The sequence below is a fragment of the Amborella trichopoda genome, chromosome 10 (genome assembly GCF_054954075.1).
Source record: "Amborella trichopoda isolate Santa Cruz 75 chromosome 10, AtrichopodaSantaCruz75HAP2 v2.0, whole genome shotgun sequence".
Classification (NCBI taxonomy): domain Eukaryota; kingdom Viridiplantae; phylum Streptophyta; class Magnoliopsida; order Amborellales; family Amborellaceae; genus Amborella; species Amborella trichopoda.
In genome coordinates, this window is record NC_142345.1 from 22,651,258 (window position 1) to 22,795,436 (window position 144,179).

Here is a 144,179-nt window from a genome sequence, read left to right on the forward strand (position 1 = left end):
TTTGATATCAAATTTATTCTCTTTCTTCCAAGCGATTGGCTTGTGTTTGCTATTTAAAAGCTTTCTATGAAGCTAAAAATCCCCGATTCCCTCCACTACAGTATTGACCCAAGTCCCCTTAATCAAATCAATAACATATTTCTCCAACAACCACCCCACATCCAGCCTAAAATGTCTCGGCCCACCAGTCAACACACCTAAACTCAGTAAAATAGGGCAATGGTCCGAAGAGACCCTGGGCAAAGCTTTAACAGATGCGAGGGGGAACTCGTCCATACATTCCAATGAAATAAAAAATCTATCTAATTTAGACATGGATAAATTAGAGATACTATTATTAGATCGAGTAAACTTGGCACCAATAATAGGGGGATCTAACAAAGAGTTATCCTCAATAAACCTATTGAACATTCTCATGGAAGTGTTAATATGAATGCCTGCAAGACTTTCATCAGGCCAACGAATCAAATTATAGTTCCCACCAATCACCACAGGATAAGAACACGATTGAATAACAGAACTTAACTCATCAAGAAAAGTTCCTTTCAAGGCAGGCACTGTGGGCCCATAAACATTTAAAAATCCCCAGGAAAAACCATCTTTCGGACCATTGAAACCAGCAAGTAAGAAGCAGTCCTTAATGAGAATTTCAAAGTTCACCAGAACCAAAGGGTCCCATAAGACCCATAAACCACTAGAAGCGCCATTGACATCAATACCGTAAAAACCAACAGCACTAGGACCCATACCTCCCTAGCCCTAGACACATTAGTACTCGGGAGCTTAGTTTCTTGCAAAATTAACACTACAGGATTAAACTTAACAGCCAAAAACTTAACATCCCTTTTCCTACCTGCGAGGAGGATGTCTGCGTTCTGATGTTGCACAAGAATTTTTCTCATCACTTGAAATTGTAATGGAGAAAGATTAATCACTTAATCGCTTGTTTTCTAGCGTCTTTCTCTTCTTTGTGTGGATGCGGGGAAAGATACTCCAATCAAAATTAGTAGTAGTGTAGCAGTACAAGTTTGACTCAAAATTTTATTTTCAAGACATTGTAACTCACTATATTAGTTTCAAAATTAAAACCACTATGGTGTTTAACTTCGATTTTTGTCTCCACCCATCATGGGATACTTGAACACTAGGGAGAAGGGTTAGCTCAAAGAAATTGAAGAAATGATTCCAAAATAAACTCAGAGCGCAAAGAGGGCTCCACCAAAAGCATGCTAGGAAATTGATATTGCAGCAAACCACCTTGGCAGCAACTTTACATTCTTTCAAAATCTTAATAGTTTTTTAAAGTTCTAAGAGTGATGGTAAATAAAGTACATGGTAAAGAAACTAGAAATCCAAAAAAATTAGGAATTTTGTGATATATCTCTTAGTTTTGAAATATATGTAAATTCTATAAGAAGTTTATTATTTGACATGGTTCCCAACCTTACATATATGAGATGAAAATGCAGAGAATTTGTGTGCCCTATTTGGGACACCATATGGGAAAGGTAGCTTCCTCTAAAGAGAGAGGACGGGCCTCCCCTATTCTAGAGGCAAGGCCTCCCTATAGTGAGAATAGAGTTTCCTACTGAGAGAAACACCATGGATGTGCTTCCTGTAGATTGAGAAGTTGGTTTCTTATAGAGAAACGGTTCATTGGCACGAAAATTTTGTGTGGTTTCCCCTTTTAGAGAGAGAAAGACTTGGTTGCTCTCAAGGTTCCCCTCCTGGACAGTGGTTTAACTATGGAATGAAGTTGTTCTCTTCCTGGCTGTGGAATAGAGATGAGAGATCAGCGGGTCGTGCCTATTGGGAGGGTGGGTCTAAAAGGGTTTGCTCAACTGGGTTTTGTCAAGGGTTAGAGTGGTAACTATATATCTCAAAATATGTGATGTAACTTTCGTTGATGTAGTGGATTTTAGTTTGCTATGCCGGTGGTAGCCCTCTTGAGGTGAACTATGTAAATCTTTGTGTTATTGTGGTATGTGTGTTTCGTACTTTATTTCTCGTATTATGGCTCGTGCTCTCTCCTATTTTGTTTCTAACTGGATAAGTACATGATCTTGGTGGTATCTAATTTTTGGGATTCTTGTTTCTGCATCTAAAAGGATTCTTAAATCCTAACACCTTAGACAAAGCTGACATATCAAATTGGGATATTTCTCTGTGGAGAATGTGGAATCAAAGAAGGGTATATCTTCAAAGTTGTAATAAAATCGATGTAAAATTGTTTGTTTTAAAACTAATTAAAGATGACAATTGGCATATCAATGGTGTAAAAGGCTAGATTTGTGATACCTCCGGTTAAATCTAGAGATTGAATGTGAATTCAAATTTTAATGGGTAAAACTGGGGCCTAGAGAGTATTAGGATCCCATAGGGGGGGTGGTTTGTATAGAGCCTAGGTTCTAAACAACCAAATTAGAGCCTACCTTAAAAGAGTGTTGAGAAATGTGGTTTCAATAATGGAAATCTTTGTGATAGCTTTAAAATATATTTTTATCTTTATTTATAAAGTTTAAAGCTTCAAAAATAGTGTAGATCGACAGATCTATGAAAACTTGAAAATCTTGAAAATTGGCGGTCCAAAAGTGTGTTACACAATACAATATTTCCATTTGAAATCCATTTTCTTCTCATGTTCATGCTTCTTGATGTCGAGATGATCAATTTGACAATATTTGGGCATCAAAGAAACCTCTTTTAGTGAAATTGATGATCAAATTGATTGTTTAGAACCTCGGCTCTATATAAACTTTCCCTATAGTTTATGTGAATTTAGGCTAAAAGTAGCAAGATTTTGGTGAGGGAACTTCTCTCTAAAGGTCTCTCTATGTCCCTCAAGGAATTAATGTCTTCTCTTTAGACTAAATTGAGAAAGGGTATTTATAAACAAAATCTTGGGATTTGGAGTCTAAACATAGATCCTTAGGATCAAAATGATATTAGTTTGGATAGCTTAAAATATATCTAATACACATCCAAAATTGTATATGATAAAACAAGAGCAATTTGGGCAGCGTATAGATAATCTTTTGATGAGGTACCTGAGTGAAATTAAAATTTACAGTAAACTCTCCTCAAATGTGAATCGATGATTTTGCAAAGAGCATTGACCCCTAAAATGATATTTTCCCTTTTAGCTTAGAATGAGGAGTTGAAATAAGAGAGAAATATGTGGAAAAGAGGTAAACTTATCTTGTTTTGTGTTTTCTTTTCATTCTTTGGTGCTTTGTTGCTCCATTCAAACTAGCTACGTGCATGTGATCCTAAAGTGATTTGAAATATTCCCAAGAGAAATCAGATGTTCGAATAAGAATCAAGAGACTATGGAGATTATGTGCATATTCAATTTAGTATATTAATAAAGAAAAATATTGGCATTTGCTCACTAGCCTACAACTACATATGAGTCCAACATCTAGGCCGATCTGACGAACATGACCTCATTTTGTATTTTAATTTTAATGTTTTCTACCGATATTTTAGGAATCTATTCTTCTCATCAATACGTACCTAATAAAAAATATTAAAAAATAATTCGTAAAATATAAATTGACCAAAATATCGTTGAAAATTTTTGGGGGTATTTTGGTCAATTTATTTTTCACGAAATATGTTTTTGATATTTTTATTGGATTATTATATTTTTATAGAACACACACTCAAAATTTCAAGTGATTTGGATTTATAGAAAAAAAGTAAAATTAAAATTCAAAATACAATTATGATTATTGCATCGGCCCAAATTCACTCTGGGCTGTTGGGCTCAATATAGTTGTAAGTTAGTAGGCCTACGCCAGCATTTTCCATTAAGAAATAGGCAAGTGGTGATAACAAATGGATTATGTAAAGATAGTTTGATACACAGTAGTAAAAAGGAGAGATTAAGCAAAATAATTTAGGGTAAATTATGGATACCCCTCAAAAAGAACTGTAGATATTCTACATCCCAATACTTTTAATATCACACCCATGACCCAGTTACTATTTTTTCTTGTTTTTACCTCTCAGTCAAAAAGTCATTGTTTTAAATACTAAACCAACTTCCCCACCTTTAATCTACCAATTAAATCTCTCTCTCTACCCTTTCTCTGCCCGTCCTCTGTGTTGCTCTCTCTACCTGCCCCCTCTCTCTTTCTTTCTCTACCCACTCTCTCTTTCTCTCTCTACCCACCCCTCACTCTCTTTCTCTCTCTACCCACCCTCTCTCTCTACCCGAGTAGAGAGAGGGCGGATAGAGAGAGAAAGAGAGAGGCTGGATAGAGTGAAAAAGAGAGGGTGGGTAGAGAGAAAGAGAGGGCACCTAGAGAGGGTAGAGAGAGACAGAGAGAGAATAATAATCATTCCAATGCTGCCCCGGATGAAATCAGTGGTTTAAAAAACAGGTCAGTGCTCTGGATCGGGCAGCCCAAAAACCTATCTGGATCGATGAATCGGCGTTTCAGATCGAGAATCGGTCGGATTTAGCCTTGAAAATATCCAAAAAAGTTATTAAAATTCTATAAATATTGTTTTTTTGGAGTCCAATAAGAACTGCGGGTACTCCGTTCAGAACTTTCATTTTTTTTTGCATCAATATGTGAATATGAAGATGTTCTTTTCCTGTATGAACCACTGTTAACTACTAAATTAGCACACAAAAGATGAAGCATAGAATTATCATGGATGAAGTATAAATCTCTAAAAATAACGTTATTTTAGTTTCTAAACGTAATTAAGAGTGATGCATTATGTAATTTCATTACTTTGTAAAAATACGTGAATACTGATACAATTTTTTGTTTGGATGTCTGTATAATTATTAATTATAATATAGTATTATAATTAATAAATAATAATAATTTCCCATATAAAGTGATATTAGAATCATATCAAAGTATTAAATATTTATTAATTCATTTTACTCATCCAAAATTATCACAGCCTAATTAACTATAATATTATATAATGTAATTGAAATTGTTGGTTTATATTTTATAATTATTTTACTATACAACTAAGAACAAATCTAATTTAAAAATTTATTTACAACTATAAGAAAAATAATACATTATATAATTTATAATGTAAATAGAGTAATAAATAAAATACAATATTTGATTATCAATGTATAATTATTAATTATAATATTATAGTAAATATGATTAAAAAGTTATTAGAAAAATGCTTCCATATCATATGATTAAAAATTAAAATAAAATCCCCAATAAATTCTAATGTTATGATATTAAAAAATTCAAAAAAAAATTTATGCAAAAAAAATAATAAAGATATCAAAATTCAAAAAAAAAAAAAAAAAAAGCCTATCGACAACATGCACAATAGTTACAAGCACTTCCATATTACAAGATTAAAAAATTTAATTTCCTAAATAAATTAGTATCACATCAAAGTATCAAACATTTATTAATTCGTTTTACTCATCCAAAATTATTACAACCTAACTAACTATAATAACATATTTTTTAAATTGAAGTTGTTGGTTTATAACTTTATATTTTATAATTATTTTACTATACAAATAAAAATATAAAATGTCTTATAATAACATCGAACTTAAAAAATATTATTTACAATTATAAGAAAAAATAATACGTTACAAAATTTATAATATAAATAAATTAATAAATAATATACAAGATTTGGTTATTAATAAATTAAAAAAATTCATATTTTCAATCTGGGATAATTGATAAAGCAACTTGAAATAAATTCTTAAGTGGTATGAGTTAGTGCTATTTTTCTCTCTTAAAATATCATCTAAAATAAATTTTTTTTAATATTCAATAGACTAACATTAATATTTTTATTTTACTCTTTTTAATAGCCTATGAGCTAGTACTAATATGTTAATCCTAATTAACTAATTAATTAATTATTAATTATATAATAAAATAATCCCATGAGATAATAGCCTAATATATTTTTTATGTTTGTTTGGTAAGTAAATTTAAATTATTTTGGTGAAAGATAGAGGTGATGGGCACCCAATTATTGTTTTTAATATTTTTTTTCCTTTTTTATCGCCTAATTTAATTGCCACCATCGGGTGTACGCCCTTCTTATTCATGACGGGTGTACACCATTGCGCGTACACCATTGCACGTACACCACCTCACTCCAATTTGTCCCAAGCTGGGCTGGCTTTTTACCAATATTTGCCCATCATGCGTACACCATCGGGCTGGTTTGTTAACTCATAGAATTGTCCCACATCGAAGGGATATGGGAAGGAAAGGTACTATAAAAGAATCCAACCAGCCTAAGCAACTTGATGTTGTGGTTGCATGGCCGCATGTATGTGGGTTGTGAACGCTGGCGGTTGTTGCCTGGCCACGCGCATGTGGGTTGTTGCATGCTAATGGTTGTTTCATGGCCGCGCGTACTTTGGGGGTTGATGCACATTGATGTAAGCAGTTTTTGGGGCTTTAATTATAGTGACTCGGGTGGTTCATTGTAGAGAATCATTGGTTTTTCTCTATAACCGGGCGACTCGGGCGGTTTACTTTAGAGAATTGCCGGTTCTTCTCTAGAACCAGGCGACTCAGGCGTTTTACTATAGAGAATCGCCGGTTCTTATCTAAAACCAAGCGACTCAACGTTTTTCATTGGAATTGACACGGGGTGACCGATTCCCGTGTCAACTCGGGCGAGTCCGTTGCAACTCGCCATTTTTAAAACGAGAGTATAGGACATGAGTATTCATATAAGTAAGGAAACTTGCATTAGAGTTACATTTATCTGTCTTGAACTATTGGTCGCTTCGAAATGTGGATGTTTTAAGAAATGGAATGTTTAGACAAACATTAGACTTCAAATAGAAAACCAGAGGACATCACATGCGGGGCTAAATTCACCCATGCACTTTATATCAGAAACATATGCTTTATATTTGCACTGGGCACTGAGCAATTCCAAACGTTTAATCCTCTTTTGCAATTTACATCGACTTAAAAAAAGAAAATACGCCAAAAACCTTTGATTATGGCTTTGATACCTATACATTTGTTTCTAAAGAAGAAGATACGTACATGTTAAAATGAAAAGATAACATTGAGGGCCGGCCCATACACCAATAGATATCTGGAGGGATGTGTTATCTTTCGAGTCTGGTTTTCCTAAGAGAACGTGTCTGAAATGAGTACAGGAAACGATTATCCCTCTCTTTGTATTTTGAATATCACTCTCTTTTCTACTCTTGGTTCTTACCGAGGCAAAACCTCTGAAGAACACTTTATCTCTATTAGACTATGCCTAAGGGAAAAGTGTGACCCCTCTTCAATCGAGAAGACCCCTTTTTATACTGCTAATTATGGATTTTCAAGGGATAAGCATGCATTTCCCATCTTGGAATCTTCACCTCCATCCTCATCATGAGTTTATCAACTCATTTGAATTACAGATCTTGCAAGGTGCAATCCTTATCTTCGTAATGCTGTTTTACCTCTTGTGTTTATCTTTTCACGTTGTCGATCTCACTGCTAGGTTGCTCTCACAGATACAATCACTGATGCTTGTCTTTGAATTTCAAATCTTCGAAACTCATGATCTTGCAAGAGCAAAATTAGGTACTTATTAGCATCGTCAGTGAACTGCAACCACTTATGTTGTTCAACTCAATTCATGTAACACCTTTTAAGGGTGATAAAGTAAAGAGCCAAGAGTTCAACGGTGTTGATCTTACTAGAGAATTCATTGTTCCTGAAGAAATAATTCCCCTTTGGCGGTAACTGATATGCCGTATGATCCATAAAAATTCTAAGGCTTTAACTGCCTGACAATGATGTTGACGATGGGTTAAGCCATCATTGGGTAGTTCGAGACTTTTGTTGAATGAGATGGGTTAAGTCATCTCTAGACAGCTTGAGACTGTCGTTGAGACTAAGATGGGTTAAGTCATCTCTGAGCAGCTTGAGACTGTCGTTGAAACCAAGATGGGTTCGCCATCTCTGGGTATCTTGAGACTGTCGTTGAAGCTGAGATGGGTTACAAGGCTCATTTTTATACATATCAAACTCAAGATACTACATCCGGAGAGTTCACTAATTTTAAGGATTCGATGAGTAATGTTCTTAAATTACTGCTTGAAAACAAACTCCACGATTTACCTCAAACTTAGATTCCTCCTTTGTGAAAGTAAGACTATGTGACCCGAGCAAGTAAATACCAATTAAATTGTTTCTCTCTTTTTTTTATTGTACCACCCAGATCACTTACAAGTGTTCAAATACAATATATAAACCAATAAAACCATAAAGAATGCTAATGACTCTCACTTGCTTGCCATCAAAACAAATTCTTATTCAAAACATACATCTGAAAATTACTTAACACTTTGAATAAATTCAAGAAAGCAAGAAATAAGACCATACTACATACCTTGCCTTAGATTACCTCCAAAGACTTTGTATACACCACATCGGGTCTCCTCCACCAATGATGCATGTGAGTTAGGTTTATTCGTAACTTAGAAATCCTACGAAAAACTCTTAAGATCATAACATGGGATAGGGCTTTTAACCTAGGCACAACACGATTATATCTCAATGCATATAGGCTATGTTGTGCCACTATTGTGGCTTGGGTGTACCCCTTAGGGTTTCTAGGCTCTACCAAATTAAACTCTAATGAAGTTGAGAGAGAAATAGAGAGAGGAGTGCTGCCTGGCTGTCTCTAGCTTGAGAGAGAGATAAAGAGAGAATTTAAGGTGGGTAGAGAATAGGCCCCCATAGAGAGTATATATAGAATATAGATTAGGTTTTGGAGTTGATTTCGCCATCATTATGAGATTCAATCTTGATATTTGATCATGGAGATCTATAGGGTGAAGAGATCTCATCTATTCATTCTTTACATCAGCCATCATGATTAAAATGAATGAGGTGGAACTATTATCCCTCAATTTTCATAACTGCATTGCCATTAAATATTGTGTCGAGAAAATATTTTATTTTTACAAATCAATTTTTAATAAATCCCAACATGATTATTTGAAATCAACCAAATCCTCCTTATAACACTTTTTTCAATCAAGAAGGTAGCTTAATAGACAGGTCACACAAATTAGGAAAGACAAGGGAGTGGGGCACCAATACCTGGATAGCCATGTGGGGCCCCACGCCCCCACTAATGGGCTTAGATGTGGTAGGCTCAAAGTCATAATAGGCCCCAAACCTTAAATAATATGTCAAAATAGTAAATTTTTTTTTATAAATACATTAAATATTTTATTTTCCTCCATGAATTAAGTAAATCTAGAATTTTTTTTATTTTAAAATCATATTCAATAAAATAAAATATTTAGAGAGGCCTAAAAATTTATTTTTACTATCTAAAATATAATTAAGATGTAATTAAATATTTTTAAGTATATTTGATGTAAATTGAATCCAAAGAGTAAGGAATATAACAAATGTAACGTGGACTCCATCCTTTCTAGAAAATTGCATCTTACTGCACATTCTCAAACTGACCTAATAGTTCCCATGACCCACAAGATTTGGGGAAGTCTGGTGATGGGAGCCCTATTAGGGGGGCGTGATGCCCAATCATCAAGATTGAATTGGGTATGCCGGTGGGAGCCATATTAGGGAGGTGTGGTACCCCATCCAACAGACATTTGTTTTGGTTCGACAGTTGAGGGCCCTTATTGGGCATGTGGACTGCTTCACCAAGTTTCAATTCGAATGAACAGTTGGGAGATTCTTGGGAGTGTGTAACCCAAATTGCTGGAGCTCTTGTTGACAGTCAGAGCATACATGGCAGTTAGAGACTTATTAAGGCGTAGGACCCATATGGTCGCTCCGAAAATGTGACACATTAATTCAAAATATTCAAGAAAACATTACGACTCCAAATGAATAACCAAAGAGCAAACACATTTGGGACCAAATTTGCACATGCATTCCATATCATAGAAACAAAGGTTTTTTATATATATTATTGGGAACGAAAGAGTTCTAGAGGTTTAATCCCCTGGTACAATTTACATTAGCCTAAAACTAGGCCAAATACCCTTAATTCAGGCTAACGCCACCGGGCTAAACACCCGAAAAGGACCAAGGGGCGATAGAAAAAATAACTTCCTAGCTTATAGAATATCTTATCAAATTCTCTTATCAAGTCCTAACGGTGTCATAAGTAAAGTAAATTGAACGCATAAGTCTAATTAAACCTGAAGAGCCTCGACTATCTGAACTTCAAAGGAGTAGAAGAGGAGGAACAAAATTAGAAGTCCAAAGAAATTTTGAGCACTCGGGGGAATATCTCATATTATCCCAGACACTAGTTTGCTTGAAACTTCAAAAAACTCTCTTTTGAGTTGTGACAAAAGAGCCAAGATTGGAAGATGAAGAATACTCGATGATTCTTCGTCCTGAAGGTCCCAAAGGTTCGACAAGATCATATTTGGGGGGGAAAACAAAAAACTCCATTGTAGCACGAACCTAAACTGCTTATCAACCCATTTTTTCGAAATTCACCCCCTTTTCAATAAGTTTTCCCCTATGTGTTTGTCAGATTTCAAAAAATCTTTGTCTTTTTGTTAAAATCGTATGCCCAAGCACTTAGTTCTAGTTTAAAAAATTCTCTCTCTATTTTCAAAATTGCTAGAAAGAACTTCTAAAACAAAGGAGTTGGACAGCTCGTACATGATTCTACTGCATTTTGCTTGCTCTGAAAATATTGAAGCATCAACTAAAAAAAAAACCTTAGGGAAACCCATCTTAGGAAGAACTAATCTATAGGTTCTCAAAACTTAAGCCAGAACCTATGAACCTAAGAATTTGGAATGAAAGGCAAACATAAGTTCATAGCCAGAAATTTATCATCATCATTTTTTCAAAATCTTATCAAACTTTATAGAATGTCGAGAGATAATTTAAAAAATGTCATTAATACTTTTTAATTCAAAATGAGTGAGAGAAATGGAGTGACAAGTAATATGATAATACCGCATAGATAAAGGGCATTATATGGTGTGCATGAAAAAAATTTAATACCCAATTAAAGATATGATTGTAAGCAGCGTTCTATAGTTACCCGCACAAGTGTGATATTTAGCATATTTCTAAAGGCCAAAAGATATTATACTCCCATAGGAGTATAATGTCCATTTATTCCCTCGAATAAAATGCCACCTAGAATAAGTTCTAGGATCCCTTATACCAAAAAAAAAAAAAAAAGGAATATAACCTCTTCAGTATCAATAAAAAAGATTTCTTAATTGTACTCTCTATGCACTTGAAAAAATTAATGCCTCGAGATTGAATAAAAGACCATCTAATTTTTACATGGTGAGTTATAAGTGCTAAAAATGTAAATTTCAAATTTCCTTTTTTGAGAATAATCATCCAATAATTCGTAATTGATTCCCAAATTTTCAGATTGCAAAAACCCCCCAAATAAGTCTTTGATCAAGAGAGTAAAAGTATACTATGCTCCCTAGAGAGCATAGTATAAAACTCTATCTAAAATATCTAATACTCTAGTGTAAAAAGAGCATATGACAAAACAAATCTGTACAAGTATTAGTATTAAATAAAATGATTGTATACTATAAGATCATCTATCTTTAGAATAAGAGTTGTAACTAATCCTAGCCATTAAATATCAAATCAGACAACTTAAAGTATATCACGGAGTTCAGAATTTTTTTTATAAACTTTAAGATTAATCAATCACATACTCTCAACCTTTCGATTTCAAATCTAACGGCTAAAAATGTCTGGTCCTCCTTATACAAAAGATATAAATAGTTTCTCATTGTAATACACATGCCACAAGGAGGCCAAGTGGTGCATTACATTGATTAGTAAAAAGAAAATTATTTCATGCGGGATCGACAGCATGACTACATGCACGGTCCATAAAGTGTAAAGCATCCATCTTAAAGATGGATGCAAGTAGATGTTTCATCTAAAACCAGCAGAAACGACGGTCCAAATGTTTTTTTAATTATTATTTCTAATTTTTAAAATTTACTTACTTTTTTCATATTCATGATTTCCATGTTAGAGATTACACATCCAAAAATCCAACTCTAAAATAGATTTATTAATAAGCCCGCATTTCTACATATGCGGGCTTGGCCGCATAGAATCCGGGTCTTTAATAAAATTGAAATTCAGGTGAAGCTCCAAGCCAAGGAAATCTTATCTTCTTGCTGTTACTTGGGCGCCAAGAAGTTATTTCCTCATTTGATTATGAAGGAGGTCAGCATTTAGTGCCTGACATGTTCCTTTTCCCTGATTTAGTATTTGTATATTACAGCGTTGTTCTTAGTCTGAGAGAGAGAGAGAACAGTTCTTGTAAGTCTAGAGAGAAAAAAAAACTGCTGCAGTCGAACGGTAGGCTTGTGGAGCACGAATGCATCTGCTTGTGTATTTCCCCTTTAAATCCTCCTCTCTCTCTGTGTCTGAGACACCAACTTCATTGATTTGTAAAGAGAGAGAGAAAACCAGTTTCCATTATTGCATATAACAGTCGATATGAGTTTTCTAGCTGGGAGGTTAGCGAGCACAGAGGCTGCATGTTTCTTGCAGGAATCCAAGCAAGCAGTGGGGCGTTTGGCTGAGAAACTTCCTCAATCTCGCAACTGTGGTCCTAACTCCATTGAAGAATTTGAAGCGAAAGCCGATGTTTTGCCCGAAATCCTTCGTCACTCTATCCCCCTTACTGCTGTTCGTCCCCCTTCTGAATCTTCTCTCTCCTTTGCGTCTAAATGGGTTCTGCCCCATTCCTCTGATTCTCTCTCTAACGGTACCAACTATGCTGAATTGATCAACCCACACAGGGCCTATGTTTCTCTGCCTCAGGTCACCTTTGGCCCTCGAAGGTCAGTTTCTAGGACACCATTATTCTCACCTTTTTGGGTTTTGTGTTTCATTGCTGCGTGAGCATTTGTTGGTAGTTGAGAAACCTTCGTTTCTGCATTTTACGGATGATGTTTGCGGTGGTAATGAGAATTGAGATTGAATTGCATAAGAAAGGTCTTCATTTTTGGGATGGGTAATTAGAATTAAAATTATATTGCATTCCCGCGGAGTAGGAAAACGCGAAGTGGGGAATTTAGTTGCTCTGTGTAGTTACCATCGCCCAAAAAGGGGATTATGCTGTTGGATTAATTTTCCAATTGCTTTGTATGGGGAGTTTGGTGCTTATTTTCTAGCAAATGGTTCAACATTATATGAACTGCCACGTTAAGATAAAGCGAGGAAGCATTGTAGTTCTAGATGGTACTTTTTGAGTTATTTCATTCACATCTGAAGATTTTCTTTCTGATGTATGGTTTTTATTTTTGAATGTGAGGTAGTATCTTAAGAGTGTCTCCTTTATAAAGCTAAAGCTTGATGCTTAGTCTGTAATGAATTAGCACCCTCCTGTCTTTGATTAAGGCATCTATTTCTATATGAATTATTGCTTTTTCAAGGTCTGATTAAATTATGCTTCGAAGGATTATCTTGTTGATTTGCTTGACTGTGATCCATCTTTTTGGTAAGATTTGTGTTTTCATCGCCCTGAATGTTTTTGAGATGTGGGATGCAGATGGAACTTGCCCAATGATGAACACTCATTCTCAGCTTCTACAGCCAATGAAGTTCGGCGTGACAAGATTCCACGTATAGATAATTAGAAGATAAAAGATGCTGCTGAAGGATTTTCACAAAGTATGTAATTTTATCATTGTTGTTGTCCTAAGAAAGTACATTTACTTGATAATGAAAATTAAAAAAAAAAAGAAAAATATTTTATTTGTCCTCCTAAGAAAATAAATTTACCTGATAATGAAAAAAAAAAAAAAAAAAACATCTTTGGTGTTTTACTTTTTCCATATTACACACATTGGGAGTTAAAAAATTCTTGTCGGCAGTTTTCCATTATTTGTTTGGACTATATTTGCATACTAGAATTACAAGGGAAGAGATGACCTCTCCTGGATGTTCTTTTCCCTCCTCTTTTGGATTCCTTGTGTTTACAAGCAGAAATTTACTTTCAAGTACATATTTTGGCTCATAGTTGTTGGGATCTCCTAATGTAGGTGGCGATCCTACTCTGGAAACTATCTCTGACCCTGTGGCAAAGAGATATTCAAGGGATCTTGATTTTTAAATTTTTGGATCTCGATCGCCACTATTAGGAATCTTGATCTCCACCTTAATGACCAAGATAACAACAAACTTGATGATTTTATTTATTTACAACCCACTAGCAATGCAACTATACATTTAATATAGTTGTATTGCTTGTTGGCCATAACTAAAGAGATCCGTATTTTAAAGTGTATATATCTCGTCCTTGGCTATATATACTCTTTACATTCGGGAGCAAGATCCCTAAAAGGTTGGGATCGAGATCCCAATTGTTCGCTATCCTGATCTCTAAAGTTTGGGGATCTCGATACCTAACATATGCTTTGTACGGACAATGCTCTTAGCCACAAGTATGTTCTGGCCTTTCATCATCCCCTGCTCTCGGTCCAGGTCCTGATACCAACAACTATGTTTTGACTTGTTCTAATCCATTTCTCGTGTATTATGTTGACAATGAACAGATTTTTATATTGCATAGAGTGTTTTTCATTTTGTATCTTTTCATGTAGTGCATTGTAAGACTTTCTTGATGTGCATTGTACTGGTGTAGAATATGTGAAATATCTGTCAAAGGATTTAGTTGATCATTTCTCTTCTTGTTTGAATGCAATTTGTGTCTAGACAGTTCAATGTTTTCAATGAATTAAAACCTTATGAATCAATATGTTTTCAAGGGTAAAAGTCAGATTTCCTTGAGCTTGATTGGCTATTCTTTATATGACTGTTTAGAAAATTCTTCAGGATAAATAAATGTCGTGAATGTGTCCTACATTGTCCATTTGTCTCCTTTCTCTTTTAATTGTTTTTGTTTTTCATTACTGATTAGGGAGATTTGGATTTTCCATCATGCTTATAATTACAAACGAAATGTATCTACTTATGCATTGGAAGTGTGTAAATATTGGTTAAATTAGCCTTGGTCACATAGCTGTGTCTCTTTCACATTTTGTTCTTTGACAGAACCAATGTGGAACTCCATAAGCAATTGGCACTGGTCTATATGGGGTGGAGGGGAGAACTAATATTCAGGATAGCATGTCTTCAAAGTTGGGATGATTTTAAGTTCATTAACTCACAATATTTTCATTTAAGATATGCCTACCGTGTTACTGTCGTAATCCCCTCATCACTTTATAACACTGGAGATCCTCGATCGCATGGAAAATTTCAACATGTCCTTTTGTTCCTTATGTACTAACTGAGCCACTACTTATACCTGTTGTTAAGGTTAACTAGGTAAGAACAACTATTCATTCTCTTAAACTATACAATACCAGCTGGCATGGTCATGTTTTGTACAGCTTTTAAGTAATATTGCACTCTCTTTTCTGATTGTTCGTTTAATAAATTTGTTCGAAATATGTGATCTGCATCCCTGTTTTTTATGACTTTGTTCACATTGGATAACTTCTTAACATTTTCTTCATTGCCATCTGGCACCCAAAACCAATTCCTGAACCATATGATTTATTCATTTTCTGTGGTTTAAAACTACTTGACAAGTACTTTGTACTTTGTTGTGCTAGTACTGCATTTTCAATCATTCACTTGTATGTCTTTATTTTAACTAATTGACTTTACACTTCAAAGTTACCGAACTTAAATTGGTGAAATTATATGGCTTGTTGAGGTCACTTAGTCTTGAGTGAGAACCATTGTAAGGTGAGGCACATTTAGAGACAGGAATGTCACTTATGGATGCATGATCATACTTCATCAAATCTCAATGATCATTGAATGTCCCTTATGGAAGCATTATCAGAATTTGTCAAATCTCAATGATCAGTTTTCCAAAGTATACGGTTCCTTAACTCTTGAATTACATTTCCCTGTGTTTCGTTTGTGTTTCTCAGAGTTCTCCTATGATTTCCTCCTTGGGTCTTGGATGCCTTTTAACTGTCTTAAAAGCCTTCTGATAAGTTTTAGTATTTCCTGGTCATTTTCCTTTGATGTTAGTCCAGTAACCCCTGTTTAAGAACTACAAATGAAAAAAATGGTAAAGGGGGGTAATCACATTTTAATAAGCAATATTACCAAGCTTTTCTTTTAGTTTTCATTTCAGTTTTCTTTTAGTTTTCATTTCCCTTACATTTTCCACTCATCTCCAATCATTTCTCGGCATCTGCTATCTTCATTCCTAGTTGCTGTTTCCTTTGGGCAATTTTTTGAGAATGGTTAACTTTGTGTTTTATATTTCATTATATCACAAAAAACCAAAATATTCCTTTTGGACAATTTTCAAGAATTGAACTGTAAACTATGTTTCCTGTTTTTTTTTAGTACTGTAAACTATGTTTCCTGTTAATACTATGAATCAGCACGTGTTGATATAGTATCTTATGAATTTTGGATCATGTGTATTGACTTGAAGATCTTATGCTTCGGATCCTGATATTGATTCGTGACCTTAAAATGAGACTGTTCTTATACTAAGTGTTATCCCTTCTTTGCAACATTTATACTTTGTTATCCCTTCTAATGGAAAATCTTTATTTGTAGTTGGAAAAGCTTTTGCTGTTGCCACAGTTCTCGTCTTTGGGAGCGCCACTTTAACATTGGCAGTTGCGGCTTCCAAACTACAATTGCACTCTGTAAGTAAACTGGATCGCCATTATTCTTGGCAAAACTGTTAGTCTAGTAACAGGAGTTTTAAGTGCAGCAAAAGTTTTTGACAGTTTGATGGCATTATGAATCTGGCTCTATAATCAAATATTAATCAGCTGCTGGATATAAATTCATCTTATTAAGGCATGGTTTTCCGATGGTCGCTGGTCATTTGGTATTGAGGTGGATATCTATCGATGCTGTCTTATTTCTTTTCAATTTTGAAGTGTGAAGGAGTGCATGTTACCTGCGACAAGTCTTATATTTCTATTCACTAGTGCTTATCATTGAGTATACTGAGAGATAAATCCATAAGTTGGTGTGCTTATAGTACACATGAATATATATATTGTGTAGAGATGATTAAGCTCTTCTTTGTAATTCCATTGTCATCCATATGCAAACAAACTATGTGAGGGTAGTGTATATCATAATCAGGTTACCTCTTTGAATTCATTTTCCATCTAACCCTTACCCGGTTGGCGCTTCAACTTTGAACAATTTTGAACAATCCTATCCTTGGCCCAGGTAATGGATCCTGGAAGTTAGATATTTGGAGAAATTGCAAGTTTTTAGGGTTTCTAGACATATAAAATAAGGGGTTTATGAATGACTTTTTTTAGAACATAGATGTTTCTTGGTTTCTGGAGATTTATGCTCCAAACCCTAATTCAAGTTACTAAGCTTTTTAATGTTTGTTGCTCAATCTTTTGTGCTTGGATTTTGTTATTATCTGCTATGGATTTTGATCTTGCTACTCAATTCCATTCCCAAGTAAGTGAACTGGGAATTATCTTGCTCTAAAGACTTTTCTTTCGTCTTGTGCCTACCATGCATCACATAAAATTTGGTATCAAAGCAAATGTTCCTAATACATGTCTTTTATCGGTTTTACCCTGATTTTTGTGCCTGATTTATAATTTGATTGCCGTGGCTGCACTTGCGACCAAGGTAGAGGAGGATAGCAAGAAGCAATGCAGAGGATCAAAGCACAACTGGATCAACTAATGCATATAGTTGTGTTGAGAAGCTTAACAAAACCCTAATCAAGGGCAAGATAATGCAAACTTTCATGAGCCATAGAATGAATGCATACGTCCTCATGTGGAAGCCAACATTTGGCATGAGAGGCAGATGACAGTGATGCCTACTCAGATCCGCAAGAGCAGGGAATTGAGGATCGATTAATTCTGGCATTGAGGATGTGTGTGGAAGTTATGGATTCAATGGGGAAGCTAATTCCAGATGAGTTGAATTGAGAGTATTAAACAGTTCATTGCATGGAAAGATTTGCTGGAAAATTGGAAGTTGAAGCTTGTTGCGCTAACATTAAAGAGTCATGCACTTTTATTGTGGAAACAAGTGCAAGTGGAGAGGGAGAGGAGCTTGGGAAAGATAAGATCAGAACTTGGGAAAGGGTTGTTTGATGAGGACGTTTCTTCCAAATGATTAATGCCTAAATACTATTTCGGTTATAACACCAATTATGACAGGTCTTAGTTCCATACATGAGTACACGGAGGAATTTCGGGAACTGGTTAATTAATGATCATAAGGAAACAGTGGAACAATCTGCTACCCTATACACAAAGGGGGTTGTATCCTGCAATGCAAGATAAAAGTTATCACATCCCCTATGATGTGTTGATGACGCATACTAGTTGGCACTGATGGATCAGCGGAAGAGAATTTCAACAAGGCGTACCTCAGGGGAGAAGAGCTTCTAATTCATCTTGGAAGCCCTCTGGTGCAGGGCGTGCTAGCTCCAACATCCTGCAACCTGCTAACTAATCCAACCCTATTCAAGGGGTAGATGTTAAGGGCGTGGAATGGCAGAACAAGAGCAAGGTGCAGATGGTTGCCAGTACTTTAATTGTGGAGAACTGGATTATTGATATTTTGCTTGCCCGATGCAGATGTTCGACCAGCAGGCCATTTAGCTAAACAAAGTGGAAGATAATAGCTTTGACGTGGATCATAGAGCTAATGAAGCACATGATGAAAACATTAAAAGCACCGAGGAACAGGCAGTTAATCAAGTTAAGGTGACACAAGAGGCAAATTTTACAGCTGATGTGTGTGATATTTTGAGCCCCCACTGAGTCCTAACAGCACTGAAAGCAAAGAGAGTGTGATATGGTTATGGAATAATATTCTCTGTAAACATTACAGCATCTGATGTAGAATTTTATGCTGTAGTTCAAGCTCTTAAATATTGGCCGCACTATTTTACTCTTAGGGAGATTGTTTTGTATTCAGATCACATAGCCCTTAGGTACTTGAGTTCACATAGGAACCTTGGCCATTAACATGTTTAGTGATGGCCCTCTTACGAGAAATACATCTTTGTCCTCGAGCATTAAGCTGTGCAGAACAGAGTTAACTCATGCGTTAAGTAGGTCAATCCTTACTTCTAGGTACTTGGTGCTCCAGTTTATCAGGTTTGAATTGATTGAGGAGGAGGATCCCTATTTTAAGCCCTATGGGAAGCATGTGTTCATGGTACCGATAATCCCACATCCAAGTCTGTTGCAAGATGGATTTATGTTTTATCCTATTCGTCTATGTATTCCCAAGGGATCATTTAGGGATAGCTTCATGATGGAATTGCATAGTGGGGACTCAGGTGGACGTTTGGATATTTCCAAAACCATTTTTTTCGTGGAGAAAAAGTACTTCTAGCCGAAACTGAAACAAAATGTGAGGCTGTGTGGAGCATTGTCGTATATGTCAACTCTCCAAGGGCCAATCATAAAATAGCAGCCTTTACATCCCACTTCCTATCAAGGGTGCATCATGGGCCAACGTTAGTGCTCACGTCATCCTTGGCTTTCAGAGTACCTTGTGAGTTATGGATTCAGTTTTTGTAGTGATGAATTGGTGTTCCAAATTTTTTAATTTTTTTGGAGAACATTTGATGCATCTGAGATGGCTGTACCTACATCGGATACGGATGATCATTTCTCAGCTTTCAAGGACTTTATGTTACAAGATTGGTACCTATGGTAGTGCCTACAGGCCCAAAGTGATGGGAAAATTGAAGTGAATATACTTAGGGGCTTAGCTAGAGATAGGCCATCTCAATGGAACTTGATCCTTTTTTTTTTTTTGGGTAATTCAAAGGGGATGACAGGCCCCTACCCGTTTTTTGAGTAGATTAGGAGTTAGCTTTTTGAAGGTCTTAGTGGGGTGGTGTTAGTGGTGGGAATGGAAACCACAACATGGTGACGAGGTGTGAGGGTGCTACCACCATGACCCCAGCCCCTTTCCCATGGATTGTTATATTGCTACTCAATTCCATTCCCAAGGGAACTGAACCCTCTTGCTCTAAATATCTTTTTGTGTTTTGATAATTTTAGCTCTCTCTGTGTTGGGATTTTGTTTTTCTCTGCTGTGGATTGGTATATTGCTACTGAATTCCATTCCCAAGTGAACTAAACTCTCTTGCTCTAAATACCTTTTTGTCTTTTTCCTACATTGTATCACACCACTTGAGTTATCATGTCCATTGCTAGGCCAGATGAAATGATATGATCAACATACATGAAGCGTCATGTTATGTTTTTCTGTTCCAATATGGATTGTTGTAGAATAAAATGCAGCTTGTGATGACATAAAATTATATTGCAGATGGTAAACCTCAGTTAATTTATCTGAAATGTTTAACAATGGCTCATATAGGTTCCATTAATTTGGATGAAAACAATCAAGTGTTGAAAATTTGTCTTTCATGCGATGGTCATATTTGTGTACATATTTTACTGAAACTTCATGGTTTTAGTTGAACTGTCTAACAATTTTTAGTACTCGTACGACATTCTCAAAAAAAAAAAAACAATTTAGTACTCTTATGGGTTGTTTGGCAGTCATTACCCTGTATAAGAAAAACTTCTTGAGATTACAAAAGAAAAAGAGAAAGGAAAATTACAACTCTTTGAATGACCTTTCTTGTTCTAATTCTTGAGAGATTTAAGAAGCAATTGATTTTTGTACAGGTTGAGGATATCAGAGAAAGAGGGAGGGATCTTCTTCAGCCTACATTCAAAGGTCTTGGGGAGCAGTTAATTCCTTTTAGAACCTGGGTACACTAGGCTTTGTGTGAGAAAGAAGTTGCAGTTTTTTTTTAAAGGAAAAACTTTATTTATATAAGGTTGCACCTTAATATATAGAATTAAGGTGCACCTCTAAAAACCTTCAAAAAAGGTTATTTTGATGTTGGAAAAACATCTAATTGATCCGACATAGAGATGTATAATTATGGAGAAAAAAAGAGATTTAAGGTCTGAAGTTGCATCTTGTAACACATTATCTGAACCGTCTATTTTCAAAATTTTCTTGTGTTTATAGATTTGCTTATTTGAACTGTTTCTAGAGTTTAAAATTTTATAATTAGAGAGAAAAATATATTATTGCACCATCCTAAAAAATTACGGCACCAAAATTGCATCTTATGACAATGTTTAGAGTTACACCTTTACTTTGATAGTTAAGGTCGCAACCTTATGCAAACCACACACTTTTTTAAAGTCTGACTGACTCGGGTGTACTTGGGCAGGCTGAAGAGGTGGCAAAGAAGTGGCGCACCGAGGCCATTGATGAATCACAAAAGAAATGTATCATCATAGAGCTATCCAAAAGACTAGGCGTGAAGGGACACAGTGAATGATCATGCATGGAGAATTGTTTTTTGAGTTGCTTGCTCAATTTAATGTTTATTAACAGATAAATGAAGGATAAATATTTCTTAATGGTGATATTCGCTATGGCACGACGTGCATCGTTTTAGAATAATGTAAAATGATATTACTTTGTATTGTATGAAGTAAAAAAAAAAAAAAAAAAATGTACATATTGCTAACTCTTTTGCAGTTGATTCTGGCTGTCTACTCATGTTAGATAAATTGTATATGGTGGTCATGCCCTTCAGGTTTAGCGTAGTTGTACTTTTCATGTTAGTAAGAAGAAAGAAAACAATTCAATGTTAAAATTTTTTTGGAAAGAAAGGATACTCTGCTTTAGTGATGCACATTCCATAGAAAGTGAAAATAACTAGTGATAAGAAGAATTGTATTAGAAAAAAAAGGAAAAAAGACATGTACCCTTTTTCTGTAATTATAATTCCAAATAAACCTTTATATCAATAGAAAGCCATGGGCTCCATCCAAGGAAATGGCATATAACCTTATATAAATTATAACTCTATTATTTTTGTATTTTTCTAGTGATCCCGTGATTTTAAGAAATGCTCATTTTCTGTTTCTAACTTTTTTTCACCCTTGAATCCCTCTCTCTCTCAACCTCCTTCGAGTCCCATCTCTCACTCTCATCTTGTAAACCTTGACCTCCATTAATTTTTTTTCTCTATCTTTTTTTCATTTTCTTTTGAAAAAATGCGGGATTTCAATAAAATAATGAAGGTGCAACCAAAAAAGCTAAACATGGGAAGATAAAAGAAAGAGCAGGGGAACAAAGAAGAGAAACAAGAAGAAGAAGAAGGGATAGGACCACCATCAATCACGACGTGGCCCTCTTAGCCAGCAAATTAACATTAGAGTTAAAATCTCAGACCACATGATGCAAGATCACTTCATAATCCCTAAAAAGTACCAGGATTTCATCCATAACACCACAGATCTTCCAAGGAGTGGAGTCTAGGTTAGTGCACCATCTAATCATATTAGCCGAGTCTCCTTCGATGATTACTCTAGAAAAGGAGTGGTCCAACTAGATAATCCCATTTTCAGGGCCCAAAGCTTAGCTTTATTGATTTCACAACAGTGCAACCTCCCAAAATAAGACAATACTGTCGTCCCATGGTGGTTTCAGAGAAGACCCCAAAACCAGAGATGCCGTCAAAATTCAGCTTAACCCAACCTTTAGGAGGTTTTGTCCAGACCCTGAGATAGGAAATACGTCTTGGTCTATATTCTAACAAATCCCTATGTTGCCGTCAAAATTCAGCCTAACCCAACCTTCAAGAGGTTTAGTCGTGAAAAAAGAAGGCAGGTCTGTGTTACGCTCTTCAAAAGTTCTCAAATTCAACCCTCCATAAATTCCACAGCTCTTCAAAAGTTCTCAAATTCCGTTCCCTCCATAAATTCCACAACGCAGCGGCGACGGTAATCCTCCAGAGTTTAATCCCCAGAGGCGAGAAAGGTAGAGACCATATAGCAAGGACTTCCATTGGCCTCAGCCCAATCCTATTAGAACTAGACACCAACCATTCCCACACAGCTGCTGCGACTCTCTCTCATCTTGTGAACTTAGGTAAAAAATAGAAAGTATTGTTATCTAGAAAAATCCCTGAGGTCCGAGGGCTCTCTTTGTGGGCTATGATATGAGATACGCATGAAAGACCTTACATCACTTATGGCCCATCTGGCCCTCTCGTCTTTTGGTTCAAGAAGTCTAACATTTAAAGAGGGAAAGAAGAATATGCCTTTTCTCCAAACCACTTAAAACTAAATTTTCGTTTTGCTTTGCTTACGTAATATTCGGACATAGATGGGATTCGGATCCATTTAGAGGACATGGATCACAGGACCCTTTTTTTTTTTTTGGGCCTATTTCCCTCTTTTTGTGGGTCCCTGCCAAGGTGATCTTCTATCCCATTCTTTTTCACTCTGGTGGCTGAGGTCTTTAGTAGATCTATTCACAAGTACAGAAAAATGGACCAATAGCCAAAGCCCAACTAATCTCGCACCTTCAATATGCCAATAATACCTTGATTTTATGTGGTGCGACATAATAGCAATTGGACGTGTTGTGGTTGTACCTCAAATGCTCGAAACCTTGCAAAATCTAAACTTATTGGGACTGCCTTATTCCTACAGTCCAGGAATAGTGGTGAATAAATTGCAGCGTAGGGGCTTACCCGTTTCCAATAGGTGCCTTATCTGCAAGTCGGCTGAAGGATCCAAACCCCATCTATTTCTACACTGTGAGGTGACCTCACAACTCTGGTCCGAGTTGCTCAGTAGTTTTGGGTGGTGCCATAGTCAATCTTCAAAGCCTTTTTATTCGGGTCCTTTCTTGGCAACAGGCATCTTCTTTTGGCGTGAGTCAATGGAGACACCTATTTGGGTCCTTTGGACTGAAAGAAACTTGAGGACATTTGAAGGTAGGGAGGCCAACCCATACTCCGTAAGTGATCTTATAACATCTATTGTATTTCAATGGGTTCAAAATCGCAAAAACTTAAGAGGCTTCTTGTTGACACGTATGGCTATGAGACCTGAGTGTCTTAACTTATAATTGTGAGAATCCAATGTTCATTATAATTATCCAAAAAATTATATCCAACATTAATATGGTCCAATGTCCATCTGAACGTTGGATGAATATCTTTGAGATCAAGGAAACTCTTTTTTTTTTTCTTAAAGACCCGTTGGAGAAATATAACGGTTAGCCCTTCCTTCTCCCTATAAAATAGGAAGCCAGAGAGAGAGAGAGGAAGTGGAAAAAAAAAAAAAAAAAAAAAGGTAAAGGGATACATCGCTTCCTCTGTAAACACATCTTTTTTTTTTTTTTTCTCTCTTGAAAAGGTAAGCAACAAGGGTTCCTAACCCAAAAAAGCCAGACTCTACGATCACCAGCCTCACGGTACCCCTTCTCCGATCTCGGATTTAGTCTCATACGCGCTCCATCAATTTTTACTAACATTGGTATTAGAGCATTCATGTTTCATCTTCCATATTGTTTTGGTGTTTTATATATATATATATATATATATATATAGCAAACTTGGTTCTGATAAAATGCAAAAAATTGTGCCTTGCATCTTGCTGTAAATTTCGTTAAAAGAAAAAGACCCTAGTCTTTATGAGCAAACTAGCCCCGTTTCTTTCTCCACCATAAAAGTTGGCTATAGTTTTATTTCTCTGTTAATCAAGAACTTTCTCTCTCTCTAAGTTTTTTTTGGCATAGAAGACCTACTTCCTATTCAAAAGCACGTATTTGCCCTTTGAATCCCTCTATCGTATCATTGCTCACACTTATCTGGTATTAGATCCATATATATTCAAGCTTATCTTCAGGGAAGCCCATATATTATGTTGTCACTAAGTAATAACATATATATCGTAATTTAAGAGATTGCTTGATGGGCAGCAGCCATATCTTTTAATGTAAGAAAGTATTTAACTTTTGGTAGGGCCCCAACCTCACATAATAGTTGCATGTAATTCATTGCAATCCCACCATTAAATCACACTTATATCGCATCGTTGTTAAATATTTTTATGGTGGATTATCTGTTACAGAGATATAGTCATTATGAACATATATCACATCTCTGAATGCATATTTTACTATTTTATTGTGTTATATATTGCTAATATCTCTATTAAAAAAAAAAAAAAAGGGGTTAGAAAAAAAATAAAAAATAAATATAGAATACTTATTTTGCTCATTTTTAGTATTGTTGATATTTAAATGCACTTACTGCCTTGCGTGGTAATGTTTATAGCGCAAAATCGAGCGATCTAATGATGTAGATCTCTTAGATTAAAAATAAATGAAAAAGCAATGGTAGGAAAAGTGGAAATGATCGAATTCAAATCTGAGATCAGATCTACCAAAAAACAAGCAGATCTGCTCTCAGATATGTGGCGGAGCCAGCGTGATCCAAGGCATCAAAAATACGATTTTTTAAAAGAAAACTAATCAAAATAAGATCAAAACAAAATTAAAATAGTAAAACAAAATTAAAATAGTAAAACAAAGGAAGAAAACGATACCAAACTGGGCCGGATGGCCAGGTTCTCCCGAGCCTTCGAGGGCTCGCCCGTATCAGAACCGGTTCCTTTTGCCCTTGTGGTCCAGATGTCGATCAGCAAGTTTCTGGTAGTAGTAGGGTGGTTGTGCCCTAGAAATGGTTTAGATCTAGGGTTGTTGTACCCTAGGTCTAGGTTTACTCAGGCTTAAGATGAGGGTTAGGGTTTTCTTAAGGAAGGTCTCTCTACTCTCCCAGGGTTTATCTTCCAGCCTAAAGTTTTTCAAAAGTCTTGTCCCTCCCCCTTTTTTTTTTCTACCTGTGATGCCTTTTCATCATTTTATGGTCACCCAAAGTGAGTTCATCTGAACGAAGGATTTGTTGGGGCAGAGTTATCCCGTAACGAACAAATCGCTTGGTCAAACCAATCTTTTATTTTTTAAAATTCGGATTTGACCAACGCGGATAGCATCACTTGGCCAAACCATCTAAAAGATGACCATAAAAACATGAAAAATGATAAAAAAATGTTTGGAAAAACGTGTCTGGGAGGCATGCCCTGTGTCGTCCAAACCAAAACTTATCCAAATTGAATTTTTTTTTTCCAAGTGTGTTCCTCAGCCTCTTGTGAAGCTCTCAGAGAAAATTTGGGTCAAAACAGATTGTTTTACTATTTTCAATGATTTTTTTTGTAAAAAAACGTGTTTACATGATTCCGGGTCAAAACAGGCATCTGCTGGGTTTTGGGCTGGCAGAATGGTTCCGGCTCACAGGGTAAATTGTGTGACCTATGGATTTTGGGTTTACTCGGCCAATTTGATCCTAAGGGTCTAAGAAAACCACAGAACTTGCCATATTTAAAGTGGGTGTCTACAGTTGCCCCTCTTTGGCACTCCCTGCCCTTCGAGGGACAAGAGAGTGGCAAAGAAGTAGACACGCTATCGTTCCCTGTGCTTCAAGGGGCAAGTGAACATGCACTCCCTGTCCTTCGAGGGATAGGAGAATATCAAAGATGAATGTCATCCCAACGTCACATGGGCTGATGGCACACTAACTATCCCTCCAAGCCATTGCACTCTCATGCTCACCCACCTAGGGCATTTTCATCCTAGGGTTTTCGACGTGAGGTGTCGGCGAATTATGCAAGCTTGAAACTTGAGGTGGATTTTACAGCCATGCCACTTGACCTCAGGGTTTTCTCAATTTGAAAATTTTAATCCTAGCAGTTTATTTGATTTCCTTAGGGGTTTCGTAAGACTGTCTATAGGAAAGTTTTCTATAGGACAAGACTTGTCTGATCAATTCCGAATAGAGAGGCGAGGCAAGAACGCGGTAATCGCTGCAATGCCGTGTTCATCATATAGGTGTAAAGCTCCTTCATTTTTACAAGTCCTTTTAGAAATTTTTGAATGTAGGAAGGGATTTGAAACAGAACCCAAAGCAGGGACAGGCTACGATTTTATCAAAGAAATTAAAGTTTTTGAAATCACGAGACATATGGTGAAAATTTTGAAAAGGGAAAGATATTTCGAAAAGCAATGTTGGTTAGTAGTTTTAACTCCTGCAACCATAGAGCCCTTTAAGTAGTTTAGCGTCATGCAGTGATGGACGATACACCCGACCTTTTATGTCATATGGGGATAGACAGTACTTGTCTCGATTCTTTTACATATTTGACATTGAACTGGAGATACTTGACCTTTAGCGTCATATGGAGTTAGAGGTTTCATGTCTCGGCTCTTTTACGTCACACGAGTTTGACATTGAACTGGATGGCCCAACCTTTTACGTCATACATGGCTAGACGTATTAGCTTGACTTTTTAACGTCGCACAAGTTTGACGCGTTAGCTCGATTTTTTAACATCGCACTAGTTTGACGTGTTAGCTCATTTTTTTAACGTCGCACGAATTTGACGTGTTAGCTCGGCTTTTTAACGTCGCACGAGTTTGACGATCTAAATCATGGTTGGCAGTTTAGGCTCATGCGACCGTGGAGCAAAATATTTTGAAGCCGGTTGGCAGTTTAGGCTCATGCCACCAAGGAACATATGGAATTATTATTATTATTATTATTATTATTTTTTGGGAAAGATTGGTCGCAGTTTAGGCTCTTGCCACCGTGGAGCGTAAATTTTTTTTTCTTTTCGTTATTTTTTTGAAAATTTTAGAAAATTGGTCGGCAGTTTAGGTTCATGCCACCGAGGAGCAAATTATTCTTTTTATTATTATTATTTTTTTTATCATTAAAATTTTATTTTTTTGGGGAATTGCTTGAGAAAAGGGGCTTTTAAACTTTGCCCCTATTATGAGGAGTTTGAAAACTTTTTTTTTTTTTTTTTTCTTTAGAGCCTTTGTTGGGGAGTTCTTGTTCAACTTGTACGTATGCAATTGATTAGTCACAGTAGAGTAGCACACTTTCCTTTCACACAATTTTCAAACTGATTTTTTACAAATTTAGCTCCCTTACAGTTTTTGTCTCGAATTTCTGGCTATTGGGTCATTGTACACAGACATAGGGATGAGCTTGCCTCATTTTGCCTCAGGGGATCTAATCAAGAGAAAAACGCTCTCAGGTTCACTTGTCTCCTATATGTGATAGTTGGTAGTTATACTCATACAACCATAGAGTGCCTGGCTAGTTTCAAGCCTTCATAATAGGCATAGGAAGTTGGCTTCGAGAGCGAGGCTAGATGACTAACAGTTTAACCTCTTGTAGTGATGGAGGAAGTCCCTTATGAAAGGAGAAAGCTTTTGAAAATGGATGATTTTAACAATCAAATTGAAACAACATTTTCGAAAGGGATGGGCCTTACAGTTTTTCCACCTGTGGCTCTTTTGGTGGTCATTTTCTTTATCAAGTTTGTACCTAAAGATGATGAAAGGATTTCCTTGTGGGATCGTGAGAACTCAAAAATCACGAAGTTGTCTTTTTACCTTTGGAGCTTTCATCCTCTGCTTCGTGGATCCATGAAGAGTCATCTGGATTCTTGCCGGGCTTTCCTCTTGGAGGGTCTCGACGTTTTCCAGGGTCCGTCGAAATCACTTCGATTTTCCATTCATGTCACCCTCCACCTTTTTGAGTTGGTTTTGTTGGGAACCTGCAGGGTTTTAGGAGGAGTCTTCATCCTTAGGGTCTGCTTGTGCAGTATTATTGGAACTTGCAAGTACTTGTTTGTACTTGAGTGCTATGCATCGAAAGCTCCTTCTTAGAGATATTTTTATTCCTTTTAGCCATGGTGCCTTTTCAGGTTTTCACCACGTCCATTTTTTTGTTTTTATTTTTATTTTTTTTTGTGATGCCTTTTCAGGTTTTCACCACTTTTTTTAGCCCATTACGGGTAGTATTTTCTGAGATATATTGTATTAATGGGGTCGTTGAGTTCGTAACCCTCCTAATTGTTTATCTTATAAGAATTGCCTGCATACACCTGGGTAACCATGAATGGCCCCTCCCAACTAGGTTTGAACTTGCCTAAAGGGTGTGGATTTGCAGGAGTGTGGAAGATTTTCTTGAGTACCGTGTCCCCTTATTTGAACTGTCGAGGAACAACTTTCCTTTGGTACGCCCTCTCGATTCTATGCTGGTAAGCACTGATATTTTGTGTTGCTCGTATTCGTTTTTCATCTAAGTTAATGAGGGCAGCGATTCGTGCTTCGATCTTTTGTTCCTCATCTGCATTTTTGTGAATAAGCACTGAGAGAGATGGAATCTCAACCTCGATAGGTAGCACTGCTTCCATACCGTACACCAATGAGTATGGGGTCATGCCAGTAGGAGTCTTTTCAGTTGTCTGGTCGGCTTATAGGGTGTCATTTAGCTTTTTATGCCAATCTTTCCCGCCTTCTATTATTTTGTCTATGATTCTGAGAAATATTTTATTTGTGGCTTCTGCTTGTCCGTTTCCTTGAGGGTAGTAAGGTGTGGAGAATTTCTGTGTTATCTCAAACTTTTTGCACACCTTAGTGACCTTTCATTTTTGAAATTGGATCCATTGTCAGTGATGATTGACTCAGGAACACCGAATCTGAATACGATATTGTTCTTTATGAAATAGGCAACATGTTGGCCTTCAATTTTAATAAATGATGTGGCCTCTACCCATTTGGTGAAGTATTATGTAGCTGTTAATATAAAAAGGTGGTCGTTTGAGGCTTTTGGTTATATCATTCCGATGATATCAAGACCCCACATGATGAAGGGACATACGGGCGGTGTTGAGTTGAGTGATATGGACGGTGCACGGATGAGGTCTCCATAGAGTTGACATTTGGGACACCTCTTAACGAACTTCTAGTAGTCTTCAGCCATGGTGGTCCAGTAATAGCCTTGGCGCCTAATTTTCTGAGCTAAGGCGGCTGCCCCATAATGACCTCCTTCATTGTGCAGCTCTATCAGTACTTGGTCAATTTCTGGCTGATCGAAGCACCGTAGAATGATGTCATCGAAGGACTTTTTGAATAAGAGATCGCCTCTTACTAAGAATCCCATAAAAAACTTTCGAAAGGCTTCTTTATCCTTTTTGACGGCTCCTTCAGGGTATAAACCATCTTTCAACAGGGATAGAACATCGTGGAACCATGGCTTTGCCTTCACTAGCGCATCTGAAGCCACGAGAGATACTTCCCCATTGTTCTCCTCTTCTTGCACTATTTCTTTTTCGAACCTTGGTGGGGAAGGGTCATGTTTGTTCCTGATGTAAAATGACAATGTGGTGATTTCTGGAAGAAACCATCAAAGCAAGGGTTGCAAGGGTGTCGGCGAACCGATTATTTTCCCTAGTTACATGCTGAAAGGTGATTTTCTTAAAATATGGAATCATCTTTTCCACCTGTTCTTGATAGGGTTTGAGCTTTTCTTCTGTCACCCTCTAAATCCCTTGAACTTGGTTTATGACGAGTAAGGAGTCACCAATCACTCGTATTTGTTGGATTTTCTTTCCCATGGCATTCTCAAGCCCGACTATTAACGCTTTGTATTCAGCAACATTATTGGTACATGGGAAATTCAATCTGATGGCTGTTAGCATTAAAATATTCTCGGGTGAGCATAATATGACTCCTATACCTGACCCGTATTCGTTCTTTGCACAGTTGAAGTATAAATCCCAAATCAAGTCCTCAATTGTGAATATGTTCTCATCAGGAAGATCCATGTTAACGAGAATATTGTTTGGCAGTGCGTGTTCAGCTAAGTGGTTATATTGAAGCCCACATATTTCTCTGATGATTCGGGGAGGAGGCATTTCAGTGATGGCTCGTATTTTGGATGGGTCCACCTCAATACCTCTATAAAGCCTAGTAATTTTTCGGATTCAACTCCTAAGGCACATTTTTGTGGATTGAGTTTGAGTTGATGTTTTCGGAGTCTTTCAAAAATGGTTCTCAGGTTGGTGAGATGATCAGACCTCGTCTTCGACTTGACCAGGATATCATCGATATAGTCTTCCACAACGGTATGCATTAGGTCTTGGAAGATGCTAGTCATTGCCTGTTAATAAGTTGCTCCTGCATTTTTTATTCCAAAGGGCATGACTCTGTAATAGTATGTTCCCCATTGTGTTATGAATGACATCTTGGTTTAGTCTTCTTCTGCCATGAGGATCTGGTTGTAACTAGAGAAGCCATTCATGAATGATAGCATCTCGTGCCTCGCAGTATTGTTGACCAAGGCATCTATGTTTGGTAATGGAAAATTTTCTTTTAAAAACACCTTGTTGAGGTCTCTGTAATCGAAACACACTCGGATTCTCCCATCTTTCTTGGGTACAACCACTATGTTAGCCAAGCATTTCGAGTAATCGACGGGGTGATGAACCTCGGCTTGAGCAGTTGTCGATTTCTTCTTTGATTTTGTGCTCAAGGTGGGTCTTTTGACGTCGGAGTTTCTGCCTTACAAGCTTTGCCCCTTCATTGAATATTAGGTGATGTTGAATCAATGCGGGATCTAGCCCTGACATATCATCGTATGACCAGGTGAAGACATAGCGATATTCCTTGAGAAGGGAAATTATATTTTCATGCTCCTCAGAAGATAAGGAGGTTCCAATCTTGGTTAACCTTGGGTCCTTCTCAGTTCCTAGGTTTACTTCAATCATCTCTTCGATGATAGCCGTTGGGTCACTATGAAACCTCTTATTGAATTACTCAACATGGGAAGTAAGTTCCTTAGGTTGAGAGATTTCTTCAGACTCTTGACTCTCTTGATCTTCGTCATGGTCATCCAATTCGTCATCTTGGGTGCACCATTATTGGGCTCTCTTGAGCATTTGCCGTTTTTGAAAATTATTTTTCATTATCGTCTGCTTTATCATGTTTTGAATTTTCTACAGTTTTTAAAATGTCGCAAGAGGTGTCCCTTATGGGACTCGTGAGAGAAATGTTGGGGACCGGACGTGCAGGGTGGTTAGATGGCCACCCCGCGCCTATCCATTTTTTGGAACTGAGACTTGGAGGTGCCGCTGATATGCTTCCAGTGATTATCGAGATAGAGGAGTGATTGACTAATTTTGTTCCTGAGTTTTAGTAGGCGGATGAGATTGCTTGGCTGTGTTAGAGCCAACTGTGCACACCTCCGCCAGATCTAAGTCAGTGAAAATGTCTTCAATTCCCAGTTCTTGTGTGTACTGAGATGTGGAGGAAGAGTTATTCCCTGTTGGGGAATCAATGATCACTTTCGGCCTTTTTTGAAGGATAGGTATTGAGAGGATCGAAGTTTTGAATGCCTCCAGTTACAAAGCATGGAGAGCTTGAAGGCTTTATTCGGCTTTGAAATAGGGTGAGAGTACACCCGAGCCCTCTTCGGTCCCCTTTGTCAGTTTTGGCTTCAGGTGATGCAGAAATCGCTTCCTTTACGCCTTGCTCTTGACTTTCTAAACCATAGCCAGGATGGAAGCCTTGGAAGAAGAGCATGTGTCAAGCTTTGAGGGACCCAAAGCCGTATCAATGTTGGCAATGGATGATCTCTTCCATCGATGCAGAAGTTTGCAAAATTTGAGGAACGGGGTTGTCGGCCTCTAAGCGTAAAATAGCACAATCAGCTTTCTCGAAGGAGGCGAGTGGGATTTCTCCAAGCTCGACTCCTATGGCTAGTTTTTCGCTATGTATGCTGGAATTGGAATGGGAAGGGGGTTCAACGCATACCTTTGCAACGCCATTTTTTGTTGGAAATTTGAGGCATTGATGAAGCGTAGAGGCGACCATAAGGTTTTTGTGCAGCTACGACCTAGAAGCATGTTGAATGAAGGTTTTATGTCTAAGACATAAAACTTTATCACTTGGACGACAGGGCCGATCTTAAGTGTGAGATGAAGTATGCCTTCAGCTTGTCTCTTGATCCCGTCGTAAGCGACGATAGTTAGTTGGCACTGCTTGAAGTCATCTGGGCTTTTGCCTATCTGCCTCACCGTTTTCATGCGGCATATATTCAGGGATGCCCCATTATCAACCAGCACTCTCATTATCTCATATCCTTTCATGAAAGTAGTGATATGAAGAGGCTGGACGTGAAAGCGATTGACATTAACCGGGATGTCTTCATCCATGAACATGATTGGCATTGGTGCCATTAGTTGGTTGATCATCCCGCGCAACTCGTCTGGTTGTGTGTTGCTCGGGATGTGGTTCTTAGCAAGAACGTTTTCAATTTGTGCTCTATACATGATTTTCTATAGATGATCTGAGATTGCACTGGTGCCCGTTTGACAAAAAGATGATTGTTTTCTTGTAGGGCTCTCCATGGCGATTGATTTGATATCAACTTCGAGCCATGGATCGTGCTTTTAAGCCACAACCATGCGACTTGAACTTTGGATAGATCTTGAAAACTTTGGATCGATAGTGTGCTCATATCTTGATGTTTCTTCGTGATTTCTTTGTTGTATTGTACTGAGCATGCCGTCACGATCGCATGACAACAAATACACCTAGACGAAAAATTTGCAGTCTTGAGTTTTTGGCCGAAATATGAATTTTGGCAGTCAGAATTTATCGTAACTTTGTCGGTTTCGAGCATAAAATCCGACCGTTCATCACGCATGGAGTTCGGATCAATGGTAGCCCCAGACCTTACGCACACGATGGAATTGGTCTAATCATGAGCGTCGTGATATAGTCGCTCGAGCGGGACATGTCACTACTGAATTTCCTGCAACTTCCTTTGTGAATCATCGACTTCTCTCTAGCTTTTCTCCCTACTCGGGTGTCCTCACGAGGTGTGACACAAATCAAAACGCTCTTGACGAGACGAACATGCTCACAAAATATGAGCGTGATCCGACTTAAGACGAGTGAGATATGGCCCCCGAAAGTCACTGCCCGAGGCTGTAAAAACAGTCACCTTTAATGGTGATTTGGTGCAGGGAGGGCGTACGGGAATAGTGTGCAGCTTACCCCTTTTCAGTCTTTTACCCATAACTTTGTCCTGGAGCACCCTATTAAGCCGAAACTTGACCCATAGGGGTTTTTAATTATGTCCGATCCAATGGAGGTGATCCCACAGCAATTTGATGCATCAAAAATAGAGTTCTAGTTACGAGGTCCATTTCAGGGTGCTAGATACTTATTTTTCCGAAATTGTTTATTTGTATGCACTGCATTAAACAAGTCGGATTGCACTGAAACTTGGCAGGTGTCCTTTTGAAGTCCTTATGAACATTTTCACTTGTTCTGGAGAAATTCTGAGACTGTCAAGATTTCCACTGTAATTCAGGCTTTATTGACCGGCTTCTCTTTTCTTCTTCCGCATCGGGGACCCAAGGTGCTGAAAAATGTCTTCAAACATTCTTCTCTTGTTTTTAGTCTTAATCTTTGTGCAACTAAGTCTTCTATGAGGGCCGAGATATCCTTCTTGAAGGTTCTGGTCTTCATGGATTCAGGTCGTCTTTCTCCTTCTCACAGGGTAGGCTTGTCTTCACGTTTTCTCTTAGAGGGAGCAGTGTCGTCTGAGGCTTCACTTGTGGAACTTTCAGAGCTTTCCTGTTGCAGGGAAGGGATCGTGAGGTCATCGGAGAGTGGCCAGAGATTCTCCATGACTGTGGACTGGTTCAATGAGGCCGTACGACAGAATTGTGCTTCAGCCCTACTTCGTGATGGGCTGGGCTTGGTGCTACTAAGTTGACCTGATTGAGCCTAGACCCGCTTCTCTTTGGAAGATGATGAAGGTGTTCGTTTGTCATGTCTATCCAATTCATACGTTCATGATGACGATGTAAGACCTTTTATTTGATTTTATTACGCGGGCACTTTTTCCTTCGGTCGTCTTTATCTTAGGCTTGTTTTCGGCTACTTGTCCTCACGCGACTATGTCTTGCGTGCCACTGTGATTAGGTTGTAGTCAGCTCTTCTCCTTATTTTCTTAAAGGATTGAGGTATGTCAAAAATGACGTATAACACATACATCTCTCCCAGCATGGGTAAACCCCACTAAATACTAGTCCAAGAGCGTGGATCCTGCCTCACCTCCATCCAAATGTTCGTTATTGGTCCTATGACACCATATCTCCAATGGAGCTTTGATGGTGTTGGAGCAGTGGTTGTATTAACCAAACGAGCGCTGGCAAGTCACGACCAGCCTACATTCTCTTAGAGTACGAGCATGAGAATTGAGGACATCGAATGTCCAAGAGCTATACCCTGGTATATATTGGTGTTCTCCCTCAAAACGAAGAGCACCAAAGGCCCAGTGATGGTTCGTCTTGGCTAGCATCTTCTTCCCTAGCGTAGGCAAATCTTCGTTGGAATCGAAATTCCTGTGAAGAGCATGATAAAGGGGCACACCATCCCTTTGAACGAAAGGTCCCTTGCTAGCATATTCGTACCTAGAGACCCGGGCTTCTCCCCCTACGTCGGTAATACTCAAAGGTAACTTTATCTTTGGGAAGGTGTCAGCGCCCCAAGAGAAGTCCCTTTAGCAAAAGAGGCACCAGTATAAGAATCGGTTCCTAACTCCCCTTGATGAAGGAAACTAGTTTATGTCAAGGATTTTCACTGCAAAGAAATAAGAAAAAAAAAGTTAGCACCAAATGGGTTTTTGCAACTTGTGCCTTAACTAGGGCATGCAAGCACAAGAACTCAAGCAGCACTCAAGATGCGTGCAGGCGCAACTAGTGAACCCGCCACACATATGCACGCAACTCTAAAAACAGAAGTTCAAGTGTTGTTGCACTAAGGCATTCGGGAGAACAGACGTGCGAACGCGCAAAAGACAGGCACGTGCAAAGTCAACCACAAGTAAGGATAAATCGTGCAACAGAACGTGCGCGTGTAAATTTGAGTACGGGCAAAAGAATGTGCACCCACAGAGCATAGTACACTCAAAAGACTGAGCTTGACTCAAACTATACATGCCAAGGCTTGCCAAGACTCAACAACACATGAGATGCCTCATGTAGACTTTCTCAGCCAAGAGCAAGATTTGATCACGGCTAATCTCGCCAAACCAAGCCACAACTTGGCTGAAAAGCCCACGACACACGAATACAAGCATAAACACACATGAGCACTATCAATGCAAACCAAGCAACCATAAACAGAAGGGAACAAAAGAGGTTTTAGAACAAGAAAATATTCATGCCCGCAAGGCTCAACAAACAACAATAATTGCTCCAAAAGATGTCATGGTCGACCGAACATCCAAGACTCAGTAGAGGAAAAAGCACAAGAAAAAGAAAATAAAATAGACCAAATCAAAGAAATAGTGGGACCCTACCTTGAGGAGCGGCCGAACTAGAGCCAGCCATTGATGTTAATAAAACACTCAAGGATGAGAGATTCTACTCGAGAATGGTGGTGAAAAAGGCGCAGGCAGGAAAAATTAGAGTTTTTACTTCGGATAAAAATCTCAGGTAAAACAAAGAAAATTACTTTGCGTGCCTTGTTTACGAAGAATGATGCATATCGTTCATGCCAATGATGTGACATGTGGCCCAGACAGTGGAAGCACAAATAGCATGTGAGCGAAACTTCGCGCTATTCAGGTACACAAAAGCACAAGCAACACGCAAGAAAAAAAGCAGCACGGTCCCGACACAGTTGACCACAAACACTGCGTGGACTCATCACTCGACACAAAAAAGACTACGTGAGCACAAGCCCACCATCCAACGCAAGTCCATCATCAGCACTTTCGCAGGGTCAAACATCTTCACCCAAGAGGGTAACGTTTGAACGCATTCTAAGACCTGCGCCTCAAATTCCGGCCTTAGCAAAAGGCATCACATCCCAGACGAACGCGTCAGAAGATAGAGATCTATGATCCCCCTCTACAAAGAAAAAAAACAAGAGATGAAGAAGCTTCTCAAAGAGGAGTTGGCCTCTCGCTCTCTCTGCCTAGCTCTTTTTATAAACCTCAGGCTCATCATAAAATCACTTCGCTTCATGGTACAAATAAGGAGAGATTCAGTGACGACTTGGTCCTGTCAATACCCAAGACACCACCAGATCAAGGGAACATTGCAAAATACGTCTAAGACTAGGCAACCCTGGAAAAAGTACTATCAAGCCAAAAAAAGACCTTACTACTACAGCCCTATGCTAGGGGCTTCAAAAAATACTCGACCATTAACATTGCATCCAGAACGTCGAAAAATCCCCAAGGACCAAATTTGGGCTCGGACCTCTCAAAATCATTTTGGGCCCAAATTACCACAAAACAAGTAGGTTGTACACTATTGCGGTGTGGCCTCACTAAATCAGTCCCCAATCATGGAAGTTGCGTTCTTCACATCTCAGGATGACCTACAAATTCCAACACAACGCTCGTTTGGAGTCAGAACAAACGCAAATTTGAACACAAGCTAGGTCTCGACGACCCGTTCATTTTGACATACGGCACACATCGTGACATGATCCAGAATCAAAGCTTTTCTAGAGAAAAGATGAGCCCGAAACCATGGAAATCAGAGTTTTTGAAGAAAATACATCTTGAACTTCGTGAAGCAATAACTCGAGATATGTACATCAGATCATTGCACAATTAGGTCCGATGTGACGCATCACGAAGGGCCACAACTGGCATAGCTGTTACACTCAATCAAAAGTCGGATAAATCACAAATTCCAAGGTTGAAGAAAAGGAAGATCACCCGGTTGTCGGAATCCCTTTTTCCAACAATCTCCCGAATTCAAAAAGAACTTCAAGTAAGAACCAAAACAGACAAAATTTGGTGTAAAACGACTGTGGAAGTCTCCTCTTTAATTTTCAATCAAAATAAAGACTTGGAACACCATGGATCGCATTGCATTGATGGCCAAAGTTCATGATCTAGTCGTATTTCTATCTCATGGAAAACGTTCGTCTCAAGATGATCAAAAGAGATCACATTCTTTAGAATCAAGCAAGCATCAAGACTACGATGATGGAACATCTGAACCACCGCCATAAGCATCTGAAAAAGTTTCCAAGATCCGACAATGGTGAAAGTCCTTTCAGAGATGGATGGTTTCCTCATTAGCACAAAAGGTTTAAGGGGCATTTTGGTCATTATTTCTAAATTCAGGATATTATTGTAATTTTTTTTAATTATTATTAAGATTAGTTTTGAGCATCCACCCCTATTTGGTGGGTCCTCTATATAAACCATCTCAGGTCAATTATAAAAAAGCCAGATCATTCATTAACGAAGTAGAGACACTAAGCTCGTTTCCACTTGTCTTTTGCTCCTAACCATTGGATCCAGCGCCAAAGAGAGAGAAAAATTTTAAGAGAGAGAAACTACGGTTAGCCCACCCTAATTACGTGGCTATGTTCTCTCTCTCTGCTTTCTTTCTTCTCTCTCTTCACTCGTTGCTTGCCTTGCATAGTAACCTGTGCCAGCGACAAACGCGCGGTCCCGTCTCTTTCCCCTTGCATCTCTAACGTAAACGCATCAAACCTGCGGCTACACACAGCATTCCGCTATCCGACATATGCTCGACTCAGTACCTTTCAACGTCAGCCTAAGAGTTCCAAACCTCTGACCATCACTCTAACTTCCTCTCCGTACAGTCGAGTTGAGTTGTGAGAGACGTATACTATCTCTCCCTCAGTCACTCGAGAGGAGTGTTCTTGAACCGATAGTCAAGAGAGTTCTAACCCTTCGGTTGCCCTAGTCGCCCTAGCGCATAGTATTTACGCGTATAGGGGGAATCTTGTCACCATTTCTCCCCTCATTGCAGCTATAGAGGAGTACCGAAGAATCCGCATTGCAGGAGAATGGAGCGACGTGTTAAAGCCTGAGGACAGTTCGTGTCCAAACCGCGCTGGTGGACGGTCGGAGGGCTTCATAATTATTCTAAGAGGGCAAACTGCCCGGGTGTGTCCCAAACCCCAAACGACGAGGTAAGCGCCTAAAACGCCCCACCGTGTAAAATCTCTTTCTTTATTCGTTCATATTCACACATGGGAGAGCATGTGTGCGCACACTCATGTGCAGTGCACGTGGACCCTCCGCGGTTGTTTGTGAGAGGATTTTTCTCGCTATACACACGAGGAAAAATCAGGTCCGACCTCTATGACTTATCATGAACTTTGTTATTAAGAATGGAGGACACCATATCTGTAGACTGTTCATATGACATGATTTATATGGCATGCTTTCCATTGAAAATTGCTTTGAGATACAAATTATGTGACATAATTTCCATTGAGTTTGCAAAACTAGAGGGGTGAAAGAACCCAATAAACTTTTCTTTCTAGTGAATTGTTAAATCCCAACTAAAAAGGGGATATGCAAGATAATAATTTTTTGCTGCTAGAAAGAGACATGGCTACATTAAGTGATAACATTAAGTAATCTTATTGAAATAAAGACCCTTAACCAAAGGAAACGTTGTAAGTGAAGGCAATAAAGCCCTAGGTATGAACCAGGTATTTATGAAATATATTCTTTAACATGCTCATGGAAGGTGAAACCTTCCAAAACATATGGCAGGCTTTATCTCTTAATAAACCAAATTCAAGTTGCGTTTGTATTTGACCCATATTCATTACATCTGAGTGAAGATAGAACATTACCATCTCTTCATCATTTGCATTAATTAGATGGCCATATTCATGCATCGAGTTGAGTGCATGGAATGCCATGCATAAAAAATTGTAAACTATTGGATTTGAGCTTTTTGTTTCATTGGCTCTTGCCATTTTTAAGTATCCATGGAATGCACTGTATAAAAAAATTGTAAACTAGAGCGTTATCATTTCGTTTATCACATAGTTTTCCTTGTGGAGTCGAATTACGTTACATCATATGAGCTTCAATTGTACGAACACATTCTCCCTACGGGAGGTTAAGTTTATCTTTCCTTCTTTCAGACATAACTTTTCGTCTACGTTATTGCACATAGAAAAGTATGTATTTCAAATGTTGTGTATGCATACTATACACTAACAGGATAATTGTGTACATTTTCAGTTAGTGATTGTAAACTATAAGCCCGTGGGAGCTATGATTTATCACGAACAGTGCTGCTAAGAATGGAGGAGGTCATATCTGTAGACTATCACATACTCACGAGTCATTTAGCAGGAGTTAAATGTCATGCTTTCTTTTGAAAATTGCTTCGAGATACAAATTGTATGACATAATTTCCATTGAGTTTGTCAATCAAGATGGGTGAAAGAACCCAAGAAGTTTTTCTTTCTAGTTAACTGCAAAATCCCAACTAAAATGGGAATATGCAAGATAATAATTTTTTACTACCAAAAAGAGACATGGCTACATTAAGTGATCTTATTGAAATAAAACCCTTCTCCTAAAGAATCATTGTTAATCAAGTTAATAAACCTCGAGGTGTGAACCAAGTATTCATGAAATAATATATTCTTTAACATGCTCATGGACGGTAAAACTTTCCAAAACATGTGGCGGGCTTTATCTCTTAATAAACCAAATTCAAGTTGCGCTTGCATTTAACAATCTAGTTACCATATTCATTACATCTGAGTGAAGATAGAACATTACAATCTCTTCATCATTTGCATTAATTAGATGGCCATATTCATTCACCGAGTAGAGTGCATGGAATGCCCTGCATAAAAAATTGTAAACTAGTGGATATTGAGCTTTTTGTTTCATTGGCTTTTACCTTTTTTAAGTATTCGTTGAATGCCCTGCATAAAAAATTGAAAACTAAAGAGTTATCATTCTCTATCACATAGTTATCCTTGTGGGCATCGAATTGTGTTACATCAATATCAGCTTCATTTGCATGAACGCCTTCTCCTTATGGAAGGTTAAGTTCATCTTTCCTTCTTTCAGACATAGCTTTTTTTCTATATTATTGCGTATAAAAAAGTATGTGATTCACATGTTTTGTATGCATACCATACACATACAAGGATAACGGTGTGCATTTTCAGTGACTGGTGATGGCGAACTATGGGCCTTGTAAACCTCGATCGTGGGGGCTACGATTTATCATGAACTTCGTTGTTAAGATTGGAGGAGGTCGTATCTGTTGATTGTCACATATTCAGGATTCATATGGTAAAAGTTATATGGCATACTTTCCCTTGAAAAATGCTTCGAGATACAAATTATGTGACATAATTCCATTGAGTTTGCCAAACTAGAAGGGTGAAAGAACCCAATAACCTTTTCTTTCTAACGAACGGCAAAATCCCAACTGAAAAGGACATATACAAGATAAGAATTTTTGGCTTCTTGAAAGAGACATGACTGCATTAAGTGATCTTATTGAAATAAAAACCCTTCACCAAAGTAATCATTGTAAATAAAGGCAATAAACCTCTTGGTGTGAACCATGTATTCATGAAATAATATATTCTTTAACATATGGCGAAACCTTAAAAAACATACGGCGGGCTTTTTAAATATTTTTTTTTTTACGGTGAAACCTTAAAAAACCTTAAAATAATATATATTTTTTTAAGGTGAAACCTTAAAAAACGTAAGGCGGGCTTTATCTTTTAATAAACCTAATTCAAGTTTTACTTGCGTTTGATAATCTATTCACCACATTCATTACATCTGAGTGAAGATAGAACGTTACCATCTCTTCATCATTTGCATTAATTAGATGGCCATATTCATGCACCGAGTTGAGTGCATGGAATGCCCTGCGTAAAAAATGAACTAGTGGATACTTTTTGTTTTATTGGCTTTTGCCAGTTTTAAGTATCCATGGAATGCCCTGCATAAAAAATTGTAAACTAAAGAGTTATCATTCTGTTTATCGCATAATTGTCCTTGTGGGTGTCGAATTACGTTACATTAATGTTAGTTTCATTTGCACGAATGCCTTTTCCCTACGGGAGGTTAAGTTCTTATTTCTTTCATTAGACGTAGCTTTTCTTCTATGTTATTGCACATGAAAAAGTATGTGATTTAAATGCTGTATATGCAGTTTCATTTGCACGAATGCCTTTTCCCTACGGGAGGTTAAGTTCTTATTTCTTTCATTAGACGTAGCTTTTCTTCTATGTTATTGCACATGAAAAAGTATGTGATTTAAATGCCGTATATGCATACCATATACAAACAGTGATAACTATGTGCATTTTCAATGACTGGTGATGGTGAACTATAGGCCCTTGTAAACCTCAATCGTGGGAACTACGATTTATCACGAATTTTACTGTTAAGAATGGAGGAGGTCGTATCTTTAGACTAACACATACTCAGAAGTCATATGGCAGGAGTTATATGGCATACTTTCTCTTGAAAATTACTTCAAGATACAAATTATATGACATAATTTCCATTGAGTTTGCCAAACTAGATAGGTCAAAGAACCCAAGAACCTTTTCTTTCTAGTGAACTGCGAAATCCCAATTGAAAAGGAGAAATGCAAGATAAAAATTTTTTGCTACCAGAAATATACATGCTTATATTTAGTGATATTATTGAAATAAAAACCCTTCACAAAGGAATCATTGTAAATAAAGGCAATAAACCTTTGGTTGTGAACTAGGTATTCATGAAATAATATATTTTTAACATTCTCATGAAAGGTGAAAACTTCAAAAAACATAGGGTAGGTTTTGCCTTTTAATAAACCAAATTCAAGTTGTACTTGCATTTGACAATCTATTCACCATACTCATTACATCGAGTTCTTCATCATTTGCATTAATTAGATGGCCATATTCATGCGCCGAATTGAAAGCTTCATTGTCGAGGGTGATGTTTCATTGTAAAAGGTTGTCACATATTTGCCTTCCATGAAATACGTATGATGACCCTAGGGACTTTGAACTAATGACCTCTTTTTCATCAATGGAAAACATGAATCACTATGGTTCCTCTACTGAATTTTCCCAACTTTACTCTTTATATTGTGCCATATACTTCCAACAAATGTGATCATAATATATTGGATTGGTAATATTTTTGTTTGGAAAAATACTAGAGAGTATTTCAAAACAATATACACTTTCAAAATAAGTTTTTCTAAATTTTTAATATAGAGAGAGTATTTATATCGAATTACTCTACTCTCTCTCTTTCTTAATAAATCAACTTTCTTAAAAATCTTTCCACATTTTTTCTCTTTTTTCTAATAAATCTTTCTACCTCTCTTTCTTATTTAAAAGTTTTTTTTACAACTTTTCTAAATTGTCTCTTCCTCTCCCCTTCCCTACGTTTTTCTCTCTTCTATTTTCTCATCCATATTCTCAAGTACCTCTCTCTCCCCTAATAAATCTTACCTCTCTCTCTCCCTCATATTTAAAAGTGTTCTTATACCATTCCAAAAATCTCTCTACCTCTCTCCCGCAGGCTTTCATAACTTATCTCTTTCATAAATTTTCACTTATCTCTTTCATAACTTCTCTTAATTCCCCCTGTTTTTCTCTCCTACCCCATTTTCCCACTAACTCTAAATTTTTTAAACATTTAAATTTCTCTAATATCTCTACCGTTCTGTAAAATTCTCTCCCTCAAATAGTTTTATTTAAACTTCTCTCCTCTCTATCTCTCTCTCTACGGTTTTCTAGCACTCTCTCCATCTCTACAATTTCTCTATCTCTCTCTACCATTTGTCTTTCTCATCCTCTCAATCGAGTGCATCTATATTTCTCCCCTCATGCTCTTTTCGTCATATATGGTATATTGCTTTGAATTTACATTAGTTATTGTTGTATTTTGATATTTTATTTTACTTCTCTTTTTTTGGTTTTCTTTTTGTGTTGAAATATGAATAATATGTCTAGAAATAAATTTTGATTAGACTACTTAATATTTTGGTTTACTCTATAAGTTTTTTTTTGGTTTACTCTCTCTCTCTAATGCCCAACCCTAACAATTTATGCTTCTAACTTATTTTAAAAATGTTTTGTTTTAGTTTTAGGTTAATTAAGTAGTAATGAATTAATTTACTTTGATGTTTTTCTCTACACAGGCAATAATTTATATGGGCAACTAGAGGTGAGCTTATTAGTATTTTTTTTTTCAATTTCCTATTTCCTTGCAATAATTTTTCTACAAATTTTTAATGAATAAATTTTTCCCCAATCTTGCACTTAAGTTTGAATAGTTGAAAAATGACAAACTGTTAAATTGTGGATAAATTAGAAAATTCTTTATGAGCATATATGCATACTATGAGTGCATCTCTAAATTTTATTTTCCTGAAACCAGTGGTTTAGAAAACGGATCGGTGCCCCGGATCGGGTACCTCAAAATCCCATCCGGATCGGTGAATCGACTATCCGGATCGGGAATCGGTTGAGTCGGTTGGATTAAGCCTTAAAAAAAATCTAAAAAACTTATCAAAATTCATTATAAATGTTGTTTTTTAGGAATCCAATAAAAATGGGGGTACTACATTATTAACTTTCATTTTTTTCATCAATATGCAAATATTGAGATGTTCTTTCCCTATATGAACTTAGGTTAACTATTAAATTTACATCACACAAAAGAAAAATAATAGAATTATCATGGATGAAGTATATAATTATACTGGACTATAATAAAAAATGGATTAAATTGATGAAAAAATGACCACCAAAATCTCGAATTGGCAGAAAACCCTACTCCACTAAAAAAACCCAAATTATTACAACCTAACTATAGTATTATATACTGAAATTGAAATTGTGGGTTTATATTTTATAGTTTATTTTATTATACAAATAATAATAAATCCAAAATATCTTATAATATCATTTAATTTAAAATGTATTATTGACGACTGGAAGAAAATATAATGTAAATAAATTAAAAATAAAAGATTTGGTTATCAATGTAGAAATAAATTCTAAAGTGGTATGAGTTAGTGTTATTTTTCTCTCTTAAAATATCCTCTAAACTAATATTTCTTAATATTCAATAAACTAGAATTAGTATTATTTTTGTTTTTTAATATCCTATGAGTTAGTACTAATTTTTAATCTCACTTAACTATTTAATTAATTAATAATTATATAATCTCGTGATATAATAACCTAATAGAATTTTTATGTTTTATTTGGATAGGTAAATTTAGATTTTTTTGGTTGAAGATAGGGGTGATGAGCACCAATTATTATTATTAATAATGTTTTCATTTTTTATCATATAATGTAATTACCACCACCGAGTTGACTCATTGTTTTTTAAATCCCTAATTATAACTATTAATTATAATATAGTGTTATAATATTGAATCAAAATAATTTAAAACTATTAGGAAAAAACTTCCATATAATTTAAAAATAATTTAGTGTATATAAAAATAATTATATTGACAAAAAATTAACATAATTATATTTAAGTTATTCACATAAAAAAACAACAATTCATATAATTATGTTAATGTTTTTAAATTATTATATAACATTTACTTTTTGTAATTATATGTAATTAAATATTATATGTACTTTATATTTGTATATCATAATAAATATATATATATATATAATTAATATTAAAAAGATTAAATCTATAAAAATAAATAAAAAGAATTATAGACTATTTCATTTGTCATAACTTTTATTATTTTATCGATGTAACTTTTTTGTCAAAATAGTTTTATTTTTTTGGTTAAAGTAACTTTTATTTTTTGACAAAAATTAAATTTTTATTAAAATAATTTTTATTTTTTCGTCAATATAAATTTTTATTTTTTGTCATAATTTTTATTTTTTGTCAAGATAATTTTTTTTATTTTTATAAATTCTTTTTTTTTTGTCAAGATAATTTTTTTTCATTTTATAACTTCTTTTTTTTATATTTTATAACTTTTTTTGACAAAAAATCCAATGCAGTTTATTTTTATAACTTTTTTTTATAAATACTTTTTTTTGACGAAAAAATGTAGAGAGGGAGTTCGAACCTACAACACCCACCAATAAATATCTTTTTTTTAAGAAAAAATGTAGAGATTAGCAAAAAAATTGAAAGAGCTACCCATCACACCACTACTGCATATTTGTTTACTTTCATATATATATATATATATATATATATATATATATATATATATATATATATATATATATATATATATATATATATATATATATATATATATATATATATATTGTATTAGCTTCTCAAGACTCCTAGCTAATTATCCCACATCGAAGCCTATGGAAACGCCATGTAATTATAAATTGTTCACGGGTAGTGTGTCACATTGCGCACGTGTGGAAGGCGGCCACTTCATGGACGCTGTTGCGAGCGTGCTCACTCATGTACATGAGTGCGCACGTGTTTATGCCCCAACTCGTCTACACACCCAAGTGTCCAACCCGTGGCCCGGGACGTAATTATCACGAAACGGGCTCGGTGGTTTTTCCATCACTGCCGACTCGTCTACACGACTCGTGTAATGTCTCTATAGCACACGAAACACGCCCAAGTGTTTATGCTCGACTCGTGTAACGTCTCTAAATCACGAAACACGCCCAAGTATCTCTACCCGACTCGTCTAACGTCTAATTTGCCCGTGACGTCATTATCACGAAACGCTCAGCGATTTTTCAATCACTGCCTGAAACTATACCTCTATATGTGTATGCTAAGTATCTTGACATTTTAAGATTCCCATCAAATTGCAAAGGAAATAAGAGCTACAAATAATATTTATTCAAAGGCACAATTGGGCATGATTTTCTATCTCCACATAAATACAAAACCTTGATTTATTTTATTTTATAAATATATTCACTGATTTTCTATCTCCACATAAATACAAAACCTTGATTTATTTTATTTTATAAATATATTCACTAATTTAGCATTAAAATTATAATATATTAGTAAACTTATTCTTCTTTTTGGTAAATCATAACATACCATCTAAAAGAATAATATTAATATGAATAAATCATATTTTTAAGTATTTTTGTAAATTAATATAATCTAAATTATTAGTAAATAGATTATTTCTTGCCGAAAAATATTTGTTGCTTTGAATTTACTTTGGTTATTGTTGTGTTTGGATATTTTATTTTTCTTCCCTTTTTTCTAATGTCATGTGATGTTAAGCCAATTTATGCTTCAAATTTTTTGGTTTTTTTATGGGTTGAAATATGAATAATGTAATTAAAAATAAATTATAATTAGACTGCTTAATATTTTGGTTTACTCTATAGGATTGTCTTTGTATAAGCCAATGTGGTCTCTCTCTCTCTCTCTCTCTCTCTCTCTCTCTCTCTCTAATACCCAACCCTAACAATTTATACTTCTAACTTATTCTAAAAATATATTATTTTCAGTTTTATGTTAATTAAGTAGTAATGAATTAGTTTTTAATTTTAGGTTTACTACAGTTAATTTGATGTTTTTCTCTACACAGACAAATCACATAATTTACATAAGCAGGTAGAGGTGAGCTTATTAGTATTTTTTTTCAATTTCCTATTTCTTTGCAATAATTTTTCTACATAATTTTTAATGAATAAAATTTTCCCCATTCCTTCACTTGAATTGGAATGGTTGAAAAATGGCAAGCTATTAAATTGTTGATAAATTAGGAAATTTTTTATGAGCATAGATGCATACTTTGAGTATATATCTAAACTTTACTTACCTGAAATGTACTTCTGTGTGTGCGCTAAGCATATTGACATTTCAATTTTCCTTGATTCCCATCAAATTGCAAAGAAAATAGGAGTTACAAATAATATTTCTTCAAAAGCATACGACATCACAATTGAGCATGATTTGCTATCTCCAGATAAGATCAAAACCTTGATTTAGTTTCTCTTATAAATATATTTGCTAATTTAACATTGAAATTATAATATATTAGTAAACTTATCCTTCTTTCTTGGTAAATCATAACATACTATCTAAAAGAATAATAATAAATCATCTTTTAAGTATTTTTGTAATTAATATAATCTAAATTATGATATATTAGCAAATAGATTGTTTCTTGCCGAAAAATATTTGTTACCTAAAAGTACAAATAATTATAGATTATTATATAAAAATCTAAAAGTAGTATAAGACAACATAATTCAAATTATAACATATAGGTAAATACATTCTTTTATGTAAAAAAGTATATTTTAAAAAGAATATAAGAATCTTTTTTTTCATTTTTTTTTGTATTTTCTATGTTTTTCGTTTTGGAACTTCTAACCTCCACAACGAAATTGGAAAAAAATACTCTTTTACCTTCATTTATGCAATTTAAATTATTTAATCGTTTATGTTCTAATTTGTGCCAAATGGATACGTGTTAATTAAATATTTTTAAAATAATACATCAACCTCTAATTGAAATAGCATTTACAATTTTTTGGTATCCCGCTAATCTATTTTATCAAGAATTGTATAACTGAATTATTTATTTCTTTCGAATTATAATTATTTAATAAAAATATTTAATTGTGAGGATAAATTGAATAATCACTAAGACTATAATTTATTAAAAATATTTTTCAATGATAAACATTTTCCAGTAATAAATATTAAATAACACGTACAACGTACGTGCATATTACTAGTTTAAAAGAGCAAATGCACGAGAAGTATGTGTCACACGCGTGGAGGCACTTAAGGTTGCATTTTGCACTTTTACAATATGCAACCCTCATTGAATGGCGATGTGCGTGCATCCAAAGGGCGATAATTCTAGCCGTTGCAATGGCTAGCGCTTCCGCTGCATTCATGGACCCAAAGGCTAGCGCAGCGGTTGCAACGGTTTGCAACCGTTGGATGACTAGCACTGTGACTGTTGGGTTCCTAATAATTACATGGCAGAATGAACATTGCTACTGTTCATTTGAATAGTCGCTTCAAAAAGCCACCTTACACACCCTACAAAGAATGGTTCGAACTCCCCATTTCTACACATTCTAGTCTTCGAAATTTTCTACCCTTTTTCGGTCTCTAAAGCTGGCCTTTGATCAACGAGATCATCTTATCAGCTTTGTTTTCAGATATTCCCTAGACTATTTTGCCTAGTCCACCTTTTTCTACCTTGATCTTTATCGGTAAGGAGGCAAAATACAGTTGCTTTTAGTGAGGTTGAAGACAGGAAGGTCCTCCCATTCTTTTTTAATACTACAACCCCCGTTTCATCCACATTGTTTCATCGGTACATGCTAGATTCCAGCTTCTTCACGAAAATAAATGCACACACGTGTGCACACACATATACATACACCCACATACACACCCTTACCCATACGCAATTCAGCATCATTCACCTCGTGGACCAGGTGCATGCAACCTGTGAAATGCCATTGAAAGAGATAGTATGGGTTCAAAATATTCTTTCACAAAAAGGGAAAACGAAAAAAAAGCTGGCACATCACTACCGGCTCTGAATTCAGTAACATTGCTCCAAAGGCTCATTACCTTGGCATCACGTGTTATAAGTAATATATACTTTACAAACATCCATATAGAATACTTGTTCAGCCCTAGTATTTTACAGCAACATATATTCTGCCCAGAATCCTCAATTGAACAGCAGCCTTTTCTTTCTTGAGACAAATATTGCTGGGTAGGCATCATCGAAACAAGCGACCTGTCATTACATTTATATTGGAGTTTGAATAATAATTTACTATCCCTTTGGACGAAGGTTTTGGGAAAACATGTGGCAGACTTCCTTATTTGAAACTTCCGTCTACTACTTGTAGTCCAAGCCGGAACCATATTTCCAGGCATCAAAATTCCTTCTCCATTCATATTTCTGCTTATCTGGAAGAACATCTATCCAAGGCCTTGACCCAGATAGTTTTAAATGGTGAGATTAGAGTGCAAACTAGTTAAAGAAATGGCAACTAGAATGAAAGCAATAGTTACCTCATAAGGGGATCTAAGAAGCTTGAAAGGAACGTGTAATAACCCAACATAAAAAAGTGGACAGACCACTCCAAAACTGCCGGGATGCCTACCTGCAGGGTAAGCCGCAAGGTGCATGAAATGTAGTTTTATGCCATAATGACCTAATGATTGTAATACTGAGAATAACTTCCTATATATATTTCCTTCATTGAAGAATTTGGCTGAAAAGAATGTCTTTCATCTTTGACTTATCCGAAGTGGATTTAGCATCTAAGCAATCACAAACCATAGTGTACAGAATGCACAAGACAATCAATGCAACATAAGAGAAGATTCTCACGCAAACCTTTTTTGCCCGTAATCCCTATTCAGCTCATTCTTGTATTTCGGATATTGAACTCTTTTAACTTTTTTAATCCACGTCCAAAGATTTCAGAGATCATTTAGGAATAAAGAACGATCAATTTATGTGAACTAGGAATTACAGTCCAGCAGCTAATCAGTGAGAACAAATAGAAAAGAAACTATAGAGAGCGAAGTTTAGAAGGATACCTGCTTAAATATAGATGGTAGAATTTCTGGACGAGTAATGCTAATCAATCCTAGTGTCTTTGCAAGTGGTGTAAACTGTATTATGTCCTGCTACCAGACAGCATATTACACCCAGAAGAAAGCCACCATAATCAAAACATGGAGCACACACACAAATGCATTTAATCAGATGGATTTATTTTTAAAATGATAAGGAAATGAATGATCTTAAGGAGCATTTTTTTCACTGACCTGGAGAAATGGACGAAGGACTGGATCCCCTAGCTTCTGGATGAAGCAAAACGAGGACACATTGGTGTAAATGTACAGATACTAAACAAACTTAAGGAACACACATGAGAAATATGGTACAAAAGGAATGCTTTACCTGCATACATTGGAAATTGATATGGAGGAGTTCATTTATAAAATCAGGTGACACATCAGGATTTCTGCTCGCTGACATTGATCTCAAAAACAGCCATGATGCACTTAAATTTGGCTGAAAAAGGAAAAGCCTTAAAGCTAGAATTTTTTTCCTCCATGTAAAGAAGCAGTAAACCACATTGTGGTACAGTAAAGTTAGTCAAGGTTATACTGACCATATAAGGATTTATCTTTGACAAGCTGTATGAATCAACATAATCTCCTCTCACTGCTTCATAAATTCCTTAGAAACCCAAGAAGGAAACCAAGTGTTCCATGAATAAGATGTATTAGTCAGATGGATTACACACAGTTGACAATAGAGTAATAAGAAAATAGATATATAAGAAACCTAATTTCATATACATAATTGTATTGAAAGGAAAATATGCAAACAAATAAAAAACATTAAAAGTTACATGTATGCACTTATGTAAAAACAAACTGACATACATCTTTACATACATGATCATTGGATATACATTATTATTCACTTGCATATGGGTTGTTCTTTTTCCTTTGTTTTGTGGGAGGGGGGGTCTGATGAACATGACAGGACACATATCCCTTGGGTTTTGAGGGAGATATAGATGATTTATATTCTAGATTCTAAGGTTTAATGTTCATTTCTTTTGCAAAACAGTATGAGGACATGGAAATCCCATAACGTGAACATCAAAGAGCATTGAAAGCATAAAAAGGTTGTGATTTGCAATGTTGAACATGTAATTGCAACATTCTTATCCTTGAAAATTTTGGGGAATGAAAAAGTGTAAATGGAGTTCCAGTAGGGCAATAAACCTTAAAATATATACGAAGTACTTATACATCATTGCAAATCAAGACATGTACTCAACTATGGACGTAATGATAAGCAAATGTAACATGAAATGCATAGCAAAAGACTCAAACAACCTTGACCCCCTTTTCCTTGCAACTAGAATGTTGATATTCCAAAGACCAGTGGCAAGGCCCGATACTCTTCTATAAGCCACCTTTCTTTGGCGAAAATCCACCATGCAGAAACTTTCAGTTGATATGAGGAAGGCAAAACACAATGCCAAAAATGCATGATCTTCTCTTCTGATTAGTTTTTGAAGGGATGGGGCCGACATGTTAACTGGAGCATTCTGATCCTCCAATAACTGTTGTATTGTATATTGTACTTTGTTTGGAAAGGGGTTTTATGCTCTAACATTCAAAAATGGTTAATAATGAGTTGGTGTTCAATGGAGCACAATCTGTTGGGTACTTTACAAATTGGATGGGTATTGAAACACCATTCAGAGCCCATCTTTTAGAATAGAAAAGAAATTACCTTAGCAGGTCTTCTCTATTTGATTGCCTATGATGATGGTCTATGCATTCAGAGTAAGGAGGAGCGAATCAACCAACAGGTAAAAAAAATTTAGGTGTATAACTTAGTCATGTACATAGTGTTATTCTTCTATATTATTCTATAGCTGCCTAGAGCTATTCTGGTAAGATGTTTTATCACCCTAACTGAATGTGAAGAATCTCGCTCAAGAGTTGGAAGCTCCATCTCTCCACCAGTACTTCAGTTCTTCCCCTGCCTGAAGCTAACATGGCATTGGAGCCCAGACGGGAGCGAAACCCAAAGATGGCTATATAAATGATTTGCATGTGCCCTCCTTGCTAAATATGGGTTCCCATTGTGTGAGTTTAGCCATAGCAAGCTATCTATGAATCACAAACAAGGTTTCAAAAATGCTAGGCGGGCCCTAGGCAGCCTGCCTGGCGCCCAGTGCCTAGGCGGAGGCCTAGGCGGGTGCCCAGAACCTCGGGCGCCCTGCGGAGCAAATTCTTAGCTTTTTTTTATATATTTGTTATCCAAATGCACATATGTACATATATTTGTGTCAAAATTTGTAATTTATTCCAAAATTTGAACCATACAAAACATTTAAAAGTCTAATAGGCTACTGTAAGGTCTCCAACTCTCAAATTCAGAAATTCTCCATATTGGCATATTCCATATCCATAAAATAAACCATAATAACATCCAAGATTCCAAGTCTCCAACTCTCCAAGTCATCAACAAACTGACTTCCAAAACCATAGAAAAACCAACAAACCACACGACGAAATAGTCCAAAAAGGAAAAAAAATTACAAACTACATAACTAAATAAAAATCGTTCAAACTCCAAATGTTTAAAGCCCGAACCAAGATGGTGCAATGAAGTATTAAAGTTACTTCAAAAGAAGAGAGAAGACAATTAAGACATCAATAAGAATCAGAATCATCATCTTCATTGCCTTCATCTGGCCGTCATCATCAGAATCATCACCCTCTTCAACATATTCCTCTTCTTCCAGAGATTCTTCTGAATCTGCCTCCTCTTCCACTCTCTCCCTCCGTGAAGTACCAGCAGAACAAGTTACTCAAGTGGCCCTCCTAAGATCAAAAGCTTGCCCTGAAGCCTCCTCGACCACTTCCCATGTCAAACCCTCCCCAGGGAAGACCTCCTCAGTACCAGGTCACTAACTAGCCAATCTGAAGCATTCTCCATGTCTTTCGAAGAGATAGGGCCCTTCTTTGGCTGGTTTTTTTTCTCCTTAAGCCTTTGATTCTCTCTAACAAAAACCAAGTCATTGAGCTTCCTTTGCTCAAGCCTATTTCTTCTCTTTGTATGCACCTATAAGGAAAAATAAAGCATAAGTAACTGTTATAGGTCTATGATCTTCTTACCATTTATCAATCTATATTACAAAATAAATATGAACTTATAAACAATAAAAACATATAAAAATTTTATTCCTTTAAAATAGTAAAACAGTAAAATACCATCTCAAACGAACTTCAATTGCGCTCACAACCAGAAGAGGTAGTTGTCAAACTCAAGACCCACATAGCCATCTTTTGGAGGTTTGGAGCTCTACTCTCATGTTGTCTCCACCATTGGGCTGCAATATGTGGACAACATTTATAATTAATTTAGGTATTTAACGTTATCAGACCTTGAAAGAAAATTATAAATTTATATTTTATAAAACAAAAGTACATAAGCCAAAAGAATATTACCTGGTTCGTCTTTGTTTCTCTGCCTTAATGCCATATCTTTCCCAAAAGACATCAAAGAACACTTGTACGAAATTAGCTCTTCAATTGATATCTTATCTTGGATATTTGTATCAGGAACTAATTTCTCAAGGCACTCATTAAAACCATCCATAATTACCCCTTTTGACTCAATATCTGCATCTGCATAAAAGAATTTGCGGTTCAAGTAGTACCCCGCTGCATGCAATGGCCTATGGAGCTACCTATCCCATTTAATATCTATAATCTCCCAAATTGGGGCATACTTTGCTGCATCATCGCTCAAATTCTCTGCAATCTCATTCTTAGCTCTTTCCATTGCATCATATATAAGGCCCATGGAGGGCTTATCAGCATCAACCAAGCACAAGACCTTCACGAATGGAAGAAATACTAGTATCGCATGCTTCACCCCATGCCAAAAACATTTCCAATGAATAATATCTCGTGTTTTCTTTCCCTGGGCATCTCTAAACCATTTACACCTACTCCACTCCTCTGAAGCAAACATAGACCTTAATACGATCCTCCTCTAATACATGCTCTGTAGACTAAGGTAGGCAGTGGCAAATCTAGTGACCCCAAGCCTCACTAGCTCTTTCTTTTTTGTAAACTTGCGCATCATGCTACGGGTAAGTATGTGACTGTATATAAAGATTGTAACCTCCTTAGCCCTAAAAATAATTCTTTTAATAGGAGGCAATTCACCAATTGCCTCAAGCATAAGATCACGCAATGTGCAGCGCAAGGAGTCCAAAATATGCGAGGCTTCTTTTGTCGAAGCAAATGACCTACAGCTAGATTGGGAGCAGCATTATGACCACTTGAATTACATGTTCCTCCCCAACCTCATCAATACCCTTATCAAGGAAAGAAAATATAAAATGCGCATCATGAACATCATTAAAAGCATCGATTGAGCATAAAAAAACTGTACCAATGGGACAATTTGCTAATAAATTCATGTTATTCCTCCTCCTATCACTCTACATATCTGTCATCAAAGAAACCCCAAATTTAGCCCATCCCTCCTTATGAGTCTTGAGATATTGATTAGTGTACTCGACTTCTTTCTTCAGTAGTGGCTCTCCAATCTCATAAGGGGTTGGAGCTTTCAAACATGGCCCAAATTGCCCAATTGCTTCCAACATTGTATGAAAGCTATTCAAACTAGCAATGTTAAAAGAAATGCCCTCATGGTAAAACTACCGAGCAACATACTGAATCACCCTGGCTCTATCTTCCTTTTTAAACATATTTTCAATTGTCACCTGTTTTTTCCCCTTTCCCTTGCCTTTCTCAATTACTGTCTCAAGGCTAGGTGTAAAGAAACTATCTATAGGTCCTTTCATACGAGCCTTCTTAGACCAAAAAGCCCTCTTGGTCTTAGAGCTTTGAGTACCAACCATGGTGGCTACCTCTTCTTCCCCCTCTTCATCATCCTCTTCTTCAGTTTCAGTATTATCATAAAAAATATGAACCCCTGACTGTAATTCTGCTATATCCTTTTGTTTTGCAATTTTTTTACTCTTTTCAGCTTCAATGTACTCCAAAATTTCTTTCTTTACATGATCTGGGACTTTCTTACATGGGGCGACATCACCTCTAATACCAGCAAGATGTTTCTTAAATCTATTTATGCCGGCATTAGAAACATGTCCACAGAAATTGCACATAATTTTATTTCTATCATTCTTATCCGGGTTAACACAATATTTCCATCCCGAATCTCCACCCCTAGTAGACCCCGCAGAAGACATCTCCAATTGAAAAAATAAATCTCAAATAAAGATTACAAACTGACCTTTACTACCCAATCTCTGATCTTCGATGTTGGCTATCTCAGTCGAGCTACAAATCAACTTAAAAGTCTTCTAATACCACCAATAGCACCCTAAAAATAATTTCAATCAGAAAAACAAACTTTTTCAATCCACAAAAAGTATATTCTCAGCAATTGCTTTAGATTCTCATAAATAAGTTTAAGATTTAGGGTTTCTTTTTTTTTTTTCAGTTTGGGGTTGAAAATAAACCCCTAAACTTATTTTATACAAACTTGGGAGTCAAAATAAACCCCTAAACTTAGGGGTTGAAAATAAACCCCTGAACTTATTTTATACCGCTAAACTTATTTTATACAAACTTGGGGGTCAAAATGTCCCCCTTTGCCCTTTTGGGCGAAGTTAAAAATTTGTAAATTGTGCTAGGCGCTGGGCGCCCGCCCAGGTATAGCCACCCGTGTTGGGGCGCCCAAGTCCAGGCACGCGGAAAATGTTTTCTGGGCGCCTAGGCGCCGGGCGGTCCGTTTTTTTAAACATTGATCACAAAACTTCATCGGACTAAGGTATTATTCAAGTATTGATTTACACCATACAGTATTCATCTTTTTCATTAATGTTACTGCACACTTGAAAATACATATCAAGAGAGAACACGGATCAACATACTCCTGAGAATACAATGAGTCAATAATAGAACTGTCGAAATGGCCCAAACAATATATCGAGATAAATAAATGTTTTTGCAAATCAGGATATCCTACAGTATTAGTGTCTATGGCAGAATTCAAACCTCCTAATAGTTTACGAGTCAGCCTTAAAGAGAATAGTCTTTTACGAAAGTAAAATCATGAAAATTGTGAAACTAAAATAATTCAAATTGGATTATCTAACAAAAAAAGCAGTCAAAATCCTACAGAGTTTACCAAGAAATGGGTTTGGATGGAGCAAACCTTCTTGGGTTCATGATACACACAATGATTAAGGTATGAACCAGTAAAGAAGAGAAATAAACACCATATGGACGAGCATGATGTAACTAGTTAGCACAACGTAAAACAATTGGAAGATGTCTTCCCTATCCGAACTAACCTTACATTGATATATAAATAATTTCTCTTATGATTAGTCACAGATCTCATATTCAAATGTTGTTGGACACTCCACATTACAAGCTTGTGATTCTATATTTTTATTATTTTTAGTTATTTTTCTTTTAAACCATTGGTCACAAATGGACTCAATCACTTGACAACTTACATAGGCAGATGTGAGTTTGGCAGGTAACAAACCACCCTTTTGTTTTTTTGGGTAAGTGGTAAAAAATCATATTTGAAGTGCTTCTCACCCATATTCTGGGTGCACACTGTCTGTATCACAAGTGTCAAGCATCAGCATGACTCTGAACTTGAAGGTCTGATTTTATCACAGCTAGTGCATCAACTACCTTCCAAATGAGCTTAAGAAACAAGATATGTGGATTCTTTTTTCCCATAAAAATAATACCTTTAGGGGCCCTGGTAATCCCTAGAAAAGAGGGGATGATAAGATGCCAAATCCTTCGCATGGAACTCATCATGTTATATCTGCCTTGCCCATTTATAGAGCTCACATCAATATTGTTAGGATGGCCTATGGAGGCCATAAACATGGTCGGATTGTTTTTTCTTTATACGTGCACAAACCTAAGAGATCTACCTCACTTCGCTATTCTTCTATTGTCAATGTATCTCAATAATGACAACATTCACAAGAACAACTACACATCAATCACTATATGTCAATTTGCAGGTTGCTAACTAAATTAGAAATATAACCATCAAAGAAAAAGAGAAATCTGCAGAATATTTTACAGTCAAAATTTCCAAAGTAAGAAGAAAAATGTGATCTGCATAAGATAACATGATGTCAACTAAATACAAGAATATAAGAAAACTAGGCAATGTTCTAGGACTTATTATACAAAAGACTTGTAGGATTTAAAAAAGATGAAGCAAGGATCCTTCTAAATGTTACCAGTAGCCAATCTTTTGAGGTGTCTTGTCATGCTACAAAAACCACCAAATGAAACTGGTGATTGGATACCACTAGCATCACCAACCTGCACAAGGAAAAGTCATGATTCTTCTCAATGCTTGCACTATTTTCTCCCATTTTACACATTTTTTAACCCAGAAAGAAATGATACTACCATGGTCATACCTGCAAAATGCGGTCGAACGCAGCTGGTAGTGGGCTGCCATGAATTACATTGCAGCAATAATAAGAATAAAGGCATTAGAACCTAGTTACATTACATGATTGGAAGATAATCACCAGAAATAGTAGACCTAGAATGCATATATACCAAGCAATGACTAGAAACAGCAAGCAAGCATATTCTCATCGCTTTAAAGTAATGAGAAAATGTAGACATTACAATATCTTAGCTTTTTGGCTCCTTTCCATATTATTTCTGAAAGATATAGCTCTAGAATATCACTATTTTTCTTAGACATTCTGCAGGGGTATATATATATATTTTTTCCCATTCTACAATACCTTGGAATTCCTCGTCTGCGACATCCACCTTGATGGACCGCCTCAACATCCCGTTCAACCAGCAACCACCTCTACTTTCCCTACCTCCTGCACCACTGCAACCTGAGGATTTTGGGCTCTTTGCTCATCCCTACCCCTTGTCTTTGAAACTGAACACACCCCCCCCCCACACCCACAAGGTCTTCTCCTCTCCCCCTGCTTTTCCCCTTCCCTCAGTCAACCCTAGTTTCTACAATCCCTCCCGAATTCCCTTTGCCCAGTGAGCTACAACCTCAGCCCGGGACCTCTTCTTCGGCTACCTCTTCTTCTCCCCCTTCCCCCACTGCAACAAACTCATCCATCATCAACAACATGGACGCAATGCAGGGTAACGTTCACGAGGTGCTCATGGTCATGGGTTTCATTATGACAGCTTAGAAGGTCCTTTCCACGCTTTCTACAAGGCCAACACATAATCTAGGCTCAGGCTAAGTGTTAAAGGTAAGAGAGAAGTCTCTCATATTGCCTTCGGCATCAATTATGACAGGCTGGCCCCCTGGCTCCACTGCAATCAATGTCGTGGCTATTGGCGTGTTACCCAGATGCTCCCAAGGAATGGTCTCCCAACTTAGAATCCCCTCATAATCACTCTGGGGCACCCCAACAAGAGGAATCCAGTTCAGGACTTATGTCTCAAATACCACCCGGCCATTCTAGCCCTTACTGAAACCAAGCTATCTGCTCCCTCTCTTCGTCTTGGGGTTGCAAACACTGCCAGTGGAAAGCATTGCCTGTGGTAGGGTCCTCGGGTGGCATTTGGGTCATCTGGGGCCCTACTGCCCACGACATCCCCTCCTCTCATATTGCCACCTTTTAGGTTAACATGATGGCTTCCGATGGAAATTTACTACAGTCTACGTTCCTAACTCTGACTCTGTTACACACCAAACTTTGGGACGAACTCAACCTTGTAGCCTCTCTCCCCCACCCCACTTGGTCTTTGGGTGGTGACTTCAACGTCGCCCGTTGGTCCTTCGAGCGGAACTCCAGCTCCCATATTTCTCAAGGCATGCTCAATTTCTCTGATTTTGCCTCTAGTAATGACCTACTGGACATTCGACTCCAAGGAGCCCAGTTCACTTGGTCCAACCACTCCTCAACCCCCTCCCTTTGAAAGCTTGATCAATTTCTGTTTAGTCTTAATTGGGACTCCTACTTCCCTGGATCCCATGCCTTCACTTTGCCATAAGCCACCTCTGACCATTGCTCCATCTTACTGGACACCAAACCGGATTCCAGAGGCACTAAACCCTTTCGGTTTGAACTATCTTGATTAGAGGAACCCAACCTAAACTCCCTTATCCCCTCCTGGTGGAACTCTCTCTCTCCATCGGTGGAAGGATGGGCAGGATTTAGGTTGCAACGCAAACTCTAGTTACACAAGCTTTCCCTTATAGAGTGGAGCTGCCATCTCCCTGGGTCCTTTCAACCCTAAAAAGCTTCCATCCTCCAATCCATTCAGAGCCTCGACCTAGCTGAGGTAATAAGGCCTCTTTCTGACTTCTAACACCAACAAAGATCTCAACTGAAATTCAATTATCAACTTATTCTCAAAGAAAAAAAAAGAAATATTTTGGTTTCAGAGAAGTGGCTCCACTTTGGGGATCTCAATACTTCCTTTTTCATAAAATAGCTAATTGTACGTGTAGGGAAATTAAAGTTAGAGATAGGGGCCTCAACCAACTAGCTGAAATTGAGGACACCATCATCAACTTTTTTAAATAGCTTTTTTCTACTCCCTTAGGGCCTAAACCCGGGATGGCCTACGTCTCCTTTCTCACCCTCTCCCCAAATCACGCATCTTGAATGGAAAGGTCTTTCTCGGAAGAGGATATTCTTTTGGCCATTAACAATCTTGCCTCAGATCGTGCCCTTAGACCCGACAGTTTTCCCATGGCCCCTTTCAAAAACTTCTAGGACTCCTTTCCTGACGACTTCTTTGCCCTCTTCGACGAATTCCACACTAGGGGTATCATTCACAAGGCTATGAATGCTACATTCATCACTTTGGTGCCCAACATAGAAGAAGCAGAGGAACTCAAGGACTATCATCCCATTAGCCTTATCAATTCTACCTACAAAATTATCTTGAAAATCCTGGCCACCCGCCCTATCTCAGGTCATCTTCCCTTCGCAAGAGATTTTGTTGAAGTTTGTTAAATCCTTGATGTCGTGCTAGTGGCTCACGAATGCATTCATTCTAGACACCTATCTAATATGTCCGGTTTGGTTATCAAATTAGACTGGGAGAAAGCTTATGATCATGTTGACTGGGTTATCCTGGACAAGACACTCTCAAGGATGGGTTTTGGGGATCGTTGGAGATCCTGGATGAAAGGCTGCTACTCCCATCCCTACTTTTCCAGACTTATCAATGGCTCGCCAAAAGGTTTTTTTCCCCTCTTCCAAGGGTCTTAAGCAAGGAGACTCCCTCTCACCTTTCCTGTTTGCCATAATTGCTAAGGTATTCAATCCATTTCTCAATTTGTTTCTCTTAAGAAGCCTGCATGTGTTTAAGAGTGGGCCCCAGGGACCAGTCATCACCCACCTACAATACGCCAACGATACCCTTGTCTTTTACGAAGCATCCCAGCAAGAACTCAATAACCTCCTTCTCTTTCTTAAATGTTTAGAGCTCGCTACAAGGTTCAAAGTAAACCTCGCCAAATAAAAAATGGTTGGGGTTGCTTTGGACTTCCAAGATACTTAGGTCTTTGCAGATAGTTAGTGCTCCCAGGTGGAATGTCTGCCATCAAATTACCGGAGTCTGCCCCTTTGTATCGTTAAACCCAAGAAGCGATTGCGGTCCCACATTGTTGACAAAGTGGACTGCAAACTAGATGGTTGGAAGGGGCATTTCCTTTGTTCGAAAGGAAGGCTGACCCTTATAAAGGCCACCTTGGCGAACATCCCTACATACCAGATGTCGCTCTTCCACATGCCTGCAGCAATGACCTATCGGCTCAAGCAGATTCCTTTAGTTGGGCAAGGCCAATACTCATAAGTTCCACTCATCTCGTGGGACAAAGTGTGCCAGCCTAAGCGCCGTTGTGGTCTTGGCATTGGGAATTTAAGGAAGCATGATACAGCCCTGCTAGGAAAATGGTGGTGGCATATTGCCACCCAAGGAGACCAACTATTGATGCAGATCTTACGGCAAAGTATTGCCTCCATTCTTCCTCCTGGGTGCCAGATTATAGGCCAGCAACAGAACTTCTGGGGTCTGGGAATCTATCCTTTCCTCCTTTACCTTATTCAAAAATCACATCCACTTCCACCCTAAGGAAGGACACGACGCATTAGATTATGTTCCGACTTGCGGATTGGTCACACCCCCCTCAAAAGCCTGTACCCATCCCTCTTTAGCCTAGCACAGAACCAATTGGCATCTGTGGCCGATGAAACTGTTGGATATATGGCCTTTCAAGGCCTTAAATGCAATGACCAGAGTACATAGTCACAGTGGGAATGACTAGGAACATGCTGGCTGCCGATATCCTTTTGTAATAGGATCTAGTTAAGCCAAAATAACCATGTTTGACTGAGGCGAGGTTCTTGGACCACATTGTGAACCGAGAGGTTTTAAGGTATTCCTCTAGTCAAGGTCAGTATGACTAAGTATGCCTCATGTCATGTGAGCCAAGGCGTGAGGATCAGTGGATCCCCGTTTGTTTGAAATGTGTTGAGACATAAGCCTTGTGCGAGCATAGCTAGGCTGTAAGACAACATAAGCCCAAATCTCTGACATATGTAGCTTGCTCACGGTGTGTGCACAGACAGTCACATTTTGGGAAGTCATTCTGATAAGGTACGATCCACCTATCAGAACTGTGCACGCGTGCTAAGTGAGGACCCCTGCATCTGCAAGAGTGCATGTCATTGGGGGTAACTTGTAATCCACTAAACACCCTGGAATCCATCCAACCATCAGTTAGCTTTGATAGGTTCATTCAGATCTAGACTAAAGCCTGTGAAGCATAGGGGCTCGTTGGGTTGGTCCAAGATATTGGATTGGGTTTGAGGGTCTAGCCTAATGGAGTACCATACAGCTCGAACTACAGTGGAACCAAGTTTTTCCACCCTAGATTTATTAAATGTGCCAGGCCTTAATATTTTGATAAGAAATGATGAAAAATGATTTATCATGCTTTTAGATATTTTTAAAAATTTTATTTCATGGGAAAAATACTTTGACAAATTTGTTGTGTTAAATTCCAATTACGGACACCTGCACATGTGGAGTGTGGCACATAAATGGCTAATGTGTGTCACACGTGCATCCAATGGGACCTCCACGTCATTGCCCAATGGGCATGACGTGGAAACCCTAAACCTAGTTGTGAAGGCCCTTGTTTGGATATATCACATAACCTTATTATGTATAAAGTAATCCTTCAATTGTTATGAGTGGGGTGCAGGGCAAACCAAGATATACATGGGAGGAAACCAAGAAGAACCAGTTCTAGGAATCAGGGATATATTCTGAAATTGCAACTGGAGAAACTCTGGTTCTAAAGGACACTCTCGTCGCACCTGGAATGCGTACAAGTCTGATCTCAATCTCTAAACTCTTCTTCTGATTACCTGACTCTTTTCTCGGGAAACTTTGCTTATGTGTATGAAAAGGACCCGAGTGGTCCAGTTGTCTTTGTAGCCCATGTGGCAGATGGCCTTTTCACTATTGAAATCAAATCCATTGTTGTTTATGTATAGGAGTCATAAAATGATTTTATGCTATGGCCTCTCAGATTAGGGCGCATAGGAAAGGCAAGAATGAAAAAACTTCAGAAGGACAGATTTCTCAAAACTATGAGCAATAATTTCCAAAACACGTGTAAGGCATGTTTACAATGAAAGATGACCAAAACGTCTCATAGAAAAATCCGAAGAGTTACTCAGCTTTTAGAGTTAGTCCACTCGACATTTGTTATGAGTGTTGCTACTAAAGGAACCCATGAGTGTTGTGACCAAAGGACACATGAGGTATTTTGTAACCTTCATTTGACGATTTCTCAAGATATGGTCATACCTAACTTATTCACCAGAAAAGTGATGCATTAGAAAAATTCAAGGTGTAAAAGGCGGAAGTTGAGAACCAAACTGATTATCAAATAAAAAACCTTTGATCCGATAGAGGTGGTAATTATACCTCACTTATTCAACAATTTTTGTGTGGAACATTGGATAGTACACCAAAGCACCTTTCTCACTAGAACAGAATGGGGTTGCCGAAAGGAGGAATAGAACCCTAATAGAGATGGTTAGGAGTATGATGGGAACTGCAAAGTTGACCTTGGATTTCTAGGGTGAGGCGTTCTTACCGCCACATACATCCTAAATAGATTTCTAGGGTTAGGTTATGTCTTTGGACATTTAATGGTTCATATATGTCGCAAAATACCTCAAAGGAGTAAGTGTTTTGCCTCGGACCACCGCCAGCTAGCAGTCTTTTGACTTCGTTATCCACATTGCGAGACTCGATTGGACAGTTATACTTGGCATAGCTTATTGACCATGACCTCCAGCTAGTAGTCTTTTGACTCTGTGTTCTGCACTATGATGGCTAGCTTGGATATCCGGACAGTTGAACGTGACCTCCAACTAGTAGTCTTTTGACTCTGTGTTCTGCACTATGATGGCTAGCTTGGTTATCCGGACAGTTGAACGTGACCTCCAACTAGTAGTCTTTTGACTCTGTGATCTGCATTGTGATCGCTAAACTGGACAGTTGTATTTGGCATGACTCATTGAGCATGACCTACAATTGGCATGTCTTATAGAACACCGTTTCCACTTTGCGATGGCTAGCTTGGATAGTTTGAGGAACCTTATGGGATCACGGCATGATTCACTATATTGATGGTTATTCACCTTTGCAAGAGACAGATACTCCTTTTGGTGATGTATGTTTCACGGTGTGAGTGTCCGATGCTTTTCGGAGGACATTAGTGAGAGAGAAAATCCACTAATCTAGAAGCATGTATGTGAAATTCATGATATGGTTGATGATCATGCAATACGTCACGAACAATTGATGCGTGTGGAAATGTGTGTGGTTGATGCCATTGAATGGATGGATCGTATGTGTGGATGGATTTGTTGTTTGAGAATGTACAGCTCAAGCAACTTCTATGTGGCTACTCAAAGTTTGTATGATGGTTTTACAAACATTTTGAAACAAGTGGGGGAATGTTAGAGAAAATGTGTTTCTAATTATTTGCAAAATAAGAGTGCAATTTTTTTATTTTTTTTTCGTTTTTATACCCCACTTAAAATGTACTTTAAAAGAGGTTAGTGGTTTGTGCAGAGAAAAAGAAAGAGTCACATGAAGAGAGCGACAAGTGGCCATTGAGAGGCAACACTAGGCCAATCTCTCTCTACATGTTTCTCTCTCATTTTCTCTATGTGGCTACATATAGGGAATGGTTTTGGGAGACAAGGGCACCTTTGCACAAGCTCCTTCTCTCTATCTAAAACCTCTTTCTCTCTCTTAAGCTTCTTTGTGAGCTGGGTACCAAGGCATGCCTCTCATCTCTGTGAGAACCTTGAAGTATGACAAGATAATTTACAGCAGCGTGTTGTATATCGCAAAAGTTTCTCTCTTTAGATTATTTGTTAACCATTGTTTTACAGCAAGCTTGTCTTCCCTTTTGTGTAATGTATTGCTAGAAAAATCATTCTCATCAAGTTTCTCTCTCTAGAAAAGTTGCACAACTGTGCCTGCAAATCCATACGAATTTGGTGAGTTTGTTTAACTTTTTCTTCATAGTTTGCATCTGAAAATAGTACTTGAAGGTTCAAAAAGGTTGTATGTGCAAGGGAAAAATTATTGGATATCATTTTATCTTGTTGGAATGATTTAGATGGCTTTTTTATGAGTACATGATTGCTGGATATTATGCCAGAATTTGCTTAGAAGAGGTTTACAATAGTTGCAATTGCTTTTGGACTTTGATTCTTTTGTGGATAACAAAGTTAGTGACCTTTGTACACCCTCTTGAGACCCAATGAAATTTACAGCAACTTTTTGTGGGTGTTTTGATAAGAGTTGCATGCCATATGTTTGTTAATATTTCTGGTTGAGTTCAAAACCCAACTTGCATGTTATTTTAGCTCTATTTATTTCTGAAAACCAAAAAGATCCACTGTATTTGAGCCAACACTCTCCAACCCTCACATCCCACTGAATGACCTCTTCTTTGTTGCTTTCATGTTAGTAGTTCCTCTTACTTGATGCACCCCTTTCACTCATGTTGAAAGTGTCCATCATAACTCCCACACGCCATTTTCATTGATCAGGGGCTGCTGTTATGAGTCTATAAGGTGCTGGAAATTGATGATAACAATGACGTAAAGCTCCCATCCTCTCTTGAATTATTTTGGTTAATAGCCTATAATACTCCTTCAAGCTTGTGCATTCAGTTGGTGCCTTTTCTACAATACTTAATGCAAACTGTCATGGCTTTTTATGCTGCTGGAAATGCATTGAGATAGTGCATAACAGTGAGCACTAAGTTTGTTCCATGTACTTAGCTCACTCCCTTCGACCCCATAGTTGTGTGGAACCTTGCACCTAAGTTTTGAACCAAGACTACACAATTTAGAGCTTGTTTGGAGTCCGTTTTTGTATCTATTTTACCTCGGTGGTCCCAAGTCCTTGTGAACCCTTACTTTGATCTCCCTTTATGTGAAGACGTTCAATCATTTGTTGATTTATTTGCTTCCCAAGATTAGATCAAAATCTGACCCTTCTTGCGCTATCGAGAGTAAGTGATAGTCAAGGGTTGTATACTTACTGTTGAGGTATTCGCACGATGATCTCTTGAAACTCGGCTTCTCATGCAATACTTTAAGCCCATGCACTTTATTTCTTTTATCTTTATATTGTGGCACTTTATTTTATTCAAGTTGTAAAACGCAATGCTCAATTTATAAGGGCATTGTTGTTGTTAAAGAATGTTGTAGTTTTTGTCCACATAGTTTGTAGTGAGTGAGGGTTTTCTCAAGGTGAAATGAATGTTTGTGTAAGAAGTTTTCAAATTTTTTAATTTTCATACCTTGTGTGATTCCCTTGATACTATTTCAATTGGTATCAGAGCTGAGCTCTATCACATCCAAAAGGACATTGAAGATGGTGAGGTCGAGTTGGAGTACATTCCCAATGAGGCTATGCATGCGAACCCCATGACAAAAGGATTGACACCTGGGGTTTTTAACGTGCATGTATACGTAATGGGATTAAAAGTACATAATAATTAATGGGACATGGGAAATTTTCTTGAATAACTGTTTATTAAAGAGAGGACCCGATTTCTATGTGGCCAAGCCCGCATATGTAGATGCAGACCTCTTAATAAATCTATTTTTGAGATGGATTTTAAGACTTAATTTTTAAGGACATGTAATCTGTAACATGGAGATTATGAATATGAAAAAATAAATAAATTTTAAAAACTAGAAATAATAATTCTAGTAAGAAAACATTTGGACTGTTAGTTTCCATTGTTTTTAGATGGAACACCTACTTGTATCCATCTTTAAGATGGATGCTTTATACTTTCTGGACCGCATATGTAGAAATGCGGTCCAGCCTGCATGAAACAAATTTCCTTAAAGAAAACCATGAGTAGCTGGCATTGGGATCTAGGAAAGAATAATAATTATTTTAGGCCTCAAAAGGCCAAGTAGGAGAATGTTGGATATATGGCCTTTCAAGGCCTTACATGTAATAACCAGCACAATTCAAAGTCACAGTGGGAGTGACCAGGAACATGGTGGCTACCGGCATCCTTGCGTACTAGGATACGGATAAGCCAAAATAACCATGTTTAACTGAGGCAAGGTTCTTGGACCACATTGTGAACCGAGAGGTTTCAGGGTGTTCCTCTAGTCAGGGTGTTCCTCTAGTCAGGGTCGATGATAGCACATCTAGTCAGGGTCGATGATAGCACCTCATGACCAGGGCAGTTATGAAGGGATCGTGTTTTTCTTGCCCTGTGTGAGTAGACTGGGCTCTGAGAGGACGAGAGCCAAAACCCAGAAAATGTAAGTTCGCTCACAGCGTGTGCATAAGTCAGTTGCATTGAGAAGCCATTCTGATACAGTCATGATCCATTGAATCAGATCTGTGCACACGTGTAGAGAGGGGTCCCAACATCCCCGAAATGCATGTCCTCAGGGACACCTGTAATCCACTGAAGTCCCGGAGATCAACCATCTATTGGTTGGCTATAATAAGTCCAGTCTCATGTCCTGGCTCTAATGTGGAATCTGGGACTCGTTGAGCTAATTTGAGAACACAGTCCGTATTTTCAGGAATTGCCCAGCAGAGTACCACTCGCCCAGTCTCCATAGAATTATGATTTGAATTCTTCCAACGCAGTATGAATAAGATTCAAACAAAAGGACAAAAACATGTAATTATGATTTCTTGGAAATTCTTGAAATAAATATTTTGGAAAATCTTCTTTCTTTAACTTATCACAAAAGGAACATAGACCCTACGAGGGAGTGATACGCAAATGGCCAATGTGTGTCACTCCCCCTAAAAGAGCTGACTGCCATGTCACTGCCCAGTGGGAGTGACATGGACAGTGTACTGACAAAGGGTGTGATCCATTTGTATTCATGATATGCTTTTAGGTCATGAATATAGTGTGTGTCATGAGGGCATATAAACATCAAATGGTTTTTCTCCTTTTCAACCCATCATTTCCCTTATAAACCAATCAAGGGAATTTGGTCACATGGTTATAAAATGTTCACATAGTGATTGGAGGAAAGGCCACGAATAAAGACTATGAGTCATGATAAGGAGACACACCTATGACAAGAAGCATCATTTCAATAATAAGGGTTAGTCATGATAAGGAGACACACCTACGACAACAAGCATCATTTCAATAATAAGGGGTACTTGTATAAAAAGCAATTTTTAATGCTTAAGAGAAGGTTTTTCAAAACACATAGTGACACGCCACAACTCTTAATGGCTTGAACCATACTCTAATGGGTGGGATTGAATCAAAGGGAGACACCTTTCTATGGGCAATGGTGATAAGAGTAAAATATTCAAATACACACCATCCAATGATAGCAATGCATGGTGTGGATTAGGCTAGCTTGATATAGCCTCTCTCAACCCTTGATCACCTTTATGGAAGGGTTAGAATTCAATGCAAATAAGTAATCATAAATTCTCATTCTATAAAAATTTTCAAATTCAATTCAATTCAAAGAAGTAATCATATCAATAAAAAGAACACAATAATTATTCAAATCCATGTCCCTAAAATTTTTGAAGGAAAAGAAATCTTTAAATCTGCAAGTTTCAAATTCAAAGTTCAATACCCCCAAAGTCACATCCAATGTGGGCAAAGGCAGTCCAACTTTTGTCACAAATGGTGTGGAATTTTGACCCATCATCTGTCTAAACGATGTGTACAACATGATCTGTTTTCTCTCTCTAATATAAGAGTTCTATATGATTTGACAAGAATAATATCCTCTATTATCATTTACAACGGCTTGACTTGCTGTCATGGTGGCGTGTCGTTGGTTCGAGTCGATGTCTCTGGGGTTCGTAGCCCTGCTTGACTGATGCCGTGGACGACCCCACCCCCCGCCTCTTTCAAACATACGATCCATCAAATATCATTAAGTATATCATTCTGAAGAACTTATATAGGACAAGCCCAAAATAAATAAATGAGTTTTACTATCAAACTTTATTTGAATGAATTTTTTTGTAACTATGTACCAGTTTGGATGTACCCAAAATTGCAATTTTTTTGGATTGCAATTCAATAATCTTTTGACACAGATTTGAACCGTTCGGACAACCTCAAGATTTTGTTAGATTTTTAGATTGGAATAAAAAATACTGCAATGTCAAGGTAAAAAAAATTCAAGTCAGACTTGAATTTTTTTTATGAAAGTGCAGCTCTCTCACCCCTATGCAAACCTCAACCTGTGACCCAACAACTCCGTGAGACCTCAGAAACCAAATCTACCTCTCTCTATGAAACAAAATATTTTCATTTTCTTTCTTAAAAAACAGAGAAGCTCAAGCCCCATCCATGGCAACCGTAGGCGGCGGCATCTTTGTAAAGCCAAGGCCCTTTCTCTCTCTACAAAAGGCGAGCCTTTTCTCTCATACCACACCCATGGGAAACCCCTTCTCTTCATGAATAAGGAGAAGCTTGGGTTGCAAAAAACCAAAGAAGCTCAAGCCCTATCCATGGGGGGCCTAAGCGGCATCTTTATAAAGCCAAGGCCCTTTCTCTCTCTACAAAAGACAAGTCTTTTCTCTCAAACCACACCCATGGGAAGCCCCTTCTCTTCATGAATAAGGAGAAGCTCGGGTTGCAAAAAGCCAGAGAAGCTCAAGCCCCATCCATGGCAGCCCTAGGCGGCATTTTTGTAAGGCCAAGGCCATTTCTCTCTCTACAAAAGTCGAGCCTTTTCTCTCATACCACACCCATGAGAAACCCCTTCTCTTCACGAATGAGGAGAAGCTCAGGTTGCAAGTTTGCTTATTGTATGGAAGCAAATTTTTTACTGCTGTGAGAGATACAGGAAAGCCTTTTGGATTGGCAAGAGAATTTTGGAAGGGTAGAATGCGACTTTGCTTTTAGTATGTTAACTCCATCCAAACAGTCCAACATAATGATAAAAAAAGGTGGCAATGTTTCTTGATTAAGGATGAGCAAACTTGCGCTTTTTTTCAATGTGAAGGTTTTATTATTTGACATCCAAACTGACCCTATAACATATATATTTCTAATATATTATTTTTGCAACTAAATATTATTTAAAAAATGTGATTAATCTTGTTTCCAAAGTCCACGCCTTTTTTATATATGTATTGTACAGGCACTCCAACGGTAATCCCAAATCAAGGAACTCCTAGCAAGCAACGAACCTCGATTCTGCCGCAGCACCAACTCCCACCTCTAACAACTATGTTCACAACCAATTGTAAACTTTGCTTTTGAGGAATAAACTATGCTAACTCCTAGTATGAATTAGCTCTTTCGACATTTTCTTCTTCCTTTTCCATTTTATCAACTTTGCAATGACACATTCATGTTGTAGGTTATTTTTGAAGCACTTTGTCCCCAATGCACATAAAAGAGGAAGCAGTTGCAACCATGCCCTGTAGGTACCAAATATGTCTATGGACTGCAGAAACTTGCACAGAATAAGCCTTGAAGAAAAATGGTGTCATCTCGGCCCCAAAAAATATGTGAGAGTGACATTTGACGTCCCAAAGTTTGTCCCCAAGTTTTGGCCCAACCAGACAAAGGCGCAAGGGAACAGGATGAAGATTCAGTTTGGAGTGCTATGCTCTAATGTGTACAAGGTACACCATAGCTAAAACTCCATGAGAATGATCTCGGATGGTCACTAGACCACCGTAAACAGCTTCAGAAGGTCTCAAAACCCTTAACTAGCAAGTTTCAGCTCAAACGGACCTTTTCTAGGTCCTACTTTTCAAAAAAGGGTGGTTTGTTTACTATTCACGTGCAAATAGCAAAACCAGTTACTAAAAATAGTAAAAACCTGCTGCATTTTCTAAAAATGGGACAGTTTTGTGAAGTTCATATCTCACCGACCATAAGGCGGATCGAGCTCAAATTTTAGTATGCTCTCCTTGCCAAGGGGAAGATTTTGACATATGGCACACCCCAAGCCGATCATCAAGCTAAGAGAAATCTTAGAGTGAAGTTTGCACCAAAAGTGCATTATGCAGATTTTTGCATGCAGGGCTCCAACGAACATAACTTGAAGCCTAGAGGTACTATGGACCTAAAAATAGAGGAATTTCATCAGTGACTCAAAGAGCTTCGATTTGACGTAAAATGCGCCCAAGAAAAGGATTGGGAAGGCACCTAATCAAGGCTCGCAAGAAGGTACAATTTTCGAGTTATTGAAAACCACTTTTCTGACGATGGTCAATTGGAGGCCAAATCGCATGGTTTTTTACGCAAAACGATCATAATGACTTCCTCTTCAATTAACCATAAAAAAGAAGACCAAAGAAGCAACATTTTGAGCTAGATCGAGCAAGGAAAAAGTTTAAGTTTGCATGTTTGACCGGAAAAGTTACAGATTTCAAGAGCAATACTCCAAAACATCATGCAAATCAAACATCAAAACGATCATCTCAGGACGATCTACGTTTTCATGACGATAGATCGCTCGAAACATCACCGGATATCATTAAAAAAAAGCCTCAAACCATGTGGATGGGAAGAGGCCCCTATTTGGGGACTTATTTGTCATTTTCATGTTTCATTAGGATCGTAATTGGTCATTTTTGCCCAATTTCGGGATTTCACTTGTATTCATTTTAGTTCTATTTTTAGGCAATTCTCTTGGGTTTCGAGTGCACCCCCATGTTCAAGGGGTGCCTTTATATAAACTCATGCATTCTAAATTGTAAAAGGAAGGAAAAGATTAGCTTGAATACATTGAAAATTGTGAGTGAAATTAAGGCTTAACCTAGGAGAGAGAGTGTGTTCTTTGAGCTTCTTTGCAAACCCTTTTGCCCTGAGTGAGGAGAGAGAAAATTTTATACTCAAGAGGACTACCGCCCTCTAGCATACTCCTTAGGTGGACCAACCCCTACTCCCTCTCCCTCTCACCTCTCCATTCCTCTCCCTCTCACCCTCTACCCTAGCTGCCCCTCTCACCCTCTACCCCTAGCTGCCCTTCTCTCTCACCCTAACCTAGCCACCCCTCTCTCACCATATTTAGCTGCCCCCCTCTCACCCTCTACCCTAGCCGCCCCTTTCTCTCACTCTAAACACCTCTAGCCGCCCCTCTCTCCCTATACCCTAGCCGCTCCTCTCTCACCCTAACCTAGCCACCCCTCTCTCTCCCTAACCTAGCCGCCCCTCTCACACCCTAACCTGGCTGCCCCTCTCTCATAGCCGCTCCTCTCTCCTAGCCGCCCCTCTCACACACACTATCTCCCATACCTCTCTCTCTTCCTACCTAGCTCCCACTCTCTAAGGAGACTTGCTCTTGGGTTAAACATCAAGGTAAGACCTGGTGATCACCCCTGACTCATCCCCGAGGTATTTAAGCTAGTGGCTAGTACATTTTTGCAGTCTCCAGTATTGCCTCCTAGGGGAGGTGACACTGGAGGCTCGTGGATTTTATTGAGTGGTTCAACCAAACCCAAACCCATCCAACGTAGGTTCCTTCCTAACCCTCAACCCAACCAACATTCATTCCTTACCCTCACCCAATGAAGACTCGTTCCTAACCCTCAACCCAACCGAGGCTCATCCCTAGTCTTTAAACCAACCTAGACTCATTCTTAACCCATCTAACCTAGGCTCATTCATACCCCTTAACCAAGCTTACCTCACTAAACCTTAATCTACTAAGCCTAACCTACCAAGTCTTGACCCACTAAGCCTAGTTTACCAAACCATGACCCACTAAGCCTAACCTACCAAGACTTGACCCACTAAGCCTAGCTTATCAAACCTTGACCCATTAAACTAGACCCATCCCTACACCAACCAAGCTTCTCACTCAAGCACACACCTTTCTAAGCCTAAAAGACAAACCGAAACGAACCATCCAAGTGTGCACATCGAGAGAGGTCCATGAAAGAGTTGACTCCAAACCGAGCCGAAAGGCCGGGGGGTCTTTCTGTGGGCGCTCCAAGGCGCAAAGATCTAAGAGGGAAAACTTGCCTGGGTGCATCTGACCCCAACACCATGAAGTTCGAATCTTTCTTTTGTTGGTTTGAATGGCACACATTGCACCACCCAACCCTTATCCTAGTGGGCACCAGGGTTACCCTCGTGAAGCGCATGCACTTTAGAGAGGGTGTGGCACATATTTTTTTCTCTTTCTAAAAAGACAAAAACGGAAGAACTTCCGGTTTTAAGAAAGTAGTTTTTTTCTCGTTTTCTGCAAAAACCCAGGGTCGATCAGTTCATCTTCTCCGAAAAGAAAAATATTTTAAGAAATAACATCTTCTTAGTATTTGACTCACACATAAAGCTAAATATGAGGCAAAATCCTGCCAATGATGTCTCTTAGAAGATAAATATGAGACAGTCAATTAGTGCAGTTATATGAACAGACTAAATATGCTGGAAACTATTTATATGAACAGATTCAGTGAAAATGAACAAGAAATATAGTCATATCTAATACATAGTTGGGTTATTCTTCAGTAGCATGTTTTATTTACTTACTCCAAATATCTAAACAAGTAATATTACTTAAAATCATGAGATTATCAAACACATTATCCTCATGTAGGGGAAAAATATCATTTTCTTGTAAATGATGAAGGGTAAATGAAAATGTGAGAATGCATTGGTCTGCATAAATAGAAAGAGAAAGAAGAATTAAACCAATACTATCAAGTTCTCTGATTATGAAAAGGGATTTTCTCAACCATCATTTCATTACTCAGCAAGTGGCATGTGTCCAAAAAATTGCACAGAAAATTCAATATGAGATTTGCATTTTGCACCTATCACGGTACGCCGGGAACATGCCGAAGATAACTCTCAATATTTCCAAGTCATCCAGCTGGACACCCTGTAGTGAACAAATGAATTGGATCAATTGCCTATACACTATAGAAAAAAACAAATAAACATTTTAAAATAGAATATTTGAAATGAAAAGCATTATTATTTCCAAATATCATCGTGCACTATTTCCAAATATCAGTATGCACTAGTCTGAATCTCCTTCCTTTTTCATGAACAAAACTGATTACTATACCATCTCCACCCGAAGTCTTATAGAAACCAACCTAGCAAGTACGAAAGTAATAAAACTATACACGAAATTTCGAACCAAAAGCTCTTCCTCAAGAACAAAAAGTGAGAATATTATAAACGGCGCATCTAGAGAGGAGACTTTTGATCTTTACTCTCGAGCCTGTAATGGGGCTGATTTTTCACTTAGCCTACCCCACAGTGTCAAGCCTAGTCGAACATGGACTAAGGCAAGGCCAGCCTTTCACTACCCACACAAGAGGAAAGGAAAACAACCACACAAGGGATGCACAAGAAATAGAGAAAAGGCCATGAACCTCTCTTATTACTCCATAACCTTGGTCATGTACAACTATGGATGCCCTTCAAGGGTCAAGGGAAGGGGTTTATATAGCCCCAAGAATACACCCATACACTCGTCTTCATTTACCTTGGCCATTAAGGTTTGTACGACATTACTGCCCACCAATTCACAACCCACGCCCATCCTTCAATGACTTGCCACATCGCTCCTTAACTAGGGGGTGGTTGTTTCATGGGGGGATTGTATCATAAACCTGTCAACCTACTCCATAGGTCATAATCATGCATGCCAATTCAAACATGAATAGTCATTACACGGTTCATTACGTCCACTTAGCCCACTACATATGCACACACCCTCACATGGCTTATGGCCTTAATCTGCATTCCCTCACTCTAGGTTCAACACACCCATCTAGTCTGGTGTATGCTCAGCTGCATGTTGCATATAGTCAATACCTATGTCCCATCAGGTGAGACTGCCTGAGGCCAGACCAACCAAGCTTCAGCCTATTGGTCTCAGTTATCTACCAAGCCTTACCAACTTTAGCCATCAATCCACAACACTTGCCTAACGCCTCACACTAAGGGTTTTTAGCCGCAAGCCCACATGTGTACACATCTGTGCATCACACTGCACCAGCCTTACTCTCACTCAACCAAGGCTGAAGTATCTCACCTCCCTTAAATGAGTTTGTCGGTCTAAACAGTTTGGCTGCCAAGACAGATAGCAAATCCTCCCAAAGTAGCACAAGTTCTAAAAAACTTGCGAGTTAAAAATCATTATGTCGCTAAGAGGTGATTGCATGATGTTCAAAAGGTACCAGACAACCCTTTTTATAACTACACACTACTGGAATATAACAAGTTTTTTTTTTTTTAAAAAAAAAAAAAATGAAATGTAGCAAGTTGGTAAGACTTCTCTACTTTACAAAATGAGAGTTAACTCTAAGAATTTAGTGTTTTCATGGTCCAACAGAATTGCATAAAATCACATCATAATCTAGCCCCAAAAGATATTGCAATAAAAGAAAAATGTCGACCCTCCATTAAACCAAAGATGTATTTTGAACCCAAATTATGCAATAATTTATATGGTCTATACAAGGCATTTCTGACCCCTGAAGAATGGATGTTCTAGTACTGAAATATATGCCAGAATATTTCCATTGAATTGAACTAATGCAATAAAAAAATTTATAGGCTTCAGAGCAATGCCATTTAGTGGCAGGAACGTTTGAAATTTGAATGCAACATTACCTCTGATCTCACCTTCTAAACAATTACTTATCCACATCCATATATGGCACATGTAATAGGTCAGAGATTGCTAATGCATCATCCACAATATCCAATTGGGTCCAGAATATGGTAGCATTTTACATGTTGAAATAACATTGCTGAGTGAAAGAGGGAGTCGGTTGTGTCAATCTTGGTTTGAGTTTACCATTCTAGGTTATGTCCAAGATTATTTAGGAGTCTACAATTGAATGGAGTTATTCTTATCTCCCTCTTGGAGTTATCTCTTCCTAAGATCAATGTATAGGTGAGGTGTGAGACATGAAGCATTAAAACAAAGTCTAGTTGAGGGTGAGAGACTTAACGAGATGGAGGAGTGTATAAGGGAGAGAAACAATTAAAGAAAGAGAAAGATATAGAGAATTGTAGAGAGAAGATTGAGCTTTTAAAAGAGTCCACTGTGGTCAATATTGAATTTGAATAAAAAGGTTTGTGTGTGATCCCAAATTATTTCCTATTTCTCTCTTCTTCTCCTCCCCCCTCATGCATGTGAGTGCCCAGAAATCAGGCTCGTCGACAATCAAAGCTTTTATGATTCTTTTCAACAATATGTTCTCTATATGGTGTGAAAGGAATCTTTCTTCAATTTCAAGCATATTAATATAGTTTTGGTTGACAGGGATCTTGGCATTGGGATTTCAGAATAAGAGCCAATGTTTTGAGTCACCTCAACGATATCACTAAAATGGACAAGGAAAACTCATGCTAAAATGTAAATTGGGTTGTCTGCTGCGTCACCCAAAATCATCAGCTACAAGGATAAGTAGAGAAATGAAGTGACAGTTACATTAACTTCTGACTGAAAAACAATTTCCTGGGAGCCAAAAACTGACAAGGAAATTTTGCAACGAAGGATATATCAAGCATGAAATCAGAGGGCTCTTCATTGTGCCTATGTGCCCTAACACAATAAAATTATGCATATTTATGGGAAGAAGTTATAAGCAGAAGAAAAACATGAAAATTTCGCATAATTCGAGAGAATTCCCCCAACCATAGCATTAAAGTCAACCAGTAGGGTTCTTTTGCTATATAATATTGATATGAAATGCTCTACCTGATAAGCTGGCATCAAATCCCAGTAGTCATCTAATAACTGTTCCAGCGAAGGACAACCACGTAGGTCATCGACATAAGTGAACAGGTAAGTTGTCCTATCAGTGGGACCAGAACCTGATGGAAAGGCCTGCCACACTATTTGAAAATCAGCAAAAGAATCCTTCATCAACTATAACGATTTAAAATCTCAGAATCATGTTTCCTGTGTTAGTATCGAACAAAGCACACACTACCATATTTGCAAGTAACTTCATAACTGGAGATGCCAGCCTGTGGAAGTACGGATTAAAGAGCAATTTTATGGCAATGTGGTAAAGGAAAACTGCCATTTACACGGTGCTGCTGCTTCCAAGGCTTTTCAAAATAACTAATTGAAAAGCAAATATCCTACACAAATATGATAGAATACACCATAGCAATACTTATAGCTCTTGTAAATATCATGGAAACACTACTTAACAAGCAAATTAAGGTCTTACATAGGTTCTGTTCCCATTTTATTACTAGGTTGTTCTTCAAGAACTTCCAGTAATCATCTTTCAATAAAAGGTGGCAATGGTGCAGACAACAATTTAAATATATCAATATAGAATGGCACTCCAGTCATGTACTCTTGAGATTCAGCACCCAGATCATAAAATTCCTGCTTACTTCAAATTGATATTTCATTTGAATTGCATCCACTGGAAAGTGAAACTATGTGATGTTTGGTATGTCCAATGTAGATTAAACAGAAGGCATTACCTCCCAAAAGTACTGGACTCTCGAATCTTCAATTGTTTTTACAGGCAAATTGCTAAAAATGACATCACTTGTTACATTCTCCTTAAAACCACGAGAACAAGTTCCAACCACAAGGCACATTCCATCTGGTTTCCTTTTTGATCTTATCTACAGAAGAAATGAATATTAATGTTTTAGAATCTCAACATTGTATGAACATAAAAAAAATTGTGTAGGATGCAGAATAAAAGTAGAATTTTTTCAAAATCCATCTCCCAATAAAGAAACTAACTTTGGATTTAGTTTCCCTATGGACAATAAACATATGAAATATCAAATTATATATGGGAACTATTTTGATGTAAATATATAACAAATATGACATGGGAACTAACCTGTTTCACGATGGGGGAGAAATTGCCCATTGCATCAATTATTAGACGTGAATATAGTTTCTTTTCTTTATCAATTTCTAGAACCTGCAAGGAAATGTTGAGTTATAATTACTAATTTCTGAATTTTTTCATGCTTCAAATCATCCTACCATATACATTACACACACACACACACACACACACACACACACACACACACACACACATACATATATATATATATAGGCGGATAGTGATCAGGCGGTCCATCCATCAAATGAAAGAATGGATTGGGCTGGCCATTTGACCGTATCTGCTAATCTGTTCAACCAAAGATCCGACGGTTGAGTATTAATATATATATAGATACACACACACACACATTTGAGTACTCAAACATAGTAATAGATACGATACTGATTTACAAAGTCAATAGTCAAAGCAGTTTCTCAAAAAAAAAAGTGAATAGTCAAAGCATAGCAATGTCCTGTTGACAAAGGCAGATGAGAAAATCAAACTCAATGAGCACATTTACGTAGTCTATTCTTTAAGAATTCCAGTGCTGATGTGCTGCAGAGTAGGGTATCATACCATCATCCATTAATCAAGATTCCTCATTATTTGTCTAACATTTTGGAGAAAAGATTTCTTTTTGATAAAATATTTCGGAGAAGAGATTATTATTCTGCTGATTTATCCAGATAATATGGTTTTTCTAGTCCTCAAGCAAAAATTATAACAGCAATCGAAGCTGCATATTTTCCTAACCTGGAGGTTTCTCAATCAGCCTAGGGCATTGGGTTTTCCAAAGAAGCAATGCCCAAAGCTGATAACTCAGGCATGGCTCATCAATAAGGAGTCTATTGATCCATACTAGAACAAAGTGTCAAGCATTACACTTTTGATATTTTGGCCTTTTCCCAATTCTTACACATTCCATAATTCAGTTGGGGCATTGTTGAATATTGACATTATTGTTGGAATTAGAAATCCTATTTTAGAATCCAACTCAAAAGCACACCACCAAGAAAACAGTAAACTAATTATGACCAAGTCCCCATGGTCAAGGATGCATCCCCACGCCCAACGCAAACCATATTAGCAAGAAGATCAACCATGCAGTTACCCTCACAAAAGGTGTAGCCAGAAAGATCTGACTACATATTTTTCCTCTCAAGGATAGAATCACACACTATCAGAATGGATGAGCAACTCATGTAAATACAATGCCAAGTCTGTTTATAAACAGCCAAAGCTCTTAAAGGTGTGGTACGACGAATACCAAGGTAATAAATCCAAAAATTTCTCTTTTCTCTATTAATAGCTGGAATTTCTACTTGCAAAATAGGTTAACATTATTAAATAAAAAATAAAAAAATTTCTATTTTCAATTGACACAATACAAGGCATAAATAAACCTACTATAATTTAGGATCTTTAACTCTTACTGCCAAATAAAAATTAAACTGAACTCAAACTTAAATTCTAATATAATTGGGAATTCTAATCTAAGTGGGAGTCCTAGACTAAGTAAGAATCCTAATTCAATAGGGCTTCTAATACAATTAGGACTTCTAAAACAAATATGAATTAAGAAATTGAAAATAAAACTAAGAAGACTCACTGAACCTTTGCCTAGGGTTACCCCCTTACCCCCTTAGGACTTAGCACACTCCACACCCAATTACCAAACCAATGGTGCACAATGATCCTTTGGTCCTGCTAAATCCTCTGAGCTAGGAAGAACCTTTGGAATACCCTCTAACAGGTCTATGGGGCTGAGACACTTGGTCTTTGGCTGGAGGCTTATGCATTAAAGTTACCTACTGATGATTCCTTTACTTCCAAAGGAATTCCTTTAGACTCTCAATGTTCGCTATGCTTCCAGAGTTGTGAAACTAGGTGTCATATCTTTCTTGATTGTTTATTTTCACTTGCTTTGTGGAGATGGTTCTTGGAGATATTTGGTATCCAAGTGTGGCCGAATGTTTTAAATATGCAGGAACTATCTCAGTGGTGGAACAATAAAGGTAGAACAACTACCTTTTCCACAAATATGGAGAGCTGGATTTATACTTACTCAATACCACATCTAGGGGGAGAGGAACTCAAGACGATTTAATCAACAAAAGAGGATATCCCTTGTGGTCATCACAAGTATCAAAAAACACATTATGGAAGCTGCAAGAGGGGGAACTTATCACCGAAAAGTCCTTTAGATCTCCAAATCCTGAGGACCTTTGATATCCCTGCAGGACGGTCAAGGCCAAAAACTCCCATGGAGATCATATGGAGGAAGCCGGCCGAAGGAAGGTTCAAGCTAAATTTTTGATGGTTGTGCACTGGGCAATCCAGGTCATTCTGGGGCGGGTGGTGTTTCCAGAAATTCAATGGGCATACCAGGTTAGACTTTTTCATCTTATCTGGGTAATACAACAAATTTCTTCGCAGAATTTTCTGCTCTGTTCCAGGGTATTGAGATTGCAAAGAAGTAAGGTGTGGAAAGGCTTTGGATAGAATGTGACTCAATAGCTGTTATTGAAGAAATTAAAGGCAAAAAAATCCCATGGAAATTTTCACAAAAATGGCTTATCCTTCGGACCTATTTGGATGCTATACCTTGGAAGATAACACACATCTCTATACCTTGGAAGATAACACACATCTTCAGGGAAGGAAACAATGTGGCTGACCTACTAGCAAAGAAAGCTGCATATTCTTGACTGACCAATTTCTGGGACTATCTACCTGATTATGTTCGGACTGAGATCACTTGGGATCTCATTGAGTACAAAAGATTTCGATTCATTACTTAGTCGACTGTTAACACTGCTGATGGCATTGCCAAAGGTGGTGTTCTCAGTTGTTTCTTGTATTATTGTATTTCCGTCTGGGAATGCCTAGATGTACCCATCTATTTATTAATAATATTGCTTACCTTTAGCAAAACAAATCTATGGGGCTGAGAGCACGGGCTACCAGAACAAGGGTTTCATAGATTCTTTAAAATGTTTTTGGGGCATGCTAAGCACCTCCCATTAACCAAGATATAGGGGGGCATGCCTCTTCTTCTTGACCCAGTTGGGGCATGCCATCCTACATTCTTATGGGTGGTGGCATGCCACCCTAGAGAGAAAGAAGGCTAGAGAGAGAGAGAGAAGATGCCATGGAGGGGGGGAGAGAGAGAGAGAGAGAGAGAGAGAGAGAGGTCTGAACACAAGGGAATAGAATTAGGGGAGGACCCTCTTTATATTGGCCTCAATGGCCAAGGGTATTCCACTTAGTATTGAGGATTCAGTTTGACCTTAGGATTCCTAGGTAATATGTGAAGTGAGGGAGAAAACAAATCAAAGCCATCCATTCATGAAATAAGCCAACATGATTTCGGAAGAATCTAGGAACTTTATCCCCCATTCATAATGAGAAATAAATTTCAAAAGAGTTCCCTTAAAGATTTGTTTAAGGATAACTTCAACTACAAAACTAGCAAAAGAAGTGATATGCAGCTAAATAATAGTGAAAAATACATATTAGTGTAAAATGATGGCATATTCAAAGGAATGTTCAAGCTTAACTTGGACAATGGCCCCAAAAGCCAATCCAATGCAGCAAGATTTGGGAGGGTGGTCAAGTAGAGTATATGGCAGCTAACTAGCTACTAAATGCTACAATGGCTTCCTAAAAATTTCCATTGCATATTGTTACTCAGCAGACCAATTGCTTTCCCTCTAGGGAACTTCTCAAATGTACAATGGCGTAAAGGATTTGGTTGAAGTTATGGATGTTAACAATTTTCATGCTATATCAGAGAAGCCTCAGACCAACTAGTTAGCTACTATAGGTTATCCTTAGGAAGAATTCAACATTTGGGAAGTACTAACACTTTGTAATATATACAAGTGCTTTAAAGCTTTCAAATTTTGGTTGAAGTTATGGAGGTTAACAATCTTCATGCTATATCAAAGACGCCTCAGACCAACTAGTTAGCTACTATAGGTATCCTTAGGAAGAATTCAACAATTGTGATGTACTAAAACTTTATTTATCTCACTGACTACAGTGAAAAATAGTTGTTTCAGAAACTTGTGCAGATGTAGCAACAACCAATGAAAGTTAATGTTCAAATCAGGATTAAATTACTAAGTACACATTTGATCACTTGTATATCTAAGAAAGAAATGATAAGACAAACTTGTTGTTGCCAAGGGTAACACAGAGATCATGCCTCACCAGAGAAATTGCCAATAGTTCTTTCATTCAATGCATATTCATCCAAAATGGTTTCAACAGAACCATATCACATGAAAAGCTTATAGGCTCTGAATCATTAAACAGGCCTCAATAAATGCCATCGCCCCAGCAGTAAGAAATGGTGATTTCCTTCACATCCTTGAAGACATGCAACAGAAATGACAGCTCATTGCATGGGTGATCTGTTTAGGAAGTCAAGGAGAAACATACCAGCCCGTGGAATACGTACAACGTGTCAATCAAGTTTAGAAATGATGCAGAATGAATCTTCAAATTATCTGATTCCTTATCAGTTTCAAGTTTATAATCCACATAGACATTTATATTGTAGGTAAAAAATTTCTACAATTGGTGGAGTTAGCCTTCATTTTTAAGGTTTCCTTGGTCAAGGCATCGAATTTTCATAACAACTCCTGTGCTGAGGCTTCACATGTATGAAACCCAGAAAACCAAAGTTGGTTCGCTCTCCACATCAATAGTTTATTGAACATAAGTAGATTCTCCCACATCCCTTAATTATGGCTGGAATACCTACTTAGTAGCTTCCTTAAAAAGTTAACCACCAAGCCAGAAAAAAATCATGCCAAGGTTCATCCTACCAAATAATTTAGAACGACATACCTCAAGGAGAAGTCCTCCGAGCAAAAACATAATGAAAATTTAATGAAAAGATAGAATAATCTCTTGACTGAATTGATTATTTTTAAAAAGTTGTATTTATTAACAACAGCCTTTAAAACTATCTCAAGATTTCAAATCCCCTAACAAATACCAGTGACAAACACACTTTGAAGTTTTAACATATTGCAGTAACAATATTATTAAGTGTAAATCTTTGATGTATTGCTAAATGCACAGTATACGCACCGCTACATCATCATATATGCATATGTTCGCCACACTTTGACCCTCAAAAATGACACCACCGAGGCTAAGAAAACGCCGCCTCATGATTTCTACAAGTTTGGCAGGCCTGTGAGCACCACAAATGTAACAAAAGTTTTACAAAAGGTCTCTCCTAAAATTTCATAAATTCTTAAATGATTATAAGAACTCACTCTAGAGAAAACTTCTACCACGTAAGCTGCTCAAAGAAAAGATCAATCCCATGTGAACTCATGGAGATCTAAATAACCAAAACATAAAATTTGAGAAGCAATGGGGCCACTCAAGAAAACCTTAACAACACCAATATCACATTTAAGTATTGAGACAAAACTAAAAACTTCTTTGCATGTCCATTGAGAGCAACAATCCAAGACTCCTAAGAAATGATTTGAAGTTATCCAAATTTCATATTCTCTTAAAAACTTGTCACACAAAAAATTATCCATGTCTAGATCTTCAAGCAATTGGAAATACATCACTGACAAACCACCGTTAGCCCCTTGATTGTGCACTGAATATCTCAATGTCATTATAAGGATGCAATGTACATCCCACATTTGTCAGTGCTTAACTTAGAGTTTCAACTGTACATCACAAGTGAAATCTTGACTCATCGCAACCCCTAACCTCAATCCCTGAATTCTATAAGAAAAAAGATTTCAGGTATTCATCTAACATGAAATTGCATCTTTACAACTTTTTTTGAGATAATTACATCTTTACCATTATTTATGTATGTACAGAGAGAGATTGGGTGAATGTATAGATGGTAGACAACCTCTAGTAGCTGACATCCTCTACGTTTCAAAAACTAATTAATTAAATAAGGGTTTTGGTAGACCTAATAGGCTGAAACTGAGGATTCACTGATGGTGTGTTTGAGACATATTTAGAGTGTATTTGATCAATGGGAGGTTAGAGAACCTCCACTAACATGATTTTAAGTATGATGATCCAGGAACCCGATGATATCCAGAAAGTATTCGATAAAGTTCTCCACGACTCCGAAATTGCATTAAGTTGGATCGGATCATTGTTATGATCAAAAACCAAAAATCAAAGGTGGATCATTTTCAGGGGAAAGAGAGCACAAGGCAAGATCGCATGCTCAGCACTAATCATGGCGGCATAGTTGGGCCGCAAGGTATAATTCTTTACCCTTGAACATGGCTCTAAATTAAAGTAGGGAAAGAAGATTCAATAAGCACGAAACTAAGAAAAAAATTTGACTTCAATACCTCTAATTCATTAGAATAGTGAGGGATATCTTGGCACTAAAAGGTGAAATTAATTATAAATAAAGTATGGAGAGCAAGAACTAGTCACACAAGTTACAAGCCATAAAGAGCTAATGTACCCTTAGTGTGAGACATGGATGGATGTGTACACTCAATAAAAGGTGGTGGACATAAGTGATGAGTTTTGGTGTCTTGATTCTAGATCAATGATATATGATTCAAGTAGAAAGTAAGTTTCGGTCGAGCTCATTCAAGCGTAAAGCATATTTGCGGACTATGTTTGGACTATAGATATGGACAATGTGTGAATGTGAAAACGATGCGGATTATGCGTGGATAATGTGTGACATATAGTCTATGCATGGACAACATGCGAATGTGGAACCATGTGGACTGCATTTGGACAATGTTCCATATGAGACATTGTCTATGGAAAAATTGAACATCTGTTGGAGACCTTGATCGCAAGGTACATTGAAAAATTGAATATTGATGACTAAGTCCTTAAAGATGCATGTTAGACTCCATAAGATACATTCTGGGCCATCCAAATGCCAAGATAGTAGTTATGCGAAAATGAAGTCAAGGATTGTACTCTCAAATCATGGCAAAATTAGTAATGCTTAGGTCCCAGCTCATTTTCTTATGGATTATGGTGATAAATCGCACGTGATGGCTTGGATCAGAAGAAATGTTTATGTTGAGAATAAATGTTTTCAAAAAATGTGTGAATTTTTAATATTTCTCGAAAAACTGGTAACTCCCACATCAAATGCATTAAGAACAATCGAGACCATTAGCCACTAGATGGCAATATCTAAAACCTTGATTATCAAACAAAGGGACTTCCAAGCCTTAAGAGCATAAGCTTGAAGAAACAAGGGAGACCATATAATAAGAACTTAGTTTTATTGGTTCTATTGCTCCCCTAAGTATAGTTGGATGGAATTTAATATTGGATTCTGTGGAACTTCGTTTAATCAATGATAGAAGATTACATGGAATTTCACTTTGAAGTATTCCACGACCTGATAGTCCTGGGTGCCACACTAAGACCAAGGGGCATCCAAACTATTGCGGAAGAAATTTCTCCAGACTATACTCAAGTAGTAATAAATATAGAGTGGAATACTTCATAAGTCATTAAACTCTTAGAAAAGAGAATATGATGCCTATTTGAGTTCTATTGCATTTCTCTAAAGGGAACCTACAGTATTTGTTGCAGAAGGATGAAATACTTAAAAGCATTTGTCTTTGCCCAAACTTGTTTCGAAGATCTTACAAAAGCCAACCTTCTTGTGTTCAGCGAGGAGAAATCTGATAAGGATATTCAAATGAGATAGTAAACCTAGCCATGACCATGGTCTCGAACTTTGAATTTTATCTCAACTAAGGTTCACATAAAGTCCCTCGAACAGGCAATATGTGAAAAATGATTTATGAAAAACAAAGAATTTTTGGTCTTCAATCTTGAAATTCTCTTTATGAACCTATGTGTCTTATTGTGCGAAAGATAAAGCATTGTGCCATATAGGAAAAACATTAAGTATATGATAGGTGCCACCAGCAAGTTATATTAAGGCCACTTGTATGTGTACTAGGCACCAATCTATGATTCTTGATTTTCCAATACAAGGGATCGATGCAATAGAATCTTCGAGGACTTACATAGGTTCACGAACTAAATGCAAAGGGATATCGCCATGCCATGCCAATGCAAACATTATTGGTTTGCTTATGCATTAGCGACCCACTGAGCAGCCTCATATGGTCTCAGAGAGACTTGGAGAGCCCCTTAGTGGGCACCACAAGACCAATGCGAGGCTACATAAATATATGTGGGGTCCTATATGTGCAAGAACAACAGCTGTGTAAAATAGGACTCCATTTGTGGGTAAAACACTGATTAAACATATGCAATTTGGTTGAACCTAAGCAGTTTGAATTTTGGGCAAATGTATGACTCATAAGCCATGAGAAAATCAAATTTGAAAATATGGCTATGAGAGCACTTGTGAGATTAGGGTATGAAAGAACTCCGATCAAAGGATTATTAAGATCCGCTATTTATGAGGCCTAACAGGCAAAGGTAGTCCTAAAGCTATATGAGAATGCCCCAGATATGAATGTGCTTGGTTAATCGAATTTCCATTATCCATGGTGATGCGAATAAACAGTTCACATTGGGTTTAAATGTTGATCATGGTGAGAGAATTATTCCTTAATAGTTAAAAGAAATAGTCTACTATGGAGTAATGTGCCATGGGATATGAGTATGCAGTTTCTAGGGAAGCAATGTGGATTATGCTTCGATCCATGAGTTTTGAAAGGAATGATGTATGTGTGATAATTGAATGAAGATTAAAAGCGGACTAGGGACCAAAATTCCATAGGAAAATCCAAGCACATCAAAGCCACTTCTAACATATAAGATAAAATTGATAAAGGCAAGATGGAGCTGGCTTACATTGCCACTAATGCTATGCACACGAACTCCATGACTAAGGGCCTTATAGTTACCTAATGTGATGTGACTCATGTGAGCATACGTCATCATTGTGTGAGAGATTAAGTAAGATTGTATGAATACAAATATGTGCAAGGCCTCAAAAAGGCTAAGTCACAAATCATGGAATTATGTGGCCTTTCCAAGCCTTGACACTTGATTTTATGGTTCTTGACTCCAGTGGGAGTTTGCGATCCAAAAGGGTCATGAGCTACACTCTGAGTTTTAGGGTTTGGAACCTAGGTTTGGTGTCACATGGAGTCACTAAAACCTCGGACCCACTGGGCATTGGATATGGCCATGTATTAACCATAAGTGTTATACATCATCCCTCAATCAGGTCGCTAGTAGCTCAATGGACACATTTTAGCCACAAGGCATTTGATATTATGTATGGTTATAATTGAGATATATGTGTTTAGCCCTCTATGGGAAGGCCTGGCTAGGACAAGGGCCAGTTTTATGAAGCCACACTTCAGGTTGATCCACCGGATAGCAAGCGTGCATATGTGCTCGAAAGAGGAACCCTTCCACCCACATAGTGGTGCATGTGTTGCTTGTCCATGAGGGGGTGCACCTACAATCCACTTGAGTTCTAAGAATTCCACCATCTATCGATAGGATTTGATAGGCCAAGTATGAGCCCTTGCTTGAGACAATGGGTCCTGGGTTCATTGAGTTAGTTTGAGAAAATGGTAAGGATTTCTGGAATGACCCAAAGTGTAGTGTCTTGGTATTATGCCTTGTCAAATCCATAGATACCTAATTTTCCTTCAAACGATTTTATTAATTGCCCAAAATGATTTGATTTGATAGAGAATGTTTAAAAATGATATTTGGTGATTTTTGTGAATTCTTAGCAATTTTATTTATGGTATTTTTCAGAAAAAACAGTCTGTTTGGCTTACTTCCAAACAAGAACAGCATATGTGAGCTATGCACACGTGGGTCTAAATGGCAAATAGACCCACAAATGTGTATATGTACATGGGATTCACATGTGTTAGTCCATCTCATTCTTTTCCAAACGTGGCTGATATGGCATGACAACATGCTCATGACATCACATGTGACTCCATGTGGAGGAGCCTTCTACCATAAAGGGTGTTTGACTAGGTATGTAAGTGAGATATTCATGATATCCATGTTTTAAGAGGAGTGCACATGGAGGAAAACTCTATAAGAGGTACTATATCATGGGCCTAACCCTAGGTTGATCATTTACAAAAGACACTTGTCATCATTTCCCTAATTTCATGGATTTCCCATGTGATAGAGAGAGAAACACCAAGTTCCTAATTAAAGACTTAGAGAGAGAAGAATTAAAAAGAAAGGACATACCCCTCTCAACACTTTTCTCTCACATTTTATTTGAAACCATGGGCAATTATGTAAGATATTATCAACTTGAATTTGATTGAAATTTGATTGAATTTAATTTCACTTAGTGAGAAACTTTGAATTTAAACATTGGAGGGAAATTTGGAATTGAATTAACCAACAAATAATGGTGTTAAATCCCAATTCTTGAATTGTGATAGTCAACAAGACATTGCATGGCTAAGATCAAGCCTCTCTCACCCCATAGGATTCCTAACTTGATGGCCCTAAATGAACCTCCCAAACTGAAGCTCCTAGACCCTCTACCCAAAACCTATAATAGTAACCTTCTCCCCTCATTTTAACACACCCTTTGAGCTTATGCTAGAGAGAGGAGAGTAAGAGTGAGAGTGGCGTGCCAGAGGAAGAGAGAGTGACCTAGATTGAGAGAGTGATCAGGAGAGAAAAGAATAGCATGCCATTGTCACTTCTTTACTCCACCCTAAAGAGAGAAACGTGGCATACCATTGCCACCACTTGTAGTGAATTTCAGAGAGAGAATCATACCCAATGCTTTCAAGGGAGAGAAATAGTGAGTGAAATACTTGTTTAAAGAGAGAAGAGCCAATTTCATGCTCCATGGGCCCATGGCATAAAGCTCCAAGCCCCTTCTTCAACCCTTGCTTCAACAACCTCCATGAGCATCTTCTTAAAGCTTTTCTACTCCATTTAAGGTTAATTGCTGTTGTAAAATTGCACTTATAGCAAGGTACGATAACTCTCTAAATCCTCTTTTCAATATGTTTTCAAGCCATAAGCATGTCATTCAAAGCCCCTTCTATGCTCCATTGATTTACCCTCAAATTGGCTTCAATTTTGAGATCAATGAACCTTGTTCGTTATGGCGTGTAATAAGTCCCCGAAGGTAATCCTAGGCAAAGCTCTTGAGGGTTTGCTTCCATTGGCTAATGCCTCCCATGCACACATTTGTAAAGATTGCAATTGAGTCATTGTAGATGTAAAAGTGTTTGAATCAATTCTAAAAGAAATTGTATATGGTTGAATTTCAATTGTATGTATGAGTTAAATGCAATCTACAGTTGTCTTAGTGAATGAAAATGGTTATGGAAATGAAAAGAGGTGTTTCTTCATCATCATCAGAGCCTTTTCCCAATTATTTAGGGTCGGCTACACAAATCCACGTCTCTTATTCTGCTCTATCAAGGGCCACACCCTTAGGGGATGTGTTTCATAAGAGAAGGGCCACACCCCTTTCTCTCTCTTAGATTACTAATATATTTGCAATGAATTGATATGACAGTAGCACTCATTGCATATCATATTGGATTTCTATCCATTATAATGGAGTATTAGGCTTTCTTCTCACCAAGGAAAGAGAATAACATGATATTGGACTGTAGATTCCTGAGACTAATTTTTCTCTCGTTTCTATTTTTCTTACTCACTGCTTTCTACCACCCCTCATTTGTCACATCCATGGGTTTCTGACATTAATTTTTTGGTGGATTACTATTTGCTTGAGTGAGTTGGGATGAGATTGGTTGAGGATGACAGTGTTTGGAAGTTTGACGATGTGCTGGTCAGTTGATATGGATTGTTCTTAGGATTGGCCTAGATAGACAGCATGGGTATAACATTCTCAGTTATGTTGATGAGGAAGGCTTTTATGGTATGAAGGATATGTGCTTTTGACTAGTTTTCATTTTGGACACTTGTTCTGAATTTCCTTCTTTTCTTTTCTTTTTTTAAAGGAAAGCCTACCTATTGCAGCATTTCGTTTTTGAATATAATCTATCGCAGCATTCTTAAATACAATAAAAATTTGATAATAGCGGGGGAATCGCCCAATCTAACCAAGTGGTGTAAAAAATGAGGTTGTGCATATGTAGGCAGAGCAATGTTGGTAGGTAAGCAATTCTTGTAATGGACCCATGTGAGCAATTGTTTGGAGTGAAACTTGCTTAAATAATTGTTCAATGGAATTAGCTCCTGGACTAGAATACTGTGGATAAGTGATCTTTGGGAGCCTCGATCCTAAGTTCGACGGACCACAATCCCATTCAGAGCTTCCCTCGCACCTTTGTCCAGTAACTATGGCCATAACCCATGGGTGCTCTGCACTTCTACTTCTAAATGAAGAAAAGTATGGCATCTTCATTGTCTAGGAATTTCCAGACTACAGGAGCCAATGTCTTCCATACCTTCGTAGCCCAAACTTCCACTCTTTGAGGTCATGTCTTTTGAGCTGGAATTTTCCGGGGGAGAACACCTTTGAGCATCTCAAATCTATCTTCCTCAATTGTGTCACCAACTCGAATATAAGTTTTTCGATTGGAGCATAAATAATGCAAAACTGGTTAGGTATGCTTTTCTGGAAGATGGTAGACTAGTTTATGGGGAGGTGCAGGTAATAGTGTTCCTCTGGAATGGCAGGGATGATGGCATTAAGTTGAGGGAGTTGGCACCCATGGGGACTTCATATCTCTTTTCTCTATGTTTAAATCTGTCAAATATGAAGATTCCTTCAATGGTAGGTGAAAAATTTGTGATCCATAGGGATACTGATGTTGCACTTTAGTCATTTCTCAAACCCAGATACGCATACTCACTCGGCCAGTAAAAAATATACAAGCATACCAGCACAAGTTCTTTTACATCACAGTTCCTTCAAGATGAAACTTATGCAGAAAGCATAAAGATTAAAGCACATAACTTACAATGCAAAACCAGAAAGAAAAAAGTGTCAAACAAATATTGTAAAATTTTGGAGGATATTTGTTCTAATGTAAACTTCTTTCCTAGATTTTCTGCAATATACATCTCATCAAATGCTTCCCTTGGAAATATCAATAAAAACCAAATGGACTTAGAAGATTGACAATATGGATACTACCAAGAATTGGGCATTAGATAGTCATCTATTTGTAAATTTGAATCTAGATATAGAAAGCACAAGAGGAACTTTGTGAGAAGAGTTATTCAGAAAGAGTATGCTTACAAGACACCAAGATTAAGGATGTCCTCGACCCATATATCACCTTTTCCCTCAAATCCACATCTGTTCTGTAAAAAAATTAAATGACCTACAGAGCATGAATAACATGAAGGCGCACAAGGACAGCTATCTCGAAGACCAGAATTTCATTTAAACAGATTTGACTGAATATATGAGTATATGATGACTTACGGGGTTAAACTTTATTACACTAATTTGTTCTATGTCATCCCTTTCAAGAATACCAGCTTCAACAAGTTCCAACAGCTCGTTCATAGATATATTCCATTCTTGTGCCCTCTGATCATTGCAAACTTCTATAATTAGTCAGCTTAATGACACCCAAACAGATAATTCTTAATCATATGATAATAATTCAGCCGACCGAAGAGCTCACCCCTTTAATCACATTCTTTTCAATAATCCCTACTCGAAGGCCTTTTGTTCTCAATGCAGTAGCCAAAAAGATTCCCAATGTACCACCACAAACTAATACATCAAAAATTTCTTGTATTTCATTTTCCGATTGAGAATGCCTACATGTGCTTGGGAATCTCTTAACAAGTTCTATGGTTTCATTTGTATCTGCAACAGGATAGAAGATTAGCATTCTCTTTTCCAAGATATTAAAGTTTCCAACTTTAAAATAACATGTAGAAGTAGACATTATGATGGAAAAGTTTCATGATACACAAAACTATGTGAAAGAACTGAAAACCACTAAGTTACAACACTATGTGCGTTGGACACTTTTGGTGGGTCAGCTCTGACATGACACACATGTCCGACATGAACACACCCACGATCTGCTCAGACATGTCTGTAGTGTGTCCTGAACAAATTTCATTCCACAGACAGTCACTTGATATGTCCAACATCAATATGTGTGTCCAAATACTAGACCCATGCATCGAAATATTTGGACACATATAGCCAACATTTGGACACTTGTGTCCATTTACTTGGTCACATGTCCAGAGCTCTAGACATATGTATTAGCACTATTTGCATGTCTATGATCTCGACAAATCTAAGCATCGGACATGCCTGTTTTATTTTAAGTTGTTTTTTGTTACTAACGAGTTACAAATTAAATATGCATTTTACAACTTGTATCAAGCAGTCATGTCCAACATGTCATTTTATGAGGAGCTGTCAAACACATCCTCTGTGTCAGATGCAGAAACACAAATCTGTCACCTTGGACCATCAGAAAAAGAACATGAGAAAAGTGACCAAGAACCTGCCTGGTTTTGGTGAGCAGATACTTAGCCGTATCCGATCCAACCTTTTCAAAGCCTCATATGAGTAGGCTCCACCAGCACCTCCCACTTCACCATTTATTGAAACATTTCCCAAGATTTCCTACAGAAGGATAATTAGCAATAAACTGCATTCGAGTTGAATTTAAGAACTGTATGATATCTGACATTAGCAAAGGAAAATGAAAAGATAGCCACAAGAAGACTAGAGAGGCCAATATGAAAAACTAGTGATAAATCAGCCAGATGGTATGCATTGAGCAAACGAAGCTTTAATTCCACAATGACTGGTTAACAACACAGCACAAATTTATTCAAATTGAGAAAGTATTGTAACTTTAATATATGAACAATTGTTTCATACAGGCTGGACCACATTTCTACAATATGCAGTTCAGAGGTATAAAGCATCCATCTTAAAGACGGACGCAAATAGGTGGTCCATGTAAAAACAATTGTAACTAACGATCCAAATGTTTTCTTAATATAATTATTATTTCTAGTTTTCAAATTTTTTTTTTTTTTCATAATCATGATCTCCATGTTAAAGATTATATATTCTCTAAAAATTAGGATTAAATTATATTTAAAAAATATATTTATTAAGCCAGAATTTCTATTTGTGCTATTATGCCAGCATTTCTATTTGTGCGCGCTTGGCCGCATGCTAACCGCGTCCTTAATCGATAAAGTAAGATGCATAATGGAACAAATAAAAATTGTCTCTTACTACAGATGCTTATCTGATCAAAAGTCGATGTATGAAGCACAAAATCAATCACCTCAAACAAGCTGTGGAACTGATATACCTGATTAGACTGCCATCAAGTCTGTACATCTTTCTGACACTTATATTGCTATGTACATGGTGCATATGGGAAACATTCTTTTAAATGCTAGCTAAAGGCATTTATTGGACACATTCTTTTAGTACTAACCATAAGGCATGAAGCACATACATTTTCTAAATGATAATTTATATGCTAGTGAAGAGTTTGCCAGTTTGTCAGATCACAAAAGCCCAGAGTTCTATCGTTCCGAATGCTCTTTTGTACTTTTGGGGTTTTTAATGTTTAGTACAATGGTGAGTTAAAAAGTGCTTGTTTTATATAGTTTGATAATTAGAAAACAGATACAATGCATAAACCTCAACCATGAGAAATTATTCAATGATGCTTGATAATTTCAGAAAGTTGGTTTAGGTATTGATACTAATCAAAAGAAACCTGAGGCTAAATGTAGAAAACCCACTAGGCTTGTAAATACTCTAAGTTGGACACTCAAATGATCCTGCTACTTCACAAGTGCATTATATTTCCTCATGTTTGGGGCATCAAAAACACTATATATTGGTTAAGTTTTTAATGAAGCATGCATGTTGATGAATAATTAATTAGGGATAACAAAGGTTTTGAATAAAATAACTATAACCAATAAGCATAATGTTTTATAGAGATTTTGTGATAGAGTTATGTTTAGAGCAATTTTGAACAATGAAGATTTGGAGGGAAATATATGTTGCCAACCTCTTCTAGCTTCTAAGAACATTATTTGTTTTCAAGCTAAACTTTATTAAGAAGGCCAAATTGCATAAGTGACATTTTCATGTCGAACTTTAGTTTGAGCTTTTAAGAGATCTGTGACTGGAGTTCATGAAGCAAAACTCGTTGGTTCCAAATTCTTCTTGCAAAGGACCTCGTCTCAGCAAAACAATTTATGTCCAAGGAAAACATCTTAAGACCTAGTACTGGGCTTCAATTTCTCTGAATGGAGCATGGTATTATTTTTTTTGTGAAAATTAATGGAGGATAGAGTTTAAGCTCATTTGACATTTCAAGGATCAAAACTATATGAAGAATGATGCAGCAACTATCTCGGTGAATATGTTTATCTCCCACTGTTGTGTAATGATCACAAAGTAGAGAATTTGGGATAATCTCTACTTATATCAACATGGGCCACATGACAAATAACTGGGTTCCACCAAATCCAGATATAAAGAAGAAGCAGATGGTTCCGAGTCACTTGTTGGCGATGAACCAGAATTTAAAATCCCCAAAGTTCAGTCCTCCTTTCATGGTTTCCACATACGCATAAAGTTTTTCCATTACGTAACACACAATAAAACATAGTGAGTGACAAATCTCTATCCTACTACATCTTCACAGCTTCTCTTCAGTCCGTTCTCCCAGCATGGCCTTACTAATTCAGGTTTAGCTTTAGCCATAAATGTGCAGTGCCCATTTTCCCGCACTCCAAAATAACAAGAGTTTTTCAATTCTGGTAAATCAATCCACGCAACCTACATTTCCAGTGGTTGGTTACCATGATAATTATTTGTCGGATATCCCCATCTCAGAATTCACCAAAAATATCTCAAAATTCACGAGAATAACTCAAAAGAAAAACCTGCAGGCACCAGTCTAAACTCTGAATCAACTTGCAATGCACTTCCAGTAGATAGAGAAAAAATGGAAAATGAGAATTAAAAAGCATCGAAAAATCATAGAACTGATACGTACTTGAGTCTTGGAGACAGCTGCATTAACGGTTAGGCTCCGATACCTATGCAAAGCTCCAAGAGGGAGAAAAGCAGGGCACATGAGACCATGAACAAGAGCAACTGAACCCGCCTGCATTTCTCTCACCTATCAAACCACGAAGAGAGGGGGACAATATTTGAGAGAGAGACAGAGAAAAAGAGACAGAGCTTGGGTTTCCTATCTTTAGCCGGAGGACCCGTGACAGTGAAGTCTCGTTACCATGCAGCTTCTCGAAGTGACGAACATGGACTGGGAGCGGATTTTAGTCTAAGAACGCATTTTGTACTCCAGCAGGAGAATACTAGATACGTAGACCCCTCAGGTCCTTTCGCAAAGATTGGATTATGAATTTTTAGACTAATAAGAAAGGGATCGCTTATAAAGAGACCGTTTATCTTTTGTCCATGGAGACCGCAATAATTTTCACTCATTAAATATCAAATTAGATGACTTGAGGTAACTAACGAAGTTTCATAAAAAAAATTTGAACTTTGTGTCTATTTAATGATACTCTTACAACCACCCATTTTGAAATTTAAAGGACGGGAATGATTGTAACCTCTATGTATAAAAATAAATGGTTTTTTTGTAGACAATCCCATTAAAAAATTATGACATCTCGTTCAAAAAATACCAAGGTAATATAATAAAGAAAACTTTATCTTTAGTACAAAGTGCTTATAATTAATCTTGACCATTGGATATGAACTTAGATGGCTGCATTTATTTCATTGACCAAGCACAAACTTCAAAATAAATTTTTTCGAACTTTGTGACACAACCAAACTATCATATTTTACATCAAATGGTTATAAATAATTTTGACCTCTTTGGATCAAAATTTAACTGTCTCATTACATCCAATCCCTAATTATATGGGATTGTATACAATGAGAATGTTCACATCTAATATATGCATGATTATCACTTATAAATGACAAATTTGGTGGAAGACATGAAGCAAATTGAAAAAAATAGTTAATCTAATACTAATGAAATTAGCCTGTGGAAGAAGAAAAAGGAAAATGACGTTTGTCCATGAAAATGTTTGACATTCTTTATTCAATTTTAGAATATTATTTCTTCAAAACATAGTTTTGTTTGAAGTTACTTTTTTAATAAGTAGGTGACTTGGTTGGAAAAGTTATGTCCAAAAACTTTGAGGGATTAAAAACACTCTTAGGTTGAGATTTGCCTTGCAAAGTAGATGGAAGGAAAACAAACAGTTGATTGCTCGCCAATTGACTATCCGGGTTAGGAATCTGTGGAGATTGACTAGCTTCTCAGTTGGAACTGAAAGTCAATCCAATTTCGATAGATTTCCCTAATTCTATCAAAAAAATTGGACAAGTTTGCCGAGGAACTTCACGATCCAAATAATAAAAATCATTTGGTTACCATCCATTTTATTTTTTAGTTGTTTATTTTTATTTTTTAATTTTAAAATTTTGAGACCGATTGTATAATGGAGAATCAATCCGATCCATCGTAGATCAGCGATCCAAATGGGCCCTAAGGGTGACCAATCCGGGTTTTAAAGGACCTAAAGAAATGCTCCATGGAAAAACATCAAATCTTTGAATTTTATTAAAACATAACCATACTCGAAAGTATAAGGAAGATTGTTTCATGCGGGCTGGACCGCATTTCTACCTATGCGGTCTAGAAATTGTAAAGCATTCATTTTTAAGACAGATGCAAGTAGGTGTTCTATCTAAAAACAATGAAATCTAATGGTCCAAATATTTTCTTACTAGAATTATTATTTCTGGTTTTTTAAATTTATTTATTTTTCATATTCAAGATCTCCATGCTAGAGATTACAAGTCCTTAAAAATTAAGTCTTCAAATCCATCTCAAAAATAGATTTATTAAAAAGCCCGCATTTCTACATATGCAAGTTTAGCTACATAAAAACCGGGTCCAAAGTATAAATGGCTCAAAATATATGCCCAAACCACATCTCGTTTTATCCCGGGGGCAGGCCCATAAAGCCCACAAAGGAATATGGAGAAAGAGAGAGAGAATATGGTCATTCTATTTTCAAACTGGACAACAATTTACAAGAGCTACCTTCCCATAGTTGAGTCGAAGTCAATAATTTCACTCCTATCCATGGCTAATAATTTGTACACGAAGGACAGAGATCGATGGCCACTCGACTGCATCCGAAAGGGAATGAATAGGCGGCATTGTCACTTCAAAAGATTCTCAGATATCTTCAACCGTTTGGCATTTTCGAATGATTGAAGCATGATGGGTAACAAGCAGATCGGCTCTTTGTTTTTAGATTTAAGATGGAAAGGAGTGAAATGTGATTTTCTCATCTCTTTTTTGTAGGTTAAACATGGAGAGGAGTGAAATGTGATTTTTTTATTTTTTATTTGGTGATATGTTAATAGTAGCAGTGATGGGTGAGTAGTTATGTTGAGGCATCTGCCCCCTAAGTAACGACGCCTGAGCCTCATTCCCAGAGATAGTGAATTTCCAAAGAGGTTACAATTAATCCTAACCATTAGATGTCTCGTTGGATGGGTCGGGGTGTGTCACTAATTTCAAGAAATTTTTTGTTAGGCTTTGAGTTTAGTCACAAGTATACTTATATCCATTTGATTTGAAATTTGATAGAGGAGAATGGTTGTGACCTCCTTGTAGATTTTACAAGAGTGCTAACTTTTATATATCGAATGGAATTACAGTGCAAGATTCAAAACGGAACAAACAAAACTAATAAAGCGTCCAAAGATGTACCCCTCTTCGCCAAACCGTCTACAACTTCATTCGCCTTTCTATAAATATGATCAAAATTCATTACCCTGCAACCATAAAGATTTGAGATGCCACTCTGCTCTAGACTATTTATTGCACCAATTAATCACATTAAGCGAATCCCTTTTTATCACCAAAAAGTTGCCAAGGTGTCTCTCCCTCTAAATTAAAACTCTCTGCAAAAGAGTGGCAATTTTAGCATGGTTGGCAAATACAACACCACATGGATCTGCATAGCAAACGAGGATATTACCCCCACCGTCTTTACATACACCACCCAAGCTTGCGACACATGGATTGCCCAAGGACGAGCCCTCAAAATTCAACTTGAAACACCCTACTATTAGTGGCTCCCATCTACTCCTCGGTCTAAGGTTTAGGTACCTCAAAGAAATAAGGTTAGCCCAATTTAGTTCCACGTCCACCTTTAAAACACCATATCCTTCTTTAGTAATACTAAACCAGCTCCATGCTCTAAACATAATTATATTTTTAATTCCTTATATCTCTAATTAAACCCCTTCCAAGGTCCTCCTATTCCTTTCTAACCACAGCTCCCAAATGACAATCGCTAGAAATATATCGCAAATCATGCCACCTACTTTGGGTACTCCAAGAAGTTTGAGATGATTCATGATCTTTTGATGAGAATTAGAGTACACCAAACAAAACACCCATATTTTGCATTGCCTAACACCAAATATGATAAGAGAAGGGGCAATGAAGAAATAAATGATCTCCATTCTCCTCAATATTCTTACAAGAAAAGAAAAAATTGACTAATACCTTCCCTCTCTTTCATAGATTGTCAATTGTGCATGTACCTTATGTAGTAAACATGGGTTAAATATTTTAGAATTGGTACCTGGGAGAAAATATGAGGAATATAACATAAAGAGATTGAATATTATATGACAATTTGTTTTTGGTACAAGGAGGTCACAATTATTCTCGCCCATTAGATGTGAAATCCGAGAAACTGAAATACTTTACAACATTTGAGGAATTTCAATGAGATATCATCTACCATCAAAATTCACATCCAATGATCAATAAAATTTCATATCCAATGGTCAATAATGATTATAACCTCCATTTGTAAAAAGCAAATAGTCTTTTTGCATATACTTTTTAATAAAAATTCATATTCTAAAAGGTTTATGATAGGGTTTATAGTCAATCATCACTATTTTCATTCATGAACCTGTGAAAAAGTTGCATCGGTCAACAACCATAACATGTTGGCCCTTATAAGGGTATCTCAACGGATTGTTGGTGGTTGAGCACAGTATTCACCCCCCTCTTTCGAGTATCAGAGCTTAGAGGTTCAATGTTGTGGCTCCATCCTTCTCTATCATCTTTTCAGCAATCAAGGTTCAAATAAAGATGAACAAATCCAGATTCGCCCGATCTGGATCGAGTATTGGTGGAGCCACCCTGAATCTGTAAAAAAACTGAGATCCAGCCGATTCTCTACCTTGAATCACCATGTTGATGTCATCGATCACCTGCTGATGTCATGGATTGCCAGGTCTGCCCCATCCGTACCAGGTCCACCAGATTGTTTGGTGGGCCCCACCAATTCTCAAGTAAACATGCGCAACCAATGAGCATGTGTTAAATAAGTACATTTGGTATGACCGAGAGCAAAGCTTTTATGCTAGCTTTGCATCCTTTATCTCTTCAAAGTGGGATAATAAGTCCTTCTGATCTCATAAAAAACGAGTTTCTAATATAAACTTTCTATAACATCTCAATAATGAAATAAGGCCACACGAGCGACAACATCCCTTCCTAGTTCTCTCTCTCTCTCTCTCAACCTTAACATTTATCTTTCCCCTCCTAACCTTGGTGTCTCTCTCCCCCCCCCCCCCCCCCCCTCCCCCCTCCTTACTGTGCTTTATTAAAATTTGTAATTAAGTTATTTAATTTATAAACTTTAGCGTACCATATTAAATGAGCCTCAACCCGTCAACATGATTTTTTTAATTAAATCAATTAATTAGCATGTCATATTAAAAATCTGTTATATAAAAGTTTTGATATTTATTAGTAAAATGGCTTTATTGGTAGGTTTTGTTACCATATCATTTTATTTTTTTGTAGCTGCTATGCGTGTTGTTGAGAGACCTTTTTTTTTTTTTTTTGAATTTTGATGTCTTTATTTTCCCTTTTTTAGGATAATTTTTTTATTTTTTTTAACGTTACAACATTAAAATTTATAAGAGGTTTTATTTTTGTTTTTAATCATATGCTATGGAAGCGTTTTCTACTAAAATTTTAATCGTAATTATTATAATATTATAAATAGTAATTATACATTGATAATCAAATCTTGTATTTTATTTATTAATTTATTTGCATTATAAATTATATAATATATTATTTTTTTATACTAATAAATAAGGTTTTTAAAGTAGATGATATTATAAGACATTTTAGATTTGTTCTTATTTATTAGTAAAATAAATATAAAATATAAACCAACGCTTTTAATTTCAATATATAATATTATAGTTAGATTGAGATAATTTTGGATGTGTAAAGTGAATTAATAAATTTTTGATATTTTGATTTGATACTAAGTTCACTTTATATGATAAATTAATTTTTTAATCTTATAATATGGAAGTGTTATCTAATATTTTTAAATTTACTACACTATAATTAATAATTATACGGACATCCAGATAGGAAAACAACATCTCAATATTCACTTATTTTTACAAAGTAATGAAAGTACATAATGTACGACTCCTAAGTTCCTTTAGAAACTAAAATAACACTATTTTTACAGATTTATAGTGATTTTTTAAAAATAAACACTATTTTTACAATTTCTAGTGAATGTTTTTAAAAATATTTAAGACTAAACTTGCCAATTCTACCAATTCTCCGATCTGACACGCCGATCCACCAATCCGACACAATTTTTGGGGTGGACGCTCTCAGTCGCCGATTCGTTTTTTTAAACCTTACCAATAACAAAACGTAGTGGGATAAAGAATATTCCCAAAATTCACAGTATATATGTTTGACACTGAGTTAATTTCTCAATATGACTTATAAGATAAAGTGAGCTAAACAAATTCACTATTTATGTAGTTGCTCAAAAATGAGAAATCATTATTCCTTTAGAGATCTACAACTCGACAGTTTTATCAAAGAAGACACTTTAAAAAAAATCAAATGGGAATGTGCTCCCTTTCTAATAGATGAAATTGTTAAGTGGGGAAGAGCATTTCTAGACTTTGAAAGAAAAGATGTATATTATAATAGTATATATCGAAGAAGAACGACACTTTGCCTACCCAAATTCTAAAACTATTTGCAAAAAATTATCCCTTGAAGATACGAAGATTACTGAAAAATCATCATTCAAGAGAAATTTTGATGGTGAAGCCTCGTCGTTGACCACTAAAGAGGCATTATGTTCAAAAGCTTATCTTAAGTACCCTCCAGGATTTGAGGACTATGCAAAAATGATGGAAGAAAATGTAAGCTGTTCGAGGAAGATTCTGATTCTGATGATGATATATCTTTCTTTCAAGAAATAGATGAAGAAACACCTATTTCTTAATGGATAAATAACCTCTTGGAAGAAAAAGGCTCTAGCCAATGTGAGCTTTCCAAATTTTCAGATCATCCCATTTCTCAGATAAAGATGTTAAGAGCTAAACATTCTTCAGCCTCTTCATCAGATACTTAGCCAAAGACCTTGCAAAATCCAAAGTCCTTGGCCAAGTTGGGTTCCTCAGTTTCTTTAAATTTGTTTGATTTTGAACAAGAAGGTATCGTAGATAAGGTAATGTCAGTTCCCTTAAGTAAACAAGCAAGATTTGTATAATCATTTTTTTTTAGGCTAGATTTTCTTGGTCAGTTCACCAATCAAAAGTAAATCTCCATATGAGAGGTAAAGGAACATATCCAATATTTTTATTATTTTTTTGAAAAGTTAGATATTGAAAGGGGGAAAACTAAACGTATCAATATATCCATATTAGATAAATAGATATTCTTGTTCATTCGCATTTCAATTATGATTTAGGAGCCAAATATTTAGTTTCTCTTTTGGATATTAGACGTTTGGAATAGGAAAAAGCCCTACTATGTCAGTTGAAAGGATGTTTAGACAAAGATAATACATAGTCTTTCCAAATTTTTCTTTAAGTCTCAACAATGAGTTTATTAGCAAAGCATTCATGCTATGTATAGAAGTCAAAGGAATAAATTTATTACCAAGGTCTGTATATGATACCATAGCAGTCAGATGTATTTTCAATCTGACCAACTCAGCAATTCCTTGATCAAAATTAAATTATGGTATCAAATTTTCAAAAACCTCAACTTTTGTGTCTGAAGTTGGTCCTTGTATAGATTCAGAAAGTTCCATAATTGGTTTCCTTATTATTTATGAATATCTAGGGTCCCATAAGTATCATAAGAAAAAGCCAGATTTCAAACTATTTTCCAAAAGTCCATACAAAACACCCGTAAAATACTCTATAATTACTCGCAAGCTTGTGAATAAATCTCTCCCTTAGACTAGCTAGAAAAAAAATTTGCCTCTTATTTTCCAAACAGTATAGGTTGATCCACCTGCCAGAGAAGTTTTGGACTCTATTAATAGAGAAGCAACTCAATTTTCTCAAAGTTATATCGTAACTATAGTAAAAAAAAAGAATCTAGCTAGTCATTAGTCATTTGAGGAGATTGCCCCCCTAAATTGGGCTATGCTACAGCCACCCCTGAGAAATTTAAATCAATGGCGCATGCTAGCTACCTCCTGGTACATAACATAAACTATGAACAAATTCAAAAGGATGAGGTACAACAGTTGAACTATTTAATCCACTGGACTTCATATGCTGAAAAGCATATATTAGGTATAGAATTTCATATTCATGGAATAAAGAAAAATTTAGAAATATTGGTTGATAAGAGAGTAAACGAAAGGAAAGAAAAGAAAAAGGAATAAGATTTTTGTTTGCAAATTCATGAGAATTACCTGCAAATATTTGAAAATAAAGAGAGTTACAAAATGAAAAAGAAAGACGAAGCTGCAAAAGTTTTAAAATTTATGCCTCCTAGTTTTCCCTCATTTCTTTAAAACTCTAAAAGCGTGGATGAATCATCCTCAGTCTTTCAAATGGAAACGATGAGAATTGCTACTGTTGAGCAATATGGTCTCAGAAACATAGGAGAAGCTATTCCAATTTTGAATATGGATGAGCTAACTCATTTTCCTTCAAAAACAAAGTAAGAAATCGTTTCTTGGATATATAAAGAAATATATGTCGTCAGTATAAGAAGTTGGCTAAATTCGGATGCCATAAAACATACAACATGATTTCTGCAGGGAAAAGCAGGCCACTGGTGGAATCATTTTGATGGTGCTAGACAAAATATCATTGTTGTCGCAGGATTTACTTAATAGAGATTCAAATTAATCTCAGAATCCCCAATACAGCATGCTACAGACATAGTTTTATTGGGAAAAAGAAAACTTCAGAGTATTGATGATTTTGAATAACGTTAAAAAAGTTACAATAATGAATGCTACAGTGTGGCGCTACACAACATTGCAACATGCAATGCATATTATCTTGCATCCCTTCTAAGTAATATTCTAAAACTTGTTTTTGAAACTCTTTCTATGAAAAATAGAGGGATACAAACCTAGTACTGGCTGATGTTGTGGGATACACAAGAGGAAAAATCAAAATGTTATGCTAAAAAGATGATATCGGGACACATATAATAGCACAGTCCAAGTTATGTAATACCGTAGAAGGTGCAGAAGAGTAAAACATTCTCAAATTCTAAAAAATAAATAAAAGGAATTTTAGACCTCAAATTTTACTTATGAAATAAAGGAATAAAAACAAAACCCAGAGGACCCTATTTTGCGTGCCAACAAGAAGGACACCTTGTAGCCCAATGCCTGTAAAAAGCTCCGAGATAGATCAGAACATTGTCTGAAAAATCAAAATTCCAAGAAGAGGAGTCTATGATAGAGATAACTGAACAACTTGAAGAAGCATTTAAGGAAGAGAATGTCTTTGTCATATAAGAAATTATTACAATATAACCATAGGCCATGGTTTTGTTAGTGGTATGCTTTAAGATAGTGGTTTTGCTTTTATTATTACAATATAACCATAGCTCATAGTTTTCTTAGTGGTGTGCTTTAAGGCAATGGTTTTACTTTTACAAATAGTGTTAGACAATGAATGTACAATTTGTGTTTTGAGTGGATGAAAGAACGAGTAACGAATGGATGTGTTACTGTGTCCTTTTACTTTTTTAAGTGGTACTACTTTCCACCCATAGGTTTTTGCCTTTTGTCTCCGAGGCAGATCAGAGCATTGTTTGGAAAATCAGAATTCCAAAAAGAGTAGTTTATGATAGAGATAGCTGAACAACTTAAAGAAGCATTTAAGGAAGAGAACTTATTTGTCCTAGAAGAAATTATTATAGTATACCATAGCCCATGGTTTTCTTAGTAGTATGCTTTAATACAATGGTTTTTTACTTTTACAAATAGTGTTAGATAATGAATGTACAATTTGTGTTTTGAGTAGATGAAAGAAGGAGTAACGAGTGGATATATTACTATGTGTTTTTGTTTGTTTAGGGTGGTATTACTTTCCATACATAGTTTTTGCCCCTTGTTTTGTTTTGTAAATAATGTGTGGTGTTCTGGGCTATTTTTTGCTTTGGCTATAAATATGTAATAATTTTGTATGAAATGATATAAAAGTGAAGTTGTGTTTGTTGTGCAAAACAAATTAGGCAACTAAAATGGGTAGAATCTTCGTATCCTAATAGTTATTTGGTAAACTCGTCTAACCTTATTTTCCGACGAAATTCGAAATATCGAATCTTTTTTTTACTGTGAGCGTAATTTCATTAAGAACACTATCAGGTATTGTTGACTATTCCGGTAGCTTATCTGACTAAGAGGGCCAGTAAGCTGCAACCTTTAAAAGTATTCTCAGCTGACTATTGGCGGTTGAGCACAATACTTTCTCCCTCTCGGCTATCTTTCCATTTAAGTTATTTCTATCTCGCATGTTGTTTGAGTAACAACAAGCGACGTAGAAAGGAATTAGATGGGAAGCTAGACGCAGGGGGTGAGTATTGTACTCAATAGCCAACAGTCTACCGAGATATATTTTGAAGGGCTACGGTTTGCTAGCCCTCTCGTCAGATCAACAACCAGAACAATCAACAATACTTGACGATGTTTCCAACTGATATTACACTCACAATAAAAAAAAATCTTTGATATCTTGAGTTTCATCTGGGAATGGGGTTGAACGAATTCACCAAGAACTATTAGAGCACATAGACTCTACTGAGCTTGGTTACCCAATTCGTTTTGCATAAGCAAACACAACTTCACATCTGTTTCATTTGATGCAAACAAGTTACATATTTATAGCCAAAGAAAAAAGTAGCCCTGAACACCACATAGTGGTTTACAAAACAATGGTCTAAAAGCCATGGGTGAAAAGTAATACCACATTAGAAAAGTAAAATCCATTAGTAATACATCCACTTGTCACTCATTTCATCCACTTAAAAACCAAATAGTACATTCATTGTCTTCCATTATTTGTAAAAGTAAAACTACTCTCTTAAAGTAATACCACAAGAAAACCATAGGCTACGGTTATACTGTAACAATTTCTTTTATGACAAAGACGTTCTTTTCCTTAAATGCTTCTTCAAGTTATTCGGTTGTCTCATATCATAGACCAATCTTCTTGGATTACTGATTTTTCAAACAATGTTTTGATATGTCTCATAGCTTTTTGTGGGCATTGGGCTACAAGGTGTTCATCTTGTTGGCAGGCAAAAAAAGGTCCTCAAGGTTTTGCTTTTATCCCTTGATTCCTTCAGTAAAATTTATAAGGTTTAAAACTCCTTTATTTATGGATTTTTCTAAATCTGTGACTGTTGTACTCTTTTGCTTCTTCTCTGGTATTACATACATTGGATCCTGATTTTACATATTTCTTGATGTTATCCTTATAGAATAACATTTTGATATCTCATCTTGTGTATCTCACAACATCAGCTATTATCAAGTTTTATACTGTTCTATTCTTCATAAAAAGTATTTCAAGACAAGTTATGGAATATTACCTAGAAGGGATGCAAGATAATATGCATTACATGATGTGTTATTGTGTAGCCCCAACCAGTATCATTCATTGTTTTAAATTTTTTAATATTCTTCAAAATCATCAATATTCTGAGATATATTTGTATCCCAATTTAGTAAATCCTGCAGCAACAATGACATTTTGTTTAGCATCATCAAAATGATTCCACCAGTAGCCAACTTTTCTCTGCAGATCATGTTGCATATTTTATGGCATCTGAATTTGGCCATCTCTTTATACTGACTACATATATCCTTTATGTATCCAAGAAACAATACATTGCTTTGTGTTTTAAGGAGAATGAGTTAGCTCATTAATATTCAAAATCAAAATATCTCCTCCTATGATTCAGAGACCACATTGCTCAAAAGTAGTAATTCTCATCATCTTTATTTGAGAAATTGGGATGATTCATCCATGTTTTCCGAGTTTTGAAGAACTGAGGGAAAACTAAGAGGTTTGAATTTAAAAACTTATGCAGCTTCATCTTCTTTCTTCTTTTTGCAGCTCTCTTTATTTTCAAATATTTGTTGATGATTCTCATGAATTTTTTTCTTCTTCCTTTTTCTTTTCTTTCTTTTCATTTGCTCTTTATCAACCAATATTTTTTATTTTTTCTTTATTTTTTTAATTTGAGATTCTATGGTTGATATATGCTTTTCAGCATATGTGGTCCAATGGATTAAATAATTCAAGTATCGCACCTCATCCTTTTGAACTTGTTCAAAGCTTATCTTAAGTACCAGGAGGTAACTAGCATGTGCCCTAAATTTAGGACTTTTAGGATCTTCAAATGGCTCAAGAGTGGCTGTAGCATAGGCCATTTTAAGGGGCCAATTTCCTCCAATGACTAATGGGTACCTGTATTCTTTTTTTACTGTAGTCACTATATAATTTTTGAGCAATTTGAGCTACTTCTCTATTGGGAGGATATGAAACTTCTCTAGCTAGTGGATCAACCTGTATTGATGGGAAATAAGAGGCAAATCATTTTTTTGGCTAGTCTGAGCGAGAGATTTATTCATAGGTTTGAGGGTAATTGTAGAAGATTTTACATGTGTTCTATGTGGACTTTTGGGAAACAATTTAAAATCTGGCTTTTTTCTTCTGAAACTTATATGACTCTAGATATTCAGAAATAGCTAGGAAATGGTTATAACACTTTCAGAATATTTACAAAGACTAACATTAGACACAAAATTTTAGATTTTTTGAAATTTGACACCATAATCTAATTTTGAACAAGTAATTGCTGAGTTGGTTAAATTGAAAATTCATCTAGATGTTATGGTAGCATATACAGACCCTGGTAATAAATCAATTCCTTTGACTTCTATACACACCATGAATGCTTTAGTAATAAACTCATCATTAAGACTTAAAGAAAAATTTGGACAGCTTGTGCAAATATTATATTTGTTTAAACATCTTCTAAATTGACATACTAGGGCTTTTTCCCATTCCAAATTTTTAGAGAAAGCATATGTTGAGCATTCTTCTTTCTGTTTCCCTTGGTCTCTAGAGAGTTTTCAAAGAGATATATAGTAATAAAAGATAGAGAAAGAAGAGACACATATAGTAATAAGAGAGCCTGTTTTTTTAAAGCAAAGGGGCTAACATATTGAGCACTCTTCTTCAGTATAAGAGATCGAGACTTACAGTCCTAAGAGATAAGGTAAACAGAGTTTTCAAAAAAGAAAAAAGAAAGCAAAGAAATATATAGTAAAAGAGAGAGAAACACGAGAGAGATAGACGACGTTGGATAATCACTTGATTAAGGATATCACTTGATTAAAGATGAAAGATTAATACTTAATGAACATTCCTTAATCACAATTAGAAGAACTTGGGAAAGAGAGTCAAAACCATTTTACGACTTTTCGGATGAATCAATAGAGGAAGAGAGAGATGAACTTTGAAGAGAGAGGAAAAAAACTGATCTTTCTACTTTTTTTTTGTCTGAGGGGGTTACCTACTGAATTGAGTTCAACAAGTGAGGTAGAAATAAATTATATGGGAAGATAGATGAAGGGGGTTGAGTAATGTGCTCAGCTACCAATAGCTCGTTGAGATATCTTTTTAAAGGCTGCAGGTTGCTGGCCCTCTTAGTCAGATCAGCTACTTGAACAGTCAACAATGCATGACAATGTTCATAACTGATATTACACTCACATTAAGAAAGAGCTTCAAGATCTTGAGTTTCATCTCGGAACGAGGTTTGACAAGTTCACTAAAGAATATTAGAGCACGAAGACTCTACCAGGCATGGTTATCCAATTTGTTTTGCACAAACAAACACAACTTCACTTCTATCTCATTTCAAGCAAAAGGGATACACATTTATAGCAAAGGAAAAACAAAAAGTAGCCTAGAATACCACACAGTGGTTTGCAAAACAACGAGCTTAAACCATGGGAAAAAAGTAATACCACCCTTAAATAAAGAAAAACCACATTGTAATACATCCACTTGTCACTTATTCTTACATCCACATAAAAAGCAAATTCTATCTACTCAAAAAGCAAATATTACATCCATTATTTAAAAGAAAAACTATTTGTAAAAAGTACCACTTTCTTAAACTAATATCACTAAGAAAACCATGAGTTTTTTTTCTTTAGGATTGTTACAGTTCATCTTCAGAATTGATTATGCTACAATATTCTCCATGAAGTTATACACAGAAATGTTCTATGAATTGGCAACTATAGCATTTTTTAACACCTTTTTAGAAGCGATCCAATGGTTGTAGGTGGCCTTATGCTAGATGCTTCATGGTTATAAAGTAATTCATCATTATATCTCTGAATAATTCCTCGCTTAGTGAAATTAATCTTTTGAAAATATTTACATTAATCATTTTCCCAAGTTGTATATCTTAATAATTTGTTCATGAAATCTCTGGCAATGTTATTAAAATATAACTGTTTTCCAAAAATTATCAAATCATCCGGGACTTCTTTATTAATAATCCAGGCAATTAGTTATAACTATATTGATTCTTCATGCGAAAGTGTGAAAACAATCTATGTTCGTGTTAGACTCTGCTGCTAAATCAATATTCTTAGGTTCAGGAGGAAAATAATTCCTTATTTTCTGATAGAATTTATATCTTTCTTCTGGGGTTTCTAGAGGCCATACTAGCCACTCATCATTTTGAATTGTTCTTATCATCTTCATTTCTCTTGTAAGGGTATCTGAAAAATGATGTTTTGTTCCTAGAACTTTCTCAACTAAAAAATTATATTCGGAAAGGACGAACTGCCACCATGCATACCTCTGTAAGTTTGGAATGCTACTAATTTTCTTTTTCATTACACTGACCAAGTTTGAAAAGTCAGATCTAAAGATAAGTGTTTCTCCTATTAAACTAGTGTGAAACTTTACAACTCCCCGTACTGTAGCCAAAGTTTCATTTTTTGTGAGCCAATAGTTCGGTCATGCTTTTTTAATTGATCGCTAGTGTAAGCACATATTTTCTCTTCTATGTTTTCCTTTTTTAATAGTATAGCCACCCATGTATTAGAAAGGATAAATGGACCGCCATATACAGGTGCCAGAGGGGCCAGAGTTTGTACTTTTGCTTTGAGTTGTCTTATTTCTTGAGCAGCTTCTTTGGTCCATCTGAATGGTTCTTCTTTCATAGTGTTTCTAAGTTTTCTTGGTTTTCTCAAAAATCTTGGGAATAAAGCCTAGAACATAGTTGAGACAACCAAAAACTTGTAGCATTGTAAGTTTATCTTGCAGTTTATCTAAAAATTTTCAATATTTTGGATAATATGGGGTTGCATCTGTATTTGTCCTTTGGAGATATGTACACCAAGAAAATCAATTGATTCTTTGGCAATTTGAAACTTGTCTTTTGAAGAAGGATGCAGTTTGTATAGAGCCGAGGCTCTAAACAATCAAAGTAAAGCGCATCTTCAAATAATGTCGAGAAATATGGTTTCCATATTGAAAATATTTGTGATAGTCATAAAATATATTTTTACCTTTAATTATAAAATTTAAAGATTGAAAAATAATGTAGATCGAGCAGATCTATGAATAATTTGAAAACTCGCCGAGTCGAGCCGGACTAGCCCTGTTCGACTCGGGAATCGCCTACTACCGAGCCGGTTCCACGAAAAAACCGGGAATCGCTCGTGTCCAGAGAGAACCGGGCGATTCTGAATAGTGAATAGCCCGGTTCGACTCGGGAATCGCCTGCTACCGAGCCGGTTCCACGAAAAAACCGGGAATCGCCCGTGTTCAGAGAGAACCGGGTTATTCCGAATAGTGAATCGCGATTCTCACAGAAAAAACCAGTATTTTTTTGGGTTTACACGTGGCAGCCTCACATGAGTGACACGTGGCCATCGCACGAGAGTGACATGTGGTAACTAACAAGTCACATATGGTAACTCATCTCACGTTTGCCTCCCTCACGTTTCTACAGGTGCAACAGAAAGTCTAATACACATGACTTTATAGAGATTCAAGCAACATTCATCTTTCGATGTGGGATAATTCCCACAAAAAGTCATTAAAGAAATATCATTGAATATATATTATTATGGAAGCTAGAAGAATCACATGTGGCGATGTGGCCATGTTGGTTGACAGCACCGAATTTTGGGTGTATGGCTCGAGTTCGAACCCCATAGCGAACACCAAAAAATATTTTGAGTTCAAACCCCTTAGCGCACAACGAAATTTTTTTTTTTTTGAGTTCGAACCCCTTAACGCACAACCAAAAACTACAAAAAAAATTGTTGTCAAAAAAATAAACAAAGGCAGAAACTGTTGTAAAAAAATAGAAAAAATATAAAATAAAAGGCTTTTCAAGTTAAAGATAAAAAAGATAATACAACATTTTTTTATTTTTCTTATAAAAAAATGCAATTTGTTGTCAAAAAAATAAACAATGGCAAAAAATACTGTTGTAAAAAAATAGAAAAAATAAAAAATAAAAGGCTTTTCAAGATAAAGATAAAAAAGATATGCAACATTTTTTTCTTTTTCTTGTAAAAAAAATACAAGGTAATATAACAAGTATTTTTTGCAAAAAAATAAAACAAAAGGCATAAAAAAAAAAAATGTACTTTGGCAGCATCATTTTTTTATTTTTTTTGTAAAAAAAAATAAAAAGTAATACAACAAGCAAAAAAAAAATTTAGTACAACATCTTCTTTTGTCAAAAAAAAAAAACAAAGATAATCAACAAGTATCATATTTTTCTTGTAAAAAAAAATAAAAGATAACACAATAAGTATTTCTTGTCAAAAAAATAAAAGGTATTTCTTTATACAACCTAGGAATAAATGGTCTAATTATATTTTTTATTTTTATAACAAGATGGTCTTTAACATAAATTTAGTAATATTAATTTAAAGATAGGATTCATACAATGAGGCCATTTGAAATCTCTTTCTTTCTACTAACAATCTTTTCCACTAATTTATTCTAGAAACGTAAAAAATTAAAGAAAATTGGTACGCATTCTAATAATTTCTACATTGATAACCAAATATTTTATTTTATTTATTAATTTTTGTATTATAAATCATGTAGTGTACTATTTTTCTTACAGTTGTCAATAATACATTTTAAATTAGATGATATTATAAAATATTTTGGATTTGTTATAATTATATAATAAAATAATTATAAAATATTGTTGGTATATAATATTATAGTTAGTTAGGTTGTAATAATTTGGGTTTTTTTAGCGGATTAGGGTTTTCTTCCAATTCGAGATTTTGGCCAAATTTTCATCGATTTAGTCAACTCTTTATTGTAGTCTATATATGATTATATAATTAATCCATGATAATTCTATGATTTCTTTTGTGTGATGTAAATTTAATGGTCAACATAAGTTCATAGGGAAAGAGCATCTCAGTATTCACAAATTTGATGAAAAAAATGAAAGTTCATAATGTAGTACCCTCATTTCTTATTGGATTCATAAAAAACAACATTTATAATAAATTTTAATAATTTTTTCAGATTTTTTTGAAGCTTTAATCCGAACGATTCAGCCGATTCCCGATCCGGATAGCCGATTCACCGATCCGGATCGGTTTTTTGAGGTGCCCGATCCGGGTCACCGATCTGCTTTTTAAACCATTGGTTTAGAGCCTCGACTCTATATAAACTTTTTCCTTTGAAGAAGGGAGGCCTATTCCGTGCTTTTGCACAATTTCTGCAAATATCCCAAGATGCTCCAAATGTTCGTGCATGCTATAGAAAATACAACAAAATCATCTATGTAGTTAGCAATAAAATTAGAGAATGGTTTAAAGTGGATTTTTTTTGTTGTCATGAATTTCATCGTCTTCAATTTTCACTTGGTGGTATCTTGATTTACAGTCAAATTTTGAAACGATCCTTTTTTCATCGACTCTTTATATCAACTATTTTTTATTGGGTAATGGTCATTTATTATCTACTATTATTTGGTTCAGACGAATATAATTAATGGCCATTTTGGCATTTCCTCTTTCTCCTTTTGAATGATTTCTCACAATAAAGGCTGCATAGGAATAATTTAATTGAGATAGCCTAGTTAATCTTTTTTCTTCCAATTCTTCATCTGAGTTTTCAGCCCTTCTTCATCCTCTTTGTTGTGCCTAATAGGTTTACTTTGAACTAGAATGTTATAGAGAGTTGGTATGTGGGTTTTGGGTGAATCCTTATCCCAATTCTCCATGGGAGTTCAGCACAACATTTTCTGAGGATTTATGTAACTTTTTTATCAAGCAATTTTGAACTGGCTTCTAAGCTCATGCCTTTTATTTGTCTGATAATTTCATAATTTTCATGTACATTTTCCAACTTTTGAACATCTTTCATAATTTTTATTATAGAAGGGTTATTTTGAATTTTATTTGTCTTTGTATTGAAAGTTGGTTGAATTCGAAGTACAATTTCTTTTTCTTCTTCTGTAGTAAAAATTATAAGTCTCTTGACACTAGGTAAGGGCTTATTTTATCTAAAGTCACAGAGCCCATTCCTGCTTGATATCCTCCATCATCAAAATTAACAAAATTTACCAAAATATCTTTTTCTCTAATTTAACAGGTTCATTGATGGCAAATTTTGTCAATTTTGTTCTATCATTCATGGTATCAACTTCTTGTCCTTATGAGTATTTTACCCAGTTTTTCAATAATTATTTGGTGCAAAAATTTATATTAATCTTTGTCCAATTTTCTCCTCCATAAATACTGCAATTTTTGTTGAGAATGCATCTTTCGAATGTGATAAATATTTTGTTTTGAGATCTCTTTCTTTCTTAAAGTCCTTCAAATAATTTCCTAAAGTCCATTTTGTAATTGCTTTGAAAACTCTGTTTGATTTTTTAATGTTGAGACTCTTTATAAGAAAAGACTAGTGAATCATCAAATTCATCATCACTGGATAGGAACTTATAAAGTTTTTTTCAATTATGTGGTAGGGGCATGATGTTGAGCATTCTTCTTTTTGTTTACCTTTTTATCCAAAGAGTTTGAGAGGAGATATTTTACAGAACGCCTTAGTATGTCAGTTTGCAAGAGAGAGTTTGAGAAGAGATTTTTAGAGACATACGATAACATGAGATATTATGAAGGTTTGAGATTATTTTGGGAATTATAATGCAAAGGACAAAGTTTATATAAGGTTGCAACCTTATAATGTAGAAATAAGGTGCATCACAAACATCCAATAGTTTATTAAGCAAAACTTTTAAAAAAATAGGAAAGGAAAAGATGGTTTCTATACCAACAAGAATTAATAATATATTTGGGATCGTGTTAAATTGAATTTAAAATATCCATTATTGTTCCTATTTCCTAGAAAAATAGGGCAATGGATCAAACTTTAAAATTATTGGAAAAGGAATGTTGTACTTTGGATCTACTTGTATGTTAAGTTGAATTTAAAATATCCATTATTAATCCTATTTCGTAGAAAATTAGGGCAAAGTATCAAACTTTAAAATTATTGGAAAAGGAATGCATGATTATTATTAAAAGAATGATAATAAAAATTAGTCAGAAACTATTTTTAAAGTGTAGAACTTTAGGTCTTTTATCTTTTAATAAATATGCAATGTGAGATAGATGAATAGTGAAACATTCACATACCAAAAGGAGCAGTTAGATAGAAGTTGTTGCCATTTAATAAGAGCACTTGTGAAAGAATAAGAAAGTTTCAAATATAATAAGATGGGAGCGGAAATTTATAAATTAAAAATATGTCCTTGAAAATTTTAGAATTATATGAAATTTGAAAAGTAGTCATAAATGTTCTTAAAGCATAAAAATTTCCTGGCAAAACTGACTTCCAAATTATCATTTTAATATTTTCTAAATTACAATATAGTATATGACTTATAGTATAATATCTTATAGTGGATTTACATGAGTTGCACATAGAAATGTACGAAGAGATTAAAGAATAAAGAAATTTTCAAAGAGAAATAGAAATCACTAATATAGTTTGAATATACTTACATAATGTTAAGTTGTATTAGTTCCGCAAGAAACCCCCTTTAATTCGCGTTTACAATTTGAACAATCAAATTTATAGAAGAGATTGGTGGGATCCATCAAATTACAATTTAAAGATATATCTGATCTCAAAAGATTTGTCGTCTCTAAGAACCACAAGCAATGCCAGCTTCAAATCGTACAAAACCCGGTGAAGAAACCAAGAAAAAAAAAAGAATAGGAAGCAAACAAAAGAGTTAGACCTAACTAAGAATTAAACTAAAGAAAAAGAAAATAAACTTGAGAAAGCAAGGAGTTGGAAACCATATTAGGAATAAAAGTTGAAAGAAACTTGAGAAGACCTGCAGTTGGAAACCATGTTAGGACCAAAAGTTGATTTATATTGTGATGCCTTGACATTGTGATGCCTTTTCATTTTGCCTTGAAGAATTGACTTCAAAGGAACTTTAAATCGGATCTTCTTAGAGTTTTATGGAAAATTTTATAGGGATTTTTGGCAAAGAAATTTAGAAGACTTTGGCTTTAGGTTTTAGCTTAGGGCTTTCCTAGATCCAAGGTTTCATTACTTAAAGTAATATGTTTTGTATTTCTTGGTGTTTTTGGATGTAGGGATTTTCAAGGGAGTTTGGTTATTTACCTAAAATATTCTCGGGATTTTTGTATCACAATTTCTAGGGATTTTCTAATGTTTTTTATTGTGATTTTTTGTTGATTTATTATGGAGGGTTGGGAGGTTTATATAGGGATGGATCCTAGGCACCTTCTAAGCTTTGAATGGACAAAACGCGTCCAAGAACTGATCCAGAATACCTCAAGTTTTAGTAGTGTCATTGAACCACGTACATGGATCAATATAAAATTTCCATAAACAAACTTGTTCGGGCTATAACTTCCAAATCATATCTCCGGTTAGAGTGATTTTTGCACTGTTGGACCACATATAGCCTTCTCTACAATTTTAGGACTTTAGGGTATTGGTTTTCAGGTTTCTGGGTGTCAGATTAGTATTTGGGTCAGTCTTATATATTTATTACTCCCAGAGGTATCTAGGATAACTAGTTTAGGGTATTGAGTAGGTAGGTTTGGTATTTTAGGCCTGAGAAGGGGATTGGGCCAAATTTTGAGGAATTCCCTTGGCCAAAATTTTGGGTCGAGAAATTGCAAAAGACAAATACCATGCACATATATATTTTAAATATTTAAAAACAATTAAAAAAAGAAATTAGTCATAAATACTTATGAACTATAAACTTACTTTGCAAGCATCTAAAAATCCATTATAACTTGACGCATTAATAGTAGGATTTGAAATTTGTTTTTTCTTCTTCATATCCATGCATCTCGAGATTGAGAAGATCAAATGGAAGGTTATCCAAATTTTGAACACTTAATGTTGTGGAATTTAAAATATATTATAGATTAGTTTGGTTTGTTAATATTTTTCTATTCTTATATGTATCAATTGATATCTATAAGTAACACAGATAAATTTTCTGGGAAATAGGAATAATAATGGATATTTTAAATTCAATGATATATAAGTAGATCCAAAATATATTACTAATTCATGTTGGTTTAAAAACCATCTTTTATTCATTTTCTTTAAGGGAATATATATACTATGAGACCTTCTATTTTTGTTACAAGAAGGTCCAAATCATCTCCAACCATTAGATTTGAAATTTGGATATTAAAAACAAATGCTCAACGTTTGAAAAAAACTTATTTTGCATTCTACAAAATTAATAGCACACCCTTAAGCATGACCTCCTTAATAAAAAACAAGTATTCTCATAATATACTTTCTTTTTTTTGTAACCATTGCTTAAATTCATTGTTTCGCATAACGTTGTGGAATTTAAAATATATTGTAACTTTGGTCTTTAAATATTTTGATATTCTATATCTCTCATTTTATATCTATATCTAACACCCGTAAATCTACTAGCATTTTATATGCTCAAGTTTCATTTTGTTGGTTTTGTGTTTTTAATTACCTCCCATTTAGAACTTTATTTTTTATACTGGTTATTTTTTTAGTGCAAGAACGACAACTTGCAAATTTGTATTTTCCTAAAAAGTAAAGAATAACTTCTAGTTTCGAACATGATCACTAATCTTTTTATTTTCATTTTTTTTGATATGTTAACAGTGGGAATGGACGGTAAAATGTAATTGCGAATAGAGGGTAGGACTCATTTGTCTTTTTCTCAAAAGAATGAAAACTCCAAGTTTCAAAAAGTTTCAGATCTTGAATTATTAAGAAGGGAAATGTTTCTGTACTTTCCATACAACATAGAAGTTCTATCCTTCCCCTACCATCCAACCATCCAATTTTGATCAAGAGAGCCACTCGCTGTTTGATCTTAGATCCGACATCTCAAAGTATTTTATTTTTAGTTTTTTAATACAAATTATATGAATATAAAATTTGGTACGTGCTATATTCTCATTGGGACGCACCTATAAAAAATATTAAAAATAAAATTTCGGTAAAATATAATGATTAAAATACCCCTTGAATCTTTCAGGGGTATTTTGGTTATTTTATTTTATTGAAAATATTGTTTTTATATTTTTTGCTAGTGCAAGTTTAATGGAGGAATATACGTCCAAAATTTGGTGGCAAAATACTTTATAGAAAAAAATTAAAAATAAAATAGTGTAGACACGTGATACTGTCATTGGGGCAATCTTAGCCCTCTATTCAGAGTGGACAATTGGATAAGGAGAAGTATATAAGTTTTATGCTGTAGGGGAAGCATAGAAAGCTGGCTCTATTAAGAAAAATCTTGCACCTCTATTATTGTAGCATGTTCTTTCTTTTGTACCTTTTCCCCTGTGGGACACAAGCAGTGCAAAACAACCTTCTGAATCAGAAAAAAGGACTAACTTTCACATAGTGAAGGGTGAAGAGACAATTTGTCTCCCTTCAAAATGGCAGAATCGATATGAATGCAATGTATGTAATGTCACACCTCATGTCTCTCTCTCAAGGCATCGCTTGTTAAGGAGGCCACATTCATTCGAGTTTATAAGCTTCAGATCTTTTATATGAATATGGATAAAAATGAAAGAAAGACTAATGCGGTTTCATTCGGGAATATATATTTTTTATTTTTATTCTTTTCACCTTTTTTCTTTTCTTTTTGCAAATATCACTTACAAGTAGTCTTATTACAATAATTCTTGCTTCAAAGAAAATAAAACTAACAAATCCAAGATCTTACAAACCTTGATGCCATAAAATTAATTTTCTTTAAACAAAGAAAATATCCACAATTCTTATGCTTGGGAATATAAAACCAATATAATTAAATATAGCAAGAAAAAAAAAAAAAAAAAAAAAAAAAAGAGTGCTGGAGATTATCTCAACTGGGCTTATTACACCCCATATCGAGTCACCAACATCCGATGGCGCGGGATCAACAATTTAACTTCAATTTAGAACCGAGAAAGCAAATTTCGGCCAAACTGAGTATTCACCGTTAAATCTCTTAAAACTCTAACCCCAAAAATTTTGTTGCCTTACCCCTAATTTCCCAACCCTTAGTATTTTTAAAGCATGAGAGATAAAGTGGGAGACCTAGGGTTGGAACGTGCCTCTGTAGAGGCTTAGGAGAGAGAGGGTTAAAGAGAGAAAGTTGGAGAGAGAGAGAGAGAGTTATGGGAGAGAGAAAAGTATAGAGAATATGGAAAGGGTGCACCCCTATTTATAGAAAAAAATTAGGTTTAGGGTTTCTCATAGTTTGCCTCTTTCTTGAGATTGAATATGGATCGTTGATCAAGGAGACTTGTGGGGTGAGAGATTTGAGTCATCCATTCCATATATGGGCTATCCATATTATAGAAGGTGCTTGGACCATTATTCCCCTTTCCTTAAACCATTTTCCCATCAATATATTTAAATAAATTGAATGTTATTTAAATATTATTTATTCCATAAAATAGCATATTCTTTCCCGTACTATTCAAAGATATGTCAAGTCAAGATATGCTTTCAATATTTAGGATAAGATGTGGTCAATCTTTTTCATATCTAATATTAAATCACATGTCATAAGATACCTTTCTTGAATTTGAATAATTTGACAACAATGCAAACAACCAAGAGGTGGGGAGTGCCACCCATGTGTGGCACATGTGGGCCCCACCCACATGGTATATGGTGTGCCCATGTGCATTATGGGCCCCCATTATATATTACAAATTAATTTCTAAAATATTATTTGACTTTTATACTTTTGTAAAATCAATAACTTTATTTTTATAAGTTGAAAAATTATAAATAAAATATCAAAAGACTCATAAAAATTCAAATATTAATTCTAAAACACTTTCTATCATAAAACATAACATAATTAAATTAATATGATGAGAAATGTATCCATATGGTTTAGAACATGAGTTAACAATCATAAGGCACTCCACCTTCAACTGTGGATTACAAACCATACTTGTTTTATCAGACCGACCCCAATGTTTTCCATGACCCACAGTCTAAGCAGGGGCTTTTGCTCCTTAGCAGATTACCAAAGTCTGACTGATGAGCCAAGGAGTCGCAATCTCAGTCTGTGGATTTCAGGTCTTTCCTTAGAGACGACTCAAGGTTACCAAGACCTTATGCGACCACAACTCTATGCGCATAGAGGTATCTTTTGTACATGCATAAGCTTCACCCTAAAAGGTGGATATCTGGCTTTCCCGAACGATCTATCGATATGCATGTCGTGTGATGGATCATGGATGAGGTTTTGGCTCTTATCTCTGTAGGCCCACTATCATACATAAGTGTCACACAGTCCCTCGGCTCATTCATCTGGGCATAAGCTCCGACCTCATAAAGAGATAACTCAAAACCCTTCTAGGTTTGTTCTCTATGCCAAGATACCTTGGGTTTTTCAACCGACTGCCCTAGATCGTTAGGCACAGTCCGGTATTAGCAAATATTGTTTGCTTAGTATGGTCCACGATGGACCACACTCCCACTTTGTTCATGTTCCACTCTATTTTTTCATTTTACAAGCACTCATATGGCCTTTAAAGGCCACATAAACCCAATATCTCCCACTTGGCCTTTGAAGACCTTACATTCTCTCTTTCTCACTTTCTCTCATTCTCATATCTCTCTCTTAATTACAATATCTCTCAAGAATTTTTACTTATTCTCTCAATACAATAATTATGGTTTTCGCCATCAATTATTTCACAAAAGAATTTATAGAGGTAACACATTTTTTTCTTTGCTGCTCAGATCTCATCCCAAAAGTAGTCATAGCTCATCGTTCACATCGCATCGCGAATCATGGACATGTTGTCGCTGAAGACCATCACGTACCCTCGTCGCATGAGGTCGTATGTTCATGGGCTCAAAAGAGTTCTTCAAATAAGTTGCTCCCTTTTGTAGCCATACAACCAGCACCACACATTTGGGTTTCATGGGTGGACAACATTATAATCTGTTGTTCCATCTGGCACCACTGGAATATTTAGTTTATCTGGATCTCGATCTTTCATAATCTCACCTCATTCCTCATGTGATAAAAACATGGTTTATATGTCTGGAGTTCTTATGGAATCGTGGCTCATTTGACATACATATCGCCGTCGTGGTGTCGCAGAAAATTCTTATTGCCTCACAACGCACGAGGTGAAAGTCAAGTCGATTAAGAAGTTCCTTAATCCAAATGGCCTCCTCAATCACCAAACAACACGCTACATACTCTGCCTATTTATTTGATTTCCAAGAAACTGCACCCCGTCCAAGCATAAATACATATCTAGATGTAAACTTCACATCATCTGAATCAGTGAGATAGCTTGTACCTGTATATCTAAATATCCAATCAGCTAAAAAAAGTGGGACTGTAGCAGCTCCCACTCAATTATTGCACAAACAACATATACATTCTCAACATTCTCATGCATATATCATGAGGTAGCATGTCAAGTGTCATGCAATATGTAATTCAATACCTGTTGGTTTCACAATATGCAAAAACCTTCATGAACCACAAAGGTTCAATCACACTAGACATCTTGGTAGTAAATTCATACAAACCAAGTTATCTAAGCAACACAACATGTGTCAAAGAAGCCTTGCATGATGACATTCCTACAACATTCCCTATGGTTCAAAGTCTTAGGTAATCGATGATTCTAAATAACTAGAAACATGGGTCAAGGCATATAGGTATTTAAATAAAACAGTGCGTGATAGTTTTTATCCCACTTTTATGAATACCTTCAAGACAATGCTTTTCTTTTTAATAAAATAAATTGACTTGGTGTATATATATGCATTCACAAGTAATAGTTATATAATAGTATGATAGTTTAAAATGATTTTCATAAAAACTTAATGGACCTTACACGGCTATGTGGTTTTCTCAAAACCATATTCATGGACTTAGGCTTTTCTTAAATCATCCAACTTAATTTTAAAATACATGCTTAGCCTTCATAAATCATTTTGCCGCATTCACCTATAATTTCCTTCCAAGTCAAGTTCATGGCCACAAAAACAAATCATATATACCATCTTATAATTTTATCCAAAGTAAAGCATGGCTAAATAATGTCTATTAAAGCCTTGACAAAATAATTCCTTTTTGACAATTAAGAAGAATTTATCAAGAGATCATCATCACGTGCAACACATCATATTATAGACATTATTGAGAGGATGGTCACCAAGATCGAGTTCCATCAGAACACTCCCTTTATGCTTACATATTTGAATGAGCCACACCGATCTCTCGTGTTTCATCCTTAAGGCTCAAAGCCCTTGATCAAATCATATCTCCATGTGTATCACTACCTTAAGTAGTTTTATACTCAAGCACAAGGAGGAACAAAAACACAAGGAATTCAAAACCGGCTCTTTCAAATTTGTTAGCACTTATCACTTAATGTCCATACACTCCACACATATTCATAAAACAAATAGCCAAAATATAGCCAACGCATTTTAAACAAAGTTATTGAATCCTCTTTCCTTATATGACCTTACCATATAATGTGAGATAGATTTCAAACCTCAAAACTACATAGTGTGGTACCTGAGCTTTCTTGATTCATCGCTTTTACTTGTTTGACAAACGTTTGTAATCTTGGAAGTGCACACAATGGATGGAGAATATATTGATCATCGGTTTCACATGTCACGAATTGTCCATCTCTTCGGCACTTGGATTCTCTTGTCTTATACCGTGAAGAAAATCTCTTCTTCATTACATTATTTCAATTATCACGATTTTGATTCTCCCACTGATCTTTAGCGTTTCTATGCTACCACCAAGTCTCTCTCTATATATCCCTTTCATTTCGAAGAAACCAAGATGCTAGGTATTGTGTTTCTTTTTCTTTTTGCTATTCCTAGATCGAATACTCTTCACATAGAGTGTCGTATCTTGCCAACTCTTTATTACCTCTCTCTAAGTTTTATTATAATAAACCATACTCATAGTACACTATAAAACCTTTTTAAATCAGCCCTAAAAAAAAGGTCTCCATAATTTGGAATCCAAAGATGTGCCTTAACATGCCACATCTTTTTAATTTATGTAGAATAGAACTTGAGCATCCCATGATAAAAATATGATATCTCTCAACTCATAAAGAGTTAATCTTCGAATCCTTTTGAGTATTAAAATAGACTCAAAAAATATAAAATAGTGCTCAATTCCATCCCTTAAAACATATAATTTAGTGAATATTCACTTTAGTGACATTTACATCACAATGTAATTTTTTCAGTTGAAAATTAGGTTGAGCACCTCTCAATAAAAAAATTGTTTCTCTCAACCCTCAAAGAATTTATTCTTGAAATCTTTTGTGTTGAAAACTAGACTCAAAACCAAATCATAACATCATAGTGTGAATCCCAAATAATACTTTTCTTCAAAGAAATAAATAAGTAACATTTACATCACAAAATAAATCATACTACAGAATTCTAGGAGGAATACTATTTAATAAAATTGTATTTTTTCTCTTCCATAATGGAGTTTCCCTTTCAAACCAATTTTGTTTGAAAGTAGATACATCATAGTAACACATATATTTCCACAAGTCTTCTATCACTCTTTTAAGTAGGCTTGATAAATATAGATATTCATATCTTTAATGAAGGCCATACTAAATTGCAGAAAATTCAGGATGACCTCTCTTCAATCCAAAATTTATATTCCTTTCTTCCCATAGATATTTCTCTCTCAAATAAATTTTATTAGAAACTAGACTCAGAATGAAAGTCTAAAAACTTAGTGTGAGCCATAAAACATTTTGTTAAGAGTAGAAATAAAATCTTGACTTTCAAGTCATGGAAATAATTTTCGTGTTAGAAAACACACTTGCGCACCCTTTAATAATCGATCATATCTTTCAAACCACAACGAATTTATTAATGAAACTTTGTTTTTGTTTGAAAGTATACTCAATTTTACGAGTCACTATAAAATTTCAGCAAGAAATAAATTAATATCATTTGTGGGAAAGATCACGGAACTCAGGAGACAGTTCTTGGATTTTGCAAAGTCATAACTTACACCATTTATTGATGAGTCAATAACTTTCTTAGGATCTCCTACTGAAATTTTGTAGGTAGATCCTACTCTCAAAGACACACAACATTACTGAAGTATGCAATAGAAAAATACATCATTATATTCTTTATATCACTGCTCCAAAATAGTCTAGAAAACCCATTATGCGGAGTGCATTTTCGGTGTCTTAATATTCCAATAATTCTTAACTGTCGGTGTATTACTTGACCACAAAAGTTATTAACTTCATTAGCTTTCATATATCTCATTCACAATCTTGATTTAGACTCAGTAAAGAGAAAAAGATAACTAATGACATCAAGTATCAATAGCTTTGATACCAATGAAAGAAAGACTAATGCGATCTTGTCGGGGAATATATATTATTTATTTTTATTCTTTTCATCCTTTTTTCTTTTATTTTTTCTTTTTTTTTTAGAAAATATCACTTATAAGTAGTCTTATTACAATAATTCTTGCTTCAAAGAAAATAAAACTAACAAATCCAAAATCTTAAAAACCTTGATGTCATAAAACTATTTTTCTTTAAACAAAGAAAATATTCACAATTTTTATGCTTGAGAATATAAAACCAATATAATTAAATATAACAAGAAACAAAAAAAAAGGTGCGTGCCGGAGATTACCTCAACCGAGCTTGTTACACCCCATACCGAGTCACCAATATCCGATGGCGCGGGATCAACGGTTTAGCTTCAATCTCGAATCGGGAAAACAAATTTCAACCAAACTGAGTATTCACCTTTAAATCTCTAGAAGCTCAAAATTTTGTTGGCAAACCCCTAATTTCCTAACCCTTAGTATTTCTAAAACATAAAAGAGAAAGTGGGAGACCTAGGGTTGGGGCGTGCCCCTCTAGAGGCTTAGGAAAGAGAAGGTTAAAGAGAGAAAGTTGGAGAGAGAGAGAGACCTAGAGGAGAGAGAGAGGGGCGTGTCTCTATGGGAGAGAGAGGAGAGAGAGTTGTAGGAGAGAGAAATGTGTAGAGAATATGGAGAGGGTGCACCCTTATTTATAGAGAAAAATTAATTTTAAAGTTTTTTAGGGTTTCTCATAGTTTGCCTCTTTCTTGAGATTGAATATGGACCGTTGATCAAGGTGACTTGTGGAGTGAGAGATCTGAGCCTTCCATTCCATAGATGGGCCATTAATATTATAGAAGGTGCTTGGACCATTATCCCCCTTTTCTTAAACCATTTTCCCATCAATATATTTAAATAAATTGAATCTTATTTAAATATTATTCAATCCATAAAATAGCATATTCTTTCCCATACCATTCAATGTCAAGTCATGATATGCTTTCAATATTTAGGATAATATGTGGTCAATCTTTTTCATATCTAATAGTAAATCACATGCCACAAGATATCTTTCTTAAATCTGAATAATTTGACAACAAAGCAAACAACCAAGAGGTGGGGCGTGCCACCTATGTGTGGCACGTGTTGGCCCCACCCACATGGTAGTGGGCCTATGTGTACTATAGGCCCCCATGATATTTAACAAATTAATTTCTAAAGTATTATTTGAATTTTATACTTTTGTAAAATCAATAAATTTATTTTTATAAGTCCAAAAATTATAAATAAAATATCAAAAGACTCATAAAAATTCAAATATTAATTTTAAAACAATTTCTATCATAAAAAAAATATAATTAAATTAATATAATGGGAAATTGATCCATATGGTTTAGGACATGAATTAACAATCATAAGGCACTCCACCTTCAATTGTAGACTATGGATCACACTTGCTTTATCAGACCGACCCAGTGTTTCCCATGACCTACGGTCCAAGTAGGGGCTCCTTAACAGGTCACCAAAGTTTGACCGATGAGCCAAGGGATCGTAATCCTAGTCTATGGATTTCAGGTCCTCTCCTAGAGACGAGTCAAAGTCACCAAGACCGTATGCCATCATAGCTCTATGACGCATAGGGGTATCTCTCGTACATGCATGCGCTTCACCCTAAAATGTGGATATCTTAGTTGGGAGCAGCTTGTGGCTTTCCAGGTTCGAATCCTGTGTGCATATGTGTCTAAAAAAAAGAAGGATTTTCTGGCATTGGTAGGGATATATGACCAATACTCCACTAGCCCATGAATGTTCAAATGGATAAAAAAGAAGAAAAAGACAAAAAAAAAAGGAGAAAAAAAAAAAAAGAAAAGAAGAAGAAGGAAGAAAAGAGGACGTACTCTACTAGCCAATGGACATAGTCTAAGCGCGTCCAAATGATGCACTGACCTTCTTCATGATGAGAGGTTGCTGGTCACACTCTCATTTCCTCTCATTGTCTCTCGTGTTGCCATTACTGCTGCCACTTTTGAGCCAAAGGAGCCCACTAGTGTTAAATTTAGTCTGTGAATTAAATATGCGGTAGTTAAATAGGCTTTTAGAATTGGGATTGTACACAAAGAGGCCATTTACCTTGGTAACAAGGAGGTCACAATTATTCTTACCCATTAGATGTCAAATTGGATGACTTGGGGTATCAAGTTTTTTTTTGTTTTTTTCTAAACTTTGAGTCTATTCAATGACACCCTTACAACCACCCATTTTGAAATTAAGGGATTTCCAATTTCACATATTCTTGCCTTAATAAATGCAATTAAGACGCACCACCAAATTTTATCATGTCATTTAGTTTTTGTGTAAATACATCTTAGGATTAACTGAAAATCTATTTTCATATCTAATTAAATACTTTTAAGCTCAAAAAATGGTTAAAATCATGTAGATCTATAAACATATGAAAATTCCTAAAATGGACGGTGTAGATAATATGTTACAAGATGCAGAATTTCTGGCACTTTGAATTTTTTTTTGTTTTAGATACACTCATACATCTTGATGTCGAGATGATCAATTAGGGATTTTTTCAACATTAAAACAACCTTTTCTGATGGATTTGTGGGGTGCATCCTTAGTTCTACATTTTATCGTTGGAAACTTATATAAACCATTTCCTATATATTTGATTTTATAAAATACTATATAATTCTCAAATGAGTTCCCAAATTTGGATTTAAATTATATATATATATATATATATATATATATATATATATATATATATATATATATAATATTACCTTTATTTCTATGACAATAATTTTTTAAAATTTTTTGAATAATTTTATTTTACCATTTTATAACTTTCTAAAAACATCTTCTTAAATAAAATTAACATTTAAATATAAAAAATTAATATTTTAGTTAAAATTTTATATAGTTATTTCTACCAAAAAATAATGATGATGCATTTCCCGAATTTAAGCATAACAATAACCATATATGTTTAGAACATTTGTGTCTAAATTTAATCAAATTGAGATCGCATTCGTATGGGAACGGGTTGCCGTGCTTAGTTGGTGCACAGAGCCATGTGCAATGGAATTGGATTCTTCATGCAAGTGGAGTTTTGTGATGGGGATACAGACCATTGTTGTACGAAACACGATCCTACAATGAATGGAGCTAGATCCTATCCAAATAGCATCATGGTATTGTTTAGAAGGGAGGGAGACTCAACATTAAATGGGATCTCATTCTTGTTGTCGACGGGAGCACGATCCTAATAGACATGGGAGCACGATCCCATTTTACATGTAACACGGTCCTGTCAAATAAGGATCTCGATCCCAATGTCTCAAGATCTCGCTCTTTATTGAAACGGGATCTCGCTCCCTATTCCAAAGGGATCTCATTCCGTAAATACATAGAAAGCGTTCCATTTAAATAGGGATCTCGATCCCAATGTATCGGGATCTCGATCCCAATGTATCAGGATCTCGCTCTCTGTTCATACGGGATCTCGAACCGTGACTTCTACCCCCACCGGATCTCGTTCCCAGAGCTCCGGAGCTTTGGGCAGCCATCGATCCCATGCTCCCGCTCCTGCTCCCGGTAACTATGGGTTGAATTGCTTCATATAGCATGCTCATCTTACACTAATTGACCTAGAAGTGAGCATGAACTACCTAGTTCATTTTCTATTTTATTCTCTGCTCTAAATCAGCACATGAATGGCTTATGAATGTGTTAGAAAGGTTCCTATAATGCTTCCCATGTAAGGAAGTCATAGGGTTGGGATCACATGCGCTATCGAGAGGGGAGACCCGGTGTGGGGCGTTGTAGGCCCTGTGAAGGTCATTCTGGGGATTTGATTATGGTTCTGGCTTCACATGATTTATTTCAGTGTTGTACACATTTCTATTGGAATTGTCTGTAATGAGATTGCATTTGAGTTGTAATTTTGTATATGAGAGTTGTAGGATGCTGAAATTTTCATATGTAAGAGTTATGGTGTATGTAAGCAATCTCTTTAGTCCAAATGAATAGAAATCATGTTGAGGATGTTTTGAGGTGCATTTGACATTCTTTTATTGCTGTCAATCAGTGAGTGAAGTGTTTGTAGGGGTGAGGTGTGGCTGTACCTTTATGAAAGTGTATGTAATAAAGTTGTATTCAAGTCTCTTCTGAAAATTTTGAGAGTCGTATACTAAGAGACTGGTATCTACACCGGATGTTTTGAAGAAACCTCCTCAATTTGAATGGGGCATGGCATTCCAGAGATTGGGTTCCTAATACCTGGCTTTTGGAAATGAGTGAAGAGGAGATGGGTTGGTGCTATAAATACACATGCTATCTCAATGGCTGTTTTTAATATTTGGAGTTAGTTTTATTTTGGTTTTCTGAAACATTTTGTGGATTTTTTTTATTAAATAGAGGAGTCAATTTTTGGGTGGGTTTCTCCTTGGAATGGTGAGGAGTGATTTGCAGATAGAGATAGATGTTTAGAGGGATTATTTAGGATTTTCTAGATGAGTATTGGAGTGCGATAAATTGGGGTTCGGAGAGGATAGAGACTTTTGAAAAAGGAACAGAGATAATGATGGAGAAGATGGGGACATTCCCTGAAAATATGCGTAAGCTCCTGTGGAGAGCTTCCATTGTTTCTGTGGTTGAAAAAGAAGAAGCCATCAATTCTAAAGAGTAAGAGGGAGCCAAACCCCTAAATCCGTGATGGCAGAGACCTAATAACCCTAATTGCTATCTTTTCCCCATCCGGAAATAACACGGAAACATCTTGTTGAAAGGGCCTTATCCTGACCACAGGTGGGACCAAAAGAGGACCCGATGGCCTTCATGGGTGTAGAGACAACCATGGGGTTAGAAACAAAAGTTGTTGGTGAAAGATGGGAGGCAGCAGAGTAAGGATCTTCAGACCCCCCCGAAATATGTGGGCCGGGTCTCTTAATGGGGTGCCAGTTGCCAAAGTCGCACCAATACTTGTAGTGTACAATTGATTGCCAGAGATGATTGTTTTGGGTAGTGAAACGCCACCACCATTTATCAAAAAGAGCCACGTTATTGAGCCTCAGATTGCAAATGCCCAAGCCATCCAGGGACTTACGTGAGCAAACCCAAGCACACGAAATCAAGTGGTATTTGTTGCTCCCTTGCCCTTTTCAGAAGAAGTTTGAGCCTCAGATTGCAAATGCCCAAGCCATCCAAGGACTTGGGTGAGCAAACCCTGGCCCACGAAATCAAGTGGTATTTGTTGCTCCCTTGCCCTTTTCAGAAGAAGTTTCTCATGAGTTGCTCGAGACGGTTTGCAACTGGCATTTGGATTATGGGAATTTGGTGAGGATTGATAAAGGTGAGGGGACCAGCAGGGGATAAATATCTACCTTTCCAACCTGCGCATCTGCGGTCAAATTTGTTGACAATGCGACTCCACTGGTTATCTTTGGGTGTCCTGACGTAGAGAGGTAGACCAAGATAGGTGGAGGGTAAGTCCTCAGGGCAACACCCCAATGTATATGCAAGAGCAAGAAGGACATGGTTGCATTGCTATCCCATCATCTTCGTAACTAAGCGAGTTTTCAACACACGGAAGAGCTGGGTGGGGCGTCACTCTATGTCTGCTCTCTAGAATTATTTTGGCAACACAACATTATCTCATGACTCTTGAAATGAGTCCTTCTAATAGGGGTTGGCAATGTGCTCGGTGGCAGTGGGGCTCGGTCATAAAATGTGGCCTTGAGGGTTAGGCTAGAACTAGTGCCCACCCGGCCCACACGGCCCAGCCTTCTTTGTTTTGTTGTTTTTTTTTAATTTTTTTTCATTTGATTTTTGCCCAGCCCTATAGGGACTAGGGCTCGGACTGGCCTGGCTTGTTGCTTTCCTTATTCCCTATTTATAGATGTGAGCTAGGGTTTTATGAGAACTTTGAAGCTTCATTTAAGATAGAGCAATATGGGCCTTAGATCAAAGAAATCTATAGGGTGAGGGAGGCTTCATCTAAACCGTTCATCTGAAGATGAGCTATCTTTAATCAAGGAGTGGGATTTAATACCTATCGTGTAGGTTTCAACCCTAATATTATTTGATTTGAAACTACATACTTTAGTAGGTTAATTATCCAAAAATCCCACAAAATATCAGGCTTTTTCACATTATCGTAGAATGAAAAAGGTCGTCCCACATAAAGAGGTCTTCTCTCTTTTTCTCATGAGAGGAGAGAGAATTTCTTATGACATTTTCTTTATTCCTCTAGCCACCTCACAAATATGACCAATCAAAATGTAGCATGTAAGAAAGTAACTTTATGTATAGATGAACCTTCAGCCAAAGTTCAAACGAACGTTTGACCGTAAGAGCTGCTTCTTAAACCCCATAACATGTGACACAATACATACTTCCAATAATGGCCCTTTATCTATGGGCAATTTAATTTTTAAAAGAATTCTCAAGAATATCTAAAAATTATTAAAATTTAGAGAAATTTCCAAGAACATCTAAAAACGTATTCCAATCATTTTTCACAATATTTAATGAAACCAAGTACTTTTCGACTCCTGTAAAATTTGTTAAACGGAACGAGGCGTCTAGGCTTTGGAATCTGTCGAATGGAACTAGACGTCTAGGCTTTAGAATCGTTGTACTAGGCACTTCAATTGGCTCACCTCAAAAACCACTACTTCTTTCTCAAATCAATCCAACGGGATCTATGACCACAATCTCTAAAAAAAGGCTCATGATTGGCCCATTAAAGCCGAAAAATAAACAATGAAATTTTAGAATCGATTATAGGTATACCTAAAGACAAGTATATTGTGGAAGAAGGGAATTCCTCTGTATGCACATGTCTATGTCCTTCAAAAAGAACTCTCCTAGAATGGTGGCTTCCCTGAACACACATATGTCATATTCACATATCACGGATGATGACATGTCGAGCATTTGGCATTTTCTCTTGAAGGCACACTCTTTTGCGTGAGAACCCTTATCCTAGCTCTGACCACAGGCGTATGTTGACCTTGACTAAGGGATTTCCCTTAAACCATCTGTGCCTCAACTCAAACCCCATGGTCAGGGGTTTTTGTGACTAAGAGATTTCTCTCCTAGGCACCAGACGGCCCAGACCCATTCGGTTACTTGGATAGCGAGCCAAGCGTCCCCTTTTGAGGCCCGATCATCCATTGGAGCCAAAATATTACTAAAGGTACGAAATACACACTGGGGTGGGGGAGCCTCATAATCACTTCGGAGAGGTATTAGTATCTTTCTTTGACTGGTTTATTTGATGCAACTTAAGCTAAAGAAATGGTCCTCCAGAGCAAAATTTCTAACAAATTATGGGACAACTCGCTTATGACCTAAGGGGAGTCGGCTCTTGTTGTGAATTGGGGTAAGACCTAGCAATACCCCAAGACACTAGATCAAGTTTTCAGCCCATTCTACGACATTTACTCATCTTTTAGGTAGTATTTGATAACCAAAACTTTTGGTGCCAGCACCAAAAGTTCGGGTAACTATTGCAGTTCTTAGTTTTTCAACTACATATGCTATAGGAGCACAAGTTAGAAGCTTGCAATCCTGAAAAATGAGAGGCGCGGGACCCATGGAGAGGCAAAGTATAGGAGATTGCTCCTTTTCCTTTTTGGACTAGAGGTTCATTTTGTATATTGTTGCTTGAATTTTCTATTTTTCTTTTTTCTAGAACTCTGATTGAAATGAAAGTTGGAAGGTTTATGCTCTCCTCATTGGGGCACGTCTCTAAAAAATATATAGAAAAAAATAAGTTGAAAAAATAACATGACCAAAATTCCCCTCATAGTTTTAGCGGTAGTTTAGTCATTTTATTATTATTTTTTACAATTTTTTAGAGGACTAAAAGAATAGATGCCTCATATTTCAGCTCATTCCCATCTATATAAAAAAGATAAAAATTCAAGTACTTAGAAATGCTCATTGTCCAATCAATATGGAGAAATCATATATTGATTACCTTTTAAATGAACTACAACGTGGATTATTTGGTGATTTCAAACTGTTGACCTTATCCTTTTTTAAATATTAGATCAAGATGAAATTTGGAATGCACGTGCCTCATTCGGATGCATCTATATAAAAGAAAAAAATATGAAATTAAATGATCAAAATACCTCTCAAAATTTAAGGGGTATTTCAATCATTCTATTTTTTAATAATTCTTTGATATTTTATACAGGCAATGGGGATAAGAAGTATGGATACCTAAGATTTTAGCTCAATCTGAAAAATAAAAATAAGTAACATGTAAATACTTATACGGGTTCTTAACCATCTATTTTGCAGTGACACATAATGAAATTATTTTTCTTTTTTATGTGATTTGTATCATCCGATTTGTTAGACTTACTATTGATGAGCTATGATTTTGAAATCTCATTCATTTAACATACATCACTCTCACCAATAGTAACTTTAATGAGTAGTTAAAAGTAGCTAATTTCCCAATCTTCAAGTTTCTCAAATTCTAGGTTTAATCAAATATTGGTTCCTAGACTTCTTAAAATTTCTAGACAAGTTGTCAAACATTGTAGTTATAATTACCAAATAGGCCCTTAGGTTTTCTTTTAAACACATCTGTTGAGAAGTGAATCATTTAGCCGATTGGGCTGTAGGCAGGCGAACATGCCGTGAATAAGCATCACTAGAATAGTGAACCTCTCTTATTTCACTAAACAGCTTTGTACAAATCCAATTTAAACAGCTTTGTACAAATCTGAGATCAAACAACCTCGAAACTTCTTTTGTTTATTTGCCCGTATACTCGCTCATTTTTATAACAGCAATTAACACAATTAATTATCAAAAAGGAAAGAGATGTTTTATGGGCATGCTACTCTCATAGTTCTCCCCGAAGGATATGCTAAAGAATTATCTAGTTTAAAAACTAGAAGATTAGATTTAGATCCAAGTCCTAGGCAACTAGTAAACTTGGAGAAATAAACATATCAATCACAAATAATTTAGAATCCTATGTTGGCATTTGTTAGGCAAGTATTACAACTAGGGAAGCTATAAATATTGAAGGTAATCACTCCTCTTGAGTAACACAAAGAAAATGATTATTGCAAATTTTTCAATCCATCTTAAGTCAGAGAGACAGGAAACACAGATAAGGGTATCCTCACAATGTGGTCCAAGCTCCCGGTCAACAAAATTTCTCCAAAGCTGAATGCATCGAGTAGTTTGGTTGCTTTGAGTTCCATCTTGAGGTCTTGTGTGAGCTGTGTGTCTATTGTGAACGAAGTAGGAAACACCCGAATCTCCACTCCTTCCGGTGGCAGCACTGAGCATAAGTAAGTTTCTGTCCTATTTTCTACATTTTTGAAAGTTCGTTGCACAGTTATATTCCCAACTAAGGCCGAAATGGTTATAGAGGGGATGTTCAAATCGGAGGGAAACCTTTTTGAATTGTTGCAGGCCCTTCCTGTGGCTGTTCTAACTGTTTCTTGGTTTACATTCGGTAATGAGCATAGGAAGCTGATGTAATCTTCAAATCCTATGGAGAGAAAATAGTATTTTGTTTAGTTGTGATTATTGTTTGAGAAAATATTTTTTAGGGAAATTATCAAAATTCACTTAAAAGATGAACTATTAAACAATTTAGATATTTCTTTTGATTTAATTAAATACAGAAATATTTAGAAAGAGACAATTTAGTTTTAGAATAATGAGACCACAATCATTTTTAATCATTAGGTGGGAAATCAGGTGATTGGGGGTAATGTCATTGACTGTGTACAAAATCCAAAATAAAAATCTTTCGTCAATATTTCATATTCCACATCTAGTGGCTAAAAGTAATTATGACTTCCTTATGTCAAAAGTAAATGATCTTGTGATATACAATCCTCTTAAATAAAATCCTATCATAATGCACATGATCATGAGTTAGTATAGCTGAAAATGGGTAAAACGCTAAGTAAAAAAGAAGAATAAAATGTTAAATAGTCAATTAGTCATAGTTTTATCTTGATGAGGTTCCTTATGTTTTGAAATGATGGACTATGAATGAGCTTATTCCATGGGGTCATCCTGCCTAATCAAGGGATGTACTGTGCTGTGGGATCCATGAGAACTTGACATGACCCCAAACCAGGGTTGTTTCCTACTCTCTCAATCATGGCCAAGCCATTAGTTGAATGATGATGATTCAAAGGACAATGTTATCCCTATGGTCCAAGGATTATAGTTCACTTCGAAGGAAGACAATTAGAATGTTTACCTGAGTTGACTACGAGTCCAGGGTGTAGTGCAGCTGCAGCATTGATGAGGCCACCTCCAAAATCAAAAGGCGTGGCAGGTTGATACTCATTTGCAAAGGGCGATTGGGCAGCCATGATAGGTTTACCTTTATTATCATTCTTAGAAGCAGTTGTGATCATGGCAGAGGCGATCATGGAGGGACTCCATGAGGGATATGAATGCTTTAAGAGGGCAGCTATCCCAGCCACATGAGGGCATGCCATGCTAGTTCCTGATAATAGTGCGAAATTGTAGCCTATCCATGGATACAAAATAGTGGAATGTCAGACAAAATTTTCTTGCAGGAATGAAAACACGGACTATGAAATATTAAAGTCATCAATTTTGAGCTTTATTGATTTTGCGTTTAATACCTGTAAGTATGGAACCTATGGCACTAGTAGGGCTCCAAGCTGACCAAACTTGATGTCCGGGGGCAAGAATATCGGGTTTGAGGACATCAGCTAGGCTTAAATGTGCATCAATGATGTCAGGGCCTCTTGAAGAGAAGCTGCTTACTACTGGTGCTTCATCCCCATATTTAGCTCTTCTGCCTTCTACTATTGATGCTTGCGCACCATAATTCAGGACCACCCCTTTCTCATTCCTCACTGTCTTCTCAGCATAATACTGCATCAAAGCCTATACATGGATGCAACAATGGGCTTAAAAGAGCATGATACATAAGAAAAGAGTTATATGTTCATTAGTATATTTGCCACAATATGGAGAATGAATGTTATTTTTTGAGTAAAGGGAATGAATGTTGTTGAAATCCAGATAGGGGATTCTGGTGTTGACCCAATTCTGGTTTGCTGGAGTTTGGTGCGCCACTGATGGATTTTTAAGTAAGAAATGAAGGATATGAGCCCAAGCATTACACTTGATCTTGAACCCCTATGTGTAAAAATGAATGTAAATATTGCTTCCAATAGTGAGATAACAATCAGAAATTTATTGCCAATTACCACAGCAAGTTATGCAAGCACCTGGTTGGCTTCCAAATATGCCTTACATAAATGAATGCACACATACACACAAACGTACACATTCCATTTTAAGTTGTTTGATTGGTAAGATATGGGTCACTACAATAAACCTTGCTAGATAAAATGGGGCAAAATTTAAAGCCTTGCATACCTCAACAGAAGATACACTAGGGATCATGATACCAGGAATGGAGAAGGTTATTGGCTCAGCAACAAAGTCCCCATAAGTTGGGTTTGCTGCAAATACAAAACCCATGGCACCCAATGACTTTGTGGTGGCAAGGATGGCATCCAAGGTTGATGTCCTACGGTAGAAGCCACTTGAAAAGTTGCATACAACTATACTTCCACGCACTAATCCCTCTTGCAAGGCTTTTGGTTCCTGGCACTCATCTGCTAATGTTGAGTTGTTTACTTTTGCAGCATCCTTGGCAAACACAAGCCTGTACTTCAAGAATCCATTCCCCAAGGTTGGGCCTGTGGGATGGCCAAATATCAAAGGTAGCTTGATAAACATATTCCATGGAGGACTAATAGAAATGTTGAAACCTGCAAGCTCTGCATTTGAGAAGCCTATAATTCTTTCAAAACCTATAATCACAATGTTTGACCATCTATTGTGTTCATTTCAAAATTTAAAGCTTTACCTTTATGAAAAAATCTTTTCAGTTTTAGAGAATAATTAACAACGTGTTTTGACATAGGGCTTCAATAGAATGTGTGCGAACAAAATGTTGCGACGACAAATATTGTGTTGTTTAGCATATCACCCCACTAATATCTTTGATCGTATAGGGGAGATTACAATAGGAATCTAAGCTTTCACTCTATGTAGTAGAAAGGAATACACTAAATTCTTGCAGCAAAACATCCAGTTTTGAATCCTTCACTAACCTATAGAAAATAGTAATAAATTAGTAAATGTGTATTTCTAGTTTTTTCTTTCTGTTTTTTTTTCGTTTGATCAGGTAGACTTCTATCCAATTAAAACCCCTTTCTAGCTCTTCGAAAAATATTGTCTTGGATAGACTTTTTCACCTGAGAGGCCAACCCCTTGAAGTTGAAGGCCATTTCCTAGGACTAGGGTGGCTGAATAAGTTCTGTCGGTGGAACTTGCAGCCACGGTCATGATCCAAGGGCTGAATGATACCAAAGTGGATGGACTAGGGCCCTTATTTCCTGCAGCCTGAACAACAAACACGCCCGCTCTTTGTGCCAATAAGAGGATGATATCTAACACACTCAAGAAAGTAAGAGTGTCTTGCGGTGTCTCGTCTGGCCCAATGGATAGCGTCATAACGTCTACGCCATCCGAGACTGCCTGGAAGCAACCACAACCAACATCTTCTTAAATGCATGTACCATCAAGCATTAACTATTCAAACTATTGCCTTTCTTAAGAATTTTGTAGATATGTGTAAACTATTAAAGATGATGCAAAAAAATGGATGTAATGGGTAGTTATCTTAGTACTGGGTAGTTCTCTAGGTAGTAGGCAATTGTGTTGTAATCGCCTATATATTTGGGCTCTAGTACTGGGTAGTTCTCTAGGTAGTAGGCAATTGTGTTGTAATCGCCTATATATTTGGGCTCCTTGAATTGAAAAGTGCCTGTGGTTGGGCTCCTTGAATTGAAAAGTGCATGTGGTTGTAGATATAAATGAAGTGCCTGTGGTTGTAGATAGAAATGAAGTTCACGTGGTTTTAGATAGAAATGAAGTGCCTGTGGTTGAAGACAGAAATGAAGTGCCTATGGTTGAAATGTGAGTGTGGCAAAAGACATGAGTAAAGTTGAGTTGTGTGTCTATCTCTCCATGAGTATGTGTTCTTTTTAAATTTTCAACATAGTATCAGAGCCTTATCCAAAAACTTGCAACATGATATCAAAGCCTCATCCATAAATTTTCAACATGGTGAGGAGAGCCTAGGTTGTGAAATAGAAGCGTGGTGGGCCATAACCCTCAAAGTGTAGTGTAGTGAGAATAAAAAAAAAAGAAACAAAAATAGTCATTGACGTGAAGAGCCAGGTTGTGAAGAGCACAGGTTGTAAAAAAAAAAAACAATAGTAGAAAAAAAAAAAAGCGTGGAGAGCGCAGGTTGTGCAAAAAAAAAGATAAGCATCTGAGCGAGGTTGTGCAAAGAGCCCAGGTTGTGAAACAGAAGCATGGTGGACCCATAACCCTCAGAGCTCAGGTTGTGAAGAGAACATAGGTTGTGAAATAGAAGCGTGGTGGGTCCATAACCCTCAGAGCACATGTTGCCAAAGATAGGCATTGGAGAGACAAGTTGCCTAAGAGATAGGCATTGATGGAGATTTATTACGCGGAGACGAGAACAGAGACAAAACTCAAAGGAAGGGGACACAAATTTCTTTATTTTCGTGCATTTTTTCCTTATGGCTAACAATAGCAATTCAAATATATCTTAACCATCAATTCCGATTTTAAATAGAGACTTTTATGTGCATTGGAAAATTAAAATGAAAACAATGTTTCGGTCTTGATTCAAAGAAAGGGTGATTAAAAAAAAAAAAAAAAAATGATTTGCAATAAAAAAAAAAAAATTGTGATGTTCTTGGAAAAAAGAAGATGGGGATATTTTTAAAAAAATGGGGAAACAAAATTGGAGAGCTCTTGATGTTGTATTTTTGCAAAAGTTTTCAGAAAATAAGATTTAAAAAAAGAAAAAATTCTGAAAGGGCGACATGAGCAGTACTCATGGAAAATCCACGCCTATGTAGGCATAGGACAAATTCAAAATAATTTTTGAGAAAGAAGAAAAATAGGACACCGCAGTCCTGGTATGTCGTGCCATGGAAAGGTATGATGGGAAATCCATGCCTAGTGCAGGCATAGGAAAAATGATTGATTTTTTTAAAATGAAAACAAGACATCGAAGTCCTACTTTGTCATGCCATGAAAAGATATGATGATGCTGTTAAAGGCATGAGAGTGCCTAATGAAAAGGCATAAAAAAAAAATATGTTTAGAAAAACAGGACATTGAAGTCCTAGTTTGTCATGTCATAAAAAAGCATGATGATGCCATGAGAAAGTATAAAAAAGAAATTGTGTTCAGAAAAATAGGACATTGAAGTCCTAATTTGTCATGTCATAAAAAGGCATGATGATGCCATGAGAAGGCATGAAAAAGAGAAAAGTAATGTGTATTTTTAAAAAAAAAAATAAAAAGAAGAAGAAAGAAATAAAAACAAGAAGAAGCAAGAAGAAAGAAGAAGAAGCAAAAGCAAGAAGCAGCAAGCAGCAAGTTGAAGAAGAAAAAGCAAAAAAAAAAAAAAAAAAAAAAAAAAAGGTAGAAAAAAAAGAAGCGAGAAGCATAAAAAGAAGTAAGAAGAAACAAGAAGAATAAATTTGAAAGAAAAAGGTGAAATTTTGCATCCAGGGGGAGTGTTAAAGATGATGCAAAAAAGTGGATGTAATGGGTAGTTATCTAGGTAGTGGGCAGTTTGTTAAAGATGATGCAAAAAGTGGATGTAATGGGTAGTTATCTAGGTAGTGGGCAGTTGTGTTGTAATCGTGTATATATTTGGGCTCCTTGAATTGAAAAGTGCCTATGGTTGTCGATGGAAATGAAGTGTCCGTGGTTGTAGATAGAAATGAAGTGCTTGTGGTTGAAATGTGAGTGTGGAAAAAAACATGAGTAAAGTTGAATTGTGTATCTATCACTCTATGAGTAGGTGTTCTTTTTAAATTTTCTAACATAAACTCACGATTGACATTATATACAGATCCATGCACATATAGTCATACATATGCACAAGTATGGACACCAAATACATTGTAGCAGTTTGCTTTAAATGCATGTTCGGGTTTGTGGCAATGACATAAAGCCAACATCGTCAAAGATTCACTATCAAATATGAAGAATTAGGTTTCACTAATAAATATAAAGGATTAGGTTTAATTTATGCAAACAGCTTTGAAAACAATGGAAATTATTTCTCAGGTTCTGAAAGTTGAGCTGCACGAACACATCGAAGCCTAAATTTTTCAGCAGAATTGGAAGCTTGAGATTAAAGTTATGCCTTGACAATTGAAGTTAATTTATGCTATGTTCTGTAAAAGTAACCTTCCAAAATTGTTCATATAATTAAGTTCATTTTGGTCACTGCAAAAGCCTAATTTGGGTGACACACACTTCCAGTGAAAACATCATTTGGGTGGCACAAAATTCTAGTGGAGATGTACTCAAATACAACGGGATGCTCATTTTACCTCACATTGTATAATTCACATGCATTAATGATATGGACATACATGATGTATAGCGTGGGTAAGCATGCTTGCACATAAAGATCATTGGGATGGCTTAGCTGCTGTAAAAAAGCCCCGAACCTAGCTTGCCAATAAAGTAGAAAAAGGAGAGGATGAAGATAAGAGAAGTATGTGGTTGGAACTATAAAAGATCCCTAAACATATTCTATATTTTTCAATAAATATAAAAAGAAAAAAAGAACTATAGGCTAAGTAATTACCAATATCTTTGGTTTACCTGATCAATAGCAGCGACTACATCAACAAGAGTTCCCACATCTGGATATATTGCCTTGTAGACTGCAATCCTGAAAGTATTTGATGATCAAATACAGATACGTGCCTAGAAGATGTTGCCAATCATAAAGTAAACTAAATCTGAATAAAATAGTGCTCTCTCGACCTTAAACAGGTGTTAGCTTAGAATATGTGCTTTCAAATTCCACCTGACTATCCAAGAAAAATAGATTCAAGAATGCATTGTTAGCTAACTCATTGCCTTTAAAGCTCTTTTGTTATCATTTCAATTAGAGAAGTTGCTTGTACCTTGCTCGAGGAGCCATCCCACTTGCGCTTCCATAGTTGAATCCATCAACTATCACTGGGACGTCGGAATTTCCCGCAGCAACTGCAGCCACATGACTGATTGTCCAAGAAAAATTGAGGAAAGAAACAAAAATATGGTTAATTCTTAAAAGTCTGGCTAACTGATGATCCAAAGCTTATCCTCAATGTTGACAAAAATGTATCTAGATAGCTCAAAGTCCTAAATTATGCCGATGTTTCACCTCCCATGCCCGCTAGCATCAAATGGGGAGAGATAGTCCCTAGAAGCATTGAGAGGCATCACGGCTAATGCTCCAGCCGAGAAGAAGCGAGCAGACACTATCTTTCCATTGCAAGAGCCAATCGGAAAGAAGGGACCCGTGTCACATGTGCCGGTGAATCGAGGAAGGTCAGAGCAATAAGGGTCGAATGGGTGGTTTGTAAAACTGCGATGGAAAGGATAGATGCCAGTGTCCACTATTCCGATCACTACCCCTTCGCCTGCTCTACTCTTGCCTCCTTTCGACCATGGCCCTGTTGGTAGCCCAAGAAACTGAGGAGTGTAGGTTGTCATCAGCTTCATGCATCTATCCTTTTCTATCAGCCTCACCCCCTTGGCTTTGTTAATCTTTTCAACCTGTGTAGAGTGCCAATTTCCATGGAATTTCCCATCACTTAATATACTATATGAAAATGTCTTTCTTGAGGAAATGTATGCCTTCCTGGATGTGTCATTTTTTGTCTTAGATGGAAAAAAAAAGTAGCAGCTTGCCTGAGAAGGAGTCGTATGAAGGGCGAAGGCATTAACAAGGTGGTGAAAGCTGTAGAGCTTCTTGTAACTCCCACTCTCCAAGTTGTTCATCAAAAACTGATCATGGGACTTCACCATCTCTGTCCTTATTACCGCACTGCAACCAAAACACGATGTTGAGAACTTGCATTGTAAGGGCATGTCAAAGTGGACAAACTAGAGCCACAACTTTATTTATGCATGGGCTAGGTGCATGCATGTTAATCAAGCACGATTTTTTAATACAGAACCGAAATGGCCAAGGGTGGGGTTGGGTACCTGTTGAAGGTAGCTGGTTCTAAGTTAGTGTTATCAGGACCGGATCAGTGAAAATTGATTCAATAGTTGGTTAGACCACTTGGACCGGATTTTTCAAAAAATGAATAGAAATTAGAAATTATAATTTTATCATCATCTAAGCCTTAATCCAATTATTTGGAGTCGGCTACATGAATACTGTTCCTCTATTCTTCTTTATCAAGGGTCATATCTTCAGTAAGACCAAAATCACCATATCTTTTAACACTACTTCCATTCATATCTTTTTTCCCCTTGCTCTTTTATAGGCTTCCACTTGAACAAATTCATACCTCCAAACAAGGTGTTGTATTACGTCTATGTTGCATATGGCCAACCCACCTAAGTCTACGTTTTCTTATCTTATCGCCTATTATAGCTACACCTAAGTTTCCCTATATATGTTCATTGCAAATTCTATCATTTCTTGTCGTGCCTCTCATCCATCTCAACATTCTCATCTCAGCTACGCTTATCCTATGAATATGTTGTTTCTTGACCACCCAACATTTCGTCCCATAAAGCATGGCTGGTCTTGAACCTATGTTATATGCACATTAGAAATTATAGTTTCCAAATAACAAATAAATTACAGTAAAAGTCCAACTTTCTTTAACCGGTTTGACTAGTTAAAACTGGTTAAAAATTAACTTTCACCAATTTTTGGCAAAATCAATTCTTGCTTTCAACCGGACCGGCCTGGGCAGCGGTTAGCCATCTGACCAGTCGAACATGGTAATCCGGTTTGGTTTTGATAACTTATAACCATTTTGATTCAAATAGAGGTTGAAGTAATTTTGACTAGACCAAACCATCCACCAGTTTGGTGGCTAGTCCGATTATGATAACGCATGTTTTGAAAAGATGAGTAACATTTATATAAGGGTGAGGCGTATCTCAAAAATTCACTACAAGACATTCTTTCGATGCCTAAAAATCCTCAAAACGATCATCTTGGCCTCAAGATGTATGTACATGAGAAAAAATGGATTTAAAGTCTTGGAAATAGTGTATCCTGTAACGTATTTTCTTGACTTTCAATTTTCGGGAATTTCAAGTGTTCATAGATCTGCTTGATCTACATTATTTTTGAAGTTTTAAATTTTATAATTACAGATGAAAATAAATTTTCAGGCCATCACAAAGATTTTCAGTACTGAAAGATCTTGTGACACTATTTGAAGGTGCACCTTACTTTGATTGTTTAGGGCCTCAGCCTTATATAAATCACATTATAGCATGATACCATGATGTCCTCATAGAGTTATGGTAATCACTTGTTGTGGGATTGATGAGCTATCATATAGTGAAAATGCTCGCTGTGCTTAAGTTGCACTTTCTTTGAGTAAGGCTGTCTGCTCTTGTAGGAATGGGAACTAGCCGGGGCTGGGCCGGCCCATCCAGAACATCGATCTTAGTGCATGGCTTGATGTATCTGACCCATTTGTTAGAAATATAAAAAATTTCCCCAACATTTAGCTATAAAATGGAATTTTGGTTCCAAAATAAGTTACAAAGTTACTAAGTTTTTTTTTGGAATGCCTCTCTCACACTCTTATTTCGGTCATACAGAAGGACAAAAATCAGTGGGTATAACCCCCTTTTCAATAAAAATCCCGAATTGAATCCCAAATTGATGGGTTCATATATGCCATAGGTCCTTATAAATTTCATCCTTTTAGATACATCTTTAGACCCATTGCCGGTACAAAAAATTCATAATCATACAATTCAAAGATCAATAAGGGTGTTGACATGGACAATTTGAAATAGCATGTTCTCTATATCGTTTCAATTTTATCATGTGTCTCTGAAGAGAATATGAAATAGCATCTGGAAGAAAAGATAATCCCCAAGGAATGCAAACAATAAACTCATATATGAAAGACAAGAAATGCAAACTTCCAATCAACCTTAAGTGATCTAGGGAAAATGTAATAACGTCATTATGCTCATAACGTGATTAAAGAAACCTCTAGTAAGATGCATTGTAAATATTATATCACAGAAGGGCTAACCCCTCAGCACTATAAACTTCTATGTAAATTAATAAAAGTGTGTTTCCTCACACCAATAAAATAAAAGGAACAAGGGCATTTTGGTCTTTTTATGGTGATTCCTATGGTGGATTCATTGCAGGCTAACTATTTTCCTATGGACGCGGTTAGCATGCGGCCAAGCCCACCCATGTAGAAATGCAGGAAACAAATATATTTTTAAATATAATTTGATCTTAATTTTTAGAGAATATATAATCTTTAACATGGAGATCATGAATATGAAAAAAATAAAAAAATTAAAAATTAATAATAATAATTATATTAAAAAAACATTTGGATCGTTAATTACAATTATCTTAAGATGAATACTTTATACCTCTAGACCGCATATTGTAGAAATGTGGTCCAATGGCATGAAACATTTTCTCTTTTCCTATTAAACAAATGAGTTGGCTTATTATTCTCCTATTAACCAATTGAGCCAGCACCGGTGATTGTTATAGAGGGCATATAGCATGCTCCCACGGGACCTTATTTCATACTTCTCTCATGTGAAAAGTTTTTTTTTGTTTTTATAGGATTTTTCAATATAAATTTTGAGATCCACCTAATAATCAGTTAATAATAATTTTTTTTTGTTTTTATAGGATTTTTCAATATAAATTTTGAGATCCACCTAATAATCAGTTAATAATAATTTTTTTAAAAAAAGAAAAAAATGTCAAGTCTTAAAATACTTAGATCTGACGTTCCCAATATTAGAGGTAAAAAAACCCATCCAAGCATTGGGGAACCCATCTATTCAAGATGGAATGGGCAAGACCTAGGTATGACAAAATGGGGTTATGTTCCAACCACGTCAAAGCTAAATTATTTTCGAGCAGGTTTGGAGTTAAAAATGTTCTGACCCAGTTGTAATCCTGGAAAGTCCAATCCAAGCTAATCAGAACCTAACTTTATTCAGGACGGGATTGAGCCCAGTAGAACTGGCCCGATTGCTGGATTGGGCCCGGCCCAGATCGCATCCGCAGAACTTTCCTTGCTCCCATCCCATGGCTCTTCTCATTCAGGTGCGGTCTTGATTAGTAAACACATAACCAATTTGTCCTTCTTCCACTTTTACTTGTAGGATCTTAGAGAAGTATTAGGGCGCTTTCCTATCTTTCATTTCTTATACCTTGCTCGGGACTGAAGAATATATCAACCATATTGCTATAAGAGACTGTTACAACTAGTGTTTGAAAAATCAAACCGGCGTTGGAAACCAGCCAATGGGTGGTTTTGAGTAATCATTGAACAGGCCCGTCCAACTAGCCTTACTAAGTAAGTCCCTGACTAGTTTAAAAAGTCCCAAAAAAAAAACAAAAAAATATGAAAAGTATATTTAAAGTATGACTAAATAAAGTACATCCAAATGAAGTTGAAAATTAATGAAAAAATAGATTTAAATAAAATACATCCAAATGAAGTTGAAAATTAGTGAAAAAAATAGATTTTAAAAATGGATTTGTGTTCAGAAGTATTTTTGAAATTTTCTAAAAATATGGAAAAATACATTAAAAACAAATCCCTTATATTTTAGGATTTTATATATATTTTTTTAAATATGTTTTTAAAATATCCGGTTGGACAATCAAAACCGACCAAAATCCAGATCGTCTACTTCTCAGTTTGGGTTTAACTGGCCAGTTCCGAGTTGGACTGGCAACGTTTGCAGGCATTGATCACAGCCCTTCTACATTATTGGTATTTCCTCTCTCTTTCACACACACACAAACTCATGCTCTCTCTCTCTCACATACACAAAGGCTCGCGCTCCCTCTCTCCCTCTCTCTTTCTCTCTCACATTCATATACACACAAACAAGCACACAAGTTCATGTAGTCTCTCACGCATAAACACAGAAGCAAAATTCTCTCTCTCTCTCACATACACACAAGCACACAAGCTCAGGTAGTATCTCTCAGCACACACACAGAGAAACAACAGCATAATGAAAAAACAGACTCTCTCTCTCACACAAACACACAAGCGCACACTCTCTTTCTACCTGTGGTTTCTTGCCGTCTCTCGTAATGCAGCATTAGCAGGAAATGCAATTTGGGAGCCACCATTGAATGCTGCACCCTCCCCTTCCAATAGGACAATGTAATTTTCTCTCTCCTCCTTTGAAATCACCACCTTTAAGAATGAGAGGTGAACAAGAAGA

At 36.3% G+C, this 144,179-nt stretch overlaps 3 protein-coding genes across 9 annotated transcripts in view; 1 reads left to right on the forward strand and 2 right to left on the reverse strand.

Annotated features, from left to right (window-relative positions):
• The first annotated feature begins 12,430 nt into the window (after positions 1–12,430).
• LOC18428157 (coiled-coil protein) lies at positions 12,431–21,555 on the forward strand. Its single transcript, XM_020663560.2, is given in 5 exon segments — positions 12,431–12,838; positions 13,549–13,670; positions 16,593–16,684; positions 20,693–20,779; positions 21,253–21,555. Coding segments are annotated over 5 exon segments (759 nt in total). The 5' UTR covers positions 12,431–12,491; the 3' UTR covers positions 21,364–21,555.
• Positions 21,556–49,008: 27,453 nt separating this feature from the next.
• LOC18428156 (Lycopene beta/epsilon cyclase protein) lies at positions 49,009–94,651 on the reverse strand. 6 transcript variants are annotated; one of them, XM_006837196.4, is made up of 18 exons: positions 94,482–94,651; positions 91,945–92,062; positions 91,095–91,282; positions 90,890–90,997; positions 90,701–90,765; positions 82,597–82,702; positions 77,500–77,583; positions 77,126–77,272; positions 76,380–76,508; positions 73,468–73,535; positions 57,582–57,615; positions 57,396–57,480; positions 50,715–50,782; positions 50,501–50,614; positions 50,365–50,400; positions 50,134–50,220; positions 49,600–49,691; positions 49,009–49,517 (listed from the first exon to the last, which is right to left on the reverse strand). In XM_006837196.4, exons 1-18 carry the CDS (start codon positions 94,596–94,598, stop codon positions 49,424–49,426), a joined length of 1,740 nt encoding a protein of 579 aa, XP_006837259.1. In that variant the 5' UTR covers positions 94,599–94,651; the 3' UTR covers positions 49,009–49,423. The 6 variants fall into 6 exon arrangements, 5 of the variants coding, with proteins under 5 accessions (XP_006837259.1, XP_088705725.1, XP_088705724.1 ...); XM_088849599.1 differs by lacking the exon at positions 82,597–82,702; XM_088849598.1 differs by lacking the exons at positions 90,701–90,765; positions 90,890–90,997; positions 91,095–91,282.
• Positions 94,652–131,790: 37,139 nt separating this feature from the next.
• Positions 131,791–144,179, reverse strand: part of ALE1 (PA-domain containing subtilase family protein) — a 12,571-nt gene continuing 182 nt past the window's right edge. Inside the window, exons 1-10 of one of the 2 annotated variants that reach the window (XM_011622855.3) lie at positions 144,021–144,179; positions 139,656–139,791; positions 139,126–139,520; positions 138,884–138,979; positions 138,576–138,645; positions 135,104–135,386; positions 134,217–134,542; positions 133,451–133,718; positions 133,057–133,332; positions 131,791–132,330 (exon numbers count right to left, since the gene is read on the reverse strand). The exon at positions 144,021–144,179 is cut by the window's right edge and continues 182 nt beyond it. In XM_011622855.3, coding sequence (XP_011621157.1) covers positions 131,918–132,330; positions 133,057–133,332; positions 133,451–133,718; positions 134,217–134,542; positions 135,104–135,386; positions 138,576–138,645; positions 138,884–138,979; positions 139,126–139,520; positions 139,656–139,791; positions 144,021–144,179 — 2,422 coding nt within the window. In that variant the 3' untranslated portion in view covers positions 131,791–131,917. Of the gene's footprint in view, positions 132,331–133,056; positions 133,333–133,450; positions 133,719–134,216; positions 134,624–135,103; positions 135,387–138,575; positions 138,646–138,883; positions 138,980–139,125; positions 139,521–139,655; positions 139,792–144,020 lie in introns of both variants that reach the window. The other variant, XM_020663561.2, reaches the window with a different exon arrangement.

Bases quoted from the DNA above. Each gene is read 5' to 3' on its own strand.
- LOC18428156 (XM_006837196.4), bottom strand. From the start codon at position 94,598: ATGCAGGCGGGTTCAGTTGCTCTTGTTCATGGTCTCATGTGCCCTGCT. The intron at 90,998-91,094 runs GTGAGCTCTTCG...TGCAATGATCAG, and splicing joins AAAAGAATGTGATTAAAGGG to AGGGCACAAGAATGGAATAT. The intron at 49,518-49,599 runs GTAACTATTGCT...ATCTGGGTCAAG, and splicing joins TTCTTAGATCCCCTTATGAG to GCCTTGGATAGATGTTCTTC.